At 31.3% G+C, this 144,179-nt stretch overlaps 3 protein-coding genes across 6 annotated transcripts; 2 read left to right on the top strand and 1 right to left on the bottom strand.

Annotated features, from left to right (window-relative positions):
• Positions 1 to 30,642: 30,642 nt before the first annotated feature.
• On the bottom strand, positions 30,643 to 67,843 carry LOC134687447 (synaptonemal complex protein 1-like). Of its 2 annotated transcripts, XM_063547754.1 has the most exons (31): positions 67,745 to 67,843; positions 66,289 to 66,395; positions 65,700 to 65,754; positions 64,156 to 64,286; positions 62,871 to 62,936; positions 62,066 to 62,133; positions 60,978 to 61,051; positions 60,517 to 60,575; positions 59,221 to 59,290; positions 58,647 to 58,720; positions 57,829 to 57,937; positions 57,195 to 57,289; positions 55,813 to 55,997; positions 55,451 to 55,518; positions 51,638 to 51,699; positions 47,197 to 47,313; positions 45,998 to 46,102; positions 44,046 to 44,149; positions 43,398 to 43,515; positions 42,418 to 42,488; positions 40,813 to 40,894; positions 40,425 to 40,550; positions 39,776 to 39,964; positions 38,355 to 38,558; positions 37,654 to 37,731; positions 36,825 to 36,896; positions 35,997 to 36,206; positions 35,358 to 35,582; positions 34,733 to 34,924; positions 33,836 to 33,907; positions 30,643 to 31,059 (listed from the first exon to the last, which is right to left on the bottom strand). In XM_063547754.1, the coding sequence occupies exons 2-31, from the start codon at positions 66,379 to 66,381 to the stop codon at positions 30,901 to 30,903; spliced, it is 3,333 nt and encodes a 1,110-aa protein (XP_063403824.1). In that variant the 5' UTR covers positions 66,382 to 66,395; positions 67,745 to 67,843; the 3' UTR covers positions 30,643 to 30,900. The 2 variants fall into 2 exon arrangements, with proteins under 2 accessions (XP_063403824.1, XP_063403825.1); XM_063547755.1 differs by lacking the exon at positions 33,836 to 33,907.
• Positions 67,821 to 93,095, top strand: LOC134687448 (DNA mismatch repair protein Msh2-like). The gene is made up of 26 exons (XM_063547756.1): positions 67,821 to 67,925; positions 73,359 to 73,408; positions 74,088 to 74,123; positions 74,421 to 74,508; positions 74,999 to 75,144; positions 75,523 to 75,633; positions 76,319 to 76,405; positions 76,710 to 76,833; positions 77,062 to 77,148; positions 78,768 to 78,826; positions 79,277 to 79,397; positions 80,409 to 80,522; positions 80,822 to 80,958; positions 81,401 to 81,517; positions 81,979 to 82,093; positions 82,616 to 82,671; positions 82,895 to 82,984; positions 83,896 to 84,067; positions 84,567 to 84,692; positions 85,016 to 85,111; positions 86,053 to 86,117; positions 86,931 to 87,098; positions 89,131 to 89,222; positions 89,791 to 89,945; positions 90,806 to 90,987; positions 92,911 to 93,095. The coding sequence occupies exons 1-26, from the start codon at positions 67,889 to 67,891 to the stop codon at positions 93,070 to 93,072; spliced, it is 2,793 nt and encodes a 930-aa protein (XP_063403826.1). The 5' UTR covers positions 67,821 to 67,888; the 3' UTR covers positions 93,073 to 93,095.
• Positions 93,096 to 103,170: 10,075 nt separating this feature from the next.
• LOC134687446 (serine/threonine-protein kinase 33-like) lies at positions 103,171 to 136,636 on the top strand. Of its 3 annotated transcripts, none has more exons than XM_063547753.1 (12): positions 103,171 to 103,399; positions 120,309 to 120,529; positions 123,636 to 123,740; positions 126,560 to 126,698; positions 127,388 to 127,470; positions 130,282 to 130,369; positions 132,064 to 132,139; positions 133,140 to 133,255; positions 133,634 to 133,719; positions 134,384 to 134,530; positions 134,885 to 134,947; positions 135,819 to 136,636. In XM_063547753.1, exons 2-12 carry the CDS (start codon positions 120,332 to 120,334, stop codon positions 136,005 to 136,007), a joined length of 1,290 nt encoding a protein of 429 aa, XP_063403823.1. In that variant the 5' UTR covers positions 103,171 to 103,399; positions 120,309 to 120,331; the 3' UTR covers positions 136,008 to 136,636. The 3 variants fall into 3 exon arrangements, with proteins under 3 accessions (XP_063403823.1, XP_063403821.1, XP_063403822.1); XM_063547751.1 differs by lacking the exon at positions 103,171 to 103,399 and adding an exon at positions 115,063 to 115,099; XM_063547752.1 differs by lacking the exon at positions 103,171 to 103,399 and adding an exon at positions 115,063 to 115,099 and having other exon boundaries at positions 133,140 to 133,260; positions 133,639 to 133,719.
• The last annotated feature ends 7,543 nt before the right edge of the window (positions 136,637 to 144,179 follow it).

The raw sequence follows: 144,179 nt of genomic DNA, 5'->3' as shown, positions 1-144,179 counted from the left end.
ATGAGCTTAATACAAAATTGATTCTCCCCCACTTCCAATTTCTATTGAAAACAATCATCTCAAATTTCAATGCGATCTGTTTAACAACCTTTTTGGAAGTCAGCTAGTGCTGTATTTGAATAAATACAATATTTCACTTACAAACCGATTAATGCGTCTAACTCTTGATTTTAGTTGCATTAAGTAGATGGAATACATTAGAATAATATGTTTGAGAAATTATTTTCAAAGGGTTTTTCGAACTAACTTTTTTGAGTAGAATTGACTTTTGAAAAGGGGACATTTTAAAAAATGTTTTTGGAAATGTATACAGGAAATTTGATTGAATACGTTTAGGTACATGTAAACAACTCAGTGTTCGGTTTTAAACCCATTAACATTATGACTTTCACTTTATGTAAATAAATATTAGATGAAAATAGCACATACTTTTTAATCTATTGAAAGAGAAATGATGCAGTGATGTACTTATTAAATATGTTTAATCGTATTTTTATATTTTTTAATTTTATTTTAGGTGGTTCAAATGTAAATTAACTATGAAAATAAATATGAACAAAAGGTCCTTATGAACAAAAGGTCCTCTAAGCTAACAATAATTTTTTTCTTTCAAATCATGAACATTTTTTGTAAATAAAAGTTAAAACTGTATCAAAAAGTGTCATGTTCTGTCTGCATTTAAGATTTTTCGCAACATATTTGATATATGGTAAATATTTGTACAAAAATACTAACTGTATTACAGTAAGTGTTTATTTTCCACTAAACCAATTATGGCAACCAATACCTCGGCGTATACCTCCTATACCAACGATACAATCTCATCGGTAGTAGTTGTTGCTGATGCAAAGTCAGAAATTTCTTTAGCAATTGTCGCTTTTGCAAAGTCAGAAATCTCTTTAGCAATTGTCGCTGTTGCAAAGTCAGAAATCTCTTAAGCAATTGTCGCTGTTGCAAAGTCAGAAATCTCTTTAGCAATTGTCGCTGTTGCAAAGTCAGAAATCTCTTTAGCAATTGTCGCTGTTGCAAAGTCAGAAATCTCTTTAGCAATTGTCGCTGTTGCAAAGTCAGAAATCTCTTTAGCAATTGTCGCTTTTGCAAAGTCAGAAATCTCTTTAGCAATTGTCGCTGTTGTAAAGTCAGATATCTCTTTAGCAATTGTCGCTGTTGTAAAGTCAGAAATCTCTTTAGCAATTGTCGCTGTTGCAAAGTCAGAAATCTCTTTAGCAATTGTCGCTGTTGCAAAGTCAAATATCTCTTTAGAAATTGTCGCTGTTGCAAAGTCAGAAATCTCTTTAGCAATTGTCGCTTTTGCAAAGTCAGAAATCTCTTTAGCAATTGTCGCTGTTGTAAAGTCAGAAATCTCTTTAGCAATTGTCGCTGTTGCAAAGTCAGAAATCTCTTTAGCAATTGTCGCTTTTGCAAAGTCAGAAATCTCTTTAGCAATTGTCGCTGTTGTAAAGTCAGAAATCTCTTTAGCAATTGTCGCTGTTGCAAAGTCAGAAATCTCTTTAGCAATTGTCGCTTTTGTAAAGTCAGAAATCTCTTTAGCAATTGTCGCTGTTGCAAAGTCAGAAATCTCTTTAGCAATTGTCGCTGTTGCAAAGTCAAATATCTCTTTAGAAATTGTCGCTGTTGCAAAGTCAGAAATCTCTTTAGCAATTGTCGCTGTTGCAAAGTCAGAAATCTCTTTAGCAATTGTCGCTTTTGCAAAGTCAGAAATCTCTTTAGCAATTGTCGCTGTTGTAAAGTCAGAAATCTCTTTAGCAATTGTCGTTGTTGCAAAGTCAGAAATCTCTTTAGCAATTGTCGCTGTTGCAAAGTCAGAAATCTCTTTAGCAATTGTCGCTTTTGCAAAGTCAGAAATCTCTTTAGCAATTGTCGCTTTTGCAAAGTCAGAAATCTCTTTAGCAATTGTCGCTGTTGTAAAGTCAGAAATCTCTTTAGCAATTGTCGCTGTTGCAAAGTCAGAAATCTCTTTAGCAATTGTCGCTGTTGCAAAGTCAAATATCTCTTTAGAAATTGTCGCTGTTGCAAAGTCAGAAATCTCTTTAGCAATTGTCGCTGTTGCAAAGTCGGAAATCTCTTCATCTCTTCATTCACATTATTATCCATTTGTTTGATGTGTTTACTTTTCTATTTTACCATTTGATTAGGGACTTTCCATTTTAATTTTCCTAGGAGTTTAATATTTTTGTTATGTTATTTTTTCATTAACTGTTGCGTTTGCAAAGTCAAGAATCCAGCTATAAGTTGTCGCTATTGCAAAGCCAAAAATACAGTTATAGTTCGTGTCGCTTTTGCAAAGTCAATAATCTATTCAGTAGTCAATGTTAAAGAGTGTGAAAACGATTCGATTTTCGCTTTTGCCAAGTAACCTATTTTTAGTGGAATTCGCTATTGCCAAGTAAAAAATATCTTCATTAGTTATTGTTATTGCAAAGGCATGAATCTATTGAGTAGTTGTCGGTGTTGCTAATAGTTATCAAAAGTACCGGGATTATAATTTAGTACGCAAGACGCGCGTGTCGTTTACATAAGACTCATCAGTGACGCTCATATCAAAATTTTTATAAAGTCAAACAAATACAAAGTTAAAGAGCATTGAGAATCAAAAATTACAAAAAGTTATTTTTCAAGTAGATGTCAATGTTGCGAAGTCATGAATCTATTGAGTAGTTGTCGGTGTAGCTAAGTCAGTATTTTGATCTAGTAGATGGCAATGTTGTGAAGTCAGGAATCTCTTCACACGCTATTACTGTTTCCAACTTTAGAAATATCGTTAGCAGTTGTCTCTGTTGTAAAGGCAGCAGACATCTCTTCATTAGGTGTCGCTGTTGTCAAATAAAGGCAACAGTAGTATACCGCTGTTCGAAATTTATAAATCGATTGATAAAAAAAAACACAAATCCTGGTTACAAACTTAAACTGAGAGAACCGCATCAAATATAAGAGGAAAACAACGACACAACAGAAACGAAACATTTCCAAGTCAGGACTCTCTTCAGTAGGTGTGGCTGATGCCAAATCAAGATTCCCTTCAGTAGGTGTCGCTGTTGCCAAGTCGGGATACTCTTCAGTAGTTTTCGTGGTTCCAAAGTCAGGAATACTTCAATAGTTGTTGTTGCATAGTTAAGCATCTTTTCAGTAGTTATTGATGCAAAGTTTAGAATCTCTTTTGTAGTTGTTCTTGCAAAGTTAAGAATCTCTACATTAGTTGTTGCTGCTGCAAAGCAAGAAATCATTTTTGTAGATGTTGCTGTTGCCATGTCAACATGATTTCTGTAGTCTTCACTGCTGCCAAGTCATGGATAACTCCAGTTGTTGTTGCTGTTGCCTATTCAGGAATCCCTTCATTAGTTGTCACTGTTGCCATTTTAGGAATAATTTCATTAGTTGTCGCTGTTGCAAAGTCACGAATCACTCCAGTAGTTATTGTTGTTGCAAATAAAGGCAACAGTAGCATACTGCTATTCGAAATTCATAAATCGATTGATAAAAAAAATTAAATCCGGGTTACTAACTGAGGGAAAACATCAAATATAAGAAGAGAACTACGACACAACAGAAACACAACACTAAAATGGAACACACACAGAAACGAACTATACTATAACAATTGCTATTTCCTGACTTAGTACAGGACATTTTTAGAAAGAAAAAGTGGCTAAACCTGATTTTGTGGCTAGCCAAATCTCCCGCTTTTAAAGCAATGTGTTATATAACATTAAAATGACAACATTACATGACAGTACTATAATACAAATAAATGGGAGAAATATAGGACAGAGAAACATACGAATAATAGCTACCAAAAGGTACCAGGTTTATAATTTAAATCACCAGGCGCGCGTTTCGTCTACAAATCCCTTTATTAGTTGTCTCAGTTGCCATTTCAGGATTACTGTATCATTCTAAATGCAAACTCATGAATCACTTTATTAGTTGTGGTTGTTACCAAGTAAAAAATCCCTTCATTAGTTCTTTCTGTTGCAATATCTGGAATACATTTAGTAGTAGACAAGCCTGGAATCACATCAGTAATGGATTGGTCGCTGTTGGAAAAAGCTTGAATGTCCAAAGGAGTTTTCACTGTTGGCAAATCTGGAAGAACTTCATTATTAAAGCCTGTTGCAAAGTCGGAAATATCTACAGCAGTTGTCGCTGTTGCTAGTTCGGTAATCTCCTCAGTAATTGTCTTTGTTGCCAAGTCAGAAATTACTTCATTAGTTGAGACTATTTCCATGTCAGAAACCCTTCATTAATTGTCGCTGTTGCAATATCAGGAATACGTTGATGCGTTGTCTCTGTTGTTAAGTAAGGAATTCCTTCGGTATAGATGTCACTTTTGTCAAGTCAGTAATCATTTAATTAGTAAAGGCTGCTATCAAGTCAGGAATCGTTTCATTAGTTGTCGCTGTTACCAAGTGAGAAATATCTTTGGATTTTTTTTACGTCTTTGTTGAATAAATTTGCAGAATGGCAAGGCTTAGTGACGAATAAAAATGTTTCTTATGACGTTTTTTTTTACCACAATTTGAGAGTGCATTGTAACTTTTATAAATTATAAATTAAGGAATGTATCTCCCTCATGCAAAGCTCTGATTCCTTTCACGAATTTGGCTAAACTTTTTGGACCTTTTGGATTATAGCTCTTCATCTTTTATATAAGCTTTGGATTTCAAATATTTTGGCCACGAGCATCACTGAAGAGACATGTATTGTCGAAATGCGCATCTGGTGCAAGAAAATTGGTACCGTTAACTTTATTACTAACACTGGGTCGATGCCTCTGCTGGTGGACTATTAGTCCCCGAGGGTATCACCAGCCCAGTAGCCAGTATTTCGATACTGGCATGAAAATACGGATTTATTGTGTTATTAAAATTTACTGTTACAAAATATAAGAAATTATTATAAATTAAGGAATGTATCTCCCTCATGCAAAGCTCTGATTCCTTTCACGGATTTGGCTAAACTTTTTGGACCTTTTGGATTATAGCTCTTCATCTTTTATATAAGCTTTGGATTTCAAATTTTTTGGCCACGAGCATCACTGAAGAGACATGTATTGTCGAAATGCGCATCTGGTGCAAGAAAATTGGTACCGTTAACTTTATTAAGCATCAATTAAACTCATCATATATACCAGGATTAACATTTTGTATTAATAGTGGAGCGGCGAATGTTGAAAAAGTCGCTTAGTTAACGATTTTAAATTACCTAAATACCTCATGGAATTTTAAGGTCCCAAAATGTTTATCGATAATTCAGCTTTAGAAAAATATTTGTCGTCAATATAAAATGTGGTACAAATGACGTTAAAAATAGCCTTTACTGACGTTACCCAACATGCATCGAATACCCCACTGCCGATTCGGTAGTCAAATTTCACAACAAACCCGTTCGAAAAAAAAAAATTTGAATGAAATTGGTAAATAAAGTTATTCGTGAACTTCATACAATGTAAGGGCATTTCCAAATAGTCCTAAATTTAATGCTTAATGCATCTGAAAATGGTTGAAAATAACACTGTAAAAATCATCGTTTTTCATCTAGCATTATTTGCACGTGCAGTATAGGTATATTTTAAAGGCACAACAATGAAGCCGCCGTATAATGCTTCAATCGACCCGATTTACTTTTTGAAGTTAATTCCTAAAAATATAAATATTTGACTAAATATCTGATTTTTATCCAGATTTCAAGTCCGAATATTTGTCACAGATTTACCGACATTGTTGTGGTTTCTAGTTATAGTCACACATTCAGCGATTCAGCGAAGGTCATTTGTAGTCATTTTTAAGCATATTTCTTGTTCATTTTATAATTTCCAAAAACTTGTGATTAATTTATGTTGTTTGGTATTGTTGTATACTCGTTTTTGTTGAATTGAACTGGGAAAGTAAATTTCATTTTAGGGTTCGTTTGGTTTTCAGGTGTGTTTGATTTGTTTTTTTATTCAATCACATGATATGAACAATCTCGTTAAAAAGGCTCCCGCATGATGCCAAAAAGACCTTATTCTTGACAAAAAGTCTCTTGTTTAATCATCACTTTTGACAAGGTATCAGTCTTTTTTACCTGATAAAATAAGTAAGACATACTGTAATTCCTCTAAACATAAGGCTAAAGTTGAGAGGTACTACAGGGATGCCATTGCCTTTTTTGCTCAACAAGGACAATATAAATCTAGCATTGTATTTGCTAGTGATATTTGTGTGACGCATACAATTTTCTGACGTCAGACACTCAAATCAATTAATGTGTTTGTAGATAGAAGATGTTTTTGTGTTCGGTTAAATTGTCCCCTTTTAAAATTGTTATACGATGATGACTGATGTACCCATATTTTGACTATTTTATTTATTGTGACTGTTTATTTAACGCATCATGTAAATATAACGGAATTTGATGAGACTATTATTAAAGTGAGAGGGTTAGCGCTATAGAACCAGGTTTAATCCACCATTTTCTACATTTGAAAATACCTGTACCAAGTCAGGAATATGACAGTTCTTTTCCATTCGTTTTTGATGCGTTTTGTTATTTGATTTTGCCATGTATGATGGACTTTCCTAATTGATTTTCCTCTGAGTTCCGTATTTTTGTGATTTAACTTTTCATTGGAGATGATGTTAAGTCAGCGAATAACATCAAAGCATACTTAAAAATGGTTGAGATAAAAGCCGACTTAAGTACATGTAGCTCCACCAAAACCAACGACAAATCGGTATGCATGTACTTTATGAAGCAGCCTCAATTTTTATGACAAAAAATGGAAAATGTTTATATATCTAGGGATTATTATCGTGCAAATAACCAAGTACAAATGCATATCGTTGGAAATGTCAGAAGCAATGTTGTCAACCTATTTGATAAGTTTTGTTACTTGTCTCTTGACAAAGTCTTTTGAAACATTTTCTTCAGTATCAATGAATATTTCGCATGACATTCGGAGAAAATTTGCTACTCTCGCAGAGTGCCTGGTGTCAAATTGTAATAACATAATTACTCCATTTAAAGTCTTATTATGCCGGTCGTTCATGCTCTGGGTTGGTGTGACTTCACTTCAAGTTTTTTGGGAATCGGTTAAAAGTCGGTATTTAACCTCTTTAGGACAAAACCAAGCCGTTTCGGTAATCATGTAGCCTTAGGTCACCTTACGGCCTTTAACAATGAGCAAAGCCCAAATGGCCATACCGCAGTCAGCTATAAAAGGCCCCGATAAGACAGTGTTAAACAATGCAACCGAAAAGCTTTCGACATGTGAATTCGTATTTATGCATCACGTACTACGTACAATGTGGCAAAGCAAAGTTGGGTTGTCGGCAAATCTAGCAAACCGAAGTAATGGCTCCCCATGTGCCTTTGTTGAAAAACTGCGCAACATGACAAGTTAGATCCAGTTTTCTTTGAGGGACAAATGGCATCGGACTTTCTACAAGTTCTAATTAGTTCATGTCAGGGGGAAAACATGCTAGGCAGCACGTGTTTGCAAGGAGCAGGGTCTTCCTTGCACTGATTTATGTTTTTGTCAAAATGTAGGTAGTTGTAATGAAATACCATGAAAATAGTTCTTGTAATATTTGGTTACTTTATTTTAATTTGCTATAATGTTTTCGACGTTTCATTTGGTATGAAAATAAACTCATCATATATACCATGACGGTCATGTCTCAATTTTATGAATTTGTTCTACAACACGCTTGCACTAATTGAGTAATATATCAAATTCCATTAACTATATTAAATAAAAATGTATTGAGATAGATTGAATTCATTTTAAGAAAACTCAGTGACACGTCGAATCCTTGAAAACTGAAACGAATTTTTTCATGGCTGCATATTTGGTTTGATTTATTAGCTATGCATTTCAGATACTCTTTGAAAACTTTTCAACTATTAAAGTATTCAAGAAATGCTATTTGTCGATGTCAATTATCAATGTTAATATGTTCCTGTTTTCCATTAGCATTAAAATTTGTATGTACCATGGACTTCCTTTAAAAAAGTTAAATTAAACGTTGTTCTGACGTCATGTGCAAATATGAAAAAGATTTTGTATGAACTAACGTTTTTCTACATAATACTACTCGTATAATTTATTGAATAGATGATTAATTTTGTAAAATATCAATGGTATTGTTTTTTTAGATGAAAGTAGAATTTTTTAAATGATGACCTTTGACCTTGCTTTTCGATATTATTGTACCAGATTTAATATTGACGACACATATTTTCAAAAAGTACAGGATTTCAGCTTTCCAATGAGCTATTAAAATCCCATGAGGTATTTAGGTAATTTAAATTTCTAAAATTGTCCTCTCCGCCGCTCCACTATAATGCCTTGTCTACAAAAGACTAATCAGTAACACTCGAATAAAAAATGTTTAAAAAAAGCGAAGTTAAAGAGCCTTGATGATCAAAAATTTCCAAAAGTTTAGTGAAATACAGCTAAGGTAATATATTCCTGAGGTAGAAAAGTCTGAGTGTTTCGAAACGTTTTATCAACAATTAATGTATAAGTATGACCATATCATACGAAGTACATAATTTATGTAGGGTTGCCGAATCATTGATGATTATTCAGATGTATGATCATCTTTAATTCATTCTACTATTATCATGGTAGTTACCACACATTATTTAATTCGACCAGTTTGCTTTCTTATAAGTAAAAACATAAATATACGTCGGTAAAAATGATATATGACTCGATTAAATACATAAAAGTTATAATTGTACAGTAGGGATCTGTTCTTTAAGTATTTAAAAATATATGAATATACAACTAACAAATACCATCAGTCAGAGTCATTATATTTGTCTGATACCTGCGGTCACCCATGTTGATTACACAGACTTCCCGAGCATTGTCGCCATCAAGTACATTTTGACTGACAGAGAACAATGCAATGCAAAGGAGCAACGTCTCTATACTATATTACGTCTTTTCAAACACAGTATTATGGTGTTAAACGACATTAACTAATTGGCAATTGTGAGGGAATCTATTTTTGATAGAAGAGTCAGATTAATAATTAAATTCTACACTTTTGAAAATCAAAAAGCCAAACTTTTAAATTTAAATTGTGATATTTGTATCGTTGTCAAAGCTAACTTGTCAATGAAATAAACATTCTCTTTGTAATATGAACATATGTTTTGTATAAAGTAGGACATTTGGTTCATACCTTGTAATAAATAAGTTTAGATTGGCCGACTAACGATTTATATTAAAAATCAAGTTACCTTAATATCGTTTGGTAACAATATGATGCACAACGTCGATAAAAATGTATTGTTTGAATTTGATAATCAAAATATCGTATGACATTCGATTAAAGGCATACAATTAAAAGGTTGAAGCAAATAAAAGGAATGAAGTCAAAATATAACATGTTAAAAAGTAAATAAATGAAATTTGAATAAGCTGTGAGATAACCTATAAAATACTTTTTAACCATTGTCCAAAACGTCAAAATAAAAATAATAAATCGTAATAATGAGTAATTAACTGCAGAGACTGACCGAACAGCTGCATGTATATTATATATCTGACATCATTTTTCCGGTTTTTACCATACCGATTTTTTCTTCTTCTCAATAATGCAGAGGCAATAACTGAATAATACAAACATTAACCATGGATACAGCATAAACACATACTTATATACGTTATTCTATACCTATTGATGTTCAATTTCTTTCAGATTCCAAGATATAACCAGTCTTACTGAGAAAAGGAATAACACGAAACACTTAGTACTCTTTTCTCTAATGATAAATGGCATACGCTGTGTTTGGCACAACTTTACAACAGTTTTATTTTGCAATGCTTTTTGATTTCGCTGCTTTTGATTTGGCTTTCCATTTTTTTATAATTGAAGCGCCACTTACTAGTTGTATTATATAGGTGAATGCGCATCTATTAAATTACAAACCTTATATCTTTGATGTGAATATATTTTCATGTACTGTTCTTTTGACAATTTGAAAAGTTGGCAGTTATGATAAAACAAAAAATGTCTATTCAAGGAAGAGATTCTACGTACTAAAATGGAAAAAAATACAAAAATAAGACGCTTTTCGGAAACAGTCAAAATGTTTTTAATTTTGTCATGCCGCGACTTTTATAGCTTACATCATGTATTTATGATACGATATGGGTTATGATTATTGTTGCAGATCGCACGGTTATATATAGTTGCAAACATCTACATCATGATTTGGTCGATAATTTCTTCCCTCACAATCATACCACATTTTCATGTATTACATTTAAAGTCTGAACTATAAAACAATAAAAAAAAAAGCTGGATATAGCCCACAATCTAGATGTGCTGTATGGGGCATTCACGCTGACAACATATTCGTTCATTTATGAAACCGTATATTCACATAATAAGATGTCTCGGATTATAATTTTCATTCATTGTCAGACCGTAAAATCTGCGCTTCTGGGCAAGACATGTAGATACTATGGGCGGAGATGTCAATAAAACACCATATGATTCTTACTAAGACCCTTGGCATAAACTGACCTCCTAATTATTATTTTTTCACTTTAAGTATTACTTCTCGTCATTATTATGGTTCATGTACAGGTTAAGATACAAAAGAGAGCATCCCAATTTTCATATTGGCTACTCCAGTAAAGTCTGATTTTGTTTTTTTGGTAACCTAAATAAAAAGCAAAGTCATGATTGAAAATATTGTACCATTACTTCATCTGTTGTTATTTCATGTTATGTAAGTTTTGCTATTTGATGGATAATTTGGATTATATCTAAGCCACAATCATGTTATTTCATTTTAAAAGTTAATGTAAAAACTCACCAAAGATACCAAGGTCAAACTTAATTACTCCAGACGAAGATTTAGCGCTTATTTCAAATAAGTTGGAAGCATTTACCAAACACGATAACTTCAAACATTACCAACATCGCTTATGTTTTGGGTAGTTCGAGAAATAAGAAATTTTGTTAACGGAAAATTCATAAAATAGCTGATATTTATTTGCTATTGATACCCGATTGTAGTTGTGTGTGTATTATCTACGCTATACTCATTAAGCGCGCTCAAATCAAGTATAAAGAAGAGAGGCCTTAAATAGTTATCAAAGGTGCAAGAAAATTGGTACCGTTAATTTTAAAATACACCAGACGCGCGTTTCGTCTACATAAGACTCATCAGTGACGCTCATATCAAAACATTCATAAAGCCAAACAAGTACAAAGCTGAAGAGCATTGAGGATCCAAAATTCCAAAACGTTGTGCCAAATATGGCTGAGGTAATCTATGCCTGGGATAAGAAAATCCTTAATTTTTCGAAAATTCATAGTTTTGTAACAGGAAATTTATTTAAATGACCATATTATTGATATTCATGTCAACACCGAAGTGTTTACTACTGGGCTGGTGATACCCTCGGGAACGAAACGTCCACCAGCAGTGACATCGACCCAGTGATGTAAATATTTATCAAAGGTAACACACTCACCAAACTGTCGTTGGCGGACGATAAATTGTTTCCATTTGTTTTGAGCAAATAGTCAAATACACAAGCTTTCATTAACTATATATTTATCATTTATCAATTGAAATTGGAGTCCTCTAACTCACATTTCTCATTATATACAGAATTATCTCATTTATACGCAAATAAGGACTTCTGTAGTTCAGCACAACTATATTGAAGTATAGAAAATGTAACATTTTTTTTAATTTCTCTTGCTTTTGTATAACATCGAATTTATTTTTAAAAAAACCCAGAAAAGTCTTACTTATAACGGAGTACACATACATCATTAAAACCTTACATCATTTATATCAAAGAATCTAAGGCACAGCGAACTAGTTATATATAACTCTGTGGCTATGCCACTATACTGGCGGAAATTTCGTACTCGAGGGCTTCATCTGACATGTAGTCAACACTCTCTCTCTTAACATAAAAAAATAATAAAGCAACAATAGTTTACAGATGTTCAAATTTAATAAATTTAGTAAAATCATATAAATCGAGGTAACAAATAACAACTCAGAAAACTACAAGACACAATTATTTTCTATAAATATCTTGTTTACCAAATTTTAAACTAGTTATGACCACTAAGGTTTTCTGCCATAAACACAGATGGCACACTTTTTCGGTACGTTTGGTTTTCAATGCTTTTCAAACTTCGTATTTGATTTCGCCATTCAACTGTTTAGATTCGAGCGTTACTTTTAAGAATCTTATATAAATTACATAAGCATCCACGGTATAAATTATATTTGGATTTTGTTTTTCATATTTTCATATTGCCTCGATCATCACTTAAGATACCAAAAGTCAGTTATCGAATTCGCCTTTGGTGCAGTCAACTTGATACTATAAGTTATATGGTTCGCTACTGACCCCCTACGGATCCATAGAGGGTAAGTAAAATTCATAGGGGGTGAGGCTGGAGGCCGAATCCCCTATGGATTTTATTCACCCTCTATGGTTCGTAGGGGGTCAGTATTTAACCGTATAACGAATATATCGCATGCTTTACCTCTTCTGCTGCGTTTTGTTGAAAAGATTAATAATGAAACATTAATAGAAGAGGGACGGAAGATACCAGAGGGACAGTCAAACTGATAAATCGAAAATAAACTGACAACGCCATGGCTAAAAATGAAAAGGACAAACAGACAAACAATAGTATACATGACACAACATAGAAAACTAAAGAATTAACAACACGGTCCCACCAAAATCTAGGGGTGATCTCATGTGCTCCGGAAGGGTAAGCAGATCCTGCTCCTCATGTGGCACCCGTCGTGTTGTTTAGGTAGCAATACACAGTTAGGAGTTTAGTTTCGCATTATGGCCCCTGTGGATTTTTCAAATAGGAAAGTTATTGTGAAATAAAATTCATTTTTAGACAGATGAGTGCTAATTTAGCCTTCAAAGGTGGTTTATAAGAGCATCAAGATTAGTTTTTACATGTTTTATGGGCTGTTTTCTGTTTGACAGTCCGTATTTTCATAGCTAGACCGGCCATCGGTCCAGAAATTAATGTACTGTTTACAAACACTCTTTTTCTACACGAAGTTTTTGACGCAATTTTACAAAAAAATGAGATGAAAGACATATGATTTTCATTGGATTTGCTGAATGATATATGTACACAGTTTCAGAAAAGGTATTACTTCAAGCAATTGAAATTCTACTTTTAGTCCAATTTTGGGGAAATATGTGACATCTTTCCCCCCCTTTTTGCATTTTTTTATAACAAATAAATGCAGATTGTTGCCATGGATACACCAAAAAGAAATTATATTTTACCATTTTATATACTGGAAATAAAATCTATGGAAGATTCTGATTACATACATATGCCCATATATGACACAAACAGTAAGCTTCATATTGCAAGAAAGCAATGAAAAGGGAATGGTAAAATTCATAAGGGCAAATTTTAGTATTTTTTCCTAACTGTTTATTGCTACCTTATGAGATAACACATCCTGTAAATAGTCTTATTCGGTAGGTTACATACATGAAATGGAAGGGGATTGTAATTGCGACGTAAGGAACATATACGATATCATTTGAGAAACAGTAATTCCATAGCGGTCAACCAACTCGTGATGGCGTCCGTAAAATTAACGAAGAGATGATTTCAACTTCACCATTTCGAACTCTTGATTTAATAGCTTCCTTGTAACAGTAACCCTCTATCAAGAAAATCATGATAGGAAATGCAAGCACGGGAATAGCGTATCAACTGGTAGATATATACACCGTATGCAGGTGCTGCTGGAATGTTGCTAAGTTAGAAATGGAAAGTTCACAAATGGTTAGCTGAAATCATCTCTTTTGTCGTAAAGTTTTGTTTTTCAATCGACCCTCATTTTTAATTTCTAGATGTTAGTCAAGATATGAGGCCGACTTTACTGTATCTGTTGTATCCTTCATCTCTAGTTCAATGGGATAGATGCATTCAACATAGTCACCAAATTTTGAATTTAGTGAAAGATAATCATCTATATAGCGGAAAGAAGAGTTAAAGGATATTGCAAACTTCTTATCTTTCTTCCTAAGAAGTTCGTGTATAAAGTCAGCCTCATAATAATAAAGAGACAAGTCTGCAAGAAGAGGTGCACAATTCGGTCCCATTGTAATGACGATAGTCTGTGGAAAAACATGTCCTCCGAACGTAACAAATATGTTGTCAATCAAGAAATCAAGCATCTTGATAATGTATGACGTCATCATTAGCGCGTCATGAACCCTCTTTGAAATTTACTAACTCCACGGTATCATAGGGGATCCCCACGTGACGGCGTTAAACCATTCACAACGTGATAATTTACCTGCGGTGCGATTCAGTGCAATATCTGCCAGTTTAAAGACGTACTTTCACTGATAAGTACACGGTTCGGTGACTATAATTATTTCATCACAATTTTTCCAACTAATTGAATTAACGGATGCCACAGATACAGTTATGTGTGTCGCATATCTAGATTTAAATCTAAAAATTAACAATAACCTTTGGTTAAGAAATTAAAATATGACAAAAGTGATGATTTCAATTTCTGATTTTGCACTTTCCATTTCTATGTAGCCACATTCCAACAATGCTATATATGAACTATATATCTTACAGTTGTAATTTTTCCTAACATGATTTCCTTAATTCATGGTAATAACCAACAAAGAAGCTATTGCATAAAGGGCTCCAACTAGTCATCAATTTCATTTTTTACGAATGTCATCAGGAATTGGTTGACCGTTATGTAATATCTGTACCAAAACTGACAACGAATATGTTTTACTTGCTAGAACCACAATCATGACCTCGTTTCCAAGATTGTGACATTACCAAATGCAACCTTTTAACGGATTTGTTTTTCGGAACACAACATACCGTAAATTGTTAAATTTTGGCGTCGGGATATTTTTGCGGTTTTTCTTTCGAAAGGCATGTGTTTTATTTTGGTTTGTGTAATTTTTGGTTCTTCGTCAAATTATCATGCATAATTTTTTTAACACCATTAGTGAGCAAGATCTTTCATGTAAGCCTTCATTTATCCGTTTATTGACAAATTATACCAGGTATTCATTTGCAGATTGGCTATGTAAAGTTCAACTGCAAGGCTATGTCCTTCTTTTAACCATGAGAATGTATCTGTATGCCATAATATAGCAGTTGTATCGATGAAATATCAATTGTTGACTTTGGAATAGATTTAATTTTATGAATATGCCGGATGTAGAATAAAATAAATAAAAAAGGAAATATTTCTAAAAACAAGAGGCTCACGCGAGCCTGATTTCGCTCTCCTGTAATTTAAGTTTCAGGTATTTGACTTATTGGCAGATCTTACTTTGCTAAACAATATTGTCAGTTACATGTTCTCTCTTTTTTTTTTAAATATTAAAGATTAAACATAACTCAAAATTGAACATTTTCGAAAAAACAAACTTTTCGATTCTGTTATCTAACAATTAGATTTTCTATTGGCCTGAATTTTATTTAACAGGTAGTATTTGACCAAGTAGTTTCAGAAAAGAAGATTTTTGAAAAAGTAATTAGACTTTCACAAATAAGGTAAAACACGTTTTAATGACAATAACTTCATAAGGGTCATTTTTGATCATGTGACTTATTTGTACTTACCTAAACATTTTTGCCTTTACACTTTCTCTCTATCTATTATAATATTAAATATAACCAAAAAATCAGTACATTTCACAATAATAAACTATTTCGGACAGTAACCCTACAATGGCTTGTCCAATTGGTCTGAACATTGCATATCAGATATATTTTGATTGATTCATCACCTTTTCTTTAACTCCTGAAGTTTTTGAGATAAAAGTCACAAACTGCAATTGATCCCTATGTTCTATTTTTAGCCATGGTGGTCATGTTGGTTAAGGATCAAAACTTCGGATACAATTTATGGAACAGTTACCCTAAGGAACATTCAGCTTAAGTTTAGAATTTTTAGGTTCAGGCGTTTCAGAGAGGACGATTTTTTAATTTGTTAGCAAAAATGACGAACAAACTGTTTAATTGTCTATAAAAGGCAATAACATCTTTATGGGTCAATTGACAATTTTTATCAGTTTATTTTTTTTATAGAATTACTTTGCTTAACATTTTTGCAGTTTACAGTATATGTTTATTTTCATTTCAATCATTTCAAGATAATAAACAAAAACTTGAAAATTTTCTTGATATTACCAATTTAATGGCAGATACCCTAATATGAGTTGTTCATTTGGTCCATATTTTAGTCTTTTGAGTAGCAGTCTGGCTTAAACACGATCTAAACTTAAATTAGAAATTCTCATATGCCACTTAACTCATTTTTGTGTGGAAATTTCGCGTTTAGAGGTCTTTGATGTAGTTGACCACGCCACATCAATGTTAATGATTTGTGAAGTGTATAATATTCACTCCCACATATATATGTATGATATGTAGTTTCCATTTCTCGTTTCAGCATTTTTCAAACATTGGCTATACCTTTCGTGTAACTATTTATGTGTTGCTTATTAATTAAATTGTAACACTTCTTAATGACTGGATATGTTAAACCAATGCCTTCCTAGAAAACTTTGACACCAACACCAGACACCAGACTTTTTGTTGTTCCTTGTTATAATGTATACATGGCTTCACTAGAAAGGGCGACAAATAGAAAAGGCATCAATTCTTTGGCTTTCCTGAATGAAGGATATGTTTTTACAACTCCAGTGTATACAATGCCATTATACACAAGTGTTACCATATAATATTGCTATAAATTAACTAATTTTCATTTACAAGGTAGTCCCGTTATATATCAACTTATGATATGCAGTGAAGACAGATCATTGTTAATTACCGATAATTAAAATACATGTATGCATGTTTGGCAAACATCTTGTAAAGCAAATTGTAAACAGACATTCCCCTAAAAACATTCAACAAAAATCAAACAATAACTTTGGCATACAATATGTTGACAGGCAGAATGCAAACACAACAACTTAAAAAAATGCGGTTTCACTATCTATTTAGTATGCATAATGCCAGCTATATCAGATTTTAAGATAGTTTCATTTTCTCTCCATCAATTTCTAACCAAGAGTTCCAAATGGTGAAGTTGAAATCATCCCAAGTAAATTTTAAGGGCGCCATCACCAGTTGGTTGACCGTTATGGAATAATCGTTTCACAGATGATATCTGATATGTTTCTTACGTCGTAACTACAATCAATGACATTCCCCTTAACTTTTCATGAATGTGACTTACCGGATAAGACTATTTACTGGGTTTGTAATAACATGAGCAACACGACAGGTGCCACATTTTGAGCAGAATCTGCTTACCCTTCTGGAGCACCTGAGATCATCCCCAGTTTTTGGTTACGGTTCGTGTTGCTCAGAATTTCTTAGTTTTCTATGCTGTTTCTTGTGTACTTTTTTTAATTTGTCTGCTTATCTTTTTCATGCCATGGTGTTGTCAGTTTATTTTCGATTTATGAGTTCGACCGTTCCTCTGGTATCGTTCGCCCCTTTTGAAGTTTCTAACTTAGAGAATGATTAAAAATGATAGTCTTACAATTGAAAATATGAATACAATATATGGCTTGTTAGAATGCAAACCGTTTAAGCTTGCTAACTATCTAATAAGTGCCACCAAATATGCAGACTTTTTAGACAGAAGGCAAACAATACACAATTACACAAGCTTATTGAACATCAGCTTGGTTTGACAATACTAAAACGTATGTAAAACTACAATTTAATAGAACATAGATTGGTATACAAGCAATCAAATCTTGTATATATCCAAGAAGGAAAAATAAGTGTTCACCGTACACCAGTGTTGTATAAGAATACCGTGAACTGAAAATGTCAAACAAATATGCAAACTATTATGTTCCAATGTATATAGGATTATAGGTTGGTATGCAGACAATCAAACCTATGAATTCCATTGTTTATTGAAAAGAGGGTTGGTCTAAACCAATACAGACTTAAACATATACTAGTATACGCGTACAGTGAGAGTTAAGCAAACATGAAGTCAGTATGTTGCCATACAGACCTGACAAATTCTAGTTTACATTTGTACACATAGAGTAAGAGTATAGCATACGCCAGGTCGGTATGCTGGAATACAGACCTGACAAATACTAGTTTATGCATAGAGGAAGAATTTAGTAAACACCAGGTCGGTATGCTAGCATACAGACCTGGCAAATACTATTATATGCATGAATCGAGAGGATAGCATACACCAGGTCTGTATGCTGGCATACTGGCCTGGCAAATTCTAGTATTCACATAGAGATGGGTTTTTAGCATACATCAGGTTGGTATGCAGGCATACAGACCTGACAAATACAGGTAAGAGAAAAAAGATAAAATTTAGCATACTTTTCATTGAAACATCTGAAATAAAGATGGGTAAATGCTATGCTATATATATTTTTCAGAAATGGGATAAAAGTATAACAAAAATGCAGAATGAGTATTTTTTTAAGGTTTATTTGCTTTAACTTTTTCCTGGGTGTTGAAATAGTTTATTTTAGCATCCTATGAAAATGGTTTATGATAAAATGATGAAATTTTTGATTCGAATAAAAAATTATCAGATATAGACTGATTTATAAGAAAATGTATTCTTTTTTTATGACACGCCTCTACCCCTTGAGATGCAAAATCTGACACCCCGAGCGACACTTAATATTTTGATGAATAATAGTTTTAAAACCAATTAATTTTAACTAAGAAACTGATATGTGGTAGAAGTCCATGAGAGGAATACAATGCTATATAAATAATACGGAGGGTAGTTGTATAAAGTAGTTTTTATACAGAAATTTGCATATAAAGCCTCAAAATCTGCAACACGGAAAACTAGGGCGAGCAGTTTGAGAAAACTGAGCACTCAAAACGACTGCTTCTGCTTTCAGGAAATAGATTATGTTGCGGTTCCTTCCGTGCAATACTTTATATGGTACTGAGAGTTCTAAAAATAAGAAATTTTGATGCTTGAACTTACCTTGTTACTTTTTGTCGCTTCAAAATTGCAACCCCATGTCACACATAGCCGACACCCCGCATGTGGCGTTCTACACGGTGCTATTGAACATCTAAACCTTGCTATAAGTGCAATATTATTCTTAGATATAAGTCAAAAACTGCATTTGATTCGTATGTTTTATTTTTACCCAGGCAACGATTGTTTTTTGATGGATCAAAACTTCGGATACAATTTATAAAGTAAATAGTTTCTTAATACCTTAACGAACTTTCAGTTTAAGTTTAGAATTATAAGGCCCAGTGGTTTCAGAGTAGACGATTTGATTTTTAAATGTTAGCAAAAAAGATGAACAAATTGTGTGAAATTGTCTTCAAACGGCAATAAGTCATTAAAAGCTCAATTGACAATTTTGGTCAAATTAACTTTTTGTAGATCCTACTTTGCCCTTACAGTTTAATATCTCTTTATCGATGATGATATTCAAGATAATAACCAAAAACCGGGCTCATAGATGTTGACCTATAGAATATATTTCCCGCATGTCAGATTTGCCCAATAGCTTTAGATTTAGAGATATGGTAAAAAAACTACATTTGATTCCTTTGATTTTTTTTTTGCCATTGCGACCATTTTTGTTGATGGATGAAAATTTCTGACACAATTTATACCCTAAATACCATAAGAAACATTCAGTGGCAGTTTAACGGTATTTTGCCCGATAATTTCAGGGAAGAAAATTCTTGGAATAGGTTACGACGGCAACGAACTCAAAGTGATTGCTTAAGCTAAATAAAGGCAACAGTAGTATACCGCTGTTCGACATTCAAAAATTAATAGAGAAAAAAAAACCCGGGTAACAAACTAAAACTGGGGGAAGCGCATCAAATATAAGAGAACTACGACACAACAGAAACACAACATTAGAATGTAACACACTCAAAACAATCTATAATATTATAACAATGGCCAATTCCCTGACTTAGAACAGGGCATTTTAAAATAAAAATGGTGGATTGAACCTGGTTTTGTGGCATGCCAAACCTCCCGTTTTAATGGCAATGTTAATTCTAATATTAAAATGACAATATTACATGACTGTTGTGAGATTTTATAGGGTTCTTCTTATTTGAATTACAAGTAGATAAGCCTCATAGTGTGTATACAATTACAGGGCAAAACACAGACTACTTTAAATTTATTTATTTGAAATAACTGCTGGATTTTTCACTGCCATGCTGGACTTTTTAATTGACAACATATTTGTTGAATTTGGAGGTTTGGTCTTCCAATAGACTATTGGAATCCCTATGTGTACCGATTGCGCTCCTCTCCTTGCAGATTTTTTTTTTATATTCCTATGAAGCAGAATTTACCCAAGGGCTTGTACAGAAAAAGAAAAGAAATTAGCCCAGTCTTTTCATTTCACCTTTCGGTGTATTGATGATGTACTGTCTCTTAATAATAGATTCAGTGATCACTAACATTTAATATGTCCAAGTGAACTTGAAATTAAAGATACTACCGATACAGATAAATCTGCTTCATATTTAGACCTTTTTCTAAAAATGACAATTGATGGTAGGTTGAATACGCGATGATTTTAATTTTCCTATAGTCAACTTTCCATTTCTGTGTAGCAACATCCCAGCGGCACCAGCATATGGAGTATATATGTCTCAATTGAAACGATACTCCAGAGCTAGCTCAAAGTACGTAGATTTTGTTGAACGAGGAATACTGCGTTCTCAAAAGTTGGTAAGACAGGGCTATGAATCAATCAAATTAAGGTCATCACTCAAGAAATTTTACGGTCGCCATCATGAGCTGATTGGTCTTTAAAGACTTTTCGAACACTAAATCGACAGCATTGTTAGAGTAATTTATTACTTTATCAATTTTAAATACTCAGGAATGATATTTATTTAAGAATATTTAACTTTGTACAAAGAACGACAATCACTGACAAGTATACAAGCCTTGTATATTGAATGACTAGTTGTAACTCGATACATATCAAACCTGGTGGACGTTTTGTCCCCGAAGATATCACCAGCCTAGAACTCAGTAAGCATTACTCTGATGAGATGAAATCGCAGCTCCTGTATATGGGTATATTTCTCTCAATATTCCAGCGCTTGCATTCCCTATTTCGATTTCTTTAATAGAGGATTGAAGTTTACAAGGGAGCTATTGAACCAAGTGTTTTAATGGTGAAGTTGGTTGTAAAGGAGTATCTGTTCACAGACTTTTTTTTATATATTTGTACGCAATTTAAATCCCCAGAAACATATTTCATGAATTACAATCGGCAATATAACAAGCCGCAAAAATGTCCACGTTTACAATATATAAAAAAATCACAAGTATCATCACATTTCAACAGAATTAATTTTAGTTACTGTAATTTCAGAAATTACTTCGAGGTTTTTTTTTATCAATGCGAATAATGCGACTGATTTAGTATCGCATTAATTAAAACTCGAATTCTGATATCTGACATATGCATCTGTATGCAGAATTTCCTGAACTCTTCAGTACTCGTAATAATATCTGAACTTATAGTACTTGCAATTAAGCAATCAACCCATATTCCAGACATTTCATTCTGAAGTAAATAAAACTCAAAAGAGGCATAAAATAAATTTGAGTTATGAATATTTTTTTCACTTTTTGAAATTATGAAAGTTCACAAAGGAAAGGTTTAGGATTTTCCCATGTTGTATATCACACCCCAAAACCTTATAGTTTCTGACATATAATCCATATATCCAGACACATTGTTTCTAGTCTTTACTTTCATTTTATGTTACCGATGTGCCAAGCATTGGGAAATTACAACTATTAACGCATATGATCAAACTACTTGATACCAATTTTTCTACTATCTGTGTTTTTTGTATTTATTAAATTGGTCTTCAATCTAATTTTGAGTCTTACGTTGACGAATCGGGTCTACTGTAGTATTAATGCTCTTCAATTTCGTAATATTTCATTTTGCTCTCGCGTACCAAACTATAAACCTGATATCTATGATGAACTTTTACTAAACTATACGACTGGTATCTTTGGTAAGATTTTTATATAATGACTTAAAATTAGGAATGAAAATGGGGAATATGTCAAAGAGACAACAAACCGACCATAGAACGGAAAACAGTCGAAAGCAACCAATGGGTCTTCAATCAGCGAGAAACTTCCGCACCTAGAGGATTTACTTTGTATTTAACATTGCCATAAAGGCACAATGTTGGGGAAATGGCAGTTGCATGTCATCTTATAGTTCGTTTCTGTGTGTTTTTGTTGCACTTTAGTGTTTATGTTGTAACGTTGTTTTCCTCTTATAGATGATGTGTTTCCCTCGGTTTAATGCAGTAACCCGGATTTGTTTTCTCTCAATTGATTATGACTTTTAAACACCGGTACACTACTGTTGCCTTTATTAACCGAAACATCATTTGAACAACGCCTCAATGCTTTATATATAATCATTGGTATCAATCTATTCCCTTTTTTGTATCACAAATCACCTGAGCGTTCCAATGTATAAGATAGCATAAGGTTCAAGTCGATACGAAAAAAGCTATTGATCTGCTGTTTGTTCCGAGTTAAAGGCCTATCTTTCCATTCTGGCTATAAACAGCAATGCAAATTGCTGTTCTTATGCTTTTTTTATTGTAAGTGTGGGCAGAGATTTGGTTTCATGGATAAACTCTTGTATAGCATGTTCTTGACGATTTCTGCATCAATAAATCAAACACAAGTATCCGATTTACACTTTTTTTAATCCAATTACTCTAAATTTCAAAACTGGTGTCAAAGGCAATAATCTATGAATTATCATATGGGTGCTATAAACAGTTTCGTATAAAAAACTAGGGGTTATTCCCTGACTAAAAATAACCATGGAGGGAAACCCCTGTTTATTAACTCAATTGGTGCAAAAGTATCATGTTTTTTGTGTTTGATTGTAAAAAATAGTTAATTAACTTTCAATTAAAACAGGTTGAATGATTGAAATATTTTTAAAAATTAAATTAACTTTACATGTTTTGAGGGGAGACAACTTTGTAAACATCCTGTTTTTTTGGCAGTGAAAATTGAAAACTTATTTGCAGCCACTGTAGCTCTTTTCGGAGCAGGAAACCGTACCCTGAAACAAGATTTTTTTGAAAGGCCAGGTAAAAACCTACAAATTTCATACAGTTTTGATTATGAAAAATGTGCATGGATCATGTCTTCATGTCTGTGCACATGACCTGGTTTCAAGTTTTTTTCTGTCAAAATTAGAGCTTTTTTCCCCCATGTTCATTGGATGGAATGTTTTTAATATATTAAAAGTACACATTATTTTTATTTCATTATAAACTAGAGAACATTCTGATTCCAGTGATATCAAGTTTTATACAAGTATCTTTATTAATCAGTCCACCACTAAGGGTCACTTATGCATGGTCCCTAAAAATGTGACGTCATAGAAAAAAACTGTTGATTGCACCCTTAAAGGGACAAATATATATTATAGTGATGTTTTAGCATAGAAAAGTGCATGCGAATGGTGTAAAATAATTCTGAAAAATATTGTACAGCATGTATACTTTAATTTAAAAGCATCAGTTTGGTATATTTAATGCAAATATTACAGATTTGTACATAGCAACCAGAAATAAGAAAACCAGACTCTGCGCGAATATTGAAGTTTTTTGCATCTTTTTGCGACGTCATGATATTTTATTTAATCTCTCATATATTTGAAACCATAGGTTGCACATTTAAAGTGTAGATATTTTCTACTTTGACCTTTACTACTGATCAGTGTGACATAAATCTTAATTCATTATATTATATATTTGGTACTTTTTATAGTCTTAAAGGTACATGTGCCATTCCTAAGAAAAACACTTTTTCCATATTTTTCTCAACTCAGCTATAACTTAGTTCACATAATACTAGGGACAAAATATATTTCAAGTAACTTTAGTCATGCTTATTTCATAGTTTTTATTCTATTTATTCAAAAGAAACCCTATTTTATGAATTATTTTCTTTGTAAAACTGATGAAAATGAGATACAGGAAATGTTTGGAATTAGCTGGTTTAACTGTTTGCCACTGGCCAATATGTCAGTACTACGCGACATGAGAAAAGAGCTGTATTATCACTATTCGTGGTCACAATCCTTAAAGTAAAACATCATTTTAATCGGTATAGTGTACAGATTCAGAAAAGCTAAGAAATTTTAATATATTGAATATAAAGTTTTGCCTTAAGGGTGCTATAAACAGTTTCGTATAAAAAACTAGGGGTTATTTCCTGACTAAAAATAACCATGGAGGGAAACCCCTGTTTATTAACTCAATTGGTGCAAAAGTATCATGTTTTTTGTGTTTGATTGTAAAAAATAGTTAATTAACTTTCAATTAAAACAGGTTGAATGATTGAAATATTTTAAAAAATTAAATTAACTTTACATGTTTTGAGGGGAGACAACTTTGTAAACATCCTGTTTTTTTGGCAGTGAAAATTGAAAACTTATTTGCAGCCACTGTAGCTCTTTTCGGAGCAGGAAACCGTACCCTGAAACAAGATTTTTTTGAAAGGCCAGGTAAAAACCTACAAATTTCATACAGTTTTGATTATGAAAAATGTGCATGGATCATGTCTTCATGTCTGTGCACATGACCTGGTTTCAAGTTTTTTTCTGTCAAAATTAGAGCTTTTTTCCCCCATGTTCATTGGATGGAATGTTTTTAATATATTAAAAGTACACATTATTTTTATTTCATTATAAACTAGAGAACATTCTGATTCCAGTGATATCAAGTTTTATACAAGTATCTTTATTAATCAGTCCACCACGAAGGGTCACTTATGCATGGTCCCTAAAAATGTGACGTCATAGAAAAAAACTGTTGATTGCACCCTATACTAATAGTAGTATGAATGATATTAGTGTCCTCAAAACTTTCGGCAAATGTTTTTTTTCTCACAAATATTATTTAGATAATATCTGCAACAAAGATCTTCTATATAGCTTGAAATTTCGTTTTTCTTTCTCACTCTTAAAAGAGGTAGCATAAGGTTCAAAATCTTTCAAAGTAAAGTAAAAATCATCGTTCATTGCAAAGACTTTTTTAAGAGGTTAATGATCAACAGTATTGAGTCTATGGCAGTGTTCGGATAACCATAATTTTCCCCATGTACAACAGATGATGCTTATCCTCCTGCTAGTGAAACAGACTATAAAGTCAAGCTCGAGTTTAAATAGAAAGAAGTTTTGTAATAACTTTCAATAAATATCTCGAGATGAAATTCATGAGTGTAGGACCTGAAATTTTGAATCTAGTACAACGTGCAATGCAAGATATAAGAGAAACGCATGTGCGACAAAACAAATTCTGTCGAAATCAAAACTTTTTTTTTTTTTTTTTTTTTTTAATATTGCCAAATTAGTTTGATATACCACCTGGAACATGGGTTACAACAGACGAGTAACAAACAAACTTTACAATTAGAAAAGGAAACGAAAAAGAGCTTATCATTCGAAGGACATAAACAGACAAAAAAGAACACAAGATAATAAAAATTGACTAGTTTTTATCGACGAAACAAGAGAGAGCGAAACATTCAAATAAATTGAAAACGCCATGGCTAGAAGGAAAAGAAACCCCTTCAATTTATCAGATTAAGCACAGGTTTTCAAAAACCCAATTTAAGAGAATAGGCCTGCCGATTTCTGGCCAAAAAAAGGAACCGGTCGGGTTAATAATCTAACTCAAGACTGGTGATAAAACAATGGTACAAAAGACAGCCTATCAAAAAGACAAAATTATCTAATCTATGTTAAACAAATAAAGGTGTTTTGCAAGCAAATATGGCAGCAAATATCATTATCCTTTTTTAGGTTTTCATTTACTAGTAGATGGTTCCAAACGAATCTGCATCGATTTAAGAACATTGAGCAAAATATGCAGACCTATTTCTTTTCGTTTACCTTTGACAAGATAATGAAACTTTTAAGGATATCTTCATGTTTCCTTACCTTAGATTTGAATAGAGACAGAGACCTATAATACAATGTATTATATGTCTCTGATAAAGGTAACTAGTAAATTAAACAATAAACAGATTGTTACAGAACGACTGCGTTTGCTTGTCGGAAACAACTACCGTATTAGGACTCGGGCTCATGCAGTCTACCAATAACTGACGCACATGGGTACAAAGAAGTTAAGATATTGCTATAACATACATTTATTTCGGCTACATTTTTATTCTAAGAAACCTACGGACAAAGACTACTTATAAAATTAATGGTGGGAACTTGGATGGAAATCGAAAAAGTGTCCTTAATTTTAAGAAGCTAAATATTATATTTTCAAATTGGAAAAAATAAGTGCAAACCAGGTCCTTTAAAAAAGTTTGAGCGATTTTAAAACACTTCCGAACCTTAATGATATGTAATTTTCTGTTACAAGTAAAATCATCAAAAAATAAACTCCTAGGAAATTCAAAACAATAATGGTGAATGACGAATGTAATCTTATATAGCAGTTTACGTTGAAATCTGCAATAAGGTTTTTCTGAAAGTATTTTATAATTTTACAATTGTCAATATTCTACGAACATGAGCTAATGTTCACATGAACCATGTAAACCAGACATGAACACATTACAGTCATTTCAATACACAAAGTATGGTGGCCCTAGTACTTATAGTATCTGGTAATTAAATAGACCAAACCACAAAAACAAAACAGTGACCAACAGAACCATAATTGATTGGTTGATGTTCAATGATACCATCAGCACTATTGTGGTATTTCGTTGAGATTAATTTTTGAGTGTTAAATAGCCAGTGCCTAGAGAGGACAACACACCTTCTTAAAGATACACCTTGCAATCATTCCATACACTAACTTTTGTTAACCTTGGTTTTAATATCTGAGAGAAGAAATTGATTTGATTTTTGATGTTTTGACAAGACATAGATAACCGTATTTAGCACAACTTTTTAAATTTTTGGGTCATAAATGTTCTTAAACTTTGTACTTGTTTAATTTTTTGATTTTTTTTTATCTGAGCGTCACTGATGAGTCATATGTAGACGAAACGCGCGTCTGGTGTATTAATTCAAAACCTGGTACCTTTAGTTACTATTAACGCCACTTTTAAGCACCGCTTATGGGCTATTTCATGGTGGCCAGTTTTTATTGGTGGAGGAAGCCGGAGTGCCCTGAGAAAGCCACCGACCTTCGATAGGAAAACTGACTATCCTAGCCAATTAAGATTGAAGTCAAGTGCATCTGAGTGGGGTTCGCACTGGCTAGTAATTATAGTAGTAACTTCTCGACCATTCGGCAACTGAGAACATTTAAGAAAATGGGTAGAAATCAGATGAGACCTACATGAGGGACATGTAGACATTGCAAGAAACCCATACCGGTATACCATTTATGGTTAACATTTGAAATATTATCAGTGAGTTTTTCACCTATCAAAAGGATTATATTGTTTGTCAAGCAGTCACTAAACCATGAAAATAAGGACAAGGACAATGGACATACGACAGAAGGAAAGTTTTTTTTAACATCATAGCACAGGCAATTTGCATACAAAATATGAAGAATACGGATCTTTTACCTTCGTTAAATATAATGCTTTATACAAATAGTTTTCTTTTGCTGGAATGTAATAATTGTGTCGTCCCAGGCGACACAGCAAAAAAAACAAAAACATAAAAGGAAGAGAAAAAAATGTCATTGAATGGCATTTGTTCCTAAAGGAATCAACGTATGATATTTGTAATGTGATTTAAAATAATTCAAATGTGGAAACTAACAGCAAATAATATAAAAGACAACAAGTGAAAATCAAATATGACAGATCGCTAACAATGAATGACTAACACTGTAGAACAATTTCCCAACTTAGAACATGCACATTCAAAATGTGAAGGCCCGAATCATGTTTGCAAGCACAGTGGTTTCTTCACATGCAAGTTTTCAGCTAACATCTCTAATTACTGAGATTTTTATAGTTAGAATTCAAATTGTGCATGGACTTATGGCTATTGTGGAAAGGAAAATCGACTAAAATAGTTTATCCTGAAGCCAGTGAATGTATCACCAGCGCAGTAATGATCAGCACTCGTTTGCTTACATGATAAATCAAAGATGCAGTATTTTTTGTGTATTTACTGTTCATAAAAATGCCTAAATCACTTGCAGCACTAAGTTATTTCCACCCGCTGTAGCAGATTTTGTACCAATGTGGGAAAATAACAGCAAATGGATCATTATTAGGATTTGAACAAAGAGAGTTATTTTCCTAGAAAACTTGTGACATGGACTCGTTGAAGTTTTATAAAAAAAAAAAGTAGCATATTGAGCTATAAATGTATTGCTTTGGGATACCATAAGGCATATTGTGTTTTAAAAAAGTGATTAAAAAGTAAAACATGCTTCACCAAGAACAAATGATCAGTATGCTGCAATTTCTTATTGACAACATATTTGTTAAATTTGAAGGAAGACTGTTTTAACAAATTATCGGAATCCATTAATATATCCACTAGAACTAGAAATTAAAGAAACAGACACAGCTTCCTCTGCTTCTTTTTTAGATTTATATCTCAAATTTGACGTACACAGTCATCTCAGTACTAGAATCTACGACAAACAAGAAGATTTTAATTTTGAAATTATAAATATCCCCCAACTTAGTAGCAATATTACAACTTAACCTGCATATGGGATAAACATTTCCTAACTTGTTTGGTATTCATTAGGTGGCACTAATACTCAAACTTTTAAACGTCACAAGTGGGTATGTCCAAAAAAAAAATCATCTGAAGGTACCATGGTGTTGATAAATATTCTGTCTCAACTTCAAAAATAATACACACATGGTTTTGAATTATTAATTCAGAGTACTGACATTGTTTATCATCTTAATAACATGTTAAAGTAATTTTTTTCTTTCTTTATTATGTCACCCGATCTTAAAATGGTAGGTCAAATCCATTGAAACTTTGATGGTATGTTCCCTCCCATGTACCAAAGGGGCATGTCATTAAAATTTTGGAATGGTCTCTGTTACCATAGAAACCAGCCAAAATGCTCCATAATTGATAAAACTTAATATGATTGTTGACTGTCAAGAGTGCATGAGACTTTTGAAGTTGTAATTTCCAAAATGGCCACCGTTGCCATGGAAACTGCAAAAATGTCAAACAATTTCAAAAGCTCCAAACTTTATGAAACTTAATATTATTATTAGCTGGCATGTATAAATAAGATTTTTTACTTTGGAATTTTCAAAATGGCTGCTGTTGCCATGGAAACAGCAGAAGTGTGAAAATTTTTAAAATGCTCTGAATGTACTGAAAATTTTCAGAAAGATGTATAGCCATGCATATATCTTTATTCACTGTTAATTTATTTTGAAATGACTGCCGCTTAGTGGCAATGGGGGAAGGGTGACATCCGATATTGGTTGCAATGGCAAATCTAGTTAATATTACTGTTACAATTTAGTTTGTTTTTATGCACCCACCTACAATAGTAGAGGGGCATAATGTTTTCTGGTATGTATGTCTGTTTGTCCTTTCATTGGTGTGTTGGTCTGTCCATCTGTCTCACTTCAGGTTAAAGTTTTTGGTAGTTTTTGATTAAGTTAAAGTCCAATCAACTTTAAACTTAGTATTCATGTCCCCTATGATATGATCTTTCTAATTTTAATGCCAAATTTTTTACCCCATTTCATGGTCCATTGAACATAGAAAATGATAGCTTTAGTGGGGCATCCATGTACTTGGGAGACATTCTTGTTTGTGATATCCATTTGGTGTGGCTCTGTACTTATACACCCATCATTGTGTTATTGTGCTATGGTAAAATTTTGGCATCTTTGTCTTTCATTTTAGCCAATATGCTTTGTCTATAACTATTTTTGTGTCTCTTTGTTACATGTATTTGTGTTTTAATAGTGATTAAAATTATAACACAATGTTGACTGCTGTACTCCTTTTTTTGACATTTTATCGTTGTCAATATAATGAAATTTTATGCGACTGTCATACTTGTGAGTGGAAAATGCCTATACCAAGTCAGGAATATGAGTTGTTAACCATTCATTTGATGTGTTTGAGCTTTTGATTTTGCCATTTGATTACGGACTCTCCATTTTGAATTTTCCTCAGAGTTCAGTATCTTTTGTGATTATACCCTATTTAGCTAGTTATAAAAACAGGATTAATCCATAATTTTCTACCGGAGAAAACGCCTGTGCCAAGTCAGGAATATGACAGTTGTTATCCATTGGTTTGATGTGTTTGATTTTGCCATTTGATTATGGACTTTTCGTTTTGAATTTTCCTCAGAGTTCGATATTTTTGTTGTTAAACTTTTATCTTATGGTTCTAAATTAACTAGGTAAATTCTTGACATGAAATTACAAAAATAATAAACAGTCAAGGGAAACACATTATAGTTCAAGGCCAAAATTACTGGAATCTCAACTACCAACTTTAACAATAAGCAGCTTTATTTTTCAAGGCTTTAGTTTTTTGTTTAGCTTCCTGTTTATCATTTATCTACATATGATTAAAAACTGTAAAAAAACATATTTTTATTGAACATGAGTAGATTTTAAGGAATTTCTTACCATATAATGTATAGTAATATTACACGTTTAACAAAATGTCAACAACTAGCAACAATAACAACAATGACTAGATAATTCGTTACCTGCACTGCAGTTTCAAAAGAAGTAACATATCACAGATTACCTTGATGAGCATAACAATAACATTTTAGAAAAAATACATAATAATGTTAAATAAGCTAAGAGAAAAAAAATAAAACAAACATTTCAGTCTTCAAAGCCAAAGACAGAATCAATGTCAAACCATGTCTCTTCTTTCTGCTTAGCTTTCTGTGATGGTCTATCTTTTGGTGATGATTTAAAGAATTTTCCTGGCGGTTTACTTGGTGTTTTTCTGATATTTGGTGTCCTTGGTCCAACCATTTTCTGAAAGAAAAACAAAACACATTCTTCATATTTTTAATGGCCCAATCTAAATATAACTCTTCAAAAATAGCTTCAATTCAATCACCTGGATATTATCTTGCATTTTAATTCAAATAAATGTTATTGTGAATTAGTGAGATAAATAACACATTTCAATTTTCAATTTCAACAATCAAGTATCAAGAAAAATAGCTGACAATAATTACTGTAAATTCAGAAATCATGTGAGGTTTTTATTATTGCCAAAACTGAAAACTGCCACAAAGTTGTAAACGCAATAATTTAAGCTTGCATTTTGAAATATTTTATATGAATTTAACAGGGTTCTTCTCAAAACCGTAAAAGTTGAAATCACATTTAAGTCTTAACTGACAAAATAGCAATAATAAATGCACGCAATAATTCCTGAATTTACAGTAGTTATTGCCTTTTAGTGAACTATTTGCACTAATTATATTTTTCTCAAATTGTGAATATAAATCTTATTCTATTTATCATCTCTAATTTGTAAATAAATTTCAATTGACCAATAGAAGTGCTTATTAACAGGTGAATATTGTGCATCATGAAAATATATAACACAAAAAAATTGTAAAAAAAAATCAAATTAATTCACAATCAACAATAAGTAGCAACACAGGTTTGAGACTTCAGAGTGTTCCATGAAATATTGAAGATGAGATGAATATTTTGACAAAAATGCATAAATAAAAATAAGTAAGACAGAACCTAACCCTCCAGATGGCGAAAGAATCATATAGGTATTTTCTCATTGGCATTCATACCTGTAACCACATCTTCCAGAGGCTACTAATACTATTGTAGGTGGGGCATAAAAATACTTGTTGGGTTATTTAAAAAAAATATCTTTTTAACCCTATCAATGCTACACCAAAGAATTAAAAAACAGCTGCTGATGCAGCATTTTTTTGGTGTTCATTCATTAGATCAATATATTCCTTTTCAGACTGCGGTATCTTTTTTATTATAAGAGATACAGACAAAGTTAGTGCATGAAAAATGCTCAGGATAGCATGAGCTGTAATGATATGAAATTATTTTAGTAAAATTTTCATCAAGCTACTTGCATTTCCAGGTAATTAACTGGTAAAAGGTGTAAATTATTGCAAGTGTGTTGATTTTTGAATAAAAACAACTTTATTTATTTTGTTGTTTTATCTGCCATATAATAAAGAAGACACCAGTTGCTCAATTACATAGCATATTTGCACCATACACAATGTATAATGTAAAGATGGCGCAAATAAGTGGCTCCCTCTTCAAAATTTTCAGTCAACCTCTGTTTCCCACCTTCTTCTATGTCTTGTAAAGATCAACCAAATTATATTTCCCACAAAAATCGAATGTAATCAACACACTGAGATAAAGGAAAAAATTTACACTATTCCTCGTTGGGCCAGGATTTTATTTTGTTGGTTTACGGATCCGCTGACCCGATTTTGCCGATTTCGAGAATAAAAATAAAATCAAATTTTCAGGCTTTTTTTTATTCTCGCCGACCCTTACAAATGCATTATCCATGAAAAATAATTAAAATATCCTTTTTAAAGAAATGAAATGCATTAATCACTAACAGAAGTGATGACACTTTCTGTTGTGAAAAATGAAACTTCCAGTTTACGTTTCTAAAAATAGACAAATCAATTATTAATGACCTTGAAATGTCGTTTGCGCAAATAATTTTGCGGAACGAAACCGGTGTTTAAAACCAATTACACAATAACTTCCTTTCCCTTATTTGTCACCAGTCCGTAAGATGCATGTTCTCATAGAAATAGACTTGTCCAAATGTGGACAGGCATAAAGTTATAGTACTGAATTTTAACAAATCATTTGATATTTTCTTGTTTCATAGATAATAAAAAAAATAATGTCCATTTGGTTAAAAAAAGAGAATGCATGACAACAGATCATTTAACCTGATATTCTCGTTTTCCAGTGGACGAGTTTATTAAGTTTTTGACACGTGTGTTGAAACTTATTTTCGTACGACGTTTTTCTTTTTTTTCTTTATCAGTTTTCGTGCTTATTATTTTTCACCAAGTTTTGATTAAAAGCTAAGTCAAATAACTGCCGTGAATCTGTTTTTCTTGTTTGTGAAATGACGATTTTATTTCGTCTTTGTCCGTGTACCACCTTTTTTTTAACGGGAAATTTATTAGACAATGTCATGCGATTTCTCTTAATTACAGTTGAGCAATAATATAGCAATAATATTTCATCAAACTAAACTTTTAAAACGATGACAAAATAGTATGACAAACATATTATTAGAAAGGTGAAATATATTTTTATTTTGCATATATCAGTTTTCTGTCTTGAAAAATCTTTTTTTTTTTCTTTTTTTTTCCGACCGACCGACCCGACTTTTTCATGGAGAAAATCCTAAACCAACAAATTAAAAAACCGTGGCCTTGTCAGTTTCACCAAAAAAAGCTGAAATATTTCCATATATACAGCGTCTTTTTCGATTTGCGCCCTTGGTGTTTTGTTAAAAAAAAGTATTTTAATTTTTTTCTACTGTATGCATTTACCATGAAAATTCCCACGATTTCAAGTGCAAACAGGACCTGGTTTATCCTCAATTCATATGAGGAAAATTTAGAGAGAACCAAATGGTTACAAGTCTGGATGAAAAATCCATCATCATTGTGACAAATGCTACAAACAGCAGTGGCGGACAGCGTTTGTCATTGCAACATATGCTGTGTATAGCATTGAAAGAGTTGAGACTAAAATACAATTCAAGCAATACCTTTTCAGCAATATCGAATTTCTGGTGGACGTTTTCCTTATTTAATGGATTCAGTGACAAATTCACTCTTGCCTATAAATATAAATGCATAAAATGTATATGGAATTTGTTTTGATCTACAATTTGATGTACAAAACTACATTTAGAATTCTATTTAGTTGTCAGTAAGTTCCAAGAAAATTTGGTCAAAGTTCTTACATTTACACTAAGCTTAGTGTAATTCAATACTCAAATGTGCTAGTTTTGCACCACTGAATGCTTATTAAAAACATAAGCAAGATATACCAAAAAAAATTATGCAGACCACATAATTTTTCATTTATAAAACAAATAAACAATAATTGTAAATTTATAAGTAGAACAAAACAAGAATGTGTCCATGGTACACAGATGCCCCTATCCCACTATAATTTGCTATGTTCAGTGGACCATGCAATTTGGGTCAAATATCTAATTTGGCAATTAAATTAGAAAGATAATATCATAGGGAACATGCATACCAAGTTTCAAGTTCATTGGACTTCAACTTAATAAAAAAACTACCTTGACCAAAAACTTTAACCTGAAACTTGCACTATCATTTCCTATGTTCAGTGGAGTATACATTTGCAGTAGAATATCTTATTTTGCATTTAAATTGAAAAGATCATATTATAGGGAACATAGGGTTTTTCAAATCGATTGGAATTCAACTTCATCAAAACTACCATGACTAAAATTTTTAACCTGAAGTAGGACAGACAAATAAACACAGTCACACAGTTGGGGCAGTAAAAGCCCGAGCAAAGCAAATATCTTTTTTGGCTAACATGTATTATCTCATGGACAACTACTCCACTTCTAATTTTTTTTTTCATATCTGAAGTTAACACAAAATTGATTTTTTAAATGTTTTACCTCTTGTTTAGGTGTTTTAGGTACAGGTGGGCCTCTGGGTTTCCTCTGTAATGGAATTCTACTTCTATCAGTCATTTCATCATCATCACTACCAATACCCCTGATCTCTGGTGTTTTAATTTTGGGTGAAGGTCTAACATGTAGAGGCAGATTTTTCTGTCCAGCTTTGTATCTGAAATCTACTTCTCCAATCTGCAAAATATAGAATCTAATAATTGGATAATAATTTTATACCATGCTACATTTAAGCTATGAATGTTTTGCGCTTTATTTTATCATTTCTCAAAATCCATGAAATTGTGACCCATAGTTATTTCTAACTAACACCCCAATAGATCATTGTGATATGAGTGTGAGTTATAGGGGTTACTGTAGATATTTTTTTTCGTGGGTACCAATTTTATGAAAAACGTACCTGTTCATGGATATATAATTTCGTGGTATTGACGAAGTCTGCATACAACATAAGGGAAATTTATTATTCTTTGAGTATTTAATTTCATGGTTCATCTGAACCAATGAAATCAACTAAAATTGATATCCAACAAATAATAATGAATCCACAGTCTGCATGAAATTTATGATCAAACATTTCAGATTTAGTCATAAGTCTAAAGCTATTTACCTCAACTTCCATCAGTTCAGATGAAGAAGAACAGTCAGATTCAGATCCATCTGATTCAAATGCTACTCTCCTTTTCTTCACTGCTGAATTTCTGTCTGTATTCTTTAAGATACTTCTTTGTGGAGTTCTCATAGCAGACATTGGTGTTTGGGTTGTAGGAGTTTTAAACAAAACTGGTGTGCGTGGAACCTCAGGTGTCTTTACATCCATCTTCATATGGTTTAACTGAAAAATGTGATGTTATTCATCATTTCAGAATCTAACATGCAATTGAACTGTACCAACATCAAAAAAAGAATCATAATATCTTTGGTTACAATAAGTAATTTCTGACAATCAATGATCAGAAGGTTTAAAATTCTGAAAAGGGTTCATAGTTGTCTAATGGTCAACCATACATATTTTTTCACAGGGATAGTAAAGCATTTACAATTTCAGACAATTAAAACTGCATTTATTCATTTGTCAAGTCATCATGATTTCAAAACATTACAATGGGTCTTTATGTAAAATACCTAAATGGTTTTTGAAAGGTAAATAATCTACAATGTACAAAATGTAGATTGGAGATAACAGAGAAATAGAAGAAGGCCAGCTACTAAAACATCTCTTAAATTGTATATATACTACATTAATAACCTGAGGTGTTTTTGGTGCTACTCTTATATTGGGTGTTGTAGTTCTTTCTTTTTGTTGTTGCTTCATACCAATATCGGTTCTTTTCCTTGAAGGTGATGTAACTGGTAATTTAGAATTTTGAATTTCCAGTTCTGTTTGTATTCCTATATTCTCTGTCTTCTTTGATTTAATGACATCTACTATGTCCTGCAGACTCTTTATTTTTGTCTCCTGTACATTGAAATTACAAAAACAATATGTAGACAACCAATTAAACTAGTAGTACAATATATATCTACATACATCTATATAAACAAGTCTAAATTGAAAACAACATTCAAACCTATGATTGTGTTGGATAAAAATCGCAATTTTCATATGTGACCATGTAACAAATTTCGTCTACATACAGAACAAACAACATTTTCAAAAAGAGGGGGAAAAAATATATTTTAACAAAATGCATTTGACTAACAGGTCAAACAACTGATGTTCTTAAACCCTGCTGACTGCCATTGACGAATGCCAAATTAATTGATCACAAGGTGTAACAAAATGGATCTCTATATTAATTTAATACCATGTAGAAAAAATAAACTTGCGGCAAATATATATATTAAATCTCAATCTTAATTTTTCACAGAACCTTATTTTAATAACTGATTTCAGATATTTTTCAAAGCTTTACAATATTTAAAGTAATAAATTTTAAGTGATGTAATAAAAGGAAGAAGCTGTTAAAGCGTAATGTCTTTCTAAACAAAAAAAAATCAAAATTGATTGGCACTTTTTAATAGGCATTTTCTATTTTATATGACATTAAAACAAATCTGTCAAATTATTCCTTACCATTTTTGAGATATCAGTTTCATATTTTTTTACTTTCCTTTCCAATTTTGTAACCTTCTTATCAGCAGATACCTATAAATATAAATTATAAATATATGTGACCACTTCATAGCAAACTTTATTATATATGACAGACTAAATTATTGAAGAGAACTTATTTTCACTGTACTCCCATCTTTATGTGAATTACAAAAAAATAATGCTGTCAAATTATTCAATATTTGGTGTGAAAAGAACCTTAATTTAACGACCACACAATTATATAACCAGAACATTTTACTGTTTTCTTTACACACATTTCATGTATAGTAATGATATCATGGAAAAGAGGTGCCTTTATAATATGAGTATTAGATGAAAGAAATATTGACCATGTGTAGTCAAGGTAGTAGTAGTTGAAATTGTGCAGTTTTTGTTTATCCAAAAAAAAGGGGGGTAAAGAATATTTGTTTCCACAAAAAACAATTCCATATTCACTCTTTAATATAATTTTAAATGACTTTCTTTCACTTGAAATGACTAGATACTATTTTGTGATTTGGTAAAGCCCGGTAACTGTGATTGATATTGATATCATCATGGATGGCTGCTAAATAGAATCTGTGTTATGAGTGCCAATGAGACAACTCTCTATCCAAGTCACAATTTGTTAAAGTTAACCATTATTTATAGGCCAAAATACGCCCTTCAACATGGAGCTTTGGGTCACACCAAACAGCAAGCTATAAAGGGCCCCAGAAATTACAAGTGTAAACCAGGTATGTTTTCCATTGATTGAATAACACACTTGTATTTACAACTAAGTTTACAATAAATATTTTTAACATACCTTTTCTCCTTCTGTAGAACTTAATTTTTTGTTAAGGTCTTGCATTTTATTATTCAAATCAGAAATAACATCATTTGTCTGGAAAGCAAAATATAAATTTTGGCATGTTAACGTATATATCAATAGTAAACAAAATAAATTGGCTTCTCTCCTGATAGCAATATTGTAGCTATCAATGAAATTGAATAATTAAATTAAATTGTTGCAGCACCTAAACAGGTCATAAGTTAACATTCTTTATGTGCCTGTCAGAATCCTGTTGCTCAGTGTCATTGGTTCAAGTCTTGTATCAGTTTTTGTAATTTTTTTGTGATTATTGTTGGTTTTCTCAATTGAATTGTTTTATACTTTTATGTTAGGGCCTTTTATAGCCGACTCTACTGTGTGAGTTCTTTTCATTGTTGAACCCTATATGGTTGCCTGTAATTGATTACATCCACTTCATTTCAACTTTGGTGGATAGTTGTCTCATTGGCAATCATACCACATGGATGAAGTTACTAAAAGCAAACCCAATGCTGTTCATAAATATCCACCTTCTTATACTTTAATACAACTTACTTCCGCGAAAGACCGAAGAAACATGAATTATTGTTGTTCATTTTGTCACAAAAAGAAGAAAATGCCATTGATAATTACTTTATTTCACTCCATAAGAAATGTTAAAGGAACTGCTAACAAATTGATGAATGAAGGTTTACCTCCATTTTTGACCTGCTTTCACTTTGCTCCACTAAATTTCTCATTTCACCAATTTCTTTCTCCTTTTCTGCAACAATTTTTTGGTTTTCCTGTTGATATTTTTCTAATGTTGACATCATTTCAGCAATCTGGTGCTCACATTTTTGTACCATCTCTTCTTTGTCTTTGGAAGCTTTCTCTGACAGTTTCTTCATTTGTTTTTCCTTCAAGAGTAAAATGAAATCAAAATAGAGATATGAAGACAACATGGGCAAAGGTCACACTATATAATTCGTAAAGTGATTTATTCAAAAATTCAAATCTAGACTGATTAAACATTATACTCTAATAAAAGAAAAAAAACAAGTGAAACTGCCAGCTACTGCTCACTGATGATACCCCCGCCGCAAGTGGATAATATAAATAGTGTAAAAATATGCAAGTGTTCGATAAACAGGAAGTTGTCAAGTGATGAATCTGAAAACGCATCACACGGTATAGCTGACTTATATAAATCCTGAAACCAAATTTCAGAAATCCTTATATTGTAGTTCCTGAGAAAAGTGTGACGAAAATTTTCAACTTGGCTTTCATGTGTAAAATCATACAAGTGTTCAGTAAACAGGAAGTTGTCAAGTGATCAATCTGAAAACGCATCACACTGTACAGCTGACTTAGATAAACCCTGAAACTAAATTTCAGAAATCCTTGTATTGTAGTTCCTGAGAAAAATGCGACGAAAAAATAAATAGTGTAAAAATATGCAAGTGTTCGGTAAACAGGAAGTTGTCGAGTGATGAATCTGAAAACGCATCACACGGTATAGCTGACTCAGATAAACCCTGAAACCAAATTTCAGAAATCCTTGTATTGTAGTTCCTGAGAAAAGTGTGACGAAAAATTTTCAACTTGGCTATCATGTGTAAAATCATACAAGTGGTCGGTAAACAGGAAGTTGTCAGGTGATCAATCTGAAAACGTATCACACCGTATAGCTGACTTAAGATAAACCCTGAAACCAAATTTCAGAAATTCTTGTATTGTAGTTCCTGAGAAAAATGCGACGAAAAATATTCATGGGACGGACTGACGGACTGACAGACAGAGGTAAAACAGTATACCCCCCCCTTTTTTAAAGCGGGGGTATAATCGTTGATTTGATGCATATTTGTTAAGGACTGTTCCATAAAAAGATACATGGTGCAAGGGAAGGTACTTTGAACTCATAATTATGGGTGGGTGCAATTTATTGTTGTTTGTTTGTATGAGTGAAAATGTATGAATTTCATAAATTGCCTTTATAGGTGATTACCTTATTTTCAAGGTGCTTCACATGGTACATGTCGGTAGGGACTTAAAAAAAAAGGACAGAACGATTCAAATCTCCATCATCTGATTATCAAAAAATTGAAGCATCTTTAATAAACCAACTCTTAACTACCTCTTTTCTAGCTTCATCTGCAGCTTTCTTTTCTTCATTTGCATGACATCTCAATTCATTATTTTGTGTTTCTAAATCTTGTTTTTCTTGGATAATATTTCTAAGTTCTTCACTTAATTCCTCAATTTGTTTTTCTTTGTTTTCTGCTTCTTTGGTCTGTGAGGTTACCTTGGACTTTAATGCACGCATCTGAAATCAATTACAATAACTTAAGAAGGGTGAATAAGCCAAATTAATGGATTTGTAGAAGCAACATTATCAAGATTTATTTATTTATAAGGTCATTTGTTTGATACTTTGAATTTGAAAATTGAAATTCAAAATTTAAAATTCAAAATAGTATTGCTTATCTACACGGAAAAAAAGCAGCATTCACAAATAAGTCTGTCAAATATCAGTTTCTGCATTTTTGAAGTTTATATAACACAAGTTAGCATTTAACTAAGAGCTTCAAAAGCTACAGCAGTGCAAAACTGCAAAATCTACCAAAAGATCCTCACAAAGTTTTTTTAATGTTTTTTTGTATTACATTGTATTTTCATTTTTTAATGACATAGATAATCTTCTTGGTACCTATTTTTTAAATGATGAACATGTTCTTCTATAAATGTTTTGTGTACATAACATCTCTGAATGGTAAGATGCATACCTCCTTTTCAAGTTCCTTTACTTGTTTTGTCTTTGTTGAGACATTCTCTTTAAGAGTTTTTATTTTGGTATCTAAGGCGTTGGTTTCCTTTGCTTTATGCTCCAATTCATCATTCAACACTTTATCCTGTTGTTATAAAAATAATAACATGTCAAATATTACAAAAACATTGCTCTTAAATATTTCTTAAAATTGAAATACATATGAAAATAGTTTAAATATAAGTGGAAAAGAAAGTGATATTGAACTGTTTAATAATTACAAGAAAATTCATTCTGTGTAGTTAAAAAAAATGTAAACATTATCATCTTTATATTAGACTTTTTTTCTCTTTGGTATTCAAACATTATTAAGCCTGCTCTAAAACACTTAATATTGTATACACTACCTGTTCTTCTCTATTCTCATTTAAATTTTCAATTTCTGATATCTTTATTTCTAAACTGGATTTCAGATCCTGAATCTCAAATCTATAAATGAAAGAATACATTAGTTAACTTTCTATTCTTAAATAATATTACAAATCTTTCACACAGGGAATTGTATGACAAGACTGTGAATCTTGTTAACTACATTTCTATTTTTATCTAGAAAGATTGTGGTTTAAAAAATCAATATGTGAATGATTTGGCAAGATCATTCAGGGAAAAAAATTCAAAAAAAATCAACAGAATACATTAACCTTGTACTTATTTTTATTACAATATGTGAATACTAAATTTCTGTTAGAAGTACACAGCACAACAGACCATGGGTTTGATATTTTTGTTTATATTTAAACATGATACAATAGTGCATAAAATTTGAGGTACCATAAGGCCAGACTTTTTTTATTATCTGTTTAACAAGAAAGTTTGTAAAAAAATAGGGTCGAGGGGACGAAATAAAAAAAAAAAAAAAAGTGCAAAATTGGTCCAGTCGACACTAAAAATAAAAATAAAACCAATCTAAGTGACCCTTTTTTTTTCTTTTTTTTTTTAAAGAATTTATCAAAATACAAGAACAATGGAAGAAAACAGACCTCTAGATTTCGAGCTGGGCTACTAAAATTTGATAAAATTTAGTTCAAAATACAAACATCATTTAGGAATAATTTGGTCTGGGCTACCAGCTTGAGTTTCCTAAGTTTTATCCCTGTGTAGGGTGCAAACGTGTACTGTAGGGTGCGAAAGTGAAAGGGAGTGAACGTGAATAAAAAAAGTGGTTTTTCAAATGATTTGGTCCCATCCATACACAAAATTCAAAAAGCATTATTGATTTTAATTGATATCTTTGATACTATTTTAATATGCATACTACGATACTACTTCAAAGGAAAAATATAAACCCAAACTCTTCCAAAACGTTGACCGGCATGTCAGGTTCAACATCTGCCTCGTTGGTTATAATGCGGCTGATGCCAACATCTTCCGGTAACTCATTGGACAACATGACCCCGATCGTCTCATCTCTATTACACTTAACAAATTTGAGTGAACAAGAACTTCTCTCTAGTGATCGGACTTAAAGTTTAATGTAAAAAAATGGTCCCTTCCCGGAAGTCGCAGTTTTGTTTGACCATGCGACAAGAGATAAATTAATAATCACAGACCCGAACTCGTACTTTTTTTTTTTTTTTGAGGATTTCGTAACAGTCGGTGGAAAAAATAAAAATAAAAGTAGGAAGCACCACTTTAATTTTTATTCTGAAATCAGACAATGTGGAGTCGGCAGATCTCGTTAAACAGATAATAAAAAAAGTCTGGCCTAAATGCTACTTCACAAACATTTTCATTTATATTTCAGGAGTAATGACTGGTCAAGTAAGCTAAGTTTTTCAAAGTAAACTTAACTGAATAATTGGTTTATACAATTATAGATGATAACCAATTCATCTATATAGCTAATTTCAAAAAACTTTTTTTTTATAAAAATCTTGGTTGATACACTTTGCTTTTAAAAAGGCCTTCCTTTGAAATTTGTATATGTTTTTTGAAGGTTAATTCAAACAAACCTTAGCTGTTCTTCTGAATTAGTACATTCTTCAAGTTTTGTTTCTAGCTTTTTCACCAATTTGGAGGATTTCTGAAAGAATTAAAAAAATAAGTGTACATTAAAAGGAAGATAAAATATGATAACCCTACATTATGGTAAGGTAGTGTTTCAAATTTCATTTCATTCTAAAGTAGGTTATAAAACTTGTGCTTCAAACGTATATGCACAAATAATGTTAAATTCCCTTGTGTAAGTTACACAGTTATGCTTTGTGTATACTTCAAAATGTAATGTAATTATTTTGTTTATGATTGGAGAAATCCAATAGCAATGAATCAAAGGCTTGGCTCAACTGCTAAAGCAGCTTTAAGAAAAAACAAGAATGTGTCCACAGTACATGGATGCCCCACTCGCACTATCATTTTATATGTTTAGTGGACTGTGAAATTGGAATAAATTCTCTAATTTGGCATTAAAATTAGAATGATCTTATCAAAGGGAACATGTATACTAAGTTTCAAGTTCATTTGACTTTTACTTCATCAAAAACTACCTTGACCAAAAACTTTAACCTGAACTTCGCACTATCATTTTCAATGTTCAGTGGACCATGAAGTTGGGGTCAAAACTATAATTTGGCATAGATCATATCATAGGGTACATGTATACCAAGTTTCAAGTTGATTGGACTTCAACCTCATCAAAAACTACCTTGACCAAAAACTTTAACCTAAAGCTGGACAGGACGAACAAACGGACAGACGAACGAACGGACGCACAGACCAGAAAACATAATGCCCCTCTACTATCGTAGGTGGGGCATAAAAATATCAACTGAACAGTTTAATGCACAACGAAAGCAGTAATTGGGTCACAGTTTTAATGCAAAAGTGAGAGAAAAATAATAAAAGTTAAGTCACAGATTCCCAAAAACAATTTCATTGATATAAAACTAACAATATTCTGGCAAAATGCTTTAACATTTATGAAAACAATAACCTCAAGATCCTTGTGCTTTGAATTAAGCTCTGTGTCCTTATCCAATAATTCTTGTTGTAAACTCTGAAGTTCATCACCAAGGTTTCTTTTCTGTATGAACATATCTTCCAATTTTTCTCTATTTAAAAGAAAAAATACATAAATTTAATTTATGGAACAAAAAAACACACAATTATAATCATTACCAAAAACACTACTACCTTAATGTCCATATTCAAACTCTGTCTTAAACTTTTGGTACTTACCATTATGTATGATTTTTATCAAATTTGCAGGTTAAGGTGCATTAATGAAAATGGGCCAGAGGGCAGTTAAGGGTAACACTTAATGGCCTTGTTGCCTACTGTTGGGGGCATAACAACAGTCAGATATATTTAGTCATGAGTAACATAATTTTGTTGCATCTGGCAATAATACATACTGTGGTTCATCATTACTTGTTGAATACCAATTTTCATGAATATTGTTGATATAGGTGAACAACAAATTAAAATATTCAAGGAATTATAAATTTTCAATAGGATAGTATACAGAGTTTGGCAAAACCACAAAATCCAATATACATGAAAATGAAAGTTTTCCTCAATTCACAAAAATTGGAACCCATGAAAAGAAATGAATCTACAGTAACAGTTATTACTTTCATACCTTTCTTCCTGCAGTAATTGTGACATTCTTGCTACTTCATCATTCAAACATGAGGACCCAGTTCTCTGCTCTGCAATATCTGATTGAAGCCTTTGCAATATTTCCTAGACACACAAATATAAGTATTATACATTACAGAATGCAACACAAATCAGTTTAACCCTTTTAACGCTAAACACGGCATATGCCGTGATGACATACGCCGTCCGCCACTGCTATTCGCGGCATATGCCGCGATGGCCGCGATGACAACGGATTTTTCGTAAGGACTCTTAAACCATTCGGTTTTCATTCGGGTCCTCTCTAATTTTTCCTTGTATGAATCGAGGATATACAAGGTCTCATTTGCGCTTGAAATCCCGGCAATTTTTATTGTAAAATCATGCAGTAGAAGGATAATTGAAGGAATATAAAAACAAATATTTTGACAAATGCAAATGGCGGAAATCGGAAACGAAGCTGTAAATATGGAAATATTTCAGCATTTCTATGGGGAAACTTACAACGAGGATTAGTTAAAAGGTTTCTTGTTACCTCAACGTGTTCATTACATTCAATTCGTGTGGGAAATATGATTTGATCGATCATTACGAGACGTAGAAAAAGGGGGGAAAACGGAGGTTGACTGAAAATTTTGAGAACGGAGCCACTGATTTGTGCCACGATTACATAATCCATTGTGTATGGTGCAATGCGCTACGAAATCGAGCAATTGATGTCTTCTTTATTATATGGCAGATAAAACAACAAAATAGATGAAACTAAAAGTTGTTTTTATTCAAAATTCAACACAAATGTAATAAATTACACCTTTTACCTGTTAATTACCTGAAAATGCAGGTAACCTGATAAAAATTTTACTGAAATAACTGCCTAATATTACATTTCATACTCTCCTGAGTATTTTTCATGCAATAACTTTCTCTGTATCTCTTATAATAAAAAAGATACAGCAGTCTGAAAAGGAATATACTGTTCTAATGAATGAACACACAAAAAATGCAGCAGCAGCAACCATTTTTCTATTTTTTTGTGTAGCGTTGAAAAGGTTAATATATTTTAGGGAAATAGCAAGTTCTTTTTTGCTCATAACAGAACTTATTTTGAAAACTGTTAATTGTTAAAATATGATGTCACCTTAATCATGGTCTGTAAAACACTGCAAAAGATCCCCTTTGTGTACATAAAGGTACCATAAAAGTTTTAAGAACATTGATTGGTGTTTCTAATGTACAATAAATAACAGGGCCCAAAAAAACTACGTGCAAATGAGATATCCCAATGTTAAAACTAATGGATACCAAATACCATTGACAATCTGTCAGAAGGGGTTCCCTTTTAACTGACTTAAACACAAACTATAACATGTAAATAAACCATGATGAGGGATAAGGCCGTATAATTTCCTTGGAAATGAGATGTTCAAATACTAATAAAATTCAAATGAAATAAATGGAGAATGTGTTTATAGGCCACAGATGCGCTTGTAAATAAGTATAAGTCAATGTAGAACTGTATAAGCATTGTGTATAAGTTTCATAACATTTGGTGAAGGCAAACAAAAGTTAGAGAACGAAAATTTTCCACTTAGAATGGGCATTATCTAATAACGGTTAAAATAATGAAACCCAATATTCAGCAATATTCATGTTTATTAAGTAGAGTAACTCATGAATGGTAAAAGTGAGGCCATTGGAATTTTGATCTGTGTTTTGTGGTTATAAGCATTGTGTATAAATTTTATATCATTTGGTTGAGGCAAAATGAAGTTAGAGTACAGAAACCAATTTGGGGATGTACTGACAGACAATGGTTACACTTAATGCCCCCTTAGCTACAACAGTGCATAAAAAAACAACAGAATTCAACTGATGGCAATGTCTCAAATAGACTTTGCATCTACTTTCAAAGAATGTACATTTTTACCCTAAGTTTGTTGGTCAAAGTCTTACATTTTTAGATGCTAGTTCTTGAACAAGATTTCCAATATCATCATTCATTTTCTTTTTCTCCATGTCAAGAATGTCTATTTGATTTCTTAGATCATCTGAAGTAGCCTGTTAAAATAATGCATGGCATTTACTTTCAATAGCAGGAACAGTACAACCTTGCATTTTAAATACAAAAGAACAAAATACAAGAACACAAAAATACAAATGATTACAAATGAGTAAGATATGGTATGTCAACATAAGATTTTGACTGAGCAGTTGGAGATATGAGCTTAAAATTAATATTGATACTGTACTAGCACACTTTCAGTTTTTAAATGCTGTCGATAGATATTAATGAACACATGATACTACTTACTTGATGTTATCTGAGATGGGGTTGACAATGGATAAAACCATAAAAGTAACATGGTTAGATTTAGTTATTTATAGTATAACAACTATAAAGCTTACATGAATTCACTTAACTTTTTTGCATTACTATAAAATTCTCTAAAAGATCAAAGCTTTTTTAAAAATGGGGAGGTAGAGAGGAACCAGAAATTGTTTTCAATGTTTTAAAGTGATAAATTATAATCTTAGTTAATTCATTTAAAGAATTTAACAAGAATGTGTCGAAAGTACACTGATGCCCCACTCGCACTATCCTTTTCCATGTTCAATGGACCGTGAAATTTGGTAAAAAAAAATCACATTTGACATTAAAATTAGAAAGATTATACCATAGGAAACATGTGTACTAAGTTTCAAGTTGATTGGACTTCAACTTCATCAAAAACTACCTTGACCAAAAACTTTAACCTGAAACGGGATAGACGGACGGAGGGAGGAACAGAAAAACGGACGAACAGACTCTACTATCGTAGGTGGGGCATAAAAACGATTTTGTCTTGATATCTTGTAATTAATATTTAGATATGAGACAAACCTATCACTTTTATCATCATATTAAAACTTGTTTTGAAAGGCTTGTTGGAGCAGACATATGCTATTTTTCTGCAAACAATATTTTAAGGATAGCCCTGCTTCCGAGAGTTTGAGAAATGAACTACTTTAACAATCCTCATCAATATCATATTTTCTGAATCAGCCTTTCATAGACTGACAAAACAAAAAACAAACAGTTATTGATGTTTATATCCTATCATCAAGTAGTGTTTGTTAAATTAATATCTTTCAATCACTGTAAATTTTCTTACCAATTCTAAATTTAATTTTTCTTTATGGTTATGTAGATTGCATTTGATTTCCTCAATTGTTGAGTTCATTTCACTCATGGTCTTTAAATTCTCTTCTCGTTCAGTTTCAAGTTGATCCTGCAAAATAACACAAAAAGCATTCAGTAATAAAAATGATTCACAAAAATTCACAAAATACACTGCTTCTACTATCACATTTTCATGTTCAGTGATTGACTTAATAACAAACATGTGTTCCAAGTTTCCAGTTGATGTGTTCAAACTACTTACCCATACAGACAAAAAACAACACACAATCAAAGTGTATTCAAACATGGTTAAACAAGAATGTGTTCGAAGTACACGAATGCCCCACTCGCACTATAATTTTCCATGTTCAATGGACCATGAAATTGGATAAAAAATATAATTAGGCATTACAATTAGAAAGATAATATCATAAGGAACATGGGTACTAAGTTTCAAGTTGATTGGACTTCAACTTCATCAAAAAACTACCTTGTCTGGGACTTGCGTAGATATACATGGAGAAAAAAGAAGCCCTTTAAACAGGCTAGGTTGGATTTTTTTCTTTTTACAGATAATATGTTAACAAATTTACTAAATTGTAAAATTGAACCTAGCTATCGCTCAGATCATTCTTTTGTAATTTTAGAGCTACAATTTAACCCATTTATAAGAGGTAAAGGACTGTGGAAATTCAATAATTCCTTATTATATGATCAAGAATATGTAAATATTGTTAAAGATAAAATATTTGATGTCAAGAAACAATATTGTGCACATGTTTATGATTTGGAACATATTGATGAAATTTATGATGAAAATTTACAACTTACTATAAACAAGCAATTATTTCTTGAGACTTTATTGATGGAAATCAGGGAAATTGATTTATTAGAAGCAAATTTTAAGGAAGAATTAATAAATCAATTAAAAGATAAAAAACAAGAACTGGAGGACATAAGAAAAGAAAAGATGAAGGGTAAATTAATACGTTCAAGGGTAAAATGGATTGAGGAAGGAGAAAAGCCAACTAAATATTTTTGTGGTCTTGAGTCAAAAAATTTTACTAGTAAAATTATACCAAAAGTCGAAACAGAAGATGGAAGGATTATAACAAAGCAATGTGATATTTTAAAAGAAAAAAAAGTATTTTATGAAACATTATATAAAAATAGGGACTGTAGTTTAAACGGCTGTAAATTAGAACAATTAGAAAATGATTTAAAAAATTTAAATTTTGAAAAATTGACAGAGGATGAAAAAAATAATTTAGAAGGGGAGATAACTATAGCTGAGGCAGGTTTAACATTACATAAAATGAAAAATAATAAATCTCCTGGATCTGATGTTTTTTCGACTGAGTTTTTTAAATTTTTTTGGAAAGATTTAAAATATTTTATTGTAGAATCTCTAAATTATGGATTTCACATTGGATCATTATCAGTCACTCAAAAACAAGGTATTATCACATGTTTGCCAAAGGATAACAAGCCACGCCATTTTCTGAAGAACTGGCGCCCAATTTCATTATTAAATACAGTTTATAAAATTGGGTCAGGGGTGATCGCAAATAGATTTAAAAAAGTTTTAGATAAACTTATCAATTTAGATCAAACTGGCTTTATAAGTGGGCGTTATATGGGAGATAATATCCGACTTATATATGATATTTTGCAGTATACCGAGGAAAAAGATATACCTGGTTTATTACTGTTGATAGACTTTGAAAAAGCTTTTGATACAGTATCCTGGGATTTTCTTTTAGCAGTTCTGACTTTTTTCAACTTTGGAAATTCCATAATCAACTGGATAAAAGTACTTTACAATAATATTAGCTCTTCAGTCATTCAGGGTGGAAATTTATCAGAGTTCTTTGGTATTGGACGAGGCTGTAGACAGGGGGACCCATTATCACCGTACCTTTTCATATTATGTGCAGAGATTTTGGCAATAAAGATTAGAGGTAATAAGAAAATACAGGGTATAGAAATTTCTCAAGTTGAACATAAACTATCTCAGTTTGCAGATGACACTTCTCTGATTTTAGATGGAAGTGAAGAATCTATGGAAGAAGCTTTATTAGAGCTAGATTGGTATGCGAAACTTTCTGGACTAAGGATAAATTTTACAAAAACTCAAGTAGTATGGATAGGAAGTAAAAAATACAGTAGAGAAATGTTATGCCAGAACAGAGATTTATCATGGGGGTCAACTTCTTTTAAGCTGTTAGGGATAAACTTTGATATTGATCTTGATAAAATTTTAAACTTAAATTATACTGATAGGTATCATCAGATAAAAAATTTGATAAATACATGGTCTAAAAGAAACTTAACAGTTATTGGTAAAATATCTGTGGTTAAAACTCTTATTCTTCCAATACTTAATCATCTCTTTTTAACATTACCAAACCCAAATGCTGAGATGATTAAGAAAATTAATGATGCTATTTATTATTTTTTATGGAACTCACCAGTTCATAGAGTTAAAAAAGAAGTGTTACACATGGACTATAAGAATGGTGGTTTAAAGATGATAAATATTCATCTATTTATGATAGCTTTAAAATGTACATGGATAAGAAAATTGTTTAGTTCTAACTGTAAATGGTCAACTATTTTATTTACAAATATGGATAAAGAAAAATTGTTTAAACTAGGAAATAGTTACACAACAAATACTATTTCAAATGTCAAAAATAAATTTTGGATTGATGTATTTAAAGCATGGCAATATTTTGTAGATAAAGATATAAATTCTACATGGGAATATTTTCTTGCTAGTCCATTATGGATGAATAAGAATATAAATATCAACAATAAACATGTATTTTATAGAAGTTGGTATAATAAAGGTATTGTTTTTGTAAATGATGTGATTAGTAATAGTGGAAAGTTTCTCTCATATGGGGAAATAAAAGAAAAATTTGATATTTCTGGGAATAAAATGATGTATAATAGTATCATTTCAGCATTAAATAAGACAAAGAAGCTGTATTCAAGGGGAGATAATAAGCTCACAGAACCTTTTATTCCCTCTTTTGTTCAAACCATTTTAAAAAGGAAAAAGGGAACTAAAGATATATATTGGATGTTAATACCTAAAGTGGTTCCTAATGGGGAGAAAAAGTGGAATCAAATTTTGGAACTTAATGAATTGGAATGGAGAGAAATTTTCAAACTTCCTTTTGCAGTTACTAATAACACAAAATTACAATGGTTACAGTTTAGAGTAAATCATAGAATATTAGCTACAAACAAATTTTTGTGTAAAATTAATGTCATAAAAAGCCAGCTATGTAATTTTTGTAAGGAAGAAATAGAAACTATAGAACATGTACTATGGAATTGTGAAAATGTCCAGAATTTATTAGAAGAAATAGATATATGGTTTTTATCTAATGGTATAAGTATTTCATTCACCAAAAAGATTTTTTTGTTTGGTGATGTCTCACATGTATACAAGGGTGAAATTTCAAACCTGATTTTTCTGTGTCTTAAACAATATATTTATAATACAAGATATTTCCAGAAAGTTTTATCAATTCATGCTGTGAAGAAAGTACTAAAAGATCTATATAATCTAGAGAAGTGTATAGCAGTAAGAAACAATAAACTTGAGAGTTTTAATAAATTGTGGATTCTATTTACTCATTTGTTTCAATTGTAATTAAAGTCCTATTATAATTCATATGTGAAAAATATGATAGAATGTTAATTTTTGAACTATCAAAAAAGCTACATCAAAAATATTCATCAGAAAATTATATTTATTTTTATTTTAATTTTTTTTCTGTATTAATTTTTTCTTTTTTTTTCTTTATTTTAAATTTTGATTAATTTAAATTGATTAATTTAACCTCAAATTTTCCATCCTTAAAAAAACGAAAAAAAATTAAAAAAATCTTGAATATCTGTATGTTTGTTAAAATGATTATTCTGATATGATGAATTCATGTATTTGTGGTCCTTATTTTTGAACTTTTATTATGTTATTTTTTATTGCAAATGAAAAATGTTGTATTATATTGTAACTACAGCTGATATATTTTTTTGTAAAATGAACTAACAAATACTAACACATATATATTTACATGATCTATTGCTAACATTAACGAGGCCGGGATAAGGTACCGGTATTCGATGTTTTCATTACTAACAAATGTACAGATTTCAATAAAAAAATGAAAATTAAAAAAAAAAAAAAAAAAAAAAAAAAAAAAAAACTACCTTGACCAAAAACTTTAACCTGAAGCAGGACAGACGGACAAACGAATGGACAGACAGACAGACGGACGAACGAATACACAGACGAGCGAACAGACAGACGGACTGACGCACAGACCAGAAAACATAATGCCCCTCTACTAACGTAGATGGGGCATAAAAATATAGTACTTCATAACTTACTGCAGATAAAAAGACATACTAAATACCTTTTGTTGAATTACAGAATTTAGATGACATTCCATTTCACTTTTCTCCATTATAACTAGATCTGAAATAAAAGATTACAGGCAATTATAATTATAATTAGAAAGATCATATCATAGGGAACATATGACTAAGTTTCAAGTTGATACTACCTTGACCAAAAACTTTAACCTGTAGCAGGACAGACTGATGAACAGACCTAAAAACAAAATGCCCCCAGTACGAGCATAATAATCGAAGTGCTAAGAATAATAATCCCTGAAAGGTAAAGATTGGGATCCTCATTATTCATTATCCAAATTAATTTGTTATCAATATTTAAAATTTGAAAGTTTGGACATGATTTTAATATATTTTGCATCAATTCCTCTCTTTTTAATAGATGAGTGTCACATTTAAATAAAAAATGAACCTTATTCTCAACTTCACCTGAGGTTGTGTCTAAGAGTACCCTGGTATCTACCAGATTCAATTTGCAATTTGTGAGCAGGTAATACATTTCCTTTGCTCAAAATGTCGAGTTATTGACAAAGAATTTTCAAAACAGAAGTTGCACTTGAATGTTACATAAGTTCGTAGTTTACCATCTTTATGTAAATAGCTGTTTTTTCCACAATGCAAATACAGTTGTCCTTTCACACATCAGTGAAAAATTATGTGATAAAAAAAACATTTTTTTTAAAAGAAATGGCTGGACCAGGAAAATGTGGTGAAGGACAATGAATAAAGCCAGACAGAAACCATAAAACGTAAGGCATCTTTAAACAAGATATCAAGTATCCAGGTATGCTACCTTTTGAAATATAAAACAAGAATGTGTCCAAAGTACAAGGATGCCCAACTAGCACTATCATTTTCCATGTTCAATGGACCATGAAAATGGGTAAAAAATATAATTAGGCTTTACAATTAGAAAGATCTTATCATAGGGAACATGTGTACTAAGTTTCAAGTTGATTGGACTTCAGCTTCATCAAAAACTACCTTGACCAAAAACTTTAACCTGAAGCGGGACAGACGGACGGACGGACGAACAGACGAACGAACACACAGACCAGAAAACATAATGCCACTCTACTATCGTAAGTGGGGCATAAAAATATTCAAAAAGTTAATTCAGTCACAGGAGTGTCATCCCTATGATTGACAGTCATTTGGTAACTGTGTAAATAAGGACCTGTTTATCAACTCAAGACTATTAAAGGGAAACTTCGCAAAAAAATCAAAAATTGATATTATGTCCATTCTGTATAAAAATGCTCAAATTTATAAATATTAAAGTTTTATTCCGCTAGATAAGAGATCACCATTGATTTTAAATTTTAAGTATCAGTTCTCTGCCTTCCGCCATTTTGTTATCTTGTCCAAATAAAAATCACGATATGTCTATAAACCCCAAAGAAACAAAACTACAGTAACCGATGTAGTCTTAATTACGTGTCGATATCTTGTCAATCGTATGGTTGTTTTATCTGATTAACTAACTTGATACGGAAAATGTTCTTATTTTTTTAATAACCATATAGTCTGTTATTTTTAAACTGTTAATATTGGAATTAGTTAAAAAGTCAAAGTTCAAAATCATAAATAAGTGTTCCGTGAAAATTGTTTTCGAAAATCTAATTCGTTCATAATTCTTTAAAGTAATATACTTTATTCAAATAAATTAGGATCTTCGCTCCACTGATCACCCGCATGGCTTAAGGTATTACTCCCAAAGGTATTGTGAGGGGTGCAAGGTGACACGTCCAGGTATTCAAGCGATTTCCTGTCGGGCTTGCAAGTTCATGCATCGTTTCACTTCTGTAGGTATTGGTCAGTGTACACGGCCGATAACTAATAACTTTCCATTTTGAACTATCAGGTGCATGTATAATATACATCTCTGTCTTGCGTGTCCGAAAGTGATATAATATACTAGTCATTACTTAACTCATACGCTTGTTTATAAATAAAATTTCTGGCGTAAAGAATATTATTTATAAAAAAAAAAATGATACAAAAAAAAAAAAAAAAATTGAAGATATACAAATATACGTATTTTTTCCAAGGGTTAATTTGGGAAAATCAGAGACATATAATTGTATTATATGTCTCTGGGAAAATGCAATATTTACTCGTTGTCAATAGTAAAGGACATAGTTGGATCATTCCAGAAATGTTGATTAAAAAAATGTGTGCACTTGTCGACGATTCGTTTATACGCCCGGATAGAACAGCGCAATTTAAAATATATACATGTATACATTGAACATAAGAAAGAAACATACATTTTGTGTAAATTGGGTTAAAAGTTTTGTAAATAGACTAGACTATTGTATACCAAAAGAAGAAGAAGAAGAGGACCAATTTGATTTAAATACAGGTCGATCTATAACTTGCTTTGGTTCATCGAAGTTATGAACATAGTAAAATCACAGATTTATATATCAATTAGATTGTTCTCGAATAAAGAAAGAAATTCGTCATCACCACAATTGTTCCGACATATGCAACTGGACGTACACTGATAATCCCCGAGGGATGTGAATATTTTCTAGGAAAGCTATTGAGTATTAAAGTTTCAAATCATTTTCGGGATTTATTTTCTTTCTTGATATTCAATGACAGCAAATTTAAAGAATAAACTGCTTGTCAGATATTTGTCCGCTTTAGGGGTATTCTTGCCAGTTGAACAGACTTATAATTACATTCAAAAATAGGGAAAGATGACATTAAATTCGTTGTCCTTTGTTTTTAAACATCTTTGGTCAAATAGTTATTAAGTATTATACGTTGTGAGACGAAGACTATTTTAATAAGGACGTACCCGATTATAATTAAATTTGGTTGACGTTTTTCACACTTGATAAAGAATATCTATTCGTAATTTTTCGATTCCATTCCAAGAAGACCTTAAATTTGCGATTTAAGTTTCCCGTCTTTAACCGAAAATTGTGTATTTCTTAGTAAATTAACTTATTTGAATTCAAATAAATAATAGCACCAAACATAATTAAATAATTCCACGGCGATCAATTTTTATTTGTCACCAACTTGAATATATATTTTAAATATGTGTATTGAATGCTCCCTTGTCTTATAATTCACTGATCCGAATAGACAGTCACACCTGGCAAGGTGTGCCCGAGAGGCGTGGTTAAATACCGAAGTGCAAATAACAATTTACCTTTCAACAAGCCATCTACGAGTATTGCCACAGAACCGTGAATGCACACATCGTATCAACCAAGTCATAGCAGAGATAGTAAAAGGTCAATAAGAGAACACCAACATATTGTCTTTACAGATTATTGTACTTTACTTTGTTCACCTTATCAGTCCGAAAATATATTAATTAAAAACAAATTTATAACTTTTTGTGTTGTCTACAAAAATAATTCGAATATATACTTTTAACATAGAAAATTTATCTCATGAATATGTACAATTGAACGCCTGTGCGTTTTATCTTCTTATTATTGGATGGTTATTTAGCTAAAGCATAAGTCATCGGCGCGCTTACGATTACGTTAAAATATGATTAAAAACCAAGACTTTTAATGATTGTATTTTAAATCCCGGCATGCAAAAACCAGGAGAAAACGTCACGACCTACAGGAAGTAGTTAATATTTTTTCATTAAATATTGAATTTCTCCTTTATTACTGCACATATAGCGATAAAACTTTGTGAATATATATATTATGTCATAATGAACATATTTAAACCATAAGTAAAAAATCGTGAATTTTCCCTTTAATATGTTTCACATTCTGCCATTATAGTTACAGGCAAGACTAAAATTAAAATCTGGTAGTATATTTTTGACATACCTTTAGCACTTTTGATATCTTCAATTGAATTTAATGCTTTTTCTAACTGGTCTCTAAGGGAAACAACTCTGCAACAAAATTCATTTTAAAAATTACAAGTGCAATATGCAGGCACTTGCATTTAGGAAATTATTTGGCCTAAAAAATCAATTCAATTTCAACAGTAAAATCTATGTCAAGTTTGTGAAAATTTTGAACTTCTATTTCAAATATTTTGTAATTTAAAACAAGATTTTAAGGGGTTTCACAACAATAATTCAATTTTGTGTAAAAAAAAATTAATTAGCTTTATTTGTGAAGAATCTTCATTTTGTTCTATATTTGGCTTTATTGTATATGCTGTAGAAATCTCTTATATTTACCTCTCCTTTTCTGTCTTTAACTCCAAATTACATGCTTCCAATTCAGTTGTGAAGCACTCTATCTGTGTGTTCAGTGTGTTTTCAGTATCTTTGTATTCCTTTTCCAAAAGTTCTTTTTCATTTTGTATTTTTTCCAGACTGTCAGTTAACTCTTTTATTTGAGTTTCTAAAATACTGCAATGTTTCTAAAATCGAAAATGTATTGACTAGTGAAACAGGTTAATTATAGCACAACTAAAAGTGCTTTAAAATAATTACTTGTTGTAAAAATGCAGTTATGTAATAAAATGTCATCAACATATGTACTTACTTGCAGTATCAAAAGGATTAACCATTGATTTTATAACCACATGCAACATGTTTCATATAAGACAGTAATATTTTAAAATTCGAATTTGGCTGAACTTATCATACATGTATGAATCAATCACTCAAAGTGGAGTATTGCCATACACCTTGTAAAGTTAAAACATAAATTTAGATGAATGATACAGGGTATTTGGATTTATGTAACCATATATGCGATTGACTAGTGAAACAGGTTAATTATAGCACAACCGAAAGTGCTTTAAAATATTTACTTGTTGCAAGAATGCAGTTATGTAATAAAATGTCATCAAAATATGTAGTTGCAGTATCAAAAGGATTAACCATAGATTTTATAACCACATGCAACATGTTTCATATAAGACAGTAATATTTTAAAATTCGAATTTGGCTGAACTTATCATACATGTATGAATCAATCACTCAAAGTGGAGTATTGCCATACACCTTGTAAAGTTAAAACATAAATTTAGATGAATGATACAGGGTATTTGGATTTATGTAACCATATATGCGATTGACTAGTGAAACAGGTTAATTATAGCACAACCGAAAGTGCTTTAAAATATTTACTTGTTGCAAGAATGCAGTTATGTAATAAAATGTCATCAAAATATGTAGTTGCAGTATCAAAAGGATTAACCATAGATTTTATAACCACATGCAACATGTTTCATATAAGACAGTTATATTTTGAAATTCGAATTTGGTTGAACATATCATACATGTATGAATCAATCACTCAAAGTAGAGTATTGCAATACACTTTGTAAAGTTGTTAAAACATATATTTAGATGATACAGGGTATTTGGATTTATGTAACCATATATGTTATTGTGTTAATTTAAAATTTGGGTAGCTTATCTTTGCTTCTCTACATGTGTGGTCAAATTACACGTTTAATGTTGTATGTGATGATTAAAAAAAAGTTCTTTTGTTTTTACTTTTTCTGCAAGTAATTTAATTGACAATTATGCCCAATCTTGGAATCTAGGGTGATCACATAAGACAAAATTGGCTGGCTAAAAATAGCAATGCTACATAAATATCAGACCTTGCTTCTTGTCAGTTCATCATCAGAATTACATAGTAGACTCTCTTTTTTATCAAAATCTTCTTGCAATGTTGTTAATTTGATCCTACAATTTTCTGCAATTTAAAAAGATAACATGAAAAAAAGCTTCTGAGGCTCAACAACAACAATCTTGTGAGGCTCAATGTAACAATCGTCTGTGAGGCTCAATGTAACAATCGTCTGTGATGTAAATGATTTACTCATATTTTGACATAAACAACTACACATCCTTAATATTGTAATAACTTTTTTAAGAAGCAAATAGACAAAAAATGGTTGAAAAATTTGATAATAAAAGATTAAATTTTGATAATGTATTGTAATCTTTTCTATTTTGTTGTTTTAATCATGAAACAAATTAGGTTTACTCCTTTTTATTTCTTGTTAGTAAGAAATTCAAGCTTTCTTCTCATACTCAACAACTTCTTGCTCTTTTTGTTCATGAACTTATTTTTCTTTAAATCATCTTAAAATACAAAGTATGACAATTTTGTGTGTTGTACTTTTTATTGTAATTCTGTAAATAGCTGGATTTAAACCAAATTATAGATGGAATAAGGATTTATTTTTATTTCTTTTATCTTCAATATAATCATTTATTTTTCATACTAACCTAAATGACACATAATTTCATGCATTTTTTCTTCATTTTTTCTGAGATCAGCTCTAACATCTCTGATTTCTATGTCTTTCTCTTCACACTGATTTTCTAAATGGTTTAACTATAGAAGAAAAGAAAATATTGAGTCATGGACAACATCATTGTGTACAACTGTTAAACTTAGATCAAAACAAGCAAAACATAAATTTTGTAAAGACAAGTATTGTTGAGGGCTTTTTCAAAATGTTACATACTCATTGAAAAGTTTTGCAGTCAAGTTAAGAATTCAAGATTTCCCTTTAAATCCTTATTTAAAAAGAGCGTACAACAATATTCAATAATTCTCCAAGATCTAGCTGGACTGTATTTTGGTTTGTTGACTGTAGGTTGGAACCTTGCTCTTTCCAGCAACAATACAAAGTTACAGTTGTTACACAAATAAGGAAATGAATGATGGCAAGTAAGTGAAATTTATTTAGATGACAAGAATATATCTGAATTATTCTGAGCAAATATATATTCAATTTTTACTAGAATTACAAATATATAAACTAGCAATTGTATAAGAAATGAGATGGCAAGTGTGTGCAACACCAATGCAAATAATCTTTAGAAAAGTCTTAAAATGTTTCAATCATCAAGTGTTGTTTAACTCTGATGGGATGAGAAAAAAGAAAAGAGAAAAATATAGAAAAGAAATCTTTAAAGGCATTATATGTGGATTGTCAATATGGAGCAACCTTTTTTGCTTGTATTTTATTCATAAACAAATGTATTTTTGACATGGCTATTTTTCATAATAATGGGTCTATATGGAATGTATGTGTTACCTTAAGCTCAGCTTTAGCTACATTTCCTTTCAATTCCTTTTCCATTGATACTTTTTCTTGTCTTTCAACATTTACTACAAAATATTTTTATGCAAAATTATCTACACACATCCATTTAGATGGACAAGGGATGATAAGGACTATATTTGTACTCAAATTTTCCTTAATAAGTTTTTGTGGACACCAAAAACTTTGCATAGAAGCTATTCCACGATCAAAAGACAATTTGAAACTTTTTATCTTCACTTTTTTTCCCTTGGTGTCATTATTTGAAACTACTGATAGGACCCTTTTCATGATCAAGAGAGCTTTTGGAGAAGTTTTTACATTTTCCCCAAGTATAACACTGATAATGGACTTTGTGTTTTTAGTTATTATATAGATACAGGTTTTTTTTATGGTTATAAACAATTCTGTCAGATTACTGTAGAAAATTGTGTCTTCCTACAGCAAAATTGCATATGCATTTACTGACTATTTAGCCTATATGTATATACCCTGTTGTTGATTGTACTGAAAAATTATGCATAAAAATCTAAAAAATAATATTTGTTATCAAAGATATAAAACTTACATAAATTTGTCAAATGATCACGGTTTTCATTTGCTGTTATTTCTAACTCTGAAAACTGTCTTGATAATCCCTGTAAAATTGGAAAAAAACTTTGTTAATTTTTTACGGAAAACAGTTGACCAATACCGTATTCGGCCGTGTATAGTACGCATTTATGTATAGTCCGCACCCCCTTTACATCCCCTTAAAATCGAGAAAAAAAGTTTTGTAAAAAAAAAAAAAAAAAAAAAAATTATTGTAAAAGTCTAGTTCACTGTAAAAATCCATTGAAAGAGAGCTATTCTCCATGTATTTTATAAAAAAAAATAATTATGTTTTATTTATTTCATAAAAAAATGAAATGGTAGAACTTTTCATCAGGTAGTTATTATTTAATAATTTTATATAAGTAGTTATTAATCAAGAGATTCATTTTAAAATCAACATTTGTCTAAGTATGTCCAAGCTGATATATAATATAACAGAAATAATTTGAATATTATGGAACAAAAGAAAAAAGAGATCAAACATTTATCTAAATTATTTAGCAGTAATCAAAATTTTAAAACTATTTAATCTTATATAATCTTTTCATTGATCATGTTGTTTTATTGCCTGGGATTATAATATTTAACACCTGTCAAAACTTGACATCATTATTTAATTGCTACACACCCATACTTAATCCTTAATTACCTCTCTTGATTACCTATGCAGGATGTCACACCTTTACTTTTAATAATCAATTTTGAAAAGAAAAGTTAAAAAGAATAAAAGAATAAGAATTAGATGAAGTAAATACAATAAACGTCTCCAATATACATTGTTGATGCAGAAAAACGAAATTTAAAAAAAAAAAAAAAAAAAAAAATTTTTTTTTTAATAAATTTCGAAAACCGTCTATAGTTGTGTATAGTCCGCACCCCTTGTACAAACTACATATTTAAGGAAAAAAAGTGCGGACTTTACATGCCCAAATACGGTAGTTAACAATACGTTGTGGGCAACACCAAACTGTGAGGTTAAAATTCAGTATAAACCATTCTCCAAAAACCTTTTTTGTTATTATGTTTTTTTAACATTAGCCTTCCACAAAAATAGATTTTTTTTAACTTTTTATCTCAAATGACTATCACAGAAATAAAATTATTATTGCTTCTGAAAAGATGTACAAAAGGATGTTTAAGTTATAATTGGCTAACTAAAAGATGTTGAAAGGTAAGTAAAGCATTTATGAAATATAAAATATGAAATAGTCTGAAAACTAAAAATGGCTTTATGTTTATATCAGACAATTGAGGGTTTATCATTACATACCTCAAACTGTTTTAAATGGTCTTTTTCCAAGCCTTTTAATACAGTTCTTTCTGTTTCACCTTTAAAAAAAATCCTCATTACAAATATTGATTGGCTATTCTAGGGAAAAAATGTACAGGAAGGTTAAAATGCTTTTATTTTAATACACCCCACAATTTATTTTATAAATGTGAGCTGATCCAAATTTCACCATACACATAAACTTATTATTTATGAAGTGCCATCCAACCTTCCCAGACAAATTTTGCTTGAAAAAGCCTCTTAAGAAAAATCTGTTCAATAAGTGTTCATTTAGTCAGTAATACTTTGAAAACAGGCAATTCCAAGGATGACAAGCTTAAAGTGGTGGTATAAAAATACAAAAATTTGAAACAGTTATTATGATAATATGGTTACAAACTATCCTACACTCTCATATCGTTGACCATTTTACTACATCCTGTCAACCATAAAATTCTTACATTTTAATAATCTCTCTTCTGTCCTTGCACCATGTTCCTTTAGGAGATTACACATATCTCTTGTCGCATTTATCCTGAAAGAATTATGAAAAGACGTATGCAAATAAAAAATAACAATATGCTACTTTAATAAAGGAAGAGGCAGACAATTGCTTGTTAGCAAAAATTATAAATAAACTCATCATAGACAAGGATTAAAGGTTTGTATGCCAGACACACAAACTACAGGAGGTGTCAGTGCTGCTCAAATCAAAACTTGAAAAGGTTAAATAAAGTGAGAAGTTGATGAGAACTAAACCACAGTACATCAACTGCTTTGGTGAAAAAATATCACCACGTTCATTAATTGTAGAAATTGTTTTTTCTTGGGTTTCCCTTTGGTTCATGCTGTGTAGTTAAAATATGTGGGAATATACATCCAGAAATGTACTGAACTAACAAGCTGGTCCTAAGGAGTAAATCCGGTAAGAACCTTATTTGGCCCCAAAATATAGCAGTTTCACAAAATTGTTAAAATGCAAACTTCTAGTAATCTATTGGAAAGAAGAATGGTTCTGATACATAAATATGTGCAGTTTTAGACAATACAATGCACATATATCGAGTACTAGCATCATAAAGTCATGCTAAATTACTGAAATCTTCACAATTTTAGCATTTTAGTTAATTTTTTTAACGGATCTCGTCTAAAATGAAAGTGACTGCATTTGTGTTCATTCATTATATTGAAATGTAAGTTATATTTGATGATAATACATAACATATATAAAGGTTGAGGATGAACACAGCTCCAGCCACTTTAAAAACGATCTGAAAATTTACATTTTTTTGCATATTTGATGGATTTTTCATATTTTTAAAGCTTTAATCGGAGTGTTTTTAATGACAAAATCAGTTAACATCTTTCACATAAAATAATTGAATTAATTGAAATAGACACTTAAGTGTTTAAAAAGTGTCCAAAATCTTTCAGGACAACCCCTTATAACCTCCTTTTCTCAAGGCAAGTAGGCTATCACTGACAACTAAGGTGGTTCAATACACTATGGTATTGGATGGATCAGAACCATAAGAAATATCATATTAACCTTTGCATAATGTCTTCTCTACTTCCCATTTCTTCTTGCAATTTCAAACTTAAACTTTCATTCTGTAGCTGAAGATAAATGAAAGAAATAGAAATGGTAAATAACATCAACATGTGCAATTTACAATGAAAGATACTGTACACCCCATTTGTTTTTATAACAGCAATATCTGTATTTTTATTACGTTCTAGATACAGTCAGTGATAGTACATTACAGAGTATTTTTGTTAATATTAAAGTTGATCTCTTCCCCTAATAATGTTCAGTAAATAATTATAGGATTTCCAATGAAAAATTAAGTCACCACTTGACAGCCTGAAACCAATAATGATGAAGGATATTTGTTATTCAAAATATTTGTTGACCTTGTATTTCTTATTTACTTTTGTATATAAGTCTTTGAATCCAGCTCAACAGTATTAAAACTGCTATTTTGCAATTTCAAAGTAAAAGCATTGCAATAGAATGGAAACCTAGCTGTTAAAGGCACCATCAGTAACACTACCACCAAGGGTTAGCACCTTACACCTTTATCCGTATAAACATATCCCTATTCATCTTAATAAAGCCTTTCCCTTTCAATCCAAGGTTGTAATTCAGTATGTTTATATAGCTGCTCCGAAAGATGGTATACCTATGTATACTAGTATGAATGCTATATTTAAAGGTTTGATATGTAGGTGCATGTATATCAGACTATACTTAGCTCATGAAATACTTGAAACCAATCAATATCAAAATGAACAGTCATTTTATTGTTGTCTTTTTTTAATTGCTGGAAAGTTTCTCTTTATATTAAGTATACCTGCAGTTCAAGAACTGATTTTCTAAGAGATTCGACTGTCTGTGTGGCTTCTTGGATCTTCTTGTCCTGAAATATTACAAGTGTTATTATAATCTTATGTTATATCCATAGATAGATTTTACTGTATAAGGAGGGATTGTCCTTGATTTTCAATCAGTTTAATTGAGATCCGGAGCTGCTGTCAGTAACTGCTAAGTAGTCCTTTGTTAATTTATGTAGCATCATCATTTTGGTTATCTTCTTACATCGGACTCAGACTTCTCTTGAACTGAGGTTTACTGTGCACATTGCTGTGTGTTTCTAATTATTCTTCATTGGCTAGAGGTATAGAGGGAGGGTTGAGTTCTCACAATGCATGATTATCCCAGCCACATTTTTGCCCCTGGTCCAAACCAGGAGCCTCTGGCCATTGTTAGTCTTGTATGTTTTTTTTTAAATTTTTGTTCATTTAAGTTTTGGAGTTTTGTATAACATCCATTTTCACTAAACTAGTAGCCATTTTTATTTTGGGGCCAGCACAGCCCAACCTCTGGGTGAAGGATTTTCTAGCTGCGTTGAAGACCCATAGGTGGCCTTCAGCTACAGACAGATAAAAAACACATCTGCTTCCATTTCTACATTTTAATCAGACAAAGATGAAGTCACAAACAAAAAAACAAAATACTGGCAAAAGGGGAACAACTCTCTCTTATACACAGAAACATAATCTGACCATACACACTGACATATATAGCACTTCACTTTTCTGGTCTTAGGTCTGGTTGTTCTCTCTTTGATATATTACCGATTATCATTCTCAATTCTATATATCAATACATGTTTACAAACTTTAACAGAAACGGCAAAGGGCACAGCTTCAATTTGAAATTGACATTGTTAGTTCTTATTAACAAGTTTCTTTCTTTCTTGCTTTCTATGAATTTTAGAATCTATTGTACATGTAACTAAGAAGTTAAAAGAAGTTGAAGTAAATAATTATGCTCACTAATGATAACCCTTCTATACATATTCAATAAACATGATGATGAGCAATGCATGTGAAAATGCATAATATGGTTTACCATTTTTCATATTAAGCTAGATACTATATATTTCAGGGTGCAAGTGCTCTGATCCCCAGTCCTGAGAAAAATGTTTTATATGAAAAGTTCATACATGGTCATATATGGGTATTATATGTAAGAATATTTAAGTATTAAGTAAAACATCACAGTATATCATACTCACATACAGCATGAAACCCAAAACAAAAATCAGGGTGATATGATCAACTAAAAATAAATACCTTTTGTCTGATTTCAATTTCAGTTTGCACTTTCCATTTGCGTATTCGATCAGCTTCTTGATGTAACTTTGCATGTAAGGATGAAAGCTTTTCAGTCCCAACAGTCTGGTCTTGTTTTGTAGACTCATTTTCTAAAATATATAAATGTCAAACCTAAATATCTATTAATTCAAAGCTCAATTTCACCAAAGGTTCATATCAATTAACTCCTAGCTACTGTATGTATCATATCAAATATGAAGAACATAATTGAGTACAAGGTAAACTGGATCACTATCTGTACTCAAAAATCAAGTTAATGCATAAAGGCAATAGAAACTGTTAACAAACATTATCTCAACAGCTACGTTTTTTCAAGTAAACAGCTGGAACTACTTTCAACTACACAGTTATTGAGGGAAAACATTCTTATTTCAAGTTAAAACAACTAGTATGCTGGAGGGACAAATATACAGGTTCATTTTTTGGGGGTAATTTTTCACCTGTATGAATGATTTAAAAATCTGAGGGATTGAAAGATCTGTCAATTTCCTAACTTGGTACATTCGTTTTTCATGAAAATGATGGAATAAAATGGTTTCATACTAGCTTAACTTCCCACTTGTTAAAGTCATTGAAATGTATATAGTTTGGTTATATTGACAGAACTGGGATCTAGCAGCCAAAACTGTGCAAGTAAACATCACAGATATACAACACATCTGACTTAACAAATCAAACAAACATACGAGAAAGTATATCAAAGACGCCAACAAAACGTTTTTGTGACTGATAGTAAATTTGACAGAAGCCAACATAAAAGTTTTGTATTCATGCAATAGAACATACAGTAAATAGTATACACTTTATCAATAATGTACACAGTCTTCACGCTGAACTGCTTAATCTACAGCCCCACAGCTCAATTTTAGATTTTTTTTAGTTAGATTCTGTTGGCCTGTAGGTCTGATTTTTACAGGCCTGAGAGCAATTTTACCATCCTAGGCTGCCACTCGGCGTGAAGACTGTGTACACATCTTTAAAATCGAATACAAGGTTCAACAAAATGAAAGCCACATTGTAAAGACCTATTGGCATGATTGGCCTACCTGCACCAGGAACACACCTAGTAAAAGCCAAAACCCTGATAGGGTGATGCATAAATACCAAGTCTTGTCATGATTCAAATGACTGAAAGGAACATTACATTTGTCATTTAGGGGCTTTTTATAGCTGACTATGCGATATGGGCTTTGCTCATTGTTGAAGGCTGTACGGTGAACTATAGTTGTTAATTTCTGTGTCATTTGGTCTCTTGTGGAGAGTTGTTTCATTGGCATTCATACCACATCTTCGTTTTGATATACAATAGCACAAAGCAAAATTCAAAAGCAAATTATATATAATTTGTGAAAATTAGTTAAAAGAATATTATTTTACTGTGCTTATTCAGTGAGTTTTGGGGTATCACAATAGCAATGGCTAAAACATTTGATCAAATTGCAGTTTGTGTTCTTAAGTTACAATATAAAGACAATTAAAAAAAAATCGATCTTGTAGGCTACCTTTCTGTCTATTTATATGGAATGTTGTCTGGTTAGTTTTCTGTCTGACAGCTGACTGCAAAATAGAAACATATATTACTTTAAAAAAAAGAGATAAAAAATATTGAAGTAATTTAACAAGATCAGTCATTTTTTGCTATTGCATTTTCAAACAATTTGATATTTAATAAAAAAAAAAAAAATGTTTTTGAATGTGAAACTGTCATGTACTTTTGCATAGCAGGTTTAACATTGATCACATATTTCATCAATTGAACTGCAAGCACACTACATTTGTAGTTATAAGCTTTCCATTTGTTTAATATTATTCACATTCCCATGAAAGCTCTTACATTTATAGTGCAAGTGAGACTAGATGATTTTGTGACATGCAAATAAATGTCAAAATGAGCTTTTAATAATCAGAGCAATTTTGGGACATGATATTCATGAAAAGTGCTTTTTTTTTGGATCACACTGAAAGTTACCTAATGAGGCTTATAAATTAGAGTCAGTCCCAAGATCTGAAACACACTGTTTTATCTTTTTTGTCTCATCATAAAAATATTCCTTCTATTTTGGAAGGATATATGTTTTAATTGCTACTCACTTCATACAGACTACTTGGGCTAGTCATTTCATTTGTAGAAAGATTAGACAGTGGCTTGAAAAAAGGTTGTTTTTCTCTTTGTGCCTGCATCATGTTGAGTATAAGAACTGTTGAAGTAAAAAATAATAAACCATCTATAATGTAACTTTGTTTAATTGTTTGGTTTTTTTTTTTATCCTTTTGCATGCTTTGAAAGTATATATGAACTTGCAATCTAATAAATTTTGAATTAACATCATCCTCTATTTGAAGTATTGACAAAGATGAACTAGTTGATAACCATTAGACATGCACAGACATTCAAAATTTTACTTCTGATTGATAGCTAAAATTTTCACCATTTTTCAGGGTGAATAAATGGTGTTATGCTGATCATTTAACATGGCTAATTCAGTAATTAAAAAATGCCCTAAAAGGGGGTAATTAAAAATGAACTCCAGACAATAGCTTGAAAGATTTTTTCAAATTTTTTAGGGGTGTAATTATTTTCTTAACCAAATAGTTTTTAATGACATTTATCACATGCAACTCTACTTTTATCACTTACAACTATATCATGACTTTATTAATTCTTAACTATACTTAACTACGAATTTTATAACTCTCAGCTTAGTCTGAGATTACTCTGACATCCAACAAATTTTGTAACTCTGATCTTAGTCTGAGTTTACTCTGACATCCAACACCTGTTTTGCCAGACAAGCTGGGGGCTGTGGGACGTCAGAGCCCGTCCCATATAAAAAAGTGGATATTTGCCTGTCCAAAATAGATGTGCTGCTTTGTCGCTTCTGGTGCCAAATAACGGTCTTTGAATTATATAAATCGGGTATCAATTTGTTCATTTTTCATTTACCCACTTTTGATATTGGACAAGCTCTGACTTCCCACGGCCCCAGCTTAGGTGTTGGGTGTCAAATTAATCTCAGCTTTGACTATTTTTTTAAACTTCACTCAGTCACAATCACAACTCAATACCAACTAACTGACTAATTTGAACTATACATCTTATCGCTATTAGCCTACTCAGCCCGCCAACCCGCATACAACAATCACTTTTCCATTGTGGCGTCAGATATTTTGTTTTATGACGTCAAAATTTTACGGCAGCCAGTGTGTGATATCCAGTAATGGCAGACAAATAGCGATAAGGTGTATTTATTACGCATGTTTTGATCAGTCTGACAATCTATACATCTACATCTACGACATAGGGAATGCTTTAGTTTAAAGTATTGTGCAATGTGGACACTTGTCTGTTTTCAGGATACTTTTTTTTAAATAATCTGCATGAATAACTGAAATTATTCATACGTCTGAAAATAATTTGTCTGGGCTGATGTCCCTCTCCCTGTTCAGAAACAGTGTTTTATTTTGATTGCACATTGAAAATTTTAAACTTTTGTTTTCTAACATGCAATTGTGAAGCTCAGAATCTTGGACAGGGAAAATATAATACCGTCAAATGAGATACAAGGTACGTCTTCTCATATTTTCTTGCTTGGCAATCAATTTCTGACTGAACAGCTTGTCGTCTGCTGTAAATAATACTCTACGCATGTCGTATCGGAAATAAACATCCGGCACATTATTTCCCGCGAAAATGGCTGAAGTTCAACCAAAACAAGAACTACAGTTAGGTAAATAACACGTAATAAAGGAGTAATAATAACCTAAACATAATCCCGGTTACACAGAATTTACCAAAATAAGATATTGTCATGTTGATTTTTCCTTGAAATTAAGGATACTTTTTAGTGGCATGGACCCTCCCCCTTTTTTTTTTTGCTTATATTTATTTTTTTAATCCCGTCGTTGCCCTCGTTATTGCATAGTAGCTAGTCAAAGGGAAATACTGCGTTGTTCTTGTCAATTACATCAATTCCCCAAGAATGTCCCTAAAATTTGTTTCTGTCACTTACTTTACCAAACAGGTTTGGAACAAACCCCCTGTATGGTGATTATACCTGTATAGAGGGATAAACCTTCTTTAGAGGGATAAAATTATCCCTCTATAGAGGGGTATTTGTGTTTACACTGGATTTAAAGAAAATTAGGGCAGAATGGCATTTTCTAATTATATTGGCTATAATCTCTAGCAGTAGGTGCATCAACATCTGCACTTTACTAAAAATTGGGATAACCTGTTTTCTGCTAAAGTGACAAAACTTGAAATCTATTGTATACCTATCTGAACACCTGATCAACATCAAAAGGAATAGTTGACCTTTAAATTTCATGTTAAATCTAACAATAGAAATTCTGTTCAGTGAGGCATAAGTGAGTATAATTTACCTGATCATCACAGCTTTCAATCATGGTGAACAATAGATTTTATGTTTAGTCAGATAAGCAGCAAACTGGGCATGTGCATATTAAACTAAGTACATCAATTGGTGCATCAACTGTTGCAGGTCACTGCCATAATAAGTAGAGAATGCCATTATGCCCTGTTTTGATTTAAATCCAGTCTAAACAAAAATACCCCTCTATAGAGGGATAATTTTATCCCTCTATAGAAGGTTTATCCCTCTATACAGGTATAATCACCATAGAGAGGGTTTGTTCCCAACCTGCCAAAAGGTTTTCTCATGCTCAAGCCGTCAAGGGGTCTGTAGCTCTGTGGCCGAGTATTCTAAGTAGTTATACTATTAGAGGTCAGTCATTTAAAGACATATCAACTGTGTCGTTTAAGGTGATGCATTTGCATCTGCAGATTTATACAAAAACAGTGTGTGATCTGGATCTTTAATTTTATGTACTTTTAATCATAATGCAAACGAGCAACTGCATGACTAATCTATAATGCAAAAATTAACAAAACAATTAGGAAATATCGAGTTTTTAGTGGAAGAAGACGTCAAGTCTTCTGAAGACTTGAGGGGCCGACCCTTGGCATTGAGTCTCTGTATGCCGCATTCATTTCGTATATTACAATTTCAAAACAACTTAGATTCCTGACACCGATTTTTACACATGATTAGGCATTTGAATCATTTAATTTGTAAATTATGATTGTAAAACAATCACTATCGTAAATATGACCCTTTTATTTATGTAAATTATTAGATTTCATCTCATCCACATGAACGTTATGTGTTTACTTGTAACAGGATGTTTTTACTGTAGATATTTGTATTACGCATGCGTGAATTTGGTATCGGGACAACTCGCCCTGTTTACAAGTTCGCCCTTGAAGTTACGAATTTGCAATCCTGCAGACAAGAAGATTTTATTTTTATATAAATAAAAAGAATATATAAAGTGTTGTCTTTATTCATGGTTTTCCTTTGTCATGTGAATTAGATGCCCTTCGTAACATACATGTGAACCTCCCGGCGGGAGAACAAAACTCCCGTTTTCAGGGGTCTCCTCCCGTTCTCCCGTTTAGGAGAAAAAACTCCCGTGTAAGAAATATTTCATGAATGAAAATTTTCAGACGCCATATTTAATAATTTCTTACTACTGCACGGGTGTAATTGACACCTGTGTTAAATTTTACCTGAACATCAAAGAAGATGTATAATTATATGGCTTCACTTGACAGCTTGGGTGTCAAACATACTGGTAATCAACGATGTTTACCTCCGGCTAACTGCCGTTGTGTTATCAAAACGATGTGTATTGGGAATATTGAAATACTTTTTTGTTACTTCCCTTTGTTTTAGCCTGTTTTCAGTTATTTTGCTTTTAAAAATGTAAATTGTAAAAAGACTATAAATGATTTACATTTTAATCAAATAATCATAAAATGATGTTAATTAAATGAATTTAAATGATTTTGGACAAATAAAAAAAATAAAATTTATACATTATTTTAGCAATCTAGACCTCCTTTCAAGGATTTCATTGAAGTTTATATTATACATTTGTTTCTGATTCATTAGAAGTCAACATACAATATGTGCAACTATACTACTAACTGACTAAAAGGTCTAGTTGTCAAATTTATTCCTAGTTAAATTTTGAAATTTAAATGTGTAAATGTTAGTTTATATTAGATTTTATTGTGTAAGCTAAGAAATAGCAAGACTTTTTACACGGTTTTTAAGTCTTTTTAAGCTTTCTACAAATATGACTTTCATAATGCTTAAAATCCATGCAGTACTAGTGTTAGTGTATGTTATTTTTTTAATTAATTTACGATGTTGCAAATATACATGTGGAGCTTATTTCTTTCTTATTTGTCTAAACATTTACAAATGATAAGGAGATGGAGACATGAACAAAAATATATACAGATAAGATATATAAATATAATGATTCATTTGCAAGCAGTGAACACAAACAAAACAAAACAAGAAACAGATTCTTCTTATTATTTTATTTTATTCAAATAGAGAGGCAATAAGGGAACTATAAACATTACAATTTGATGGAAATTTGAAGAAAAAACACAATTTCTACATCATTTGGTTACATTTACGACAAAATTTATGTCGATTTAAAAACATGATGTTTTGACCATTCAGTACTTAATAGATGCATAGTTCTTGGGGAAAAGTCTTATCAAATAATATGAATATAAATGACTTTTTTGTGCTCATTTTTTACAGTGGGTTGTGATGATCTTCCAGTTAGGTTACCCTCATTTTGGAGTGTTGTTCCCAACCTGTTAAAGGTTCATCTTTGTGCATTATTCAAAATTGGAAATTTCAACAAGCATCTAATATTCTTAATCTGGAAAATAAACCCTTTCATAGCTTCATGCATATTTTTTCTACCGATTTAATATATAACTAGAATCATGCAAACAGACTTAAGGAAAAGGCATGTAAGTTCATCATACAAATATGACACTTTTTCTAGACAATCCAGATCTTGCAAAATACGTCGCTAAAATTGTAACCTTTAAAATTGTTGTTGTGCAGTAAAAACCCATATGGGAACTTTCAAAAGTTGGCGGGTATGTAACAAGTCTTACTACTTTTATGCTCCATTTATGGGCAATATGTTTTCTAGTCTGTCCATCCGTCCTGCTTCTAGTTATAAAGTTTATGGTCGAGGTAGTTTTTGATGAAGTTGAAATCCAATCAACTTGAAACTTAGTACACATGTGTTCCTCTTGATATGATCTTCTTAATTTTACTGCCAAATTAAAGATTTTACCTAATTTTCATAGTCAACTGAACATAGAAAGAGATTGTACGGATGGGAAATCCATGTACTTATGACCTTTTCTTGTTTGAAGAAAAAAATACATTTTAACAATAGCAGCCTGGGTAAGTGGGGCTGCTTTTATGGTAATTCAAGTTACTTTTTATTCACCTTCTTCCACTTCAGAGCTATCAGCTCTTTGATTGTGGAACATGTAATCCGACTTTTAAAGATATTCAGGACAGTTGGATCAGTTTACAGGCATGATAGGAGTGAATACGGTAAAATCGTTTATGTGTGTGCTAACTTGTGCTCATGTAGAACCAAATTGTTATTTGACAAATAGAGTGATACTCAGTACTGTTTTATTAAATCTACATGTATTTATATGACATCTGAAGACAACTTGTGTTTCTATTACCTCTTATGATAACATCACAGATGGATAATATTCAAAGTTCCTTACATGTATATAAATATAAACGATATTAAAGACAACAACACCCATCAATTACTGCATGGTGATTAATTTATTGTGGTCGACATGTTTCGCCAACATGTCGACCACAATAAATTAATCACCATGCGGTAATTGATGGGTGTTGTTGTCTTTAATATCGTTTATTTGCTTTTATAGTGAAAGACAACTGTGAATACCGCGTGGTATCCACCCGCTATAACCCAACCGCACGATTACCACTTCAGGTGTTGGTTCACCATTTTCCAAGTTGATGTATATAAATAGTACATTTGATTTTTCATGTGTGTTTATTCATGTTAGATCTTGAAATATTTTTTTGACTAGATTATTAAAGGATTGTGTACAATGTTTGTGTACCTGCCCTACATGGGCTCGTTTTTAAGGGCATGTAAAAGTAGTTGATAGACCCTCTTATTATTAATATTTTTTGGGGAAAGACGGCTTCAAGCCATCAATCCCCTATGGGGTTGACCAGAGTGACATTCCCTCACATCATTCATTTTGTTTTTATAGTGTAGAAAACCCCCAAACAAATCTTACTGAGATTGCTGAGATGGGGAGACTCAAATGAATAGATTGGCTTTAAACACTTTTTTACACATTTCCCTTCTGTTTCTCTGGAAATTATCGTATATTGAGCTCTCCTTTACACAATTTAGTTTTCTTTTACAATCCAAAAAAATCAGTGTGACGAGATATTCTTGTGTATAATTTGGAAATTAGTATGGCGTTTATTATCACTGAACTAGTATATATTTGTTTAGGGGCCAGCTGAAGGACGCCTCCAGGTGCGGGAATTTCTCTCTACATTGAAGACCTGTTGGTGACCTTCTGCTGTTGTTTTTTTATTTGGTCGGGTTGTTGTCTCTTTGACACATTCCCCATTTCCATTCTCAATTTTAAATATATCCAACCTACATTTTATTTTATAGTGACGTCATACACCTTATGGCTAATCCAGGTTGACCTGGCCGCTTGAACTTTTGACTTCATTTTTCCATTGTGGCGTCAGATATTTTGTTTTATGACGTCAAATTTTTACAGGAACCTGTGCAACAGGTGTCCCTATATATTGTTAAATTTTGGGGCCTTCACATTGCTTTTGATAATGCCTTTAAAACAACTCGTGCAATTTCCTTCTCAAAACATAAGATTTTATTTAGGCATGTCTAGATAAGGATATTGTGTATGCAATAGAAGTGAAACAATGATAATCCAGTACTGTATGATACTGGTCATTGCTAATTTTTAAACCATCTGAAAAATTTTCAAATTGAAAATGTTTCAAATTGCATTATAATCTTGTAAAAGTGTGTGAAAGATCTGTTAGAAATGGGATGTGGTGATTGTGTTAAAATTAAATTTACAATGTCATCAATGTACAATAGATATATCAAGCAAACTGCAATAAAACAACAAAGTGATAAACTATATCAAAGAATGAAGCAAGTTTCCCTTTTTGTCATACTATGTACAAGTATTCATTATTTTGTAGATACCTTTCAAGAGCAAGGCTTTCTATCATATTACAGACACCTTCCAGAGGTATGTTTCGTGCAATAGTATTAAAATGACATAAACATTTGTTGTAAAATAATCTTTTTATTTCATTCTGAAATTAATTAAAATTGTTATTAACATTATAAGCATTTATATATATACATGTACATGTTATCTTTTTGGTTGTATATTACATTTCTTTCATCACTTATACTTTTAAGAACCACTTGCTGTTTGACTCTAAAAATTCTTTTGGCACTGAGTCACTGAGCCTAATAGGTGTTTTTTCATACACTGCCCAATTTACTGAAGATATTTAGCAATGACTTAATACAATTTACGGTCTGGAAAAAACACCTGTTGTTCTATGAAAAGAATTAATAATTAAAATATGGCACTGTTAGTGGAAGCTGAAAGATTAACGAGAGGAAATGGACACATAGTGTGTGCATTCAAATCTGAATACATTACATGTGAGATTAAAAAAAAAATTATCAGGGGAAATCTGACATTTAAAAACAAAATTTGTCTGTAAAAGCTTGCAATATCTATTTTTGCAATTTTGTATTGTTAAAATTAGATACATCCTATATACCTCTAATGTTGATGTAGAAGGATACAGACTAATAAAGACTTTTCATTTGAGGAGATGCATGTGTATTATCAGTAAGTAATTGTGTAAAATGACTCCTTATGATCCAGATTTTGTTTGTTTTTGTTGTAGAAATCCAGTACGACATTAAGAGTATTTGATAGAACAGTGAGTAACAATAACTTATTGTATGTAACTTGTAAGAAAAAACTCATACATTTGTAAACATTTGTAATTTCCAATTTGAATTAAAAGTACATTTAAATAAGTCAATTGCATTTGACAACTTTGCTCCATTTATGGACCCTATTTTTTTCGGTCTGTGTGTCTGTTCGTAACTTTTAATTAAACATTGAATTGTCTCACACTATCACACATGTCAAATATAGAACGTTTGAATCATACTTCATGAATTGTAGAAGTATACAGCAAACCTCTTGAAATATTAACTAATTTATATTTCAGGATTATTATACTGTGCATGGAGAAGATGCTGTTTTTGTTGCTAAAGAAGTTTTTAAAACTACTGGTGTTATAAAGTATCTTGGATCAGGTAGTTCATTTTTATTCAGGATAAAAAAAAAAATTCAATGGCTATGTTGATGTGTAAGATTTTCTATGTAACTCTCTCAAACTGATAAAGTGGAAGTAATATTTTATATGTTAACTTTGAAAAGCCAATCAATATACACATTGAAAACAACACTTAAAAACTTTGTATCATTTATATTATTTCATAACAACTTTTTATTACAAATCTGTTCCAAAGGAGAGAGGTTATTGGTTACCTCTGTTTGTCTTGTCTGTCCATGTTACATTCAAAATGAAATATTTCTTCTGTTAGAAAATTAGTAACACATATGGGATATTTGTTATAGGCATAAAAAGACAAAATTCAGAGGAACAATTTCCTAACCAGATAAAAGACAATTCGGCTGAAGGGGACTTTTGCATAAATTTAGTATTTGTTATAGTTTTCAATAAATGTTATTTCAGATTATGATGAATGCTGAAATCTATTATTCTGAAAACTATTATTCTAGGTGACAGGAAAGTTGAATCAGCTGTTTTAAGTAAACTGAACTTTGAATCGTTAGTAAGAGATCTGTTGTTGGTTCGGCAGTATCGTGTGGAGGTCTACAAAAACAAAGGTGGTGCCAAGAATAATGAATGGAGTATTGGTTATAAGGTAACAATAAAAGAAATGACAGATGCATAACTATTGTGTTTTTAAAAACCATGAAAAAAATAATTCTGATTAAATGGGGAGTATTGATTGCTTAAAAAAAACATCAATGTTATCATTGATTTTGCATATGTATTGAGACTAAATGACATTCTTACAATATTTTTTTTTTTTTTTAAATTCTGTAAATATATTAATCAACCTTTTGCTGTTTTCCAACTTTTTGTTTAAGATTTTGTTGTTTCCAATTTTACACAATAGTATGAAATATTTTATCAAAAATGACTGTAAACAATTACATTGCCAAAATCTAGCAGTTTAAGTGTAATGAATTCACCTTTGTGTATTGTTAATTTTATAATTTACATACTTTGTTTTTAGGCCTCACCTGGTAATCTCACTCAGTTTGAAGATATTTTATTTGGTAACAATGATATGTCTGTCTCTGTTGGTGTTATTGCTGTGAAGCTTGGATCAGATGCAGGACAGAGGGTAAAATACATATTATTCGTTATGCAATTAGCTTTTAGTTAATGAATGAGTGTAATATTTTTTCTGTCTATGCAGAAATAACATAAAAAATGTGATGCACACTGAATATCCTGCATATCAGGTTATTTCAAAGTGTGCACCACATCTTTTATGTTATTTTGATCACATGACAAAATTATGTCAATGAGCTGATAAACAAAACAACGTCGGCCAATCAGAAGACGCATTATATCCAAAATTAATTTATTATTCATTAGACCTTACAAATCACAAACATTTACCTATACCATGTACCTGACATAAAATATATAAAATACATCAATTAAGAAAACTAATTACAGTCTTCCACTTAATGAATGAACAAACAAAACAGTACTGTGGATTTATGCAATGTTATAATTTTTTTGAATACTTGATTTCCTGGTTTTGTGAATATTTGCATACAATCCTGTAAGAATATGTACTTTGTTGATCAGTTAAATTATGGTTTACATTTACCCACAAAATCAACACAATTTGGTATCCCATGAATCATAAAGAATTCACAGTATGTTAAACATGATATACATGTACATGTACTCAGTTCCAATTTTAATGAGTTTAAATTATTTTTTTAAATCTTATATCAAAGAATAAATTCTTGTGAACATTTATTTTGTGAAAGTTATTTTTACCCCTTCTTCAGATTGTTGGAGTTGGTTATGCTGATGCAACACTCAGAAAGTTCATGGTCAGCGAGTTCACAGACAATGACCAGTTCTCAAACTTAGAGGTAATATTCGTTTTCTTTATTCCAGCAATTTTACATTCTTAGGTGATTCTTTTCAGAGGGATGCTACAAATGTACATGCCTTGAAATAATTAATATGGCGACTGAAGTGGTAAAAAAAGATTATCAAATGACTTTTTCAATATTCCAAATAGGAGGTGTTGAGTATAGGTCAATCAAACAGCAACCAAACAGCAAAAAAACCCAAATCATCTTAAGGTTAACATATGAGTAATGAATTGTAAATTTTATGCTATTCAAATGTATATTTTGTTTTATTAATTGCATTTACCTGTTTCGGTTTTAGGCTTTAATAGTACAACTTGGACCAAAAGAATGTTTACTTGGGACTGGTGATTCTGCCATAGAGAATGGTAAACTGAAGCAAGTGTTGGATCGTAGTGGACTCTTAGTTACAGAAAGAAAGAAAAGTAATAAAGTCACTTAATACTGAGAATCAAATTAGTGTAAATATTAAAATATTTCTTGGACATTCAGATTTTTCTCTTTGCTCACAATAGTTGTGCTGTTGAATTTCACTTAATCTATCTTGAATCTTCGTCAAGATTCAACCTGCACAAACAAATATCTAGGTGGGTAACTAGTCTACTTAAAAATAGGCATACCTATTTAATTGTAACCACTACTTATTTTTTTAGGTGATTTCTCAACCAAAGATACTGTACAGGATCTGAACAGACTTCTGAAATTTAAGAAAGGAGAACAAGATAACAGTGCTGCCTTACGTAAGCACCTTACCAATGTCAATGTTCATACAGAGTATTGGCTAGTTGTGTGTCATGCATGTACTTTTCATCTTTTAAATTGTAAATTTCACTTCAAAGTTTGTCTAGTGATTCGTAAAATGACACAGTTCTGTAAGGAATACATCAGGCTATCTTGTTTATAGTTTGGATTCAAAATGAGTAAGGACTGTAATTGTTTGAATTTAGGTGACGTTTTTTTCTCACTATATTAGATTTGTACCCCTTTATATTTGGAAAAATTGCTGAATTTTTCATTTCCATTCTCTTAAATTTGCCAAAATCAAATGTGAAACTTATACCTGTTCCGGACCATATGAGTATTTGGACCATACACGTATGGTCATGACCATATGGGTATATACTCATATGGTCCGACCATACGCGTATGGTCGGGGTAATTAACACTCTGTTACAGTTTACTTTAAATACGTCTCAACTCTTCATTTTGTATGACTATACTGTATGATTAAAAAGACGCTATCATATAGGTTATTTTATATTAATTTATATAATCGTAACAAAAAGATTTGCTATAAAAAAAAGAAGTTTCAAATAGTTAATTTTATTTACTTGTGAAAACTATAATAAACACATTTTATACCAATGGTCATTGCCGATGGTCATTACCGATGATTATTACCGATGTGTTATAACGCGTGAAAGGCAATATGTCGACTTAAAAAAATATTTCAAAAAATTTCTTAATGAACTGTTACACAAGAAGTCAATTGAAAGTAACATAGTTTATTTAAGTTGTCTCGTAAATATGGTGCATTGCAGTCGTGTTAGGATATTTGAGATCAAGAGCTTCTTAAAACATCGTAGATATATCGGAATGGCCCAAGACCTCGGTATGAATGTACGCAGCTGCGAAAAGGCTTACTTTTCATTCCCAAGCAAAAGATGTAAATGAAAAGGATCGTGCACAACAAGGACTAGTAAATGCAAAAAAGCTATGATACCGTGTGGAAGTAACTGTCACCTCAAGCCTACATGCAAGAATGTAATTAGCAATGAAAACTAACTAGGGCATCAATATTTAATTTTTACGTAGTCTTTAAAATTAATACATTTCATGTAACCATCATTGCTTTTTAGATAGTTTTTGTATTGATACGTTTATAATGTTATTTGAAAAAAAATACCTATATGGTCCAAATACTCATATGGTCCGGCCCGTTAATAACCAAACAATTATTATACTCATATGGTTCGACCATACGCGTACGGTCGGACCATATTAGTATACGCGTATGGTTCAAATACTCATATGGTCCGGAACATACCCATTCCTTATAACTACATAACTCAGATCAAATTTGAATTTTGTTGTTGTCACTTTTACATTTCTTAAGTTATATCCCTTTATAATGTTATATGCAAGTGGCTACATCATCTGTGTCCTATGGACACATTTTCTACTGATTTAAGTTACTTCCTTAAGTTTGATGGCTTATTTTAGGTTTCCTTCATTCCAAATTATTTCTACTAAAACTTGCCTTCTTAACTATTTTATCATGGAAGAACACAATTTTCAAATGTAAATGAGTAAACAATTAAAATGATATTATACTAAATGTGTCTCAAACTTTTTACAGCAGAAACAGAAAAAAATCATGCCATTGGGGCACTTGCAGCTGTGATCAAATATTTAGAGGTAAAAAGCAGATCAAAGTATTTATAAACTCGTAATTTGACTTTTGAAAATAATTATCTTTAAAAGTAAGAGTTTGAGTGGTCTTCATGCTTTGCATGGCACAATAATAAAATTTACATTTGTATGGAAATTTATCCTATTGATCATGGTATCATGCAATTTGAAATTGACTTTGAAGTACTTATCTTAATTACTTATTTCTCTTTTATTACTTGGACTTACTATGTCAGGCACTCAAAGTCTGGCCTTCAGTTGTCTGATGGTTTTAGGTATTTATTTCTTTACAGTGTTAGATTCTAAATGGCTTAACTGTTTTCAAAAGCTTAACATACATCTACCAATCACATTTGCTAGACCAATTATAAGCTTACAGTTCTTTCTTTTAGCTTAAATAAAGTATTTTCACATTTTTTTCTGTTTTGAACTAATGTTTCCAGTCTTTTGTTACAGCTTTTATCAGATGAAGGAAACTTTGGTCAGTTTTCTATATCCTCTTTTGAGTTGGGACAGTATATGAGGCTGGATGCAGCAGCTGTGAGGGCTTTAAATCTTCTACCAAATACAGTGGAAGGTATATAATCTCTTGCTCAAGATTTTAATTGATGTTTATTATAAAGCAGTAGAGAAATTTGAAGGTGCGAATTTGTGAAAGTTGTTAAAGGACAAGGTACGATAAAGCCTTTTTTGGCACCCCTATTTTCTTACAAAATCTGTTTTTGAAAGCTACTTATTATGTTTAAATATTCCCTAATGCTTGAAGTTTTTTAGAGTGAACTTCAAAACCAATTATTTTAGCAACTGGGTGAGGTGAGCGGGCTAAACATTCTGCTATTATTCAAATTTGTTATTATTATTCACTTTCAGGTTTCAAGTTTTTAAGTGCCTGCGCCAACATTACTCAGGATTTTTTTTATTCGAATGTCATTAGAACTGTTTTTGCTGTCTAAATCGATGTTATTTTCTCTGAGTCACCTAGGCGCACCCTATTAAATTTTAAGAAACAATGACCAAAAATCGTAATTTTCCCTTTTTTTTTGTGTTTTTTGTGCCCTTTAACACCCTAACCTCACCCATTTTCTGATATTAAAGGTTTTTAAGTTCTGCCAAACAAACTTCAAACCTAAGGGAATATTTTGACATGATAAGTAGCTTTCCAAAACAGAATTTGAAAAATGAGAAAACAGGTGGGCCAAAAACAGGCCTTTTCTTACCTTGTCCTTTTATGGTTTGGAGAAAATATTTGAATTTTTCATTGAGACAACATATCAATGACATCTAGAACTCAAAAGTATAGTCTTCTTTAACAATCGAAACATGTCTATGCATTATATCATGACCTACCTCTACCTGAATTGTAAGAAGTTTGTAATTAGTTTAATACACTTCTTTATCAATGATAAAAAAACATTAAGATGTAATACAAGACCAGCACTGATGAGGTTCTAACCTTGAGATAGGTTCATATAATTTATTATTTTTCACAAAATACACAATAACCTATAGCTATAGACAAAAATATTTTCATTTTTTTATTTTTCAACATTTGTTTATAGTATCCATTACATTTTGTTTTAATTTTTAGGAGGAAATAGAAATCATAGCATACTTGGTCTGTTAAATAGATGTAGAACAGCACAAGGTCAAAGGTTATTGGGCCAGTGGGTCAAACAGCCATTGGTTGATCTTAATAAAATAGGTTGGTACAGATTGAGATTAAAGAAAAGGAAGTTTCAATTCAATTTGTAAAACCACACCATGGAAACCATTTAAAGGAAGTTTTTATCAGTTACCTATTCTTTATACCAGCCCTTCTGTTTTAAAGCATAAGATTAATGACATTTATTAGCTTGTTATTTAAGAGGAAGGTCACTGAGTCAACAGCAGTCAGACAGGCACTAGGTAAAAATGTCGGTGAACGAAAATATATTATCTTCTCTATAAAGAAATGTATAAGTTTTCTTCCAATAGTCATTATCTTTAATTTATCTATTTTAGAGGAGAGGTTGAATGTTGTTGAAGCTATGATTGATGATACAGAACTAAGACAGACCTTACAAGAAGATCAACTAAGAAAAATACCAGACTTTCAGAGGTTGGCTAAAAAATTCCAGAGGAAAAAGGCTACATTACAGGTTACTAGATATCTTTCATGGTGACAGCCGTTTGCCATTGGAATTTCTTGGTTAAATATAACCTATAAACAAAAAACTTGTAATACTAACCAAGTAAAGTAGTGTTAGGATGCCATTTTATATAATGGTAATGGGCAAATGATTTTTGTATAAAATAGAAGATTGCTGGATAAGTGGACAAATATCTCTTGTGAATTCTTATCAATAAAACAGGATGATGTTAAAATACTATCAATTCAAATACACACATATTGTGTATTAATTAAAGCTTTTGTGGGCACACAAACAAAAAATGTGGGACTTCTTGCAATCTCAAGAAACACTGATTATAAAACTAACTGTTTGTCTTTACCACTCTTCTTTGTTTTTGCAATTCTCATAGTATACATTTCTGATTTTGCAATCATATAATCAATTTAAAGACATATGTCATGTATTTTAGGACTGTTACCGAGTTTACCAAGCTATTGAAAAGATGCCATACTTACTGGAAACATTAGAGTGTCATGAAGGTCCAAACAAACATTTGTTGATGGAACTGTTTACAAACCCTGCCAAGGTATGTTTGAAATAAAATCATTCCATAACTTTGTTCATTGAGTTTACCATTGTAGAACATTATTAAAGGATATTGATAGTGATATGTACTGCGATCAAGTGATTGTTCCCATGACTGTTTTGACAGATGCTAAATTTGAAATGAAATGTATCTGTTTACACACTGTTTTTGATTGACAAAAAATACAACAATAGGCGTTGTCCTGATGTTGGATCAAAACAAGTTGTGAATACGTAGAAATAAAATAGTTCCTTAAATTTTCTACCTTAATTTAAAAAAAAGCCATTTGCCAATGTTATAAAAAGAATAACTATTTTATTCAATATTCAAATTTTAAGAAGTAAACCTTATGGTAGAATATAAATGTTCCACTTCATTCAGCATCTGTGGATAAAGCAATGAAAGTGGCCCTAAATTTTAATGTTATATTGTTTACAAAAAGTGTATGTTGTATATTGTAGGAATTACTGATGGACTTTGCCAAGTTTCAAGAAATGGTAGAAACCACAATGGATCTAGCACAAGTAGAGAACCATGAGTTTGTAATCAAGGCAGACTTTGATGAAGGATTAGCAGGTTAGCAATACAAATCATGTTCTATAAAATTGACTATGAAATGGGGAATGTGTCAAAGAGACAATAACCTGACCAAAGAGCATAAAACAACGGAAGGTCACCAATGGGTCTACAACACAGCAAGAAAATCCTGCACCTGAGGCAGGCTTCAGCTAGCCCCTAAACACAAATTTGACTTCCCTTTAAAGACTCAGCATTTTAAAACTCTTCATAAGTAAAATAAACCATGAAATAAACAATTATTTTGCACCTGTGTTAACAATCATAAATGCATTATAGTCCAGTTGGTATAAAACCATGCATTTCTTAAATTTATTGAAAAGCTCATCAAATTGCATATTCAAAGGTCTCATATCATGTTTCAGTGGTTACAATAAGTTTTTAGAATACCTATGCTTTGAATGATGTGTGGGGGTAAGCTTGTAAGAACAATACATGCATTCTTGTTTTACTTGAATTGGATGTTTTAGTAAAATCATCTATAGACTTTTTTATCAATAGTTGTTATCTTTGTCATTTCAGCTTTAAGGGAGAAAATAGACAGCTTAGAGGATGATATTAAATCACAAATGAATAAGGTAAATAGATATAGGAAGATGTGGTGTGAGTGCATTTTAACATTCTTTTCAGATTTTTGTAGAAAAATAGTATTCCAAGTATTAAAGAAATAAAAAATATTCTCTGACATTTTTTACTTAAGAAATATAAGCACTGAATAAGACATACATTCTGACAAATTACTATTCCCTCTGTGTATTATTTAGGTATTAAAATGTAGATGATTGATTTTCTGTTTTACAGGTCGCCAGAGATTTAGGTATAGAACCAAACAAAGTTCTTAAATTAGAGAGTAATTTACAGTTAGGATACTTCTTTAGAGTGACTAGAAAGGTAAGATTTAGTATATTTATTATTATACCCCACTTTAAAAAGGGGTATACTGATTTACCTCTGTCTGTCCATCCATTTATTCATCAGCCTGTCGGTCCCATGTATATATATGTCGCATTTTTTTCAGGAACTACTGGACAAGAATTTCTGAAATTTTGTTACAGGGTTTATATAAGTAAGTTATACCGTTTGATGTGTTTTCAGATTCATTACTCAGCAACTTTCTTGTTTACCGAACACTTTTATCATTTTACACAAGATAGCCAAGTTAAAACTTTCGTCACATTTTTCCTTAGGAATTACTAGAAAAGGATTCCTGAAATTTGGTTTCAGGGTTTATACAAGTCGGCTTTGCCGTGTGATGGGTTTTCAGATTCATCACTCAACAACTTCCTGTTTACTGACATATTTCAGCAGGGTATCATCAGTGAGCAGTAGCTCACAGTTTAACTTGTTTTTATCCAGTTAGTTTTATTTCTGTAACAACAAGAGCATATAGAGATCGACAAATTCTGGATAGCTAATGGTAGGAATGTCACTTCTCTAGATGTTATCTATATGTCAGCTTAGGGACTCCTTCCATCTGTAAATGACTGTGGAGTTGTATACTTTTTGATGAATGAGAAAAGTTGCTTTTATGGATACATGGTTTTGTGGCTTTTACAATCTTCATGCAAGCTAACAGGAAATATTCATTCTATTACAACACTTAAACTTGTGGTTCAAATCTACCCACTAAATCCATGAAAATTGGTATCCCATGAATGATAAATTTATAGTTGAAAATTCACAGCTTTAAGTTTTCACAAAAGTATGTCAATTTTGAAAGAATGATGATCTATAAAGAAAATATTTTTTTATAAGTTGATTTAACATTTTAGATTTGAAACTTTAAATTATGGTATTTTCAGGATGAAAAAGCATTGAGAAACAATAAAAACTATATGATAATTGATACAAAGAACAATGGTGTACGATTCCACAATAATGCTGTACGGAAATACAATGAAGAATATCTACAGTGTAAAGAAGATTACAATGACCAACAGAAAAGTGTTGTCGTGGAAGTCACTAATATTGCTGGTTTGTAGGCATTTTTTGGCATTATATAAACTTTTAAAGAACTTACCCAGATTAACAAAGTAAAAATCTGTTATTGATTTTGGGGGTTCAGCATGTGGGCAGGCATACAGGCTGGCGGATTTTATATAGCAGGAAAACATTGTTTGCAATATCACTCCTAAGAAAACCTGATAATAAATAAATATCTTTTGTTATTACAGCTGGATACGTAGAACCTATGTTACTGATGAATAATCTCATTGCACAGTTAGATGTACTGGTTAGTTTTATCATGTATATGATGTATTTTGTAATTACAGCTGGATATGTAGAACCTATGTTACTAATGAATGATCTCATTGTACAGTTAGATGTACTGGTTAGTTTTGCTCATGTATATGATGTATTTTGTAATAACAGCTGGATATGTGGAACCTATGTTACTGATGAATGATCTCATTGCACAGTTAGATGTACTGTTTAGTTTTGCTCATGTATATGATGTATTTTGTTATTACAGCTGGATATGTAGAACCTATGTTACTAATGAATGATCTCATTGCACAGTTAGATGTACTGGTTAGTTTTGCTCATGTATCAGCCAGTGCTCCCATAGCATATATCAGACCAAAACTTCTGGCTAAAGGTTGGTAACATATAATTTATAGCCTTTACTTAAACATACTTTTATTGGCTTTTGTTTTAGAGTGTGTGATAAAATCTGTCAATGGTTTCTATAGTAATTTTGATATAAATGGTATGTTAATTTGTGATTACATTTGAGCATGTATTTATCTATATCGAAATTAACTATTATATTTACATAAGAAGAGATTATGTGAAAAAGTCTAGAGAAAATGTGAGCAAATATTATCTGACATACCAATAGAGATTTTTTTACATTGCAGACTTTGTTCATGATAAATGTTCAAAAAATATTTCTGTTCAATGATCATACTTTGTTCACAGGAAGTGGTAAAATCAATCTAAAGGAAGCAAGACATCCTTGTCTTGAAATGCAAGATGATGTAGCTTATATACCAAATGATGTTGTGTTTGAAAAAGGTATTTAACAATGACCAACTGTAATTAAGTTTTTAAAGTTTTCTGTCCCTCTTAAATTAATTAAGATGTTGTTCAATCTACATTTTAAGGGAGTTTGCTTCTCAGTTTCAAAGTAATTAACTTTTCAAAACACTAGTTTATATAGATAGGGGATTATTAAAGGAATCTAAAGAGCAAAAAAATATATAGGTCACTGTGCTTGTTTTCGAGATATTTGCCATTGAAATGTTGGTGGGAAAATATTCTCTCTTGACTTTTCATAGCTTTATCATTGACATGTTTAAGTTCTCAAAAACTGTTAAAAAGTAATTAAAATTTTATAAGACTTTTACAAATGCTAATTATCATACATGTAAAAGATTTACAAAAAGAAAAATGGGGGTCACCGGGGAAAATTTTTCAAGGCATTCAAATGGATAAAACCAAAGGATTCCGAAAATCTGACAAAAAATCCAAAACTTGACAAGCCAGCTTCCTTAAATTGCTACTGAACTTCTATCAGAGTTTTATATTTGAACCGTTTCTGTTACTGAATTTTGCTTAATATTAAGAGAACACAAAGAGATTTCTGTTTTTGCATATTGTTCCCATAGGAAAGACAAATTGATGAAATCTATACTACCATAATTAAGACATAAGAAAGAAATAGAAAAGTAGAGTGTCAATTAATCCATCATGATTAAAAACTTTGATTGCTAATTTTATTTACAACTCTAAAGATAAAAAAAAGGGAAAATATTGTTTATAAATTGACGACTTCAGAGAAATCACTGTCCAAGATTTTCATAAAGAGTTGCCTCTTGATTTTGTTTCAACTATTTCTGGTTATTATGTCTTTCTTTACCCAATCCAATATTTACTTGTATTAACATAGTCAGGAAAAACAGCTTTCTATATTTTATATTTTTACTGATTATTTATTTCTTTACTATTTTCTTCAGATGAACAGATGTTTCATATCATTACTGGTCCAAATATGGGAGGAAAATCAACCTATATCAGATCTGTAAGTCATATAAAAAAGAAGATGTGGTATGATTGCCAATGAGACAACTATCCACAAAAGACCAAACTGACACAAACATTAACAACTATAGGTCACCGTAAGGCCTTCAACAATGAGCAAAGCCCATACTGCATAGTCAGCTTTAAAAGGCCCCGATAAGACAATGTAAAACAATTCAAACGAGAAAACTAACGGCCTTATTTATGTAAAAAAATTGAAAGAAAAACAAATATGTAACACATAAACAAACGACAACCACTGAATTACAGGCTCCTGACTTGAGACAGGCACATACATAAATAATGTGGCGGGGTTGAACATGTTAGGGGGATCCCAACCCTCCCCTTAACCTGGGACAATGGTATAACAGTACAACATAAGAACGAAATAAAGTATAAATATGAAAATGCGAAGATGTGGTATGATTGCCATTGAGAGAATTGTCATCAAGAGACCATATGACAGAGAAATGATAATTATAGGTCATTGTACAACCTTGAACATTAAGTAAAAACCATACTGCATAGTCAGCAATAAAAGGCCCTGATACTCATGATGTATTTGGATCATTGAGAAGTCAATATATAAAATAGATAGGGTGGCACATTCCTATTAAACAAAGTCTTTATAAATAATAATGTACAGGTATTTACAGTTGTAACTATATTTTTAACAGTGCATCTCTTTCCAAAAAAAATAAAGACAACGTTTTATACTGACTTTGTAATGACACAAAGGGAAAAGTTGCTTTTGATTTTTTTTTCTTCAAAAAATGGCTAACTAAATGTTTATAAGCTGTGAAATACATTCCAGATTGGTGTTGTTGTATTGATGGCACAATTAGGATGTTTTGTTCCTTGTTCAGAAGCAGAAATCTCAATAGTTGACAGTATTCTGGCTAGAGTAGGTGCTGGTGACAGCCAACTGAAGGGAGTATCTACTTTCATGGCAGAAATGTTAGAAACAGCATCAATATTAAAGGTAAAAATGAAGGTTTTAAAGTTAACTGATGTGTTATTTCATCATACTTTCTTATAGTCACATACGGATAAATATTGTAAAAATAGGATAGGAAATGTATCCCTGTTTCAAGGCTCAAACTTTCTCCTTAAAGCATTTGTCTTTCCATACATCTGCTACACATTTATTTCTGCTATTTACAGCTTCTTAAAGTTTACTGTGGAGCATCATTTAGATGACTTTATTTTTTCAAAAAGAAAAGTATTTTGTTAAAAAAATAACTAATTAATTGATCTTTTGTTGTTTAATTAATGAAAAGACTTTTTATACGACCGCAAATTTTGAAAAAAATTTCATCATATATTGCTATCATGTTGGCGTCGTCGTCTGCGTCGTCGTTGTCGTCAGAATACTTTTAGTTTTCGCTCTCTAACTTTAGTAAAAGTGAATAGAAATCAATGAAATTTTAACACAAGGTTTATGACCATAAAAGGAAGGTTGGTATTGATTTTGGGAGTTTTGGTCCCAACATTTTAGGAATTAGGGGCCAAAAAGGGCCCAAATAAGCATTTTCTTGGTTTTCGCACCATAACTTTAGTTTAAGTCAATAGAAATCTATGAAATTTTGACACAAGGTCCATGACCACAAAAGAAAGGTTGGGATTGATTTTGGGAGTTTTGGTTTCAACAGTTTAGGAATAAGGGGCCAATAAAGGGCCCAAATAAGCATTTTTCTTGGTTTTCCCACAATAACTTTAGTTTAAGTAAATAGAAATCAATGAAATTTAAACACAATGTTTATGACCATGAAAGGAAGGTTGGTATTGATTTTCGGAGTTTGATCCCAACAGTTTAGGGAAAAAGGGGCCCAAAGGGTCCAAAATTAAACTTTGTTTGATTTCATCAAAATTGAATAATTGGGAGTCTTTGATATACCGAACCTAACTGTATGTGTAGATTCTCAACTTTTGGTCCCGTTTTCAAATTGGTCTACATTAAGGTCCAAAGGGTCCAAAATTAAACTTAGTTTGATTTTGACAAAAAATGAATTGGTTGGGTTCTTTGATATGTTGAATCTAAAAATGTACTTAGATTTTTGATTATGGGCCCAGTTTTCAAGTTGGTCCAAATCAGGATCTAAAATTATTATATTAAGTATTGTGCAATAGCAAGTCTTTTCAATTGCACAGTATTGTGCAATGGCAAGAAATATCTAATTGCAAAATATTGTGAAATAGCAAATTTTTTTTTAATTAGAGTTATCTTTCTTTGTCCAGAATAGTAGGCAAGAAATATCTTATTGTGCAATAGCAAGATTTTTTTTTAATTGGAGTTATCTTTCTTTGTCCAGAATCAACTTAAATCTTTGTTATATACAATATACAATTTATATTCACTTTTTACTACCAACTGATAAATTTAAATGATCTTTACCATTCAGTGATAACAAGCAGTTTTTTACATCTTAATATTTTATGATGTATTTAAATGAGTAGTTATTGTTGCAAACTCCATTAGAATATTTTAATTGAGATTAGTTTTGGAATAAGGGAAAGGGGGATGTGTTTAAAAAATTGGGTTCAATTTTTCTCATTTGAAATTTCATAAATAAAAAGAAAATTTCTTCAAACATTTTTTTGAGAGGATTAATATTCAACAGCATAGTGAATTGCTCGAAGAGAAAACAAAAATTTTAAGTTCATTAGAACACATTCATTCTGTGTCAGAAACCTATGCTGTGTCAACTATTTAATCACAATCCAAATTTAGAGCTGAATCCAGCTTGAATGTTGTGTCCATACTTGCCCCAACCGTTCAGGGTTCAACCTCTGCGGTCGTATAAAGCTACGCCCTGCGGAGCATCTGGTTACTTTTAAAATACAGTGTCATTCCATTCAATATAAAGTGTCGTTTCATTTGACTCAAAGGAGCTGAGCATTTGGTCCACTGTATTATGAAAATGATTTTTTTTTGTAAGATGTTTAGGTTGTTATAATGTTATAAAATGTTTATGATATGAAATCATTGCAAAAATTATTCTTGTCTTTTTCAGTCATCTTCTGAAAATTCATTAATTATCATAGATGAATTAGGTCGAGGTACATCTACATATGATGGATTTGGTCTAGCCTGGGCTATTTCAGAGTAAGTAAAGTATAGGAGATACATATGATAGTAATAGTAAACATTTTATTGGACAATTTTTGAGTTGTATCAATTGAAACGGCAAATGTATACATGGCTTGTGTAGTGTACTGTGAACTATCTAGAAACTGATTATGCTGCCTCATATGTTGTTTTTGTACGTTGTTCAATGGGGAAAAAAATATCAAATAAATAAACTGTGGGTATTTAACAAAATAGATAAGAAGATTTGGTATGATTATCAACAAGACAACTCTCTACCAGAGACCAAATGATGTTGAAGTGAACAACTACAGTTACTTGTAGTTCCTTCAACAATGAGTTATGCTCATACTACATAGTAAGCTTTAAAAGTTTTAAAAGACAAATGAAAAAATATATTAGTTTCAGGATCACTTTGTTCTTCATTTTCTGGTACAAGCAACAAGTATTACATTTAGGATATGATGAAAGAAATTGTTCAAATATTTTAAAACTGAAAAATTGAAATTAAATCAAAGTTTATTGTTGAATTAGGAAAAGTATTGACAGTGAATTATTTATTGCACCTTTGTTTTTGTCTTTACAGATTCATTGCCACCAAAATTAAAGCATTTTGTTTATTTGCCACTCATTTCCACGAATTGACAGCATTATCAGATGAAGTTACAACTGTTAATAATCTACATGTGACGGCATTGACCACAAATGATACACTTACTCTACTATACAGAGTTAAACCAGGTACTGCAAATAAAGAAATCAATGGTTTATTGGTCAAGGTTAAGTTCTACATGTGACAGCATTGACCACAAATGATACACTTACTCTACTATACAGAGTTAAACAAGGTACTGCAAATAAAGAAATCAATGGTTTATTGGTCAAGGTTAAGTTCTACATGTGACGGCATTGACCACAAATGATACACTTACTCTACTATACAGAGTAAAACCAGGTACCGCAAATAAAGAAATCAATGGTTTATTGGTCAAGGTTAAGTTCTACATGTGACGGCATTGACCACAAATGATACACTAACTCTACTATACAGAGTAAAACCAGGTTCTGCAAATAAAGAAATCAATGGTTTATTGGTCAAGGTTAAGTTCTACATGTGACGGCATTGACCACAAATGATACACTTACTCTACTATATAGAGTAAAACCAGGTACTGCAAATAAAGAAATCAATGGTTTATTGGTCAAGGTTAAGTTCTACATGTGACGGCATTGACCACAAATGATACACTAACTCTACTATACAGAGTAAAACCTGGTTCTGCAAATAAAGAAATCAATGGTTTATTGGTCAAGGTTAAGTTCTACATGTGACGGCATTGACCACAAATGATACACTTACTCTACTATATAGAGTAAAACCAGGTACTGCAAATAAAGAAATCAATGGTTTATTGGTCAAGGTTAAGTTTTGTAATTGGGTCTTTTTCTCAGAAACTTTGAACAATTTTGTTAATGGAATTTGTTGTATAGAATGATTGCAAAATTTTCAAGTCCATCTGACAGTTAATTAGACCATGACTTTATTTTAATTGCTTGTTGATAAGTCATATTATATGTATTATGTATATTTAATGTTTCAGGTGTGTGTGATCAGAGTTTTGGAATACATGTGGCAGAATTAGCACATTTTCCAAAGAATGTCATAGACTTTGCCAAGAAAAAGGCTAGTGAATTAGAGGATTTTCAGAGCATAAGTTTGACAGGAACAGGACTAGAAGGGAATGATGAACCTGCTGTCAAGAAAAGAAAGGTGGTGAAAGAGGTAAACACTCTGTCTAAACAAAACATAGAGAAAATATAATTATTCATAAATCATGTGAATATCAATTTTTTAGGCAGTTAAGCTGCCTTATGCGAGCACCCTGGATTTGTGTTCTACCCAATAAATGCTGAAATACGTGCCATTGTTATTATCTAGCTGGATAATATGTTATTAATAACTAATTGGACAGTTTTTTCATACTTTAAATTCTGGATTACAAAAAATATTACCAGAAAAACCTTAAATGACCCAAAAGTTTTGAAGTTGCACATAGGAAATAGAGCATATAAGGAATCCTGATGTAGTTTATTATCCACTGAGCTTTTGGATAAGATGTCAAAGAACAAATGTATGAAATATTTAATCGCCGAAAATCTCTAAAGACAAGTGTTTTAGATTTCCCAAATGGCAAAAGTCGTAGGAATATTGTTTGTCCTCAATACGTAGTCAACTACGTTAGTTGTCTACAACTGTTCATGCTGATGGCAGCAATTTTAAATTAGAAGACAACTTTTCGTATTTTTTCAATTTGGAAGCAGAGGTTCAAATAAGGGGTGGACCGAGGTCTGAGTCCTTCCGACTTCCGACTTGGTTACTAGCTACGCTTGAAATGCCTCGGGGACCTTCCACTTAAAAAAAAATTAAAAAAGATAACTTTGATAACCTTTTTACCAAAGTCTCCAAATAAATGATCTCAAAACTTATCTTCATCAATATTATTCATGACAGGGATGTTCAGTTTGTTCAACAGCTAGCTTTATACAGAAAACTGCCGACAAATAATGTGTAAATTCCAGTAAAATTGTATCTGACAAAAACAAGATTGAAAACAAAATGGATGCCATGATGAAACAATTACAATATCAGATCCGATTCCGGAAGTGGGTATTAGGGTAATTCTGGGTATTGGTGATCAACTAAAAATAAAATCCAGACAGGTGACAAAATATATCTATGCATAATAAATAAATGTAAACACTAGAATTGAAAACCAAAAAATATATATGTAAAAGAAAGAAAAAGCAGATTTTTTTTTTTTAATTTTTAGTTTTTAATAGACATAAAATTTCTTTTGGAAAATGTGACATTTTTGATGATTTTCTTTTCTCTACAAAACTGTTATATCCGTGCAATAACGAATTTATAGAGATAGTATATTCATGTATTGGACAATATAACAAATTAAATAAAATATAAGGGAAGTCGCTGGGGTCACCCCACCCAACTTGTGTGTGTTTTGAGAACTTGTAAAAGATTGAGATACCAACTCCTAAACTTTAACCATATTCATTCCCGTTTGTCATTCCAAAAAGATTGAATGACATACAATGTCAATCTCATTGGCGTCACATATGTAGACCTAACCAATGTGTACTAGATTTTGCCCAATATCAGGCGACCATGGGAATGAATAATTATGGGAGCTTTGTGAAGCCACATTGCCACAGTTTTCATAATTATGTTTGCCTTGGTTTTTGGTCAACTGCCTACAGCCCTGACAGTGCTTTGATTAAAGGCTTGAATACATACATATATGCAAACCCAGGAAATCAAATATCCACAAAAATGAAAGTATTTTTCTCAATACATAAAAATTGGTATCACAGAAAAATTAATCTACCGTTAATTTTTAGTTTTATACATAAATTTCTTCTTGAAAATGTGACATTTTTGATGATTTTCTTTTCTCTATAAGGCTGTTATACCCTTGCATTAAAGAATTTATAGAGATAGTATACCAATTTGATTGAGATGGAGATTTTGCATGTGTCCCTGGTTCCCTTTTAAATAAAACTGACCTTGCTCTGTTAGAACAGCAGGTCCAATGATGTGTTTAGTAATTACAAAAAGTTTTGTTGTTTATATTTTCCTTTTCATGATGTCTTCAGAATGTAGTGGATAAACATTTTCTCTTTTTTATAGGAGGGAGAAGAAATCATTGAAGAATTTTTAAAGAAAGTGAAAGCCTTACCCATTGACTCAATGTCAGAAGGAGACTTGACTAAAGAATTGAACAAACTGAAAGACAATGTCAAATCTAAAAATAATCCTTATGTGAATGATGTGTTAGCTAGGGGACAGTGACAAATAAAGCATGATCAATATTACTTTTCTTTATTATTGCCATTGCCATTGGTTATAATCAGAAAATATCCACAGTAAAATCTTTTAAAGAATTGGAAAATTTGTTTGGTTTTTAGCTCACCTGGCCTGAAGGGCAAAGTGAGCTTATGCCATCACTTGGCGTCCGTCGTCGTCCGTCATCTGTCGTCGTAAACTATTTCAAGAATCTTCTCCTCTGAAACTACTGGGCCAAATACTTCCAAACGTTAACTGAATGTTCCTTAGGGTATCTTGTTTATAAATTGTATCCAAAGTTTTGATCTATCAACAAACATGGTCGCCATTGCTAAAATAAAACATAGGGGTCAAATGCAGTTTTTGGCTTATAACTCAAAAACCAAAGCATTTAGAGCAATTCTGACATGGGGGTTATATTGTTTATCAGGTCAAGATCTATCTGCCCTGAAGTTTTAAGATGAATCAGACAACCCGTTGTTGGGTTGCTGCCCCTGAATTGGTAATTTTAAGGAAATTTTGCTGTTTTTGGTGATTATCTTGAATATAATTATAGATAGAGATAAACTGTAAACAGCAATAATGTTCAGCAAAGTAAGATTTACAAATAAGTCAACATGACCGAAATGGTCAGTTGACCCCTTTAGGAGTTATTGCCCTTTATATTCAATTTTTAACCATTTTTCGTAAATCTTAGTAATCTTTTACAAAAATTTTCTCCTCTGAAACTACTGGGTCAAATACTTCCAAACTTTAACTGAATGTTCCTTAGGGTATCTAGTTTATAAATTGTATCCGAAGTTATGATCTATCAACAAACATGGTCGCCATTGCTAAAAATAGAACATAGGGGTCAAATGCAGTTTTTGGCTTATAACTCAAAAACCAAAGCATTTAGAGCAAATCTGACTTAGGTTATATTGTTTATCAGGTCAAGATCTATCTACCCTGAAATTTTCAGATGAATCAGACAACCTGTTGTTGGGTTGCTGCCCCTGAATTGATAATTTTAAGGAAATTTTGCTGTTTTTGTTTATTATCTTGAATATTATTATAGATAGAGATAAACTGTAAACAGCAATAATGTTCAGCAAAGTAAGATCTACAAATAAGTCAATTTGACCAAAATTGTCAATTGACCCCTTAAGGAGTTATTGCCCTTTAAAGACTTTTTTCACAATTTGTTCATCATGTTGACTTACTTTAAAAAATCTTCTCCTTTCAAACTGTTGTATCAATTTCAGCCAAACTTAGGCTAAATGAGTTTCAGAGTATCTAGTATAAATTTTATATTTTATTTCCTTGTATGTTAAGAAACAGCTCCTATGGCTAAAATAGAACGTAGGAGAAAATGATTATTTTTTTTGGCTTTTAAAGAAAATAGGACGATCCAAAGAACATTTAAATAAATTGAAAAGCCAAAATAATCATTGATGAGAGATTTAACCAAAAGAAATAAGGTGAGCGATAGCCTCTTGTATAATTTCTCATTTGTCAGTTACTATATATCATTTTATTCTGGTATCACCTAAGTTGGACAAAGGTATACAGAAAAACACAAGATATTACATATAAAAACAAGTAGATGTGGTATGATTGCCAATGAGACAACTATCCACAGAATTTCAAACAAAGTGGATGTAAGCAATAATAGGCAACCTTATGGCCTTCAACAATGAGAAAAACCCATTATGTATAGTCAACTATAAAAGGCTTTGATATGAAAAGATGCTATAGATAAAACAAATGGCCTAATTTATAACAAAACAATTTTATATGAAAACAAATGTGACAGACATCAATGACAACCACTAAACTAAAGGCTCCTGACTTGGGACAGGCACATAATTAGTTCAGAATAATCAACAAACTTAAGTATTTAACAAATAGGCGTCATATGGAAAGGATATCTTCAGTTTTGTGTGATATGTCTAAAGATCACTTATGTCATGAAAGTTGAAATCATCAGTTAAATGGTTGCATTTAGACCAATTGTGATTTAATTAAAATTATATTAAAAGCAATAAAGATAATGAAGCTAGGTGCATGGATTTTGATAAATTATTGCCTAGTAATAAACACTCTTCAAGGGGATGATCTATTATGATATCTTCATGAGTTGATATTGTTTCAGCATATTTTCTTCCACATTAAGCAATGTAAACGTGTCATCCCCCTTGTAGTCCATCAGCTGGTAGGGCAAAATTTCAATTCTGTGTTACACCCCAGGGTACCGCAATTTTTTTGTATAAATTTAAAGAGTAATATCTGAAGAATATCTTAAGAGGTGTTAGACTTTTGAAAAAGTGTCCAAAAGGGGTTAAAAGGGGTCTTATTTAAGGTTATATAAAAAAAATAGTTTTGCACATATTTACAGAAAAATGTAAAAATGACCAAATGTTCAGTACTTTTCTTTTTATTAAATGGAACACATCATATCTTATCAAAACGCAGGCTAATTTTTAATCAATTTTTAAATCGTAGAGGACCAAGAAAAAGGGGAGGGTAATTTCCAAAAGTCATGATTTTGAATGAAAAGAAGCATACGTACTTATTTTTTTTGATAAAATGGTATATTTTTCAACATTGAAACATAGAGCAACTAAAGGCTGTTGAAAAAAACATTTAAAGGTATAAGACACAAAAACATAGAATCAACAACAAACACAAAAATAAGCAACCAGAAATGCACGATTCAGTCACAAATTTATACATCACATTCATGAAAAAACTCACATATTAATACACACAAAACTGTCAGGGTTTCTAGATCTCTATCGTTGTTTAGGTTTTTTTACAACCGAATCATCACATTTTAAGGTCACGCAGAAGGTTCATAGAATCATCATCAGTTTGGTCACATGCATCTACCGAATTATCAATATCATCATTTCCGTCATCTTCGTTGTCATCGTTAGCAAAATCAACGATTTGATCATCGTAGTATCTACAAGCTTTCGAGCATTAACATACAGCTATCTGTTCAGGATAATCCTTGCTGAACACATGAATATCTTTTGTTGGCAAAGCTAGCTTTACATGAACAGCACATCAGAATTATTAAAGCATCTAACGCTGGTGGTTGGTCTAGCCAATTCATACTAATCAAAGTGTTCTATACAATCAAACAATAGCTGTTTGGCAACAGACCAGTGTTGTGTTTGAGAGCAGATTTTAGTTTGCTTTAACATTGCATCTTTTGCATTTCAAAACGTTCTGATCTTTATACATCTATATTTTTAATTTTGTTGCCATATATAGAAGAAAAACCTCTCGAGTGTTTTGACAACTCTCCGCCAACCTCTTCAAAGGTTTCACCAAGATGGAATATACCTTCTGAAAACTCCACATATCCTGTAAAAAGCCGATTGCTTTGCTTTTTTTCTTACCAGACAAAACACTTACTGAATCACAACCTGTATTGGCATGAAATCCTTGCAGTTTTCTAAAAACATTCTCACCAAGTTTCGCACCAGTGATTGCACAAATAATAACTTGCATTTGGAAGATGTATCTGCCAGACTATTAAACAATGTTAGAATTGATATGCAACTGTGAAAATAGTAAGCCAATACTTCCACATCAGTCAGAAGGTTTTTGGAAAGATTAGAACTTGTTCTAAATCTTTACTTAGGCACCACCCTCCCTAACAACAGGACAGGTTACCTACTGTTACTAAATGTATTCACACTAAAATATAGTTCCCTATGGTTCTCATGTATTTGCACATAATACACATAAAAACTGGGTATATTGGAGCAGTTCATTCAAGAATGTATGTCATTAAGGTGTGTTGATGTGCAGGCTTTTTTAAAAACATTTTGATTAGGTAAGTGGGTATTGATTCAACTAGTATGATTGACAACTGTCATTATCACTAAACAATCAGAGACAAGGTGGACCTTTAATTACAATGCCCCACCTCCTAAACTGCCAATCAAATTGACCACATTACCTATCAACCTCAGTCTTACATAATTACACATACCCTCCAATATACATCTAATTCTTAATAAACATGTACTTGGCCTCATAATTAAATACACAAATGTGTATATTAGATATTTGATATTTATAAGGGTGATAGATTTATTTATTGCAAATTACTTTTGATCTACATTACAAAAAGTGATTCTGTAAATTATATCTGAAAGATGAATAATTAATGGATTAACAAGATCTTAAAAAAATAAAATATGAATATATAAAAGGTATTCAAGTATGGCCTATAATTTACTTGATAAATAGCCAATAATCATCTGTAATTAATCAACAATTTAGATTAGTTCACTTTTTTTTTATCAGGAATTGGCTTGAAACAGTTTTAAAATTTTAAAACTTTTAATTATAACAAACCATTGTTTATTCCCCATCAATCATAACATGCATTATGTCTATTTTATTCATTTGAATTTTTATTAAAAGTAAATAAATATTTTTGCAATCAAGAAAGAATCCACATTTCAATAAAATAAGTTTTTTAATTGGTTTACGTTGAAAAAGTACTTTTTCAATGCCCTGTGTTGAAAAATACTTTAAAAATTGATCAAAACTTTTAATCTTCAATGCCATATAACCTCTTTTTCAACTTACAGAATGCCCCAAAACAACATTTTTCGATTTTTTTTTGCTGGCACTTTAAAGTTTTAAGTTGTTGGTCTAAATTAATGTCCTACAAGGATAGTTGGTAACATTTACTAGAAGAATTTTTTTGGGTTTTTTATTTTTAAACATGTTAAGAACCGGCAACATAACTTCCATAAAATATAAAATGCAGTTTGAATAAAATTGTGCAAATTAAGAGACCCATATTATTTAATTTGAGCTCATTTTATCCTCATACTGAAAAAGCAAGTTTCCTTCTAAAGATAAATGCAATTTTCAGCAATAGTGCCTTATGAATGTTAATTTTCCCCCATCATACCTTAATATGAAATAATTCAAACTACTGTTCTAATCTTTCCATGAGTGATATCCATCACTTTGATTTAACAATGGAGTCGTAACCTTTGTCAGCTGCATGTTTTTTTAATTAAGAAACATTTTTAGCGGCTTCTTTTTGTTTGAATATAAGCTTAAACCATTCTACGCTATTTCCTTTTCAAAATATATGTTGTGGTACATACTTCCATGTGATATAAATAAATCAATACATTCTAGTGTAAATCTATAGGTCTGTTTACTCTTTTCCAAACCAAAGAATTCAACAAGAGCAACTTTGTTTCCACCAACTAACGAACATTTCTTCTATTTCCAAGAGCACGATTATGATGTTCTAGAACTTATTGCACTGATTTGCCCTACCAAGGACCTGCATAGTGTGGGATACTTATCAATAACAAAATCAATGCGGGACCTCTTTTCGAAACTAAAAGGATATTTAAAATAACATTGCGAAAAAAGTGCTTGGTATCCTAGTAATGGATTGAATAAAGGCCATGTCATCAAATATCCACATGCTTTCCTATTGAATTACCCTTTTCTAAAAGACCACCCAGGACAGATGTTAATTTTTCATTACATGTGTACCATCAAAGTTTGCAACAGACATTGGAAGAGGACCTAATTCAGACTTGAGAACGTATCGCATAACCAACTATCTTGTCTGGGCTATGACAAGCAGGCGACATGTTTTGCATCTGCTCTCACTGTTTTGTTGTTCTTATCAGCAATATACTGCTTGCCTTTTATTTCCTTTTTTTATAAAATGTAAGCAATGATTTTCTTTTGAGTGTTTTAAAGATATCGGTTGACTTTTTGTTCCGTAATGAAAATTTCTGAAGCGAATTTCCCCTTTTCATACGCGTTTAGAAGGTCGCACATTAATTTCGAAGAAACAACAGAACCCGAGCACAAGCCATATAACCGCTCAGAGGTTTTAAATGGATTTGGCCGGCTTTGCAGTGTCTGAAACAATTTCAAAACATCAGTTTCTTCTCGCTTCATTCGTGTTTTTCTGAGTTCTTTTTGAGCGGATGTTTCAGGGTTAACCATTCCAACTAAATCTTGACATTTTAAGGATATTGAAGCTCTTTTATGTGCATTTAGCAACCAACGTTTATCAGAACCTTTATTTAAACTGAAACCATTTTTTTTTGTATCTCTAAGAAACCTAAGAAAGTAAAAAGCATTGCCAAATCCAACAACTGACTATTTGACGTTCGTTCAAAGCGATGTTTGCCGATTGAATGACTTAACAACCTTAAGTCGATCACTACATAGCTAAAATACAAAATGTTATCAAGCACACCTTTATTGAGTTCGATAGAGTGCACCTTTTCTGAACGCAAAAAAAAATCACCTTAATTTGCATTTTTTTCATACATATTTCGTTCCACATTCACTTTTTAAAATAATTTGTCTCACAAAAACATGATAAATCGACAATTAAATGTTTGTTTCCAGTTGCAAATTGATAATGTTTATGTGTGAATTCATTGTACATGTTGTATACTGAATCGAAGACGGTAATTTGGTGATTTCCGGTATTTCTCGAGTATTTGCACGTACCTATATTTTATTAAATAATTTATATTTTAGACGATATATAAATACTGCAAATGGTTTAAACATTGCATAATGATTAATTCTCAAGTTTAATTAACTAAAACGGGTAATTGTATAACGAATTTCTTTATGAAAGGAGAAAATATGCCTTGATTTGAACCCAAAAAATCGGATTGTTTTTTATGTAAAAAAACATTTTTTGTCAAACAAAAAATCTTACGAGTTACAAGTAATATGTTAGTTTTGTATCTGTTTTAGTTGTTTAAACCTATACTTCATTTTTTTTTAATCGCTTTATATTAAAAATTTTAATTAAAAATTACTTAGTCGAGATTGCTAAATGAGGGGACCCTTGAAAGGGACGTTTTTAAACCTCTTTTGGACACTTTTTTTTTAGTCTAACACCTTGTATTTTATCAATGAGATAATGAAGTTGAATTCTATCCAAAAAAATCGCGGTACCCTGGGGTGTAACACAAACTCCTTAACTAGCGCGCTTTTGAGAACTAGCTGATGGACTATTGGGGAATGTAAACCAAACCATTTTATAAATGACTTTCTGCTGGATAAGTCTATTATTGATATAAAGTTAAAGCATCCTTACTTCTGACTAGACAAGTATCCTGTCAGATTTAATTCTTTTACATATGGATGAAAAATTGCACAAACGTGAACTAGGCAGTAATTTCTTTATCAGCCTTTTTTAAAAGGCTTTAAATTAGTTCATTCTATACCCACCCTCTCCTGGAGTTGCTGGTAAATTGCATTAAATATAATAAATATGTCATTCCAACCAAAACCAGAGGTTGATTTAGGCACTTTTTGGGAAATAATTTGGTTGCTAAATAGGGAAACACTGAAGCGTGACTGGAGCGGCCCCCACTTACGAAAATTCCTGGATCCACCACTGAAAACTTTTATCAGATGTTCTCTGTTGTGTTGTGGAAAGATTGATATTTGGTCTTAAACTTTATAAAAATAAGGAGATGTAGTGTGATTGACAATGAGACAATTATTTGATATCCTACCACCAACTTCAAATGGGGTTGTTGTAAGCAGTCATAGGCAACTGTAAGGCCTTCAACAATGAGAATAATTCATTGGTTAGTTATTGGCCCTCTGATAGCCAGTTTAGACTTGATAGTATGAGAGCCCATTTTCAAATTTCTTATAAACAGAATTACAAGAGGTTTTACTGCTTTCAAGAATTCATACAGGTAATTTGCAAGTAAACTGTGAGAAATTAATTTGCTTGTTTCTTTATGTGGAGTATAACAAGTAGTGTTTAGTATAGACTATATAACATAGATCTTCGTATTAAAATATCGTTATGGATATTTACAGATTTCGGTGTCATGAGTAGGCACATATCTCCCCAAACAGTGAATATTGTGTGTACTTGGAGAAAGATTTTTATATGAGTAAATGGAGTTCTAGGGTATATATTAACTAGATAGAATGATATAAATAATTGAAAAGCATCTAATTGTTCACATATGGTCTTCTATGATAAGGCGAGTTTATAATATCAAGCCGTTAATTGCACTGACTTAAAAAATTGTATGAGACTCCAAAAAAATGTCGTCAATAGATAAAAGAAGATGTGGTAAGAGTTCCAATGAGACAAAAACTCTCCATCTTAGTTTCAATTTGTAAAAGTAAACCATTATAGGTCAAAGTACAGTCTTCAAAATGGAGCTTTGGCTCACACTAAACAGCAAGCTATAATGAGCTCCAAAAATAACCAATTCAAAACCATTCAAACAGGAAAACCAACGATCTACAGAAATGTGAAAAACAAAAATCAAGAAACACTCATGAACATCAAACGACAACAACTGAACACCAGGTTCCTGACTTGATACAGGTGCAAACAAATGCAGCTGGTTTAAGCATTTTAATAGGTACCAACCTTCATCCTTATCTAAAACAATACATAGAAAGACACACTATAAAATATCAATTGAAATGGCTTAACTCAATCAAAAGAAAATGAATTACCCAAAGACAAACATATCAAGACTGTACTTAAACCTATAATGGTTGACTTTTACAAATTGTGACTTCGATGGACATTTGTCTCATTGGCATTCATACCACATCTTCTTATACTAGTACCTATAAAACAAAAGATAACCGTTTATAAGGTTACTGTATTTGGGCATCCACATAAAGATATGGCAGGATTAGAATACTTTTCACTTGATAAAGATTTAAGGTCAAAGGAATCTGTATAGGTAACATACATGTCCAAGACTATTCCAGATGATATCGGATATCATCCAAAATGTAGACACAATATTGAATCAAAATCTATGTAAAAATCTTGTACAGATATGACATATCCAGATGTCAATTTCCATGACAAACCTAATGTCAACTGGATACCCATGTAATCAAATGAGAACAAGACCAGTCAGTCCGATAAAATTAAGACTGAGTAAAAAGAATGATATAGGGTGAGATGATTGCTGACTTATAATTAATTTGGTAGTGTTCATTGGATTTATACACATTGGCGGATCCAGGGGGGGGGGTCTAAACCCCCTTTTTTTCGGCCGATCAATGAATTTGAATGGGGACATATAGTTGGAACCCCCCCCCTTTTTCAAAATGGCTGGATCTGCCCATGATACAAGACAATCAAGTGGTCACCCTTCTACAAATTAATGTATCCTTTCAAAGTTGACATGATAATTTCACTGCAGTGAAATAAGGTTGCAATAGACAGTTTTCATCAATGACGATGAGTTTAAAAAGATATCTCATTTTTTCACCAAAGGGAGATAATTTGGAGCTTTTTCAATGATAGACAATAGACAATATTTATTAGCACAAACACATTTACATTAAATGGTAATGGCATGCAGTATTAAAAACAATAAACTGACAATTGAGTTTAATTGTATTAGAGTGACTGGTATTCACAGTGAAGACTATAAATATGTGTGTATTGACAGTTAACACATTAATGTTCACGAACAAAAATAAAGAACACAAACAAAAATGTTAGGTTGCATATTAAAAGAAACACAAGTTATACAGAATTTCTCAATAAAAAAAAAAACATTCATTAATATATACTTTTAATATGTTTGATTTTTATAATTTTTGCAGTCATATGCCTAAGTGTTATAGCTGACTGCAATTTAATAAAATTGAAATTAAGATTTTTAGGCAGCAACCACATGATTTTCTGGGGGGGCTATGTTTTGTTTTTTCTGGACAATTTTTTTTTTCGGCTGTGGCGAAAAACAATATTTTTTTTCGCGACAAGGCGAAAACATTTTTTTCTTTCAATTTTAGCATTACATATAGTGGCAGCTGAGGGTGAAACAAGCAATTTTTCTCTCTCAGAATCAAAAACAAATTATTTTTTCTCCCAAAACTGGAAACAAACTTTTTTTCCCAAAAAAATCCATTTGATTTTTGTACCATACTATAAAGAAACAACTGAATTTGTTTTGTACTTGCGAGCTTCATATTAAAATACTTGTCACGTAATTTTAAATTTCCCGCTAATAAACTTTAATTTTCTACTCGGATGAGATTGTATACTATTGAAAAGTCTAATAAATTCCGAAAGCAAATATGTGTATCCGGTTGCGTAGAAGAAATGCGCACATTCTTAGAAGCAAAACAGCGCCTATGGCGACCCGAATTTCAAAGTGGCACCGCTAAATAAGTTACAATTCTATAAATGTTTAGTGAGCCCATCATGATTTTATGCTCTAGCATTTCAGGATTAATTTCAAGACATTAATTTTAATTAGAAGAGGTGATCCAAACGTTCAGTTAGGCTTCTAACAGTCTCATGCGAATTTAGGTGAGATAACTTCAACAAGTGGTTGAGAAATGAAAAACTGCAAGTTTCTTATTTATTTACACTTTAAGATCGCACACTATTTTGTTCATATGATTTGATTTATAAACCTTATATGGTATCATTGCCTCAAACAGAGTAATATTAGGGATGTGTTACCTGTGATTGAAGACAAAGTCAGAAAATCTTTATAATAACCCTGCTTATCTCTGTGCATGTGCAGAATGCTTACAATTTACATGAAACTTAGGTCAGGAGCAGAAGTTGCTTTCCCGTCAGTTACTTTGTCTTGCCAATCGGCAAACCTACATAGCATACTACTCTAAATATCTGCATATAACAATGTTAAATCTTCTATAATTTGCAGATTCAAATATTTCTTCTTTCCTCAACAGAATTCTAACACATGCTATTGGGATAACGAGCCAACAACACCTACACTGTGTCTAAGCTGAACTAAAAATTATGCCTTCAGTGGCCTAGTAAACACATGGTTAAAGGGTACAACAGCACAAAAAAAAATAAAAACATGAACAAATGTAAAAGATTTTGGATATACTTTGTACTTGTACAATGAACTCCCCGGTTTGCGCACGGTTGGTGATATTGCACATTAGCTAATTTTGTCATATGAACACAGTTACACAAATAAAATTGTATTTGCAATCGTTTTAGCCTGTCAAATGGATAAAAAAAAGAATGATATTGATATAGTTCAAGAGTTTATTGATGCAATCCCTTGATTTACAATATTTGGTCAAATTCCATTAAAAAATTCCATTATCAGATAAAATTTGAATCAGATTCAAATGATTTTTGCTCTGCATCCTTGGCAGTGTGTTTGGTTCTTATTCAGCTATATTTGTAGTATAAAAGTAGCACTGTAAATGTGTAACTAAATTATCCTTCATTTATAAATAGTAAAGATTTGGAATAAATCTTATCTTGACATGTGTTACAATGTAGTCTAACTTTGAGTTCGTGAAAATGGTAATTCCTGTCGGTCAAAATGAGGCTCAGACCCATATTTTGAAAGCTGTTGAAATAATACATATATATAAATTATTAAATTATTCAGTTCAAGATATGATGCCTCAGAAACTAATATTAAGAGAGAACCATTTGAATCGAAACCTGTTGCTAATATGGTCTTGCATTAATTTACGCTTTTTGATTGAGTTAAGTCTGCCAATTGATATTTTATTGTGTGTTTTTCTATGTTGTGATGTTACATATGTATGCTATTGTTTCAGAAAAAGGGAGAAGGTTTGGATCCTTTAAAACATTTAATTCCACTGCAAAGTGCAAATGTTTGCACCTGTCCTAAGTCAGGAATCTAATGTACAGTAGTTGTCATTTGTTAATGTAATTTATATGTGTTTCTCTTTTTTTTTTTATATATTATTAGACTGTTGGTTTTCCCGTTTGAATGGTTTTACACTAGTAATTTTTGGGGCCCTTTATAGCTTGTTGTTTAGTGTGAGCCAAGGCTCTGTGTTGATGGCCGTTCATTGACCTATACTGCTATAATGGTTTACTTTTTTTTTTTAAACTGTTATTTGGATGGAGAGTTGTTTCATTGGCACTCATACCACATCTTCCTATATCTATTGAGGAAATCTTTCCTTTATTGAAAGTAAACTATTTTTCGAAGACAGCAAGGAATTCACAAGATATTGGAGGAACGAAATAAAAAATATGTTATAAATTTATAACAGGTTACAAATGTATTAATGACAGATTTTGTAGGACTGACAAATAATTTTGGTCCCATGACAAAAAAGGTTTTCACGAAATTATAATCTTGAATGTTATTAAAATTATCATGAATTAATAAATAGGATGGTTAATTTTTCAATATTTATGTGTGGGAGGAGGAATACATTCCTTAAATATGTAAGCATCCTACATGTATGTGGAACCATGAGATACAGGGAATAAATAGGTAGGGATTCATTCTACGTTTTTTCTGTATAGCCAGTCAAGGTCGTTAAAAACTTACATAAATTTTGTTGTATATTTTTTCATTAACTTTCATGAGCAAGTCTTTCGAGCCTTGACCAACCCTTGTCATGCTTGTTATGATCTCTTGCTAATGGCTTAAATTGAAGGTCAAATGAATACCTATTCAATGAGGTAGAATTATTAACTTGCAAGTTCATTTGACTATAAAATTACATACAGTTTGAAAGAAAGGTGTCAGAGACACATCTCTGTGTCAACAATATATTAACTCTGACTCATTTTTCTTTGAAAGACATAAAATTGCTTAACAATGTTGTAATAATTTCATGGAAAGGGTGGTAGGAAGGTTACATTATGATCTTGTCTGTTTAACCTTTGGTAACTTTTTGTGTCATTTTACATATACATTGTAGCTTTTGTATGAAGGAATAATAGTATGTTTTGTCTGACACTTTATTACAGTTGGTTATACAATTAACAATTAATTATAGTTAGTTACATGTATACAATTTAAAAATGAATAATTATGCAAGAATTTAAATACATGTATATAAACAAATGTACAATAAATTACTGTGTGTTTTAATGTGTTAATTACAATATATATACAATGTACCTGTTCAGCCCAGTTGAATATTATTCATATGTAAATTTTTTATAAATTACTATATTTTTAACTTCTTTTTAACGGAAATCGGATTAAAAGTACAAGGAACTGAACATTTTTCTCAGCATCCCTTTGTATGCCCCCAGGGTTAACCCTTACTGTTATGAACCCTTGTAAAACAAGACTATTATGGTATATATATAAGTAATGCTCACTATTACCACAAAACTCAGTTTATTCTTAAACTTTGGTACATGTAGCTTCACTTTTATAGTTCTTGAGTTCTGTCCCTTTATAACATTTTATGCTTATGGGGTGAGGGCATTCAGTTAGTTTTTTTGTTGAACATCACCAACAATGCCTGGACAGCACAGATTGTAGTAAAATATCAGAGGTGTCAATTAATTTACATGTAAATGTACTTGGTAATGATATATAAATTGAGTCTTTTAATCCCTCCTCATGATAGACTATCCTCACTAGAGGGTCTAAACATATTTTAAGATAAGATCTTGTAACAAATAGAGGATTTTGATTGGTGCTTTTTGGATGAGATATCCAACTAGCTGGTAGTTTAATGTAAGATAGAAAAATGTCCAGCTGGATCTGATTTATCAATCTATAATTTTTGTCGAGCCTTCGACTTTGGTTGAAAAAGCGAGACTAAGCGATCCTACATTCCGTCGGCGTCGTCGGCGGCGTCAACAAATATTCACTCTGTGGTTAAAGTTTTTGAAATTTTAATAACTTTCTTAAACTATACTGGATTTCTACCAAACTTGGACAGAAGCTTGTTTATGATCATAAGATAGTATCCAGAAGTAAATTTTGTAAAAATAAATTCCATTTTTTCCGTATTTTACTATAAATGGACTTAGTTTTTTCTGCGGGGAAACAAAACATTCACTCTGTGGTTAAAGTTTTTAGAATTTTAATAACTTTCTCAAACTATCCTGGATTTGTACCAAACTTGGACAGAAGCTTGTTTATGATCATAAGATAATATCCAGAGGTAAATTTTGTAAAAATAAAATTCCATTTTTTCCGTATTTTACTATAAATGGACTTAGTTTTTTCTGTGGGGAAACATTACATTCACTCTGTGGTTAAAGTTTTTAGAATTTTAATAACTTTCTCAAACTATCCTGGGTTTGTACCAAACTTGGACAGAAGGTTGTTTATGATCATAAGATAGTATCCAGAAGTAAATTTTGTAAATAAATAAATCCATTTTTTCCATATTTTACTTTTAAATGGACTTAGTTTTTCTGCGGGGAACCATTACATTCACTCTGTGGTTAAAGTTTGTAAAATTTTAATAACTTTCTTAAACTATCCTGGGTTTGTACCAAACTTGGACAGAAGCTTATTTATGATCATAAGATTGTATCCAGAGGTAAAGTTTGTAAAAAGATTACTCTGTTTTTTCTGTAATTTACTTTTAAATGGACTTAGATTTTCTTACAATCATAAAATAGTAACAAGAGGAATATTTGTATTGATTTTTTTCCTCATTATTGTTGAGCCTGCGATTTACAGCAAAAATAGGCGAGACACTGGGTTCCGCGGAACCCTTACAAATTTTTCATTGAAAAGGCTTTCTGGCGTTTATGTTTCCAACTCTGTACTATACTCGTCTATAGAGCAGTGAAATATAACAACTGATTATTTGGGCATAAAGGATGATGAACATATTTCAACCAGTGGAAAATTTGAATTATGAGGGATTTTTCATCAAATCTTGCAAAGTATTCTGGTATTATACAATAGTCAATATATGCTCTACTCGACTTTGTGTGCAACTTTGTTTTAACAATTTTCAAGTCCTAGGATTTAAGAAATTAAAAGATACACCTTTTCTTATCATGGATTACAAATTTTAATAAAAGTTGAAATGCTATTAAATATAGTTATTCTGTAATAAGTTATTTTTATCTTTTAATCCATGCTAATCTTTTAGCTACTGTTATGTATTCAATGAATTTTAGTAACCGTTCCGGTTTTGTTTATTTTTAAGATTACTGATAAACACTTAAAACTCCCAATATTTTCATTCTTTCAGTATTAACTGCTAGCGTTTTTGTTCTCACCTTGGAATTTATATGAAAATCCAATACATGCAAATTAATTTCAAGGATTTTATTTTGATATTGAACAAAATCAATACACCTCAACATGTTTGAATTAAACTTAAATCTGAAGAGATGACATTGCTGGGCATATTGAGAGCACTTTTTGTTGTTTTTTGAAAAAATCGATATGTGTCTAATTTTAAATGTCTTTCAATTCATAACACTTGTCTCAATATGATGTCTATTCAGTCTGTTTCAAAGTACCTGTTTGGGTAACTAGCATATATGCTTTTTTGTTCATTTTTTTTTTACATAAATAAGGCTGTTAGCTATATATATAGTTTTCTCGATTGAATTGTTTTACATTGATTTATCGGGGCCTTTTATATCTGACTATGCGGCATGGGCTTTGCTCATTGTTGAAGGCTGTACGGTGACCTATAGTTGTTTATGTTTGTGTCATTTTGGTCTTTTGTGGATAGTTGTCTCATTGGCAATCCCACCACATCTTCTTTTTTATATATTATTGCGTAAACCCCTGAGGGTTTGAGGGTTTACGCAGTATATATTGGACGAGTGATGTAGTCTTTCGGAACACCGGATGTTATTCGGAACACTTTTGTTCTTTCTATGAACACCTTTCAAATACATGCGCAATAGCTATGACCACCTTTCAAATGCATGTGCAATAGCTTACTTATCTGTTGAATATGCATTAGCATCTTAAGTTGCTATAGAGATATTTTACGTATGATCTGAAATTTATTATGATATAATATTTTCTTGCACAGTTACAAGCTGCTAATATTAACCTACATGCGTAGTATTTTAATTAGTCAAAAGATGTAACCAGCTGTGTTTAGATATGAGTTAAGATTGCATGTAAACAATGCGCTTTATATAATTTCTGAACAAGAATAATTAAAAATAAAATTAGAGTTTTAGTAGCATTTTATTTTAGATTTTACGCTTAGTGAAGATGTACATGTTGTAAAAAGCAAGCTATTTATTTTTTTATACTGAAATTAAAGGGAAGTCCTTCTTGCATAATGATTAAATTACAGTTTGTTTTTTTTGGTTAAATATTGCAACTTTAATAAAAAAAAATAGTTATTAAAAATAAAATTAAATAGATATTGAATATGAAAAAATAAAATATTTTGAACGAGAACAATTAAAAATAAAATCTTTAAAAAATAGTATTAGCACTTTTTGAAATGTTACGTCTAGGATAGACCAAGGACATGGACAAATAATCATAAAAATGCCTCAGATAGGTGTAAAAACAAGTTTTTTTCAACAAAAAAAATCGTGGGGGGGAAATAACCGTGACTGAAATCTAAATCTAAAATTTATTTTTAAAAAATACACATTTGACCATGCAGATGTAAGAAATGATACTTCAAGCAATGAAACAACGATGTACATGTGCCACTTTAATTACGACTGATAACCTAAAGTTGAATCATGCATGCATTTTTAGCAGACTTTACCAGGTCTGCGATAAGATATCGAATATAAAAAAGAAAGTATTGTTTGGTGTCAATGAGACAACTATCTACAAAAAACCAAAATGACACAGAAATACAAACTATGGGACTAGACATAGAAGTAAAGGAACTACTCCCATTAGTTTGAGCTGTACACGATCTTCAAAAATATCCCGCCTGCCTCAAAGGTGCATAAGATCGACCATGGTCCAGCACTAATGATACAAGTATCAACCACGAGTTGTTACAATGACGTGGAAGTAAGTATTTAAAGGCCATCGAGCGGCCTCCAACAATGAAAAAAAAACATTATTGAGTCGGCTATTAAATGCCCCGACCATTCAGATTTAAAAACAAAAATCAAACAAAACTAAACAGCCTTATTGATAACAAAATAATTTACGAAAAAAACTTGACCAACATGAATTATGAACAACAACCACTGTACTACATGTTCCTGGCTTTAGAATGGACATTGGCACATAAACAATGTGGTGGCCATAAACCCAATCCTCCCAAATGAACCAAACCTTAAGGACAACACATCGCAAGAAAAAACTGTAAAAAATCAGTTGCAATTTGCGTCCCTAAAATATGGGTACGGTGCACAATAATCACTTACATATAAAAACAATAGACACAAATCACTGAAATAATCGCACTTACCGAAAGCTATTTCAAAGCTTGTGAACATGTAGACAAACCAGTGGACATAGACGGACTGGTAAACATGTAAACAGACGGGCGAATGTGACAGACTTATTGACAAACATTCACATATAGACAGACCTGCAGTTTGGAATATAGAAAGACAAGGAGTAACGCTTAGGTACGCTTTACGGACACCCAATACACGCTTTAAGTTCGTTTGCACACCATACAGATATGAGTGACAGACTGACTGCATCAAAATTACTAGCATATTGGTAGCGTGCATGATTTTTCTTACCACGGCCGACGTACGTCGGATCTATACGTTGATGTGTGAAGCCGGTATTACATTAAGTAAACAGGCAATTTCAGTTTCTAATTCTTATGCACAACAAAAGTAATATAAGACAATACATCTTTATTAAACAATTATCTTATATATATATAATGCCAAACAAGCATTTGGGTTTACGATTGCATTTCTTTTTTTAAAGAAAGCAACTTGTTTTATAATTTTTCTTTTAGCTTGCATTGCTTTCTCTAGAAGGCTTGTCACAGTGATTTAATTCTGTCAATTGGCTCATTTACTTGCAACATTTTCATAAAAATGTAGGTTTTCAGTAACAAATTTTGACAACCATAGATTAGTGATGTTCAAATTTTATTAATTGATTACAAAGACAAATTAAGGCATAAAGAGTGTGACCAGTCAGATGTCTGTGTATAAAACATGTCCTGCTGTGCATGTGAATCCATAGACCATACTAAAGTCACAGTTTGGAACAGGACACAATCAGCAAAATTGCAAAATAGACAACAATTCTGTTGAAACAGACAATGTATTTATGAACCAATTTGTGATTAGTGTACATGTTTTGAACTTGAGAACACTTCAATTTGTTTGTATATTATTTTCAAATTTATCCTTTTTAAGATACAAAGTTAATCTTCTTTTTACATCAAAGTTCTCTTCTTTACTTTCCTGTACAAGTTTTAGCGATCCAAAGTTTTCAAAATAAGGAACACAGCATGATATTGTTTAATCAGTAAATATGTCAGTTTGTACATGGTACACATCTATGGATATTTAAACATAAATGGAATGGATATTATCTGCTTCATTGCTTCATTAAACACATTCATTAAACTTGTGGTAATTAAGTTGCAACAATGTGCATGCTTTTTTTTCTGAACTGGTCAACCAGTTAATAGAGTTATTATAATATACGATTTATGTGTTTATGAGATATTAATTAATTAAGTGTGTTATATATGTTGTCACTTTGTTCTATGATCATACATAATGGAAGAAGTTACTCATTGTTATTCAGCTTGAGTAGCCAGTAATGTCTTTTATCTTTTCCTAATTATACACATTTTTGTATGTATAGATATAAGAAGATGTACTGTGGTATGAGTTCCAATGAGACAACTCTCCATCCAAGTCACAATTTGTAAAAGTAAACCATTATAGGTTAAAGTACAGTCTTCAACCTGAAGCCTTGGCTCACACCAAACAGCAACCATAGCTTACCGCGACGCTAAAAAGGCCTGGGGAGAACACTGAGCTATAAAGGGCCCCCAAGAATTACTTGTGCAAAACCATTCAATGCGTACAACTAGTTTTCTTATACTTGTGATTTCAATGTTGTATTTTTGGTATCTTCAAATTTTGTCCCCTTTTAAGAGTTTTTTATACGACCGCAAAATATGAAAATTTTTTCGTTGTATATTGGTATCACGTTGGCGTCGTCGTCGGCGTCGTCGTCGTCCGAATATTTTTAGTTTTGCGCACTCTAACTTTAGTAAAAGTGAATAGAAATCTGTGAAATTTTAACACAAGGTTTATGACCACAAAAGCATGGTTGGGATTGATTTTGGGAGTCTTGAACCCCACATTTTAGGAATTAGGGGCCAAAAAGGGCCCAAATAAGCATTTTCTTGGTTTTCGCACAGTAACTTTAGTTTAAGTGAATAGAAATCTTTGAAATTTTGACACAAGGTTTATGACCACAAAAGGAAGGTTGGAATCGATTTTTAGAGTTTTGGTTGTAACAGTTTAGGAATTGGGGGCCAAAATAAGCATTATTCTTGGTTTTTGCACAATAACTTTAGTTTAAGTATATAGAAATCTATGAAATTTAAATACAAGGTTTATGACCACAAAAGGAAGGTTGGTATTGATTTGGGTAGTTGAGATCCCAACAGTTTAGGAATTTGGGGCCAAAAAGGGGCCCAAATAAACATTTTTCTTGGTCTTCACATTATAACTTTAGTATAAGTGAATAGAAATCTATGAAATTTAAACACAAGGTTTATGACCATAAAAAGAAGGTTGGTATTGAATTGGGGAGTTTTGGTCCCAACAGTTTAGGAATTTGGGGCCCAAAGGGTCCAAATTTAAACTTTGTTTGATTTCATCAAAAATTAAATAATTGGGGTTCTTTGATATGCCGAAAATAACTGTGTATGTAGATTCTTAATTTTTGGTTTTGTTTTCAAAATGGTTTACATTAAGGTCCAAAGGGTCCAAACATAAACTTTGTTTGATTTTGACAAAAATTGAATTCTTGGGGTTCATTGATATGCTGAATCTAAAAATGTACTTAGATTTTTAATTATTGGCCCAGTTTTCAAGTTGGTCCAAATTGAGGTCCAAAATTAAACTTTGTTTGATTTCATCAAAAATTGAATAAATGGGGTTCTTTGATATTCCAAATCTAACTGTGTATGTAGATTCTTAATTTTTGGTCCAGTTTTCAAATTGGTCTACATTTATAAGGTCCAAAGGGTCCAAATCATAATGTGACATAAACCTATGTTGTGTCAACTATTTAATCACAATCCACATTTAAAGCTGTATCAAACTTAAAAGTTGTGTCCATACTTGTCCCATCTGTTCAGGGTTCTACATCTGCGGTCGTATAATGCTGCGCCCTGCGAAGCAACTGGTTAACATATATGCACATATGTAAGATGGTGATATATAGCCTTTATAAATAAATCAATATAAGATTAGGACTGACATTTGCTGAGTTGTACCATAACAAACAGTTCTGTCACATGCAAAGTTATGATAAAAAAAAACCTGCAAGTCCAAAATATTCTAAATTTATAGTAATATAGAGAAGATAAACCTGCATGTATTATGAAATAATAAATCTTTATGAGTTACAGGAAGGGCATAAATGTTCTCTCTAAATTATCTTTTTAATTTATGGATACATTGTATGCTCATCATGCTCATTAGAGCCTTCAATACAGAGTCAAGTCAGCATGAGGCTAAGGCTGATATTTTGTTGATTATTAAAAAAATCTACATATATATGATCAATAACTAACATGATGAATTGCATGTAAAATACCATCACTATAAAACTTATTCTGTAAGTCTTTTGTAAGTTATGGATGGATAGATTAGCACTGGTTTATTCTTTGTATACCGGTACATCATGTAAATGAACCATAATACTGTAAACCAGTATACATGCTACTGTTAACATGGTTAAGTAAAGTCTACATATTATTTACCACAAATCAATATTAACGTCTTAAGTTCATGTCAAAGTTTTATGGACGAACCAAAATAAATTTTGTTTGAAGTGTCAATATTTAGTTATAATTGTCATCAAAGCTTTGTGAACACATTATTTTCTTATCTAAATATTACCTAGAAATAGCCTTTTAATAATACACACGACTGTCATGTCCAAAATTATGAAGACATGAGATCAATTTTGATAAAGCAAACACTTGATATTTGAAGTGTTTAGTCGCCTTTCTATTGTATCCAGCTTGCCTACAACAAAGCATAAATATATACTATGTTTGCCATTAGTTCAATATTTCTATGCTCAGTGCTAAATTAGACAATTTGAAGTATTTAATTTTACAAAAAATGTCCCATATCCATACACACAGGCTCTAGTAATTTGTTTATTTAAGAATTTCTAATTGTCATTGCAACTACTGAATACAGCACATTTTATGAGGTTATTTAGACTGGTCTGATGATAGCTTAACTTAAAAAAATTCAAAATGCAAGCTGTTCAAAGTTTATACAATTATAAAAATGTATTTGTTTTGGTAAAGAAAGCCTCTGTTTGTTCAGTTTAGCAATTTTATGTGGTATGGTTATTTGTTGTGGAAGCCAGGGTTTCTTTATGTGGTATGGTTATTTGTTGTGGAACCCAGGGTTTCTTAAAGTTACAGACAAAATTTATATTAGAAATTCTGTAAACACAGTAAATCCAGTGTGCCATGCTAGTGTTAGTTTTCATATGAATTGTGTTACATTTGTCTTTTCTGGATATTTTAAAGTTGAATGTGTGACATGGGTTTTGCTTATTGTTGAAGACCAAACAGTCACCTATAATTGTTAATTCTGTGTCATTTGGCCACTTATGGGGATCTTATTCATTGGCAATCATACTTCGAAGATTATTTTTTTTATAATTGTGAAAGTGTTTGTATTCCCTATCTTAACTAAGCTTGAAAGATAGTGAGCATATTCGGTGTCGTGGAAATTAAATTTTCATTAAGCTTGTCTCATATTTCTATAATTTCCATGTCTTTGTCATCAAATAATTGTCAGTTGACCCAATCAGATAAATTTAAAGGACACTGTGGCATAACTCAAGTGTGTAAATGCTGTCCTGTTAATCTATTATATGCCTTCATCAGATAGCTTAGTAGCTCCATTGTTCTGTTATAATGTTCAAATAAAGAATACATGTTCGGTGGATTTTATTATAGAACGTGCCTGCCTTATATATCTTTGTGTGAAGAATAATGTCAAACAGTTAATATGCTTTACTATGGTTATTGGATAATATTTACTGAAATAATGAACTGTACTAAATAATATTTGAGAAGTGAATATTTTTATATACAAACATGGAATATAAAAATAATTCTGGTAAGTATGAATTTAGTCTTGGATACTTTTATAGATCATGATACTTTATAAGGGATTGTAGAAAAGTAAGAGGAATGTGAAATGTAAAATTCATGAAATAAGACTCTCCATAATAGAATTCCCACCACCTAACTCTTACTCAGAGCTTCAAAAATGTACCTGCATTGTACAATGTATGTCTAGTAATGACTAGTTATGTAGAGATTTTGAGAAATGATGTAAGTTGGCCTGTACAGAATTTTAAGTTATATTCTTTTTATGATAAAATCATTTATATGACTTTTTTCTCCTGAATACTTGATGCTGTTTATTTTTAAGCTTAAAAATTCCAATACATAATCAGCAAATTTCAGTGTAATTACAATTCTTGAATTGAATTAAGAAATGAAACTTCAAAGATATTTTATCCTCAGGCACAATGTGCTGTGTATTTTATAAATGTTCATGGTATAGGCAGTAAAGATAAAATCTCCTTTTATACTATAACTATGTTGAGAATTTTAGTACTCACTACTGAGTACTGTAGCTACTGGAATTCATATACAAACTATCCCTGTAATGGTGGCCATTGGAGTGGTAATACTCTTTGGAAAGTTGTCCATCTTGTTGGTCACATTTCCTGTATCACCAGCTTAGTACCACGGTGGATAGTGCAGCACATGCTTAATCTTTGCTCTAGTTATATTATTTGCATAAATTATCTATGAAAATAAAAAGATGTGGTATAATTGCCAATGAGACAACTTAAGCTTTCCATCAGAGTCCAAATTACATAAGTTTACAGCTACATGTATTGGTTAATGTATTGTCTTCAACAATGATCAAAACCCATGTTGCATATAGTTCTGTATGTCAGCACTTAACATTAGTCATTAGTTTACTAAGCTATTTGTTGTTCTCCACCTGTTAATTTTACGTGTAGTAATGTACTTTAAAATAGTTCCAAACAAATTAAAAACAATAGTATAATACTATAGGTACATATTACTTGAGAAATACATTTGTAACTACATGTACTACATGTAACTTGTATACTGTAACCATCTGTGAAATGAGGACCAGAGCATTACCTTTCATCTGTTTAATTTTATTTTCTTGTATTTAGTTGTGCTTCAAGCTTCTTGCATTGTTACTTCAAAAATAAGAATATTTGGTATGATTGTAGTCCAAATAATTATGACGTCTTCAGTGGCGGATTCAGAAATTTTTCTAAGTGGGGGCCTGCTCCAGTCATGCTTCAGTGATTCCCTATATAATCAACCAAATTTTTCCCACAAAAGGGGGGGGGGGGCACAGCCCCCCAGGGCCCCCTGCATCCGCCTATGGTACTCTTGAAAGGCTATTTTATTGTTTGATTTGATGCCTTAACACATCAGAAGGCGTCAAAGCAAAAAAAATAAAATAGCCTTGCAAGACGTCATAACTATTTGGATTAGTATGATTGTTAATGAAGTAACTCATCATCAGAGACAAAATGATGTGATCAGCACAACATAGGCTAATGACATGACATTATTTTCATTTTGGGGTACAAAGAATTAAATTACACATAGACCTCAGACTCCTTAAGATTCTGAAGTGGGAAATTAATGATTTACATGTATATTTGACTGATCACAATATTATTAGCTATGGATTCGGTTCCAGTGGTGGATCTAGCCATTTGAAAAAGGAGGGGCTCCCAACCCAGGACAAAGGGGGGTTCCAACTATATGTCCCCATTCAAATGCATTGATCGCAAAAAAAAAGGGGGGGGTTTGAACCCCCGGAACCCTCCCCCTGGAATTGCCACTGGGTTCCATACAGTTTTATTTTTCTCAATTGGCATTAATATGTTACAATCTTATTTGCTTTTAAGTCATCAGTCACATTGTTGATCTACTCAGCCTTTATCATTTAGATATTTTACCTTAGCCATTAATTTTATTTGGCGTCTTCTCATGTATGATAAATACAAAAATATAGTAGTTGAGTAAAATGCTTTAAATATGAAAATGTCTTTGAAGCGTTTTTATCTGTTCTATGACTGGCAGAGAAATGAAACCTTTTGTCATTACTTGTTTACAAGATTTTCACAATCTTAATGTGTTTAGAAAATGTGTTTGATTACTGAAATTTGTATAAAATGGATAATTTGAATCTGGATTAGAAGTAATGTTTTTTTACTGTGTCACATATAAATTCTATTGGTATATCCCACAATTATTGGTTAAACAAACCTATATCCTTTATACCTATAATTAGGTCAGTTAGAAAACTTTTCAATGACTAAATAACTTTAAATTAATTATCTATGATTTGAAAGAAAGCAAACAAAAACATTTAGGTTTTCTGTAGACATTTTATACAATGTTGTTTGGTTATCAACACATTTAAAACTTAAAACTTTGAAATTAACTTGAAGATCATAATCGCGGTTCACGGCCTTTTGACTGTAATTAGCAATGAGAAATGATCGAAACACTTCCATACACAACGTAACTACTCAGTTGGCTTGTAATGTTTAAATGTAAACACAAAAGCTTTGTACTTAGGACTATTTAGTATTTGTTGTTAATCCAAAAATTACAATTTATTTTACATAACATTCATAGGGTACTTATTGAACAGTATCTTAAGTCTTTGTGTCATTGACAAGTGTTGTATCAGAATGTTAGAAGGACACCTGGAAAGAAATTACCACACTATTGAAACGCACATTTTTTACAGCTAAATTTGGTCTCATTTTAAACTCACAATGGATATTGATAGTGTGTCATTTATAAAGTAGTGCAGGATTTATTTGTTTTTTTCATTTACGTGTAAGAATGCATGTTTTACCATTCGATCTTTGAAGTTGGAATCTAGCCCTTTTGAAAACATTATTTCCATGATTGTGAGAGACTGATTTAGTGCAGTTCAGGATTAGTGGAAACAATTTTAGGATAAATAATTGTTATATATATTACAATTGTCATTTCTTCTATCTGAAGTGAAGATATCTAGATTTCTTTGTAAAATAGACAGATACCAGCATACAAGTGTTTGTTTCAACACATGGTAAGAATTTGATTGGAAAAATGGAAAATGAATGAAGTGGGATTAAGTTTGAGTTGATAAGATTATAGTATTTGAAATTCAAGGTTTTTGCTAAAGCCAGATAATCCCAATTCTTACTGAGGACACACTTTATTAACTATATCACAAAAAACAGGTCTCAATTTGATAAACATGTACATGATAAAGGAGCTACCATTTGATTTTTATGGGGGGGGGGGCTAGGATGAAAAATTTTGTCCTGCATTTTTTTGTAGTTGTAATCTCTGTCCTACCTTTTTATTTTTCACTCTATCCGGTCCTGCTTTTTTTTTTTGCAAGTGTCTCATCCTGCCTTTTTTTTTTAATCAAAACTCCTGTCCTGCCTATTTTTTTCAAATTTCATCCTAGCCCCCCTATAAAAATCAAATGGTAGCTCCCTAAAGGCAAAAATAGAATGAAATCAAACATTGATTTTTTGGTTTGATTGCGAGCATATCCATATTTATCCATGTTTAATTTTACCCTCATAATAGTGATTACAATTTTGTGAGAAGCTGTTAGGTCAGATATCCTATGTGTAAAAAATCATGTTTTATTCCTATTTCTTGACCAATAACCATTGATACTGATGTGTACCTTCATAGTCTGCTGTAGTCTTCATGACAACAGCCCTGACAATGCACACAAGTGCTAGGGGTGCAATCAACAGTTTTTTACGTGACGTCATTCTGTAACAGGGCATGTAATAGTGGACCCATCATGCAGAAGTCAGATATTCATAGTTATATAGATATCTATACATCAATGGAAAGATAATTCTATGAACTTTCTGAATAAATAAAAAAATATCCAACATCTCTTGTTTTAACATGCAAATTGGTACAAGTTATCAGCTGGAAATTAGGCATTTTCCCCCTAAAAAACCTTAAAAACAGACCACCTTTGGACACATGGATCAGTAACCTGTGCATATATTTGAGATTTCTTATACCGGGTAATATGCATTTCGAAGAGCTTGTCCGGCTGATTTAAGAAAATGTAGTTTCAGCCTACGTTCGCCTGCTCCGAAAGGAGCTATCTTACCTGACAAATCAAAGTGCTTTTTGCAACAGGTGAAAATCAGCTGTTTATGGAGTTGCCTCCCATATAGAAGGAAGTCACAAAAACATTTTTTTTTTTTAAATCTTGACAAAAGTGGCATTTTAATTGAACTTTAATATATGTTTTTCACATTGAACATAAAAAACAATCAACTTTTTCATTTAGTGGTATATAAATAGCAGGGAATTCCATCAGTATGTAAATCTCACTGGGGAAATACCCCTAGTTTTTAGTACGAAACTGTTTATAGCACCCTAGGACACCCCATATTTGGTGCTATCTTTGAAGAGGATTGTAAAGGGCGGATGTCTATGGACACACAAGAAATAAAATCTTTGTTACATGGTGAAATAGCTTAAACTATGCTTTCTTACCAATTTGCACGTAACACAGTGAATAACGAGCAGGCAACTTCTTCAAAAAGTAAATTTAGAAAGTTATTTTGGTTAATTTGTTTAAAATATTGCATAAATCATTGCTAAAACTTATAAGTTGATCTTGAAGCATGCATAAAATTTATATTACTTGATTGCATAAAATGCAAACCCAATTTGTGAATTACATGCTAAAAGGTGCTAAAAAATAGTAAATATTTCCTTAAGTATGTATAACATGTAATGATCCATATATACGTGATGGTGTGTTTCAAATTTATTGTCTAAAGTCGATTAAATGCTGTGAGTTTAAAACTTATTACCATAAACACTTAGCTAAGAAAAAATGGGCTTAGGTGTAATGATGTCAGTAAATGTTAATTATGATGAAATCATCAATATTAAAGATGAGATCTATATTAGAATTGATGTGAATTGCTTCAGTGCATTGTGGGAAGGAACTTGACAGGGTAATTATGATGCCAGTATACAAGAAAAAATATTTTGGTAAATTGTTGTTACAATTTTAAACATTTGATATCAGCACAGCAATACACACATGTGTTCACATTTTGGTCTTACATTTATAAAGCCAGTTGATTTTATAAGAATTTTTGTTTTTTTGTAAATGAATGTTAATAGATGCATACATGTACATTTATGATTTATATGGCTTGCGTAATTGAAAAATATAAAACCAATCTTTTACTTTTCAGAATTTCAGATAAGATCCATTAAGATGGCAAACAAGATGCCTCGGAAGGGCAGTGCAGAAAATTCCAGTATTCCACATACCAGAATAGACGAAGAATCATGGATAAATAAATATTATGAAGTAGGTGAAAAGATCGGCCAAGGAATGTTCGGAAAAGTTTTCAAAGTGACACACAAGGAAACAGATGAATATTGGGCCATGAAAGTCGTTAATAAAGAAAAGGTAAATATACCTTGTCATCAGAAGAGATCATTTATATTTTTTATGGAGCACTTCAAACATTCTGCATTCATTGAATAATAGTCGATTAATAGACTATAATTTATGATTAATAATCTGCTTGTTATTGAATTTGCTATTAGTTTGTATGGACTATTTGTAAAATATCTGTCTGAAAAATCTCTTTTGTAGATTATATTTGTTAAATATCCAAAGATTTATGGTTTTAACCTTGAAAAACTGATATTAAAGTTCATGTTCAAAAACCTTTATAGAGATACATTTTCAAATAAATATGGAATTCATACAATTTAATCGTGAAAGATTGACTAAATTTTATTCTTTATTATTTTAAACTCTTGAAGGAAATTTAAGGCACTAAAATGTATATAGATGGAGAAATATAGGTTTCAAATTCTAACAACTAAAAACTTATCTATAAATTGATCACTTTTGGTGGAAACTTGATGTAGATCATTTGCTTTCAATTAATAAAATAAAATGTGAATTCCCATTCTTGTTTTCATGCTATTACAAAAAAGATATCACATTTGGTTGAATGTCATTAATCATTAATGTCTGAATTGTCCTGAATATTTATGAAGTGTTTGCCACTGGACATTAAGCAAACAACAATCAATTGAAGGCATTGATGCTTTCATGTAGCTATGGCCTTCAAACATTTTTTGATTTCTGCTTTATTGAATATTGGCAATTTTTCTCTCTAATATATCCTTAAAGAAAATTTGAAATGGGTAAATCGAGCGCATAAATAACATTTTAGACTAGAAGGACTTTGAATTATAAAAATGGGGAACAATTTACACATTTTATATGACAATTTCATAAAATATATTCAAATGTCATACAAATGGGAGTTTTTAACGACCTTGACTGGTAATACAGCCCTTGCATGGTCGGTCCAAATGTCATGAAATTTGTCAGTGATATTTATACAAGGAAAATTAATGTTGCAGGGTTGCCCAATATCAATGGAAACACATTTGCTTATAGTGCAGCTGTTTATTGCTTTGCTTATACATCAAGCTTTATGTTTTCACAATACATGTACATGTACCTATTGGTAAATTTTTATTTCTCAGCTGCAGCTTGAATTCATCTCTTCAAATGATCAACTGGTAAATTTGTCTTACCATTGCTTGAGTAAAAGGTTAATTGATTGATGCATGTGCAGTGTTATAAAACATAGACTAGTGATTGAATTCCTTTTACATGATCAACTGAATACATGTACCTAATTATCTAATTACACTAATTAAAAAATGTTTGAATTGGATATGAGAACTTGAAATTTTCATAGTGATTTAAAAAAAAAAAAAAATCCAGTCCATTGTTGTAAACAACCCTGTTAGTGACCTTGTACAAATGTATGTTCTTTTATTATAACTTCTTAAGCTAACTGTCATTAAATAAAATTAAATTTATAACATGATATTTCGAAAATAGTTAAATGATCCGTATTATAAGTGTGTAAAGCTTAATCCTCGTAATTATGTTCAAGGTAGATGTAAACATTTATTTGTAATGGTGGAATTACCATTACTTTTATGATATGTTTTAGGAAAAGTCTTTTTAAGGAGAAGTTTAAAAAAAAAACCTAAATCATTATATTATCTATACTTTCACTATATTTGAGAGTACCATGTTTTGCATTAAATTATATTACTTGCCGAAATCACTCGACTTAAATTGATAAAATGTACAGTGTATTTGTTTTGCTCAATCACTTGTAGAATTGATAACAATATTATTATATAAGAACTTGATTATGGTGGTGTAAGCTTGATATTTTCATTGAAATACATGAGGTTTGGGTATAATCTGTTTTGATTTGAATCCAGCATTTACTTTTTATTTCATTGAAATTTGAAATTTATGTGAGAAATAGACAAGGTCATTGATCCATGGGTTGTTTACTGCTACTTGATGTTGCTTTAATCTGTAGGGTGGCCACATATCCTTAAGAAAAGAGCTTAGAGTGAGTTCGAACTTTTTAATGTTAATTCCATTCATATAAAGATACATTGAAAATAAAAACAGAAAAGACTAGATTTTGAATGAACTCTATATAGTTCACTAAGTACATGAAGCTGTCATTGAGTGAAAGTTTTATTTTGCCTCAGTTATATAGGTGTAGGTAAAAAGATGCATGCATTTTCCTGTCATCAAATATGAATATGACAATACAAGAAATATAAAAAACACAATTAAAATAACATTTTTATTTGCCCCGTATTTTCATACTTCTGTTTTGCTAACATCACATAGATATTGGAAGATGTGGTATGAGTGCCAATGAGACATTCCCCATACAAGTGTATAGTGTGTGGGCCTTTTCAGACGGGAGAAGTTAACTTTGTAAATAACCTTAATGTGAGATGTGATCAAGCAACTTGTTTAATATTTGTACACATATTTTTTTTCAAACTAGAAGAATGGCAGTTTTTCTGAAAAATAGAGAATAATATTCGACTTCTAGATTTCTGTCTCGTCTTGACGGAGTAAAAAAGTAGAACATAGGTATGCTGTTTCCTGCATCAGCAGCAAGGTCAACAAATTATTAAAGTTTGTGGTTAGGTCAATTTAAGGAGTACCACTAATGGTCAATCAGCAATTTTTGGTACTCAGTTGTATAAGCATGGACATATCTTGATTATTTGACCCCATAACCTCAGTTGTGGCCAATTGACTTAAACTCTTTTGCATAGTTTACATGATGAAGTTGGTGACGAGGTCAAGAAAAAGGGGACCACTCATGATAAGGCATTGATATTTGGTATGCAGTTGTTTAAGCATTGGCATATCTCTTTTCCATAGAGATCATTTGGCCTCACTCAGCCCATCAGTTATGGTCATGTGTCTGAAGAATTTCATGAGGGCAGACGTGACTGTCTTTTAAGGAATTCGATTGTTTTTATTAAAGGCGGATATTTTACAGTCTCTGTTGTAAATATATTTCAACTTGGCTAGATTCAAGGTGCTTTTTAAAAGATAATGATATAGGCAATGGAAAAGACCATACGTTGACCCATGCTCCTGGAACATGCATTTTATAATTTTGTAATATTTTTTTTCTCTTTTTTACCAGGCGGGTGGATCTGCAATCAAATTACTAGAGCGTGAAGTGGCTATACTGAAAATGGTCGACCAGGACAATATCATCAAACTGAATGAAGTTTTTGAAACCGGTAAAGTAAGTGTTTTTAAATAACCAGCTAAATCACTAATATATCTGTAAAAAGTGCTGTCATAAATTTTAACTATTGAGTTAGAAATTTATTAGGGTTAAGATACATTGTATTGTTTTGTGTTGTTGGAGATTAACAAAGGGAAGTTTTATGGTCTGACACCTTTGTATAGTTACTTGTGAAGTTAGACTGATAGTAATCAAGACACCTTTCTCATAAAGTCATACAACTTGAAAGAAGTTTAATTTTAAAAACTATTTTTAAAACAATTGTGAACTTGGACTGATTTTAGAAATATGAACTGTTGCAATAAAACTTGTTTTGTTTGAGTTAACAGTTATAAAAACTGTTTGGTTGATTGAAAAAAGTCCCTGTTTACAAATTACAATGTTTTTAAAATCAAAAGCCATAATTTTATTTACACAGTTTTATACCTAAAATATAAAAACATCAAAGACCAATATCTAACTATCTTGACTAGAATCAGTGTAAAATGTAACTTTTTGGAACTTGTATTACATTATTATTTTAGGCTAGATTCATAAAGAAAAAGAATTTCTAAATACTTTAAAAATTTGTTATTTTTTTTGTGAATATCGACTACCTTCCTTCAGTAAAATCATTGCAAAACGTCAACTCTTGTGTTACATTATCATTTAAAAAGCTTTTAACCAAAAAAGGAATTGCCTGAATATTTTCAAAATTTTAATTTTGATAATATTATTTTTGTTAATTTCATGACATATGTCAAAATGTCAACTTATTTCAGCCTCTTCATTAGATATGCCTTCTTAACAAATAAATAAATTCTTTTTTTTCATATTTTACTATAAATGAACTTAGTTTTTTCTGCGGGGAAACAAAACATTCACTCTGTGGTTAAAGTTTTTAGAATTTTAATAACTTTCTCCAACTATCCTGGGTTTGTACCAAACTTGGACAGAAGCTTGTTTATGATCATAAGATAATATCCAGAAGTAAATTTTGTAAAAATAAATTTTCATTTTTTCCGTATTTTACTTATAAATGGACTTAGATTTTTCTGCAGGGAAACATAACATTCATTCTGTGGTTAAAGTTTTTAGAATTTTAATAACTTTCTTAAACTATCCTGGGTTTGTACCAAACTTGGACAGAAGCTTGTTTATGATCATAATATAGTATCCAGAAGTAAATTTTGTAAATAAATAAATTCTTTTTTTTCATATTTTACTTTTAAATGGATTTAGTTTTTCTGCAGGGAACCATTACATTCACTCTGTGGTTGAAGTTTTTAAAATTTTAATAACTTTCTTAAACTATCCTGGGTTTGTACCAAACTTGGACAGAAGCTTGTTTATGATCATAAGATTGTATCCAGAAGTAAATTTTGTAAAAAGATTACTCCGTTTTTTCTGTAATTTACTTTTAAATGGACTTAGATTTTCTTACAATCATAAAATAGTAACAAGAGGAATATTTTTATTGATTTTTTTCCTCATTGTTGTTGAGCCTGCGATTTACAGCAAAAATAGGCGAGACACTGGGTTCCGCGGAACCCTTACAAATTTTTTTAGATAAAATATGTTTAAAATAAAATAAATCATTCTGATGAAAAAATTGATATAACTGCTAGATTAGTTCTAGGATTACAGAGAACAAGAGTTGTTTAAACAAAAAAAAACATGTATATTTAAATTGAACTTTTTGTCCTGTTGTTCATTGAAAATGCCAAAATTATGATTTTACATTTAATGAGTTAACAAGTTTAAAAACTTAATCTTAAATTGTAGGATTTAAATGGTTCCTTTTTAAATGGTTTTTATTTCTCTATAAATCTCACTAAAGTACACATAGAAATTAAATAATTTATTCCATACTTAATATGCATGCTGTTTAATGATTTGAAAGTAAACAACGGTATTAAACATAAGATTTTTAAGAACTCTATGGTACCAAGCCCAAACATGTAGTTAATTAAAAATAGAATTTATTTCTTAAGAGAAAATTAAGTGTCATTTTTTTTTTTTTATTTCTTCAAACAAATTATTAGTTGTTTGACTGGTGCATCTTACATTTCTGTATAAATATGATCCACGTAGGTCCCTGCTAGGACAAAGAAAACTGCATAATATTAAGAAAATTAAGTTTAATTTTAGATTGCATAATTTTAAAGTACATTCTTCACACAGAGATTTTTCTTGTGGAAAACACTTTTAATAGTATGTAATAAAAAAATGTTGGCACTTTCAGTGAAAAGTAAAATAACAAAGATACTGAACTCTGAGGAAAATTCTTAAAGGTAGTTCTCTAGCGCTCATAATCTTACGAGATCATGGTTGCCCTTGCATCGGTGCATATAAGCCAACACATTTGTACATATGCACTTGAGCTACTTTCTAAAAGTGTATCATGAGAATGGCAATGATTTAGCTGAATGAACCAGGATTAGTCAAGCCCCTTCTTACTATGAATGTACGTCAACATGATCTTCTAATCTATCTTCAAAAAATTGTAAACCCTACAGATCAAAGTGCTTTTGTAAGTAATTGTCAGACAGTTATTCCAGTGATTCATTACACATTGGGGCCTCAGTGGACGAAAAGTCTTAATTAGTCCAGCTACTGTATCACTTAGCCTGTTAACACTGAGGTTGTAAGTTTGAATCCTGCATGTGGCAGGTTACTCCACTACAAATGACTTTCACCCAGGCTTCTTCCACCATTAAAAACTGACCACCACCAAATATCATCATAATTTTTGTCGAGCCTGCAACTTGAGTTGCAGAAAGCTCGACATACTCACTGGCTTGTATCTTACAGAAAACATTTATTTTCCATTTCAGAAAATGTTTTTAGTAATGGAATTATGTGAAGGGGGAGAACTAGCTGATGTCTTACGAGAAAAAGAGAAATTTTCAGAATCAGATACAAAAGTTATAATGAAAAAAATGTTTGATGCAATTTCATATTTACACAAAAAAGGTAAGAATCTGTCTAAAAAATGAGAAACATTCATGAACCACATCATCAAACGACAACCACTGAACATCAGGTTCCTGAATTAGGACAGGTTCAAACGCAGCGGGTTTAAACATTTTGATATTGCACTTGATGAAAAACCAGGAAACACTCCATTAAAAAAAGGATAACTTTTGGAAAGGTTTCAAAGGAGGATAACCTGCAAGTCTAAGAATGATAACATCAAGTAATAGACGCTTCAAATATCTTTCCACAAAAAGGCTACACCGAACACTAGACATTGAGCTACACATATGTACAACATCAATAACCCTTATGTGTAACATGTGTTAACATTCTTAAACAGATATAATATTTCTAATAATATTAATAACAACAATTCTAGAAAAAAGTTTAGCATTGAGAAAAGTGCTTTCAGATACAAGTGGTGCATTGAGTTATATAAATGTATCCTTTTAATGTCATGTTATTGAAGAAGTACAAATGTATTAATATTTGATGTATGTTGTGTATTGCACTCATAGTAAAGAAAAGTTAATGAAGCTTATCCCTGGTCTATTAGTTAAGTTTTTAGATGTTCCTTAATAGAATTTAGATTGAAGTTGTAATTTGTAATAAATAAAACTATTACTGTGGTCTGTGATCATAAGCCAATTTTTTGCTTTATTACATGTTTTATTCCTACATTTCAGATATAGTTCATAGAGATTTAAAATTAGAAAATATTCTTCTTAGTCAAAACCCGAAGGATCCTGCAGATAAACTTCACATAAAGGTGAGAATTCTTGAATAATTAATGTTGTAAAGAGGTGTAAACAGATATCAAGGGATATTGATTCTTCAAGCCTAATGATCACTCTACTTTTTATTGCATGATGATATTGGCATCAATACCTATAAAACTTCCATATTAACATGAAACAATTTGTAAGGCATCCATATTAATTAGATGAAACTGTTTATTGCTCCGATTTCAGATGTAAGGGTGTAATTAAGCATTCTGGTCAGGCAAGATTACTGCTAAGATGAAATAATCATTACTGAAGGGAATAAATGTTAAAATCATGTAATTTGAAATGAATTAGAAGCAATCTGAAAGTTTTATCCTGTTCGAGGCTGAGCTTGGATTAAAGAGTAGAAATTGCCTCCATTACAACAAAAATTAATGTTAAATGCTGAAAATCTATACTATAACACAAATCAAGTAAGCAAAATTATTAAACTATGTCAAAGACATGTGGACAACACAAACTATCATGCATTGAAGCTTGTACAATCTATGCATTTGACATTGCATGAACATGTTTTTATACATGTCATTTTGACCCATATACTGGTTAAGGTAAATTTAAGAGTACAATTTAGGGGAATTAATTACCTTTTTGACTCTTAATATGTCTCAAATGCTTGCGTTTATATTTCTTCATGCATTCCAAGCCCCTTAAGTCATGTGTGTTTTCAAGCTGGAGACAATTTCATCTACAGAATATCATGTACAAATGCTATATGTGGGCTGGGCTTATTTCACTTAACTCTCGTTATTAATGGCATGAGAAATAATATTTCATTTTTCAAATACCAACTTCATTTCTAATTTAATAATAAAAAAAGGGGGGGGGGAAACAACTGGCTAAGACATTTGCACATTTGTTCTGTTTAGAAGTTGTTCCCCATTGCAATACAAGAACAAAGTCAGTAATTAGAGCTCTTTTATAGAAACCCTGTCATTGAAGTAGTTGGAAAATTTAATGACAGAGAGCTACGTAATAAGATTTGCCTGTACTAGTACTTGTTAACTGTTACTGGAGATATGTCTAACTCTGTAAAGTTCTTTTACTGGAGTAAGGAAAAAACCCAAGCACAGACAAACATTCACCAGCAATATTATTTATGAAACCCATTCAAAATAGACTATAGGGAATCACTTTGAATTAAATTGAATAATGATTAACCAAAAACGTCTGGATTGTAGTAGTATTCAAACAAACATATTCATTTAATGTGTTAGAATAGGCATGGATATTAAGAGTTGACTGGGAACCAGATAAAAGAACAATGTTTTATTGGCCTAAAGAATTTTCCAGGTTTGAAAAATTGACTTGTAAAAATATCATCTAGGTCTATTTTGAAAAAATTCAATAAATGCATGACATGTTTGATATGAAGACAAAAAGAAAGAAAAGTTAACAGATGCATTTATCATGGCATATATTCATTTTCATAAGGTTGATTAATATCCTACGCAGCTCATATGAAAGAAAAATAATAATAAAAAAATTCTTCCATGATTTAAAAAACTTTACCATAATGGATGTCAATAATCTAGATAAAAATAATAATGACATAGAAATTTCTCAGCAACACTGGCGGTTTAATAATAGAAAGTATAAGGTTAAATGGCGCAAAATGTATTAGAAATTCCGATTAATGAAAACTTTTCACTCCTTTAAACACAATGAAGAAAACAATAGTATGTTCATATTTACCAATATATTCAATTCAGATGACGCAGGGGCTGGTGGAATTGTATATAATTAATGGTTGTGCATCAGTGCAATATTGATGAGTTTATAGATAGGTTCCTTGTCAGATCATATAAAACTTAATTAATATTTTTATAGGAGTTTGTTTGGTTAACTAGATATTGATAATTTTTACAAGGATATTTTAAAGACGGTTTTGTTTCCATTCATATGTTATATTGAATGAACATTTGAATAGGATGGCATTCAATAATTAGTTCATAGTATTAATATGATAATTTTAGATATATTCATTTAGAACTGAACTTAAATAAGTTCTGAATTTGTATCAAGTTGAATGGTTTGTATCAAAGATTTGTATCCATGAAAGCTTTCTAAAAGATCAAGTTCCTGTGCAAATGGGTGTTTCATGGATTAATATTTCTAACAAGGTGGTTATGCTTCTAAAGATGTGATAATGAACAAATAAGTAAGGAAGTCCTCCCCCAGCCATTAATCAATACACTATTCATTTGTTACTTAGATCTTCCTATTGTCATTATTTATGACATATATTCTCATTATTCAGTGTTAGATCAATAAATATTCTTTTCATCTTTAGGTATTTATAATTTGCTGCTTCATTTCTTTTGAAAATGTCTCATTTTGAGGAGGGGTTGGGTTTATTGATTATTGATATTGTAAACAAACTTATTTTTTGCGGATACTTTATTTCTCTTTTTAACCCATTTTGCAGTGATTTAATATTGCAATTTTCAAATTTACTTGATGTAATTAGTTCAGATTGGCATTATTTTTCTAGTCAAGAAAATATAGTGAATCTAAAAATTATTTTTGTTTACAGTATATGCACATCAGCATATTACAAAACAGTGCATCACCTATCTGGCAAGCTTTCGACCAAACACTGGAGTATTTTAGAGGAGGGGGGGGGGGGGGGCGCATCAAATTCAGCATTTTGGGAATAATTACTAAAAATTAAAAAAACATCAAACCAACCCACTAGGACTTCAACATATTTTGCTGTTAGCATTACTAGAATGGTGTGAAGTTTAAATTTATGAACCTCATAGGAATAACTTTTTTTATTTTTTTTATTCCAGGTTACAGATTTTGGTTTGTCAGTAGTGAAAGGTGGAGTTGGTCATGATAATATGATGCAAGATTTTTGTGGAACTCCTATTTATATGTGTAAGTTCTTAAAGACGAAAAACAACAAAATATTTCATTAGTAGAGTTGTTGATATGTCTAATTCAAGATTTGTCAATTAAGTTCAAGCTTTTACTTTTAGAATTTTAATGCAAAGGGAAACAACTTCTATTTACATGTAGAACAAGCTGTATCCTTTCTATATGAATACTTTATTTTTAAAAAAAAGGATCTAAGGAGAACAAAAATCATAAGGGTCTCTACAAAAAGCAAAACACAGTAGTTTAAAAGTGGTAATTGAACAGTTTTGTTCTGAATGCATCTCTTACCAAGGGCTAAAATACCCTCAAGAGAATCATATTTCTATTCTGAAAGGGATCCATCTTTGATAAGCTGCAATCACAATAGAAATATTTATAATAATTGTGCAAAAATTCATCGCATCGTTATGAAAGTTAATTCTGAGATAGGTCTGAAATAGTTTAATTAGTCTTAATGTACCTTCTAACGACAAATTGGTCATTTGTCAAAGGAACAAGTCTATATTTATCTACTGGTTTGTAAAAGAATGTAAGTTTCTTGCCTTGGGTTGTATGCTACCATCATTACTTGTTTCTACACTAGAAAAATCTTACTGTATAAATTGTTTTAATGTTTAAATATAGATTCTTACACTGTAACAAGTGTATTACGATATTTCTCCACTCGAGACAATTAAATTTTATTATTTTTAAAAAGTGTGAGGCTTGCCGAGCCCTTTAAATAATAAAATTTAACTTTCGAGAGTGGAGAAATATCGTAATACACGAGTTATAGTGTCGGAATCTGTTTCTCTAATGCTTTTTATCGTTCTTTTTCAAAGATTTTCAGAAAATTGTGCTCTTTATAAGCGACGTCATCAGGCAAGGTCGCCTTTTTTCATGACGTCACAATAGGAAAATTGAGAAGAAAACAAAACATTTTGATGCATAATCAAATTTCGACTAATCATTTGCCGAGAACAGATTTTTCACTAGTGAGGAGAAATATTTTTCTCACACTGGTCAGGAAATGTGAAAATAGCACAAAAATTAGAGAAAGGCCAATAAAGGGGCATCAAACCAAATCAAAAAAAGCAATGCTTTTCTTAGTAAAGATTCCTGCACAAAACTTATAAACAGTAGTTTGAGTAGGGAAACTGCCTTAAGGAAGCCTTCTTGTCATGTTTTGGATTTTTTTTCAGATTTTCGGAATCCTCTGATTTTATCCATTTGAATGCCTTGAAAAAAAGTGCTGGTGACCCCCATTTTTCTTTTTATAAATCTTTTACATGTATAATGATAAGCCATCTGTAAAAGTCTTATAAAATTTTAATTACTTTTTAACAGTTTTTGAGAACTTCAACTTTGTCAATGATAAAGCTATGAAAAGTCAAGAGAGAATATTTTGCGCCAAATATTTCATAGGCTTATATCTCAAAAACAAGCATGGTGACCTATATATTTATTTTGCTCTTTATTAATCCCCTATCAATATAAACTAGTGGTTTAAAAAGTTAATTGCTCTGAAACTGAGAAGCAAACTTCTTTATATATAATAAGTAAGTTACAAAACCACCGCGACAAGGATGGAGAAATATAAAGCCTATGTTGTGCAACTTGTAAGTTCAAAAGTTATTTCTACTATTTCTTTAAACAATGCTGATTGTGTTTTCATCACTAAATATATTTACATATGATATCAATTTAAATTTTAGCTCCAGAAATAATAGACAATAAGGCTTACAGTCAACAGTGTGATGTTTGGGCCATGGGTGTCATCATGTATTCATTGTAAGTAATAGTGAAATATTTTAAACATTTACTATGTAGATAAAATTATAAGAAGATGTGGTATAAGTGTCAATAGAGAAACCTCTCCATCCAAGTCAAAATTAGTAAAAAGTAAACCATTATAGGTCAAAGTACTGCCTTCAACAAGGAGCCTTTGCTCACACCAAACAGCAAACTGTAAATGGCCCCCACATTAAATAGTGTAAAACCATTCAAACAGGAAAACCAAAGGTCTAATCTATATAAAAAATGAGAAACTCCTGTGAACCACATCAATAATCAATAACCACTGAACAGGTTCCTAATTTAGGACAGGTGCAAACAAATGCAGCAGATTAAAATGTTTTGTGGCTCCGTTCGTTCTTCCATCTGTGCGTCCGTTCAGGTTAAAGTTTTTGGTCAAGGTAGTTTTTGATGAAGCTGAAGTCCAATCAACTTGAAACTTAGTACACTTGTTGCTTATGATATGATCTTTCTAATTTTAAAGCCAAATTAGACTTTTGACTCCAATTTCACGGTCCAATGAACATAGAAAATGAAAGTGGGAGCTTCAGGTTAAAGTTTTTGGTCAAGGTTGTTTTTGATGAAATTGAAGTCCAATCAACTTGAAACTTAGTACATATTTTCCCTATAGTATAATCTTTATAATTTTAATGCCAAATTAGATTATTAATCAATTTCATGGTCCATGGAACATGGAAAAGGATAGTCAGAGTGGGGCATCCATGTACTTTGGACACATTCTTGTTAATGACTCAATCAAACAAAATCTTTCACATAAACTTCTTGAATCAACTGAAATAGACACTTACTGTTTGAAAACTGTCCAAAATATTTTGTCAGATGAGCCTAAAATTTGAGGCCGAAATCTACCCTTACCAGACCTACTCCTTTAATAGATGTTTTTATTTGCCATATCCAATGATACATATTTTATGATGGAAAGGTTATTCATTTGTGTATGTTAAAGATTCCTTTTAAGAATAGGTGGTCTTTTCAGATTATGTGGTTCACCTCCATTCAAGGCAAACACTGAAGAAGAATTGTATGAAATTATTAAAAAGGGAGAAATTGATTATACAACAAATCCAGTATGGAATACAATATCAGAAGATGGTAAGGTTATAAAAAAAATAGTTATTAACAATTTACAAGCTCACTAGGGAGATATAATAACCTCTCTTAACACTGACAGAAGACAAATTTAATTATACCCCTGCTTGAAAAATTGATTTGACAATGTACAGCAGGCAAGCAGCTGCCAAACAGGAAAACACTTTTTTCAAATTTAGATAAGTTGTTTCCTGTGATTAAAAGAAGGTCAAATTTATCTAAAATTATGTCCCTTTATAATTTTATATGATATGAAAGCCCGGGTATCATCTGTGTCCCTTTTTTCTAGTGATATTTCAAAATTTATGTTTTAAAAGGTATAGAAGTAGATCCACATTTAATTATATTTTCAAGAGATTTTATAATATTTATATATTTCAGCAAAGAAATGCATAGAATTGATGTTAAGGACAGACCCAGCCCATAGGTCATCAGCCAGTGAAGTCCTACATCATGCATGGATAACTGTAAGTCATTTATTACTTTTATAACGCAGTCAAAAAATTGATATCAGTACAAATTAAATATCTGTAGTGCGACATAACTTGTTTACAAAATGATTTTGCATGGTTCCTGGTTTTTTTTGGGACAATTTGTCTGAAAAGTCCAATGCAGGAGAGGTATAAGGTTTAATCCTTATTTCAGTCAAACCAGACATGACCTTATTGTTATCTTCTGCATCTCCTCCAAGCACATAGCATTTAAGAAGTAAGAGCATAGAATTGAGTGCTCAGTGTTTTATGTTAGTGTGAACATCTTTCTTGTTGACTGTAACCTTGTGATAATCTGATGAGCTAGCATATTTAAGAATGTATCACTCAGGGTTTCGTTTTTTTAAATTGAGAATGGAAATGGGGAATGTGTCAAAGAGACAACAGCAGAAGGTCACCAACAGGTCTTCAATGCAGCTAGAAATTCCCTCACTTTGAGGGGTCCTTCAGCTGGTCCCTAAACAAATATATTTACCAGTTCAGTGATAATAGATCTGTGTTTGTTTTTTTGTTTCAAAATCTGACATTACATTTATGAACCTGGAAGAAAAAAGTTGAAAAGTAAAGATGATGTTTTCATTAGTGGCAATATCTGTACACAGTAATTAAAGTCATTTAAATGGAAAATATTGTTTTGCAGGGTATACAAAGAGAAAGTAGAAATGTTTTAGATTTGATGAAGCAATTCAGATTAGAAGAGGAGGGACAAAAAAGTGCAATAAATGGGGAGGTTGAAAATGGTGAAGATCCAAATTCTCTTTCAGAGGAACCAACTCCAGAAACATCGGTATAATGATATTAAAGTTGTAATTTACATAAACAGTTACTTGCAACTAGTTGTTTTCTTTCTTAACTTATGACTGAATATGTAACAACTTAATAAAAAAATAAAAAAATATTATACTAAGGCTAAGGGTATACTCATATTGAGAAACCTCTATAAAGATACTTAATTTACTTCAACAACTTTAGATTGACAGAATATTAATTTTTCTATTATTTATTTTATGTGAATAGCAGTGCTCTATTCATCTGTTTGATTTTTTTTTCAAAAGTATTCAACGAGATGTTCACAGAACAATTTTTAAAGAATAATAGAAATATTTCCCAATTTTTTTCATATAAATATTTTATTTTTTAGGAAAGAGAATCAAGGAAAAATTCAGCTGAGGGAAAAAAGCCTGGTTCTGGTGGTAAATCAGGGGTAAGTTCATTTATGTATATAGATATTAGATATTGTATCCTTGATTTAATCAATTACATTTGAAAGTAATAAACCTCATCCCTGGTATCATATAAATATCAGGAATCTTGAACCATTATTGGTTTCAGGGGAGATATTTGATGTTGTTGTTGAACCATTATTGGTTTCAGGGGAGATATTTGATGTTGTTGAACCATTATTGGTTTCAGGGGAGATATTTGATGTTGTTGTGGAACCATTATTGGTTTCAGGGGAGATATTTGATGTTGTTGTTGAACCATTATTGGTTTCAGGGGAGATATTTGATGTTGTTGTTGAACCATTATTGGTTTCAGGGGAGATATTTGATGTTGTTGTTTAACCATTATTGGTTTCAGGGGAGATATTTGATGTTGCTGTTGGACAGATTTTTTTTTTTAACTGGAATAATACAAACATATGTACATAGACGATATAACAGAACTAGTTCTTAATTAAAAACAAGATTTCGATGACATCATATGACTTTATTTGTCAACTGTTTTAATATAAAATATTCCAATACTATAGTCAGAAACAGCTATAAACTGCTTAATAATTTTTGAAAATGAAATGTCTTAGGTCCTTGGCACAATGCATTATGAAGTTTAAAAGGCAAAGACTGGTCAGTTTAGAATTGTCCAGTAGGGTGACATGTCTTCTTACAAACTGTTGTGAGCTAGCAAATAAAAAAACAGACTCACTTAATTGTATTGCATTTAATAACTTTTCTTGTACTATATATGCATATAATTTGCCACTGGATGATAAATAGCTATCCATCTGTATGTCTTAATGTGAAATGAAAATATGTATATATTAGTGTCAGAGTTGATTCTTTTTTCAATTGCAGAGTTCGCAGAATTCAACTAAAAGTTCCACTGCTGAAAAATCACAAAGACTAAGTACGCCTGGTCAACGAACTGTTTCTAAATCACCAGCTCCCAAAGCAAATAATTTAAAAACTCTTAATAACAATACCAGACCAACAACGAATCTTCTTTCTACTGGTAAATCTACAGCGGCAAAGAAAAAGACATGACGTAAGGATTGTTAAATATGTGACAAGGTATCAAAAGATGGCCAGAACATCGGCAGACACTGCACACACTACTAGTATTGGCATCTAGTTGTGATTCTATGTTATATAACAACTATTTTAAACAATAGAAAAACAGAATGGAAGTGGAAGGCAGGCATATGGAGTTATATATGATGTTCATATTAATTGTCAAATATTAAAGGTTTGAAATTTGATGAGAATATACTATGAAGTGAACAAAATTGTTTATGTTTCTTCTATTCTGCACTGATTTATACTTTTTCTGACCAATTGATTGGGTTTGTTTTTCTATAAACCAAGTGTTGCTTCATTGTTCTAGCATTTTAGTAATTGAATTTAAATTATGACATCAAATTTATTTGCAGTTTTCAGATTTTGCCATTCTGTTTGTATGAAAAATATGTTTATTATGTCTGAGTATATCAAATAAAAAAAAACACATTTTAAGCATCTTCTTGAAAAACACTGACCAACCTTCAATGGTTAAATTTTAAACATTTGAAATAATGAGCTTCAATTTTTAAATGTCTATATATGAATCAACAAAAAAGATATCATCCTTATAGAAAATGCTTTGTTTGTTTTTGTTTCTTTAAACTATATATCAATCAATTTGGTGTCCCCCAAGGTTCTATACTTGGTCCCCTATTGTTTGTACTATTTATAAACGACCTTCCCTTATGTATTGAAAATTGTGAAACAGACCTATATGCTGATGACACCACTCTTCATAAATCTGGGAAAAACATAGAAAACATACATGATGATGTTCAAGAAGATTTATACAGGGTTGAAGAGTGGTGTAAAATGAACAACATGTTCATTAATGCAAATAAAACAAAATGTTTGGTTACTGGAACAAAACAGAAACTATCAATTCAGACTTATCAACCAAACTTGATAATAAATTCAAAAGTTTTACAAAATTCTTCATGTGAAAAATTATTAGGTGTTAAAATTGACAACACACTTAACTGGAAAAATCAAATTGACCAAGTTTGTGCTAATATATCATCCAGAATATACCTTCTTTCTAAAATAAAGAAGTTTTTAGATATAAATGCAAGGAAAACATATTACAATGGGTATATTCTTCCCTTAATTGACTACTGCTGTATTATTTGGGGTGAATGTAAAAATGAAGGGAAAACAAGAATTTTAAAACTCCAAAAAAGAGCAGCAAGATTAATTCTAGATGCAGATCCTTTATCCCCCTCAGCCCCCTTATTTAAAAAACTTGGGTGGATGACAGTTGACAATAGAATAAATTACCACAAATATTTACTTCTATATAAATGTATGCGTATGGAAGCACCAATGTACCTAGTTCAAAAGTTTAAACTGAAATCAGATAATAATCCTTACTCCTTAAGAGGTGTCACTCAAGGTAATCTGATAGTTCCTAAGCCAAAAGCTGAACTATTTAAGAAATCCTTTGCTTATTCTGGATCAGTATTATGGAATGGACTACCACACAAAATGCGTAAGGCTCAAAACACTTTTACTTTTAAGCAAAGTATCAAGAAGTACCTAACACAATCCTGATAAGAAATATTTGCTACAATCATGACAATGCATTTGTAATGTATATTTTTTATTTTCATTTGATTTTTTTGACTACATGTATACTTCTTAAACAGCATTATATCTTATGTTAATAACAATACATTGAACTACATGACTGTAAATTAACTATGTGTAAATATCTGTTTTGATTGTATTGTAATTTGTATGTGAGGGCCTCAGGGAAGATTAGTTTATTGTAACTAACTGAGTTTACCCTCTTTAAATAAAGAATTTATTATTATTATTATTAATCATTTCAAATCCATTCATTATGTTTGCCTTATTTATTTTTGTTTAAACTTATTACTTCTGTACATTGTATCTACATGTTACACATTTTTGCTATGCAGTGGCATTTCAATTAAATATTTTATCAGAATTGCTGTATTATGTTTAACAAATTTTGTAAAAACTGATAAAAATATGCAATTGTTTCAAAAGTTATTCCAGAAAGGAAATGCAAAACTTTTGCATCAGTCACAAAACTTTAACCCAAAGAAAAGTTTTGACTTAATATGCAGATGATTATAAAATGTGATTAACATTTTTACTCCCTGAGTTGCCATTGAAATTATTCCTTATATGGAGTGACAATTCAAACAATTTTATTTTTCAATGATAATTGAATATAAAGATGTATTTCACTGCTGACTATACAGTTGACAGTGATAACAAACACCATTTACACTTAACCAAATTACATCATAAAGAGAAGGCTGTATCGAGACATTCTTATTTCAATGATTAAAAATTGAAAATATAGATAAATCTTTGGTACTGTAAATTCAGAAATTATTTCGTGCATTTATTATTGCGATTTTGTCATTTTAGACTTAAATCCAATTTAAATTTTTATTATTTTGAGAAAAATCTTGTTTAATTCATATAAAATATTTCAAAATGTGAGTTTAAATTTTCATGTTGACAACTCTGTCGCATTTTTCGCAATAATAATAACCTCGCATTAATTTCTGAATAAACAGTATGCTATGATCATTTATTTATTTATTAAAAAACAATATTTTCACATTTCTTTTAGATTTAAAATAATTTTAATGAATTTTGATAACTACAGGTAGCATTCAAGATGAAATAAAATATTTGTATAATTTTTCCAGCATACTAGCCAATAATAGGGGTCTAGTTCTCCAGCGTTTGAAATCAATAGAGAAAATGGTGAAGTTTTGATTTGTTGTAACTCATTTGTCAACTGTATATAATACTGCTGATGATAAAATGCTTACAGTTTTGTGCTCAAATGATGTTGTGCCAAATTCTGGGCATTTACTTTTGAATATTTGTGCCTTTATACAATTACAAATCTATTTTTAGTGCTGTTTTCAGTTATTTAGTTTTATTTTTGTTGTCAAATAATGGTTTTCCTTATTAAACTTTATGCTTTGTTTGCCAATCCAATTTATTTTTCATTTGAGTTGATTATATATTTTTTTCAACAGCTAGAGAAATATGTTTATTCTTAAGTTTTAAAGTGAAATTTTTCAAATGTGTGTTTTGAAGCTTAAATTTACAGTAAAAGAATTCCGTCCAACATTTACATTTTATTGGTGTGATGTTTCTATTATATAATTGCAAATGTTATATTTTTTTATGCATTTCATATAATATACATTTCACAGAATAGAGAAAAACCGTCCAAGAAATTATAAACGGGAAATTATTTAAAACATTAAAATTTATTTTGTTAATAATATGAATGGTTGCAAAAGTATATGTGTGAGGTATGTTGTATAAATGATTTTGTTTGAAATCTTGCCTGTTTAAAGACCAGTATTTACCAGATGTTGGTTGTGGGATACTTCGTTAATGATGTTTCGAGAATAGTGTACCATTTAATCATTTCAGGTCATTTAAATGTTACTTTTATCTTACTGTGGGTTCATCATTATTCATGGGGTTATAATTTTGTGGAGGAATTTAAATTTTCAACTAAGTTCAAATTTCTACTTTTGCTTAAATGCAAACTTTGAATAAACAGTGCAATCAAATATCTACAAAAATTGGTACCCATCAATACAATGAATCCGCAGTATCTGTTTTCTGCTACTGTAGAAATTGAGATGGAATGGTAGATTTTTAAGCAAAATAAAAGTGAAGGTGGAATGATTTTGTATATTATTTATATATTCAGCTTTTTAGACCTACACACTTGGAAATAACTTGAAATATGTAGTAAGCTATGAAGGTTTTTGATTTTGAAGTGTGATAGAAACAGTAATTCAAAGTTTGTTTGCCAATGAGGAAGATTAACCAAGAAAAAAATAATTGAAATAGAATATTGAGGGATTTGATATTTTTTATAATTATGTTGAATGTGCAGAAGTTATCTCCCCTCAAGAAATTTTACTTTCTATTATATTCTAGTATAATTGCACATTCACAGTGATATTTCAAATGTGTCATGATAAAAATATCAATTAACATGCCATACACATGTACCATTTTACCAGGGTGCACATTAACCACATCATTTTATCAAAACGATGTACCATTTCACCAGGGTGCATATTAGCCAAGACATAATTTCATCAAAACCATGTACCATTTCACCAGGGTGCACGTTAGCAAAGATTTTCAGATCGATGTACCATTTCACCAGGGTGCACGTTAGCCAAGACATATTTTTTCAGATCGATGTACCATTTCACCAGGGTGCACATTAGCCAAGACATAATTTCATCAAAACAATGTACATGTACCATTTCACCAGGGTGCACATTGGCCAAGATTTTCAGATCTATGTACCATTTTACCAGGGTGCACGTTAGCCAAGATTTTCAGATCGATGTACCATTTCACCAGGGTGCACTTTAGCCAAGATTTTCAGATCGATGTACCATTTCACCAGGGTGCACGTTAGCCAAGACATCACTTTTCAGAACGATGTACCATTTCACCAGGGTGTTCAGATCATTATTATCAGATTAATTTAGGTGCCAATATAGTTTTCATGTGATAGTATATGTTACCCATGTGCATAAAATGCCTGTGTAAATATTATAAATTATTGTTATCATATCTTGTTGTAGATAACTAAACATTAATGTTTTATTATTTATAGAAGTTTTTGTTTTTATTGAAAGATCTGTGAAGCCAGTGATCAGTCAAGTCCAGATACAAACACTAATATATATGATTTTTATTGTTTTTAATATCTATTTTTATATGAAAGTTGTAAGTGGGAGTGAATGACCTAGCTGTATGGGATTATATTTCTGTTTGATTATGACCAGACTTTATCATTGTGTTATTTTAATAAGAAGCTGTAACCTTAATTGAGGTAATCTGTGTCAAATTTTATGCTAATCTGCAACTTCTTTACAAAATTTAACCAAACTTACATAATAAATATAAATGATAATGATCCTTTCATCAGAATTTGTTGTTTTTTCAGAATTTATTAATTATTTTTTGGCAGAAGTTATGCAATTAACTTTCAGATGTCAATAGCTCTATTTTGGCTACTGTTAGTGTCAAATTTACCAACATTTTAATATCAATCACTATGATTCATCAGAAGATAACTTCATATAAAAAGTTGAAAAATTCCAGAAATTTCAGACTTTATAAAATTGTGTAATTTCAAATTTTCAAGATATTTTTCCAGAGGAAATTTTAATTGTTTCTTGTTGTATTCTATATGAGGAAAATGGAAATTTAAATTCAAGACCATGAACAAAAAGATCAATTAAATCATGAAATTAGGCTGCACAATATGTGTCAGTGTAGATATTCATTTGCACATTCTTTGGTTATGGTGAAAAGTTTGTCTAGTTGCCAAGCATACCACATTTCCTTATTTAACTCCTGAAAAAAACACATTTTCCTGCTATAAACGGACCACAACTTGGAATATTTATTTGGTTATTAATTATCATTTTAACTTTCTGGCATTGTTTTACTCACAAATTCACCTTAAAACTATATGCAACAAACAATTTATTAGGTTATTAATTATCATAATATGCAAAACCAGTGAATAGTTCTAACACAAAATATGCAAAAATATATATTATAGAGTAGAATTATAAATAAATGATTAATGTTTAAAAGATTGAGTTTATTACAAAATTGAAGATTGCAATAGAATCGTGTGTGATGAACCACCTTTAATGTTTAACATGTGTGTTTTGTCCCATGGCCAGCGGAGCCCATTTTTTAATTGATCATAAATTTATCTTAAGTCTGAATTCATTCTAGTTGAATTTTGCACTGAAAACTTACCAATTTTAAAGTAGTTGCTAATAATTTGAATAACAGATACTCGCCCTTAATTTGGAAGCAAGTTGCAATATGGATTTAATTTCAAGGTATGGGACTTTTTAATTTAAAAACATTCAAACTTCATAACATATTTCATTTTAGTCTGAAGAGTTTTCATTGGAAAAGATTTTTGCACTTTTTCAATATATGATATTGAGACATTTAGATAATTCTATGTTTAGTCTGCTTGAGAGGAGTTACAGACCAAGATTGACTTATATTAGTGGCCAATTTTTGCGTGTTATAAAATGTTATACTACTTGTAACAAATAAAATTTCATTTCACTTAAAATAATCATAACAGAATTAAATTCTTAAAAGGCTATTGCATGTGAGATGTTATGGTTTTCTTTAACAAGACAGATTATTTATGATTATGCAATATACTGTATACAAATTTGTAAGTTACTGCTGCCATTAACCCCGCCAATATAGTGCCCTACATACAAAAATAAATTAACATAAAACATGTTACTTAATTAACATAATACATGTTACAAATTAACATAATACATATTACGACTTTTCACTGGCACCAAATCTCAGGATGAACTATATTTTTCTTGTCTGGTTTCTTTTTGTGTGTGAAGATTGTTATAATCCATATTGAAGTACTTCATCTTGTTGAAGCTAGAAAAAGATGCATTACAAGTTATCTAATAAATATTTGAATTTTATATTGTGTTTTATATCTGTGTTTTACCAAGATTGACTTAGACGTCACTTGTAAATATACAATTTAGAAAAGAAAAGAAAGTAGAAGACTTCAAAGACAATAAAATTCACAAGTCACAGAAAAACAGATTATACTATAGAAAACAAGCATTCTGAAAGTATTGCATAGTTACCAGTTAATCATTATTGATACTGGAACAAAATTCTAACTTGATCTAAGGTGTAAACTATAGATAAAATATTAAAAATCAATAATTTCAAGCATCACATAAAAACTGATTATTTAAGTGAAGTCCAAGGTCAATAACTCTGCACAAAATCATCAGACCTGAACAAAATTTCAAACTTGATCTGTAACTTGTCTTGTCATTATAAAAAAATGTACTGTAACCAGTTATTAAATCCACATCTTCAAGCATGGGAAAAAAGTGTGGAAAACTGATTGAGTGAATTTTCTAAATCCAAGGACTTTAATGCTGCACAAAATTATCAGACAGCAACAAAATTCTAACTTGATCAGTAACTTGTCATGATAAAACAATATTCCAAATATCAAATCAATATCTTCAAGCATGAAGTAAAAAAGTGTGGAAAACCGATTTGTCTGATTGAGGGATGTACAGACAAACAAGACAGACGGAAGTGCAAATCTAAAATTCCCTACAACTTCGTTGTTGAGGACTAAAAACTAGATTGAGCAACACAAAACCACATCAAAAACCAGGAATGCAATCAGGTGATCCAGAAGGATAAGCAGAGCAGACCCTGCTTCACATGTGAAATATTTGAATTAGTAATTCAAACAAGCGTTGTCTAAAATAAGAGGGAGAGTTAGGGCCTTCAAATCATTTGAACCATGCTACATTCTGTATGTGCCTGTCTGAAGTCAGGAGCCTGTAATTCAATGGTGTGTGATTTGAATGTTGTTTGTTGATTCTTTTGTACATAAATTAAGGCTTTGGGAGAAGGTTTGGATCCATTCAAACGTTTAATCCCGCTGCAAATGTTTGCACCTGTCCTAAGTCAGGAATCTGATGTACAGTAGATGTCGTTTGTTTATGTAAAATATGTGTTTCTCGTTTTTTTTATATAGATTAGACCGTTGGTTTTCCTGTTTGAATGGTTTTACACTGGTAATTTTGGGGCCCTTTATAGCTTGTTGTTCGGTGTGAGCCAAGGCTCCGTGTTGAAGGCTGTACATTGACCTATAATGGTTTACTTTTTTTTAAATTGTTATTTGGATGGAGAGTTGTCTCATTGGCACTCACACCACATCTTCCTTTATTTATTTGTTTCTTTTTTTAACTCTTTTATATTTATCATTTTCAGGCCTTTAATAGCTAACTATGATGGATGGGCTTTGCTTATTGGTGTTGTCTGTAGGGTGACCTATAACCCGGTATTTGTTAATTTCTGTGTCATTTGTCTCTTGTGGAGAGTTATTTTTGTAAAAACTGTTCCATTTAATCTTTGGGGAAATATTTACCAGTTAACAGATATCATATCGACCATGTTTGGCTTATAAAGCTAATAGATTGTTTTATAAAAATTGGCTCATCAAGCTAATATATTATTTTATAATCAAAGCCTGAAAGGCTGTAAAAGCAATTGCTGCCATGTTTATGTTTT

This window comes from Mytilus trossulus, chromosome 10, assembly GCF_036588685.1.
Source record: "Mytilus trossulus isolate FHL-02 chromosome 10, PNRI_Mtr1.1.1.hap1, whole genome shotgun sequence".
In the NCBI taxonomy this organism is placed as follows: domain Eukaryota; kingdom Metazoa; phylum Mollusca; class Bivalvia; order Mytilida; family Mytilidae; genus Mytilus; species Mytilus trossulus.
The sequence above is the reverse complement of the archived record's forward strand: the minus strand, read 5'-3'. Positions and strand labels throughout refer to the sequence as shown.

Coding starts and splice junctions, on each gene's coding strand:
- LOC134687447 (XM_063547754.1), bottom strand. CDS start 66,381: ATGATGCAGGCACAAAGAGAAAAACAACCTTTTTTCAAGCCACTGTCT. Junction 62,937..64,155: donor AAATTGAAATCAGACAAAAG/GTATTTATTTTT, acceptor GTAATATTTCAG/GACAAGAAGATCCAAGAAGC. Junction 55,519..55,812: donor TTAAAGACAGAAAAGGAGAG/GTAAATATAAGA, acceptor ATTTTGTTGCAG/AGTTGTTTCCCTTAGAGACC.
- LOC134687448 (XM_063547756.1), top strand. CDS start 67,889: ATGGCTGAAGTTCAACCAAAACAAGAACTACAGTTAG. Junction 74,509..74,998: donor TATAAAGTATCTTGGATCAG/GTAGTTCATTTT, acceptor CTATTATTCTAG/GTGACAGGAAAGTTGAATCA. Junction 89,223..89,790: donor CTAGCCTGGGCTATTTCAGA/GTAAGTAAAGTA, acceptor TTGTCTTTACAG/ATTCATTGCCACCAAAATTA.
- LOC134687446 (XM_063547751.1), top strand. CDS start 115,078: ATGGAATATAAAAATAATTCTG. Junction 115,100..120,308: donor GGAATATAAAAATAATTCTG/GTAAGTATGAAT, acceptor TTTACTTTTCAG/AATTTCAGATAAGATCCATT. Junction 132,140..133,139: donor GGTGTCATCATGTATTCATT/GTAAGTAATAGT, acceptor TGGTCTTTTCAG/ATTATGTGGTTCACCTCCAT.